The 121,896-nt window shown below is 45.0% G+C and overlaps 2 protein-coding genes and 1 long non-coding RNA gene across 4 annotated transcripts in view; all 3 read left to right on the top strand.

Moving 5' to 3' along the window:
• The window catches only part of LOC143928026 (E-selectin-like), a 360,097-nt gene extending 346,323 nt beyond the window's left edge, over nt 1–13,774 (top strand). For both annotated transcript variants that reach the window (XM_077452609.1, XM_077452610.1), the window contains one exon: nt 13,464–13,774. In XM_077452609.1, the coding sequence (XP_077308735.1) occupies nt 13,464–13,492 (29 nt within the window). In that variant the 3' untranslated portion in view covers nt 13,493–13,774. The remainder of the gene's footprint in view (nt 1–13,463) is intronic.
• Nucleotides 13,775–38,921: 25,147 nt separating this feature from the next.
• LOC143927004 (uncharacterized) lies at nt 38,922–40,055 on the top strand. The gene is made up of 4 exons (XR_013262196.1): nt 38,922–39,006; nt 39,099–39,256; nt 39,559–39,692; nt 39,833–40,055. It is a non-coding gene; the product is annotated as an uncharacterized LOC143927004 (long non-coding RNA).
• A 5,803-nt stretch (nt 40,056–45,858) lies between these two features.
• Nucleotides 45,859–120,980, top strand: DUSP12 (dual specificity phosphatase 12). Its single transcript, XM_077452615.1, has 7 exons — nt 45,859–45,971; nt 62,664–62,948; nt 84,243–84,356; nt 107,978–108,096; nt 109,409–109,499; nt 114,876–115,053; nt 120,686–120,980. Exons 2-7 carry the CDS (start codon nt 62,698–62,700, stop codon nt 120,830–120,832), a joined length of 900 nt encoding a protein of 299 aa, XP_077308741.1. The 5' UTR covers nt 45,859–45,971; nt 62,664–62,697; the 3' UTR covers nt 120,833–120,980.
• Nucleotides 120,981–121,896: the final 916 nt, after the last annotated feature.

Genomic DNA, 121,896 nt, shown 5'->3' on the forward strand with positions numbered 1-121,896 from the left:
TATTTCCGTTTAATGTCATTTTGTGCAGGGACTGTTCTAAACACGGGAAACACGTGGCACTTCACAGGCATACTACAGACACCCCCCAGGCACCATATTTAAAGGAATATTTCTTTTACTATTACTATTACTTTTTTTTTTCACTTTAATCGTCATTAAAATCAGTGCTCCCGCCAAAACTGCCGTTTTTAAAACCTTTTTTTGCATTGACCCATGTCCCCTGAGGCAGGAGTCAGGTCCCCAAACCCTTTTTAGGATAGTATCTTGCATATTAGCCGTTAAAATTAGCACTTTCCATTTCGAACGTTCGAGTCCCATAGACTTCAATGGGGTTCTAACGTTCGTTTCGAACGCGGGGTCCGTTCGAAAGTTCTGGTGCGAACCGAACCGGGGGGTGTTCGGCTCATCCCTATGCAGGACTAATAGTTGTCCTGTGGACAGACTCTCCCACCTGAGCTGTGGATCTCTGCAGCTCCTCTAGAGTTAACATGCTCTATGCTGCTTCTCTGATTAATGCTCTCTCTGCCCGGCCTGTCAGTTTAGGTGGACGGCCGTGTCTTGGTAGGTTTGCAGTTGTACCATACTCTTTCCATTTTCAGATGATGGATTGAACAGTACTCTGTGAGTTGTTCAGAGCTTGGACTATTTTTTTATAACCTAACCCTGCTTTAAACTTCTCCACAACTGTATCCCTGACCTGTCTGGTGTGCTCCTTGGTTTTCATGATGTTGTTCCTTCATTAATGTTCTCCAACAAACCTCTGAGGGCTTCACAGTACAGCTGCATTTATACTGAGAATAAATTACACACAGGTGGACTCTATTTACTGATTAGGTGACTTCTGAAGACAATTGGTTCCACTAGATTTTAGTTAGGGGCTACAGAGTAAAGGATGCACAAATGCACGCCACACTTTTCAGATAATTATGTGTAAAAAAAAAAATTGAAAACGATTTATCATTTTCCTTCCACTTCACAATTGTGTGCCACTTTGTGTTGGTATCTTATATAAAATCCCAATAAAATACTTATATTTACGTTTTTGGCTGATACACGACAAAAAGTAGAACATTTCAAGGGGTATGAATATTTTTTCATTGCACTGTAAGTTACAACCGTGATAATACAAAAATGTAAATCAATTCAAATGTTTTGTATTGATTTCAATGTTTTATATTATCACAGCTGTTACATATACACTGTGTTTGGTGGTTATGCATTATTCCACCATTTGTTTTAATAGGATTGAATAAATATTGTTTTACTTAAAGTGGTTGTAAATTCAGAAGGTTTTTTTTATCTTAATGCATTCTATGCGTTCTAACTTGGCACCATTGGCTCCTGCTGCTGCCAAAGTCAGTCAGCCAATGAGACTAGAAAGGGGGCAGGGCGGCGGTCGGTCCACAGCTCCGTGTCTGAATGGACACAGGCAGCTGTGACTTGGCTCGGTGCCCCCATAGCAAGCTGCTTGCTGTGGGGGCACCCAATAGGAGGGAGGCACCAGGAGCTCCAGCCAGGGATCCAAAAAGAGGAGGAAATGGGCTGCTTTAAATCCACTGCATAGAGGAGGTGAATATAACATGTTTGTTATTTTTAATAAAAAAACAAAAAAAACAAAAAAAAAAAAACAAGACTTTACAATCACTTTAACTGTGTTGTTAGTTTGAGAATGATGCCTCTAAGGTCCCTTAATCCTGGAAGGTAATCTTCCTTAGGGTTTACTTCCTCTTTCATTCCCTGCAAAGGCAAAGCATAATGGACTACTATGCATCGCATAGTAGTCCATTATGTGTCACTTACCTGACACAGGAGCCAGTGAAGTCACCGCTGTCCCCTGTAGTCCGGCACATCCATCTTCTCGTGGGGTCTCACAGCTCCGCCGCTGTCATTCGGCAAAGCCGTCACTCCCGCGCATGCGCACGGGAGCGGATTCGCGCGGCATTGCACGGCATCTTCGCCATTGACGATGCCACGCTCAGTGCGCCTGCACGCCGCTGTCTACGGCGCATGCGCCGTAGACAGCGGTGCCTGTCTTCGGGCAAATGTCTCCTAAACCGTATAGATTTAGGAGATATTTCTTGGACCTACAGGTAAGCCTTAATCTAGGCTTACCTGTAGGTCAAAGTGGTTTGTAAGGGTTTACAACCACTTTAAAGGGGTTGTAAAGGTAGAAGTTTTTTTTTATCTTAATACATTAAGATAAAAGGCCTTCTTTGTGTAGTAGCCTCCCCAGCACCCCTAATACTTACCTGAGCCCCATCTCTGTCCAACGATGTCTACAAGTGCCTCAGCCATCCGAGACTCTCCCTCCTTATTGGCTGGGACACGACAGCAGCACCATTGGCTCCCATGACTTTCAAACTCAGTTAGCCAATCGGGAGAGAGAGGGGGTGGGGCCGAACAGCAACTCCGTGTCTGAATAGACACAGGGAGCTGCAGCTCAGCCCTGTTTCCCCCATAGCAAGCTGCTTGCAGTGGGGCACTCAACTGGAGGGAGGAGCCAGGAGCACCGAAGAGGGACCTGAGAAGAGGAGGATCTGGGCTACTCTGTGCAAATCCACTGCACAGAGCAGGTAAGTATAACACATTTGTTATTTAAAACAAAGAAAAAAAAACGAGGTTTTACAAATACTTTAACTGCTTCAGTGCTGGGAACTTTTACCCTCTTCTTGCCCAGGTCAATTTTCAGCATTCAGTACTGTCGCACTTTGGATGACAATTGCTCAGTCATGCAACACTGTAACCATATGACATTTTCATAATTTTTTTCACACAAATAGAGATTTTTTTTTCGGGTAGTATTTATTCACCAAAGGGTTTTTTATTTTTTGCTAAATAAATGAAAAAATTCATTTTTGTTATTTCTGTTTTTGCAAATAAATTATTTGTCTTCATAAATTTAGGCTAAAATGTATTCTGCTACATTTTTTGTGTAAAAATTACCCAAATCAGTATATTTTATTTAGTCTGTAGAAAAGTTATAGAGTCCACTAACTATGGTATACTGCATATCTGAAAGTCAATCCCGATGTACTGATGGCGTAACTAATTTCTTGAGGTCTGAAAATGCCAGGACAGTGCAAATATCCCCCAAATGACAGTTAAGGGTATTTAGTAAGAGGCATGGCAAGTTTTTTTTAAGTTGTATATTTTGTCACAATTTTTTGGAAAATAGAAAAAAAGTTTTCACAATTTTTGTCACCAGTGCCGTACCGCGTTATCATAAAACATTTAAAACATTTTTTTTTCTTTATTACTTTTTTCATTTTTTATGATTTTTTTTAACACTGTACCCAGAGCAATACAATGTTATTACAGTAATGCCCTGTGCACACAGTCGGACTTTCCGACGACAAAATCCGTCTGATTTTTTCAGACGGATTTTGGCCCAAACTAGCATACACACGGTCACACAAAGTTGTCAATCGTTCTGAACGTGGTGACGTAAAAAACAACGGGACTATAAACTGGCCAGTAGCCAATAGCTTTTGTCCGTCGGAATTGTCTACACACGATCGGAATTTAACCACTTTCAGACCGGACCATTTTGCTGGTCAATGACCAGAGGTCTTTTTACAATTTGGCACTGCGCTGCTTTAACTGGTAATTGCGCGGTCATGCAATGTTGTACCCAAACAAAATTTGCGTCCTTTTCTTCCCACAAATAGAGCTTTCTTTTGATGGTATTTGATTGCCTCTGTGATTTTTATTTTTTGCGATATAAATGTAAAAAGACCGCAAATTTTGAAAAAAAATGATATTTTCTAATTTTTGTTATTAGAAAAATCCAATAAACTCAATTTTAGTCATACATTTAGGCCAAAATGTATTCAGCCACATGTCTTTGGTAAAAAAAAAGTCAATAACTGTATATTTATTGGTTTGCGCAAAAGTTGTCACATCTACAAACTAAGGTACGTTTTCTGGAATTTACGCAGCTTTTAGTTTACGACTGCCTATCTCATTTCTTGAGGTGCTAAAATGGCAGGGCAGTACAAAACCCCCCCAAATGACCCCATTTTGGAAAGTAGACCCCCTAAGGAAATTGATAAGAGGCATGTTGAGCCCATTGAATATTTTATTTTTTTGCCTCAAGCGATTGAATAATGACAAAAAAAATATTTTTTTTTTTTTACACAAAGTTGTCACTAAATGATATATTGCTCACACATGCTATGGGCATATGTGAAATGACACCCCAAAATAAATTCTGCTGCTTCTCCTGAGTACGGGGATACCACATATGTGGGACTTTTTGGGAGCCTAGCCGCGTACGGGGCCCCGAAAACTAAGCACCGCCTTCAGGATTTCTAAGGGCGTAAATTTTTGATTTCACTTCTCACTACCTATTACAGTTTTGAAGGCCATAAAATGCCAAGATGGCACAAAACCCCCACAAATGACCCCATTTTGGAAAGTAGGGGTACACTAGTGAGACTCACAGGTAAAAAAGCACCTAGGCTGTCAGCGACTGTATCAAAACGCTACAAGAAAAACTGTTAGCGATCGCAGGGATCAGGCCTGATTCTGCGAACGCTGCAGTTATGTGTGTTGTGTTTTGTAAGTGACAGTGATCGATCGATACTGCACTTGGGTGGGCTGGTCTGGGCTTGGCGGAGGGGCTAAACGCAGGTGCTAGCAGGTATCTGGGCTGATCCCGCTAACAATGCATTTTGGGAAACCTAAACTGCTGGCGACGCTAATATAGATCTGATCAGATACTATATTACTAAGGGAGGTGTATGCTTTGTGCGTGGGTGTTAGCGGTACTGGCACTAACCTGATGCTGCCTGGGGCGACGCAGACCTTATCTGACCCTCAAACTTATATCACCCGCCGGGTGATCAGGGGGTTAAACCTTTATTAGGTAATAAATGGCGGGTGCCCTGAAACTATAAAAAAATAACTAACCAACCAGCGTCACCTGTAACAGTTATATGGTGATCACTGGTGAAAGGGTTAACTAGGGGACAATCAGGGGGCTTTATGCGGTAGTATATGGGGGTCCCTGGCGCTATAAAAAGCTGCGGCGAACCTAAATACCTACCTGCCTAACTAGCGTCACCTGTGACACTAATACAGCGATCAGAAAAACGATCGCTTATTAGGCTGGGTTCACACTGGAGCGATGCGGGAACGCCACGAATCCGCGGCGGGTTCCCGCATCGCATGCCTCCCGGCGGCAGTTCACACTGCCCTATGCGAACTGCTGGGAGTGTCAGTGAAATGTTAATGACACCCCCAGATCAGTTCGCATATCGCAATGCGATCTGCAAACTCGGATCGCATGCTGTGAACACCCATGCGATCCGATTCTGCTGCGGACCAAAAAAAGGGTCCCGTGCGAGTTTGCGGCGGGTGCGACGCGAATTCAGCCATACTATCTGTATGGCTGAACTCGAATCGCACAGAGATGGGATGTGATTTGCACTGCAGTGCGGTGCGAATCACATCCGTTCTCATAAACCGCTGCAATGTGAACCCAGCCTTAGTGACACTGGCGACGGGGGGTGATCACGGGGTTAAACCTTTATTGGGGGGGTTAGGGGGGTACCTTAGAACTAAAGGGGGCTAACCCTAACTGCCCTAACAGTTATTACAGTCACAAATGACACCCGCCGGGTGATCAGGGGGTTAAACCTTTATTAGGTAATAAATGGCGGGTGCCCTGAAACTAAAAAAAAATAACTAACCAACCAGCGTCACCTGTAACAGTTATATGGTGATCACTGGTGAAAGGGTTAACTAGGGGGCAATCAGGGGGCTTTATGCGGTAGTATATGGGGGTCCCTGGCGCTATAAAAAGCTGCGGCGAACCTAAATACCTACCTGCCTAACTAGCGTCACCTGTGACACTAATACAGCGATCAGAAAAATGATCGCTTATTAGGCTGGGTTCACACTGGAGCGATGCAGGAACGCCACGAATCCGCGGCGGGTTCCCGCATCGCATGCCTCCCGGTGGCAGTTCACACTGCCCTATGCGAACTGCTGGGAGTGTCAGTGAAATGTTAATGACACCCCCAGATCAGTTCGCATATCGCAGTGCGATCTGCAAACTCGGATCGCATGGTGTGAACACCCATGCGATCCGATTCTGCTGCGGACCAAAAAAAGGGTCCCGTGCGAATTTGCGGCGGGTGCGGCGGGTGCGACGCAAATTCAGCCATACTATCTGTATGGCTGAACTCGAATCGCACAGAGATCGGATGTGATTTGCACTGCAGTGCGGTGCGAATCACATCCGTTCTCATAAACCGCTGCAATGTGAACCCAGCCTTAGTGACACTGGCGACGGGGGTGATCACGGGGTTAAACCTTTATTGGGGGGGTTAGGGGGGTACCTTAGAACTAAAGGGGGCTAACCCTAACTGCCCTAACAGTTATTACAGTCACAAATGACACCAATGCAAACAAAAAAAAAAAATGCAATTGGTGTCACTGTGACTGGGGGGGCAGGGGTAATTGGGGGGGTGATCGGGGGGTGAAGGGGGGTGTGAGTGTGCCTGGCATGTTCTACTGTGTAGTGTCGTGTTGGTGCAACTCACCGATCCTCTCTCCTCGGTGCCGGAACGAAAAATACCAACACGGAGGAGAGATTACATCACTTCCTCTGCCTGTGTTTACATTACAGGAGAGGAAGTAATGTCACGCCTCACTTCCATTCGTCATGAGCGATCGCGAGGGGGTGGCCATGAACGAATGGCCGCCCCCTCATCCCGGATCGCTCCTGTACGGATACCGACCGCCGCTGGCACCGGGGGGGGGGCCCGATCGGGCCCCCCACCCGCGGGAAGGCAGGGATGTATATATACGCCCATATGCCTGCCCGTGCCATTCTGTCGACGTATATCGTCGTGCGGCGGTCAGCAAGTGGTTAAACGATCGGATTTTGTTGTGTATTTTAAATCCAGCTCTCAAACGCGTGTGTCGGAAATTCCGACGGAAAAAGTCTGATGGAGCCCACACACGATCCGAATTTCCGAAAACACGGTCTGATCGCACATTTTCAGTCGGAAAGTCAGACCATGTGTGCAGGGCATAACACTGTACTACTCTGGGGAAATTATTAGGATTTTTTTTTTTTTTACACACTACTTTGTTTATACCAGTGAATTTCACTGGCATAAGCAACCATTTTTAACCGCTTCCTGCCCGCCCTATAGCCGAATGACGGTTTTAGGGCGGGCGGCTTCCCGTGCCTGGCCGTCCCTGGACGGCCTGGTGTTTACTTCCGCAATGCGCGCCGCCGCGGGCGCGCATCGCGGAAGTTCTGTGTTTGCCGTGTCCCCCGGGGACAGGCAAACACAGATCGCTGTAAACGGCCAATCACAGCGGCCGTTTACAGCGTGATCGGCGTGTCCAATGGGAGATGATCTCATATGTAAACATATGAGATCATCTCTCAGCGCCGCTCTCCCTCCTCACACAGACAGCGTGTGAGAGGGGAGAGAAGAACGGCTGCAGCAGCCGTCAGTGTAAAAAAGAAAAAAAAAAAAAAAAAGTAAAAAAAAAGTGCCATCCTCCCCCAGAGCCATCCTCCCCCAGTGCCATGCCCCCCCCCAGTGCCATCCTGCCCCAGTGCCATCCTGCCCCAGTGCCATCCGCCCCAGTGCCATCCTGCCCCAGTGCCATCCGCCCCAGTGCCATCCGTCCCAGTGCCATCCACCCCAGTGCAATCCACCCCACCCCAGTGCCACCTGCCCGCAGTGCTATCTGTCCCCAGTGCCACCTGTTGTCAGTGCCATTTGTCCCCAGTGCCATCTGTCATCAGTGCCACGTATAAGTGGCATCTGTCATCAGTGCCACGTGTTATTAGTGCCACATAGTGCCATCTGTCATCAGTGCCACGTATTAGTGCCATCTGTCATCAGTGCCACGTATCAGTGGCATTTGTCATCAGTGCCACCTGTCAGTGTCACGTGCCATCTGTTGTCAGTGTCACGTGTCATCAATGCCACTTATCAGTGCCATCTGTCATCAGTGTCACGCGTCATTGGTGCCACGTATTAGTGCCATCTGTCACCGGTGGCACGTATTAGTGCCACGTGTCATCAGTGCCACATATTAGTGCCGCTCTCCCTCCTCACACAGACAGCGTGTGAGAGGGGAGAGAAGAACGGCTGCAGCAGCCGTCAGTGTAAAAAAGAAAAAAAAAAAAAAAGTAAAAAAAAAGTGCCATCCTCCCCCAGAGCCATCCTCCCCCAGTGCCATGCCCCCCCCCAGTGCCATCCTGCCCCAGTGCCATCCTGCCCCAGTGCCATCCGCCCCAGTGCCATCCTGCCCCAGTGCCATCCGCCCCAGTGCCATCCGTCCCAGTGCCATCCACCCCAGTGCAATCCACCCCATCCCAGTGCCACCTGCCCGCAGTGCTATCTGTCCCCCGTGCCACCTGTTGTCAGTGCCATTTGTCCCCAGTGCCATCTGTCATCAGTGCCACGTATAAGTGGCATCTGTCATCAGTGCCACGTGTTATTAGTGCCACATAGTGCCATCTGTCATCAGTGCCACGTATTAGTGCCATCTGTCATCAGTGCCACGTATCAGTGGCATTTGTCATCAGTGCCACCTGTCAGTGTCACGTGCCATCTGTTGTCAGTGTCACGTGTCATCAATGCCACTTATCAGTGCCATCTGTCATCAGTGTCACGCGTCATTGGTGCCACGTATTAGTGCCATCTGTCACCGGTGGCACGTATTAGTGCCACGTGTCATCAGTGCCACATATTAGTGCCACGTGTCATCAGTGCCGCGTATTAGTGCCACGTGTCATCAGTGCCACGTATTAGTGCCACGTGTCATCAGTGCCACATATTAGTGTCATCTGTCATCAGTGCCACGTGTCATCAGTGCCACGTATCAGTGCCATCTGTCATCAGTGTCACGTGTCATTGTCCTGGTATTTCAAAAGTGTAATAAGTAGTCAACAAGTTAGATGTGTAATTTATGCTTCTAGAACACGTGATGGCGCTCCCTGCATGTTGGGCCTCTCTATGTGGCCAGGCTGTGAAAAAGTCCCACACATGTGGTATTGTAATACTCAGGAGGAGTAGCAGAATTTTTTGTGGGGTGTCATTTGTGGTATACACATGCCACGTGAGAGAAATAACCTATTACAATGACAATTTTGTGGAGAAAAATAAAGAAAATGAAAAATCTTCATTTTGCAAAGAATTGTGGGAAAAAAATGACAACATCAAAAAGCTCACTATGCCTCTTACTAAATACCTTGGAATGTCTACTTTCCAAAAAGGGGTCATTTGGGGGGTATTTGTACTTTTCTGACTTGTTCGGGTCACAAGAAGCGAGATAGACCACCAGTACATCAGATGTGATCAATTTTGTGCGATTCGCACCACAGCTTGTAGACTCTCTAACTTTCACAAAGACCAAATAATATCCACTAATTTGGGTTATTTTTACCAAAGATATGTAGCCGTATAAATTGTGGCCAAAATTTATGAAGAAAAATTAATAATTTGCATAATTCTGTCACAGAAACAAAGAAATATGCGTTTTTTTTCAAAATTTTCGGTCTTTTTTCATTTATAGCGCAAAAAATAAAAACCCCAGAGGTGATCAAATACCACCAAAAGAAAGCTCTATTTGTGGGAAAAAAAGGACACAAAATTCATTTGGGTACAGTGTTGCATGACTGAGTAATTGTCATTCAAAGTGTGAGAGCACCGAAAGCTGAAAATTGGTCTGGGCAGGAAGGGTGTTTAAGTGCCCAGTAAGCAAGTGGTTAATGAATGAACCTGACTCATTCAGTGTGTTTTGTTATGATTAGCTGTGATTGGCCAGAGCTAATCACATGACACAGATGGGCTGTGATTGGCCATCTGTATCATGTGATCACTGTGACCAATCACAGCTAGCAACCCAATTGTACACAATGAATGGCATAAAAGGAAGCCACCCATTGTTTACAAATGCCATGTGATATGCTGTGATTAGTCACAGCGATCACATGGTACTGGCAGCGGGCTGGTACACTGATCAGTCATCCATCATGTATGATAGACACAGCCTCTGACAGATCGCGCCACAGCACGGCCCCAGGGCGTCCACCCAAATCAGCTGGTTAATACACCTCCTTCATGATCTTCCACTGCCTGGAATAAAAGCCCCACACTCATTGTCACTGCTTTGACCTTTCCAATAGCATTAGGATCCCATACCTTTGTCCTGGCTATGTTTTGTTCAGGTCAAATTCAGAGATCAAAGCTTACCCCATGGTGTATAAAAAATATGTATACGTTTACACTATGGTGCAGACTATGGGCAATGTGAGGATTGTAAAAGACCTGGGGCGCCCCAAAGGGAGTTGTATAAATGAATGGCAAATGTGAATGTGTAGGAATGTGATTGGTGAACTGTGGTTTATGCCAAACTGCCATAACAATGGGGGGGAGGGGCATGGTTAACTAAAACCTGATCCTCTCTGTACCTATAAAACATGCTTTAATTCCTGTACCTCAATAGAGAGCCTCACAGACATACAGTATATAAACATCTGCACACAAAATATAGATAGAAAGTTAACATTTTGTCTGATCCTTTGTTAAAGAAAAACTTCATACAGATAGTCAGACGCTGCTTAGCGGCCAGCAATTGTTTGGACAACAAACACATTAGTCAACTGAATGTTATGTACAATATCTCACAAAAGTGAGTACACCCCTCACATTTTTGTAAATATTTTATATCTTTTAATGTGACAACACTGAAGAATTGCCACTTTTCTACAATGTAAAGTAGTGAGTGTACAGCTTGTATAACAGTGTAAATTTACTGTCCCCTCAAAATAACTCAACACACAGCCAATGATGTCTAAACCACTGGAAACAAAAGTGAGTACACCCCTAAGTGAAAATGTCCAAATTAGGCCCAAAGTGTCAATATTTTGTGTGGCCACTATTATTTTCAAGCACTGCCTTAAACCTCTTGGATATGGAGTTCACCAGAGCTTCACAGGATGCCCCCGGTACATATTGGCATTCATGGTTCCCTCAATGAACTGTAGCTCCCCAGTGCCGGCAGCACTCATGCAGACCCCGACCATGACACTCCCATCACCATGCATGATTGTAGGCAAGACACACTTGTCTTTGTACTCCTCACCTGGTTGCCACCACACATGCTTAACACCTTTTGAACCAAATAAGTTTATCTTGGTCTCATCAGACCACAGAACATGGTTCCAGTAATCCATGTCCTTAGTCTGCTTGTTTTCAGCAAACAGTTTGCAGGCTTTCTTATGCAGCACCTTTAGAAGAGGCTTCCTTCTGGGTTGACAGCCATGCAGACCAATTTGATGCAGTGTGGTCTGAGCACTGACAGGCTGACCCCCCACCCCTTCAACCTCTGCAGCAATGCTGGCAAAACCCATAAGTCTATTTCTCAAAGACAACCTCTGGATATGACGCTGAGCACGTGCACTCAACTTCTTTGGTCGACCATGGCGAGGCCGGTTCTGAGTGGAGCCTGTCCCGTTAAACCGATGTATGGTCTTGACCACTGTGTTGCAGCCCAGTTTCAGGATGTTAGCAATCTTCTTATAGCCTAGGCCAGTGATGCAGTGATGGCGAACCTTGGCACCCCAGATGTTTTGGAACTACATTTCCCATGATGCTCATGCACTCTGTAGTGTAGTTTGAGCATCATGGGAAATGTAGTTCCAAAACATCTGAGGTGCCAAGGTTCGCCATCACTGGCCTAGGCCATCTTTATATAGAGCAACAATCATTTTTTTCAGATCCTCAGAGAGTTATTTGCCATGAGGTGCCGTGTTGAACTTTCAGTGACCAGTAAGAGAGAGTGAGAACGATTACACCAAATTTAACACACCTGCTTCCCATCCACACCTGAGACCTTGTAACACTAATGAGGCACATGGCACCGGGGATGGAAAATAGCTAATTGGGCCCAATTTGGACATTTTCACTTAGGGGTGTACTCACTTTTCTTGCCAGTGGTTTAGACTTAATGACTGTGTGTTGAATTATTTTGAGGGGACAGCAAATTTGCACTGTTATACAATCTGTACACTCACTACTTTGCTACAATTTAAAGTGTAATTTCTTCAGTGTTGTCACATGAAAAGATACAATAAAATAGTTACAAAAATATGAGGGGTGTACTCACTTATGTGAGATACTGATATTGTATATGTATCAATATATATATATATTTTTTTTTTTTTTTTTTTTAATATAATATATAAATGTTTTGCCTTTCATTTCCATTTAAAACTGAATGGGTTTACTAAAATGAATGTTTTGACAAAGTAAGGGTTCATACATACTTTAACCACTTTTCCAACCACCACACACAGATGTACGTTGGCAGAATGGCACAGGCAGGCAAATGGGCGTACCTGTACATACCTTTAAATTTGCCGCCTACCAGGCGCACGTACGCCCGCTGCGTGCCATGGGAGCTTGCCTGCGGTTCCTGCACATTCAATGTTCACTGGCGGCCCGCAATTGCGGTGAGGAGAGGCAGAATGGGGAGGTGCTCTGTTCTGACTAGCAACATGACAAAGATCCACAGCTCCCTGTCATCGGAAGCAGTTATCTCTGTCATGTTGTAGTGATCCCACCCCCCCTACAGTTAGAACACCCTTAACCCCATTGATCGCCCCCTAGTGTTTAACCCCTTCCCTGCCAGTGTCATCTATACAGTAATCAGTGGCTATTTCTAGCTCTGATCACTGTATAAATGACAATGGTCCCAAAATAGTGTCAAAAGTGTCCAATGTGTCCGCTGTAATGTCGCAGTCCTGATAAAAATTGCAGATCACCACCATTACTAGTAAAAAAAAAATGTTATAATAAAAATACCCATAAATCTATCCCCTATTTTGTAGATGCTATAACTTTTGTGCAAACCAATCAATATACACTTATTGAGATTTTTTTTTACCAAAAATATGTAGAAGAATACACATCAGCCTAAACTGTGGAAGAATTTTGTTTTTATATATATATTTTTTTTTGGGGGATATTTATTATAGCAAAATGTAAAGGCAGCTGAGACACTCCTGCAAAATCGCTGGACCTAGAGGGACCTCAGATAAGTATTAGGGGGCTGCTGCACACAGCAGGCTTTTTATCTTAATGCATAGAATGCATTAAGATAAAAAAATATCTGCCTTTACAATCACTGTAAGGCCTTACTCACATCTGTGTGCTTTATGTGCGTTTAAGTTGTGTCATGTTAAAAAGAATAATGCTATCTGCATCTTTGATGCGTTTCAATGAAAACACATATTATATAGAGTTCAATAATGATGCACCAAAAACACATTTAAAATGTGCCTACAATGTACCATATAGATGTGAACCGGCCCTATTACCTGATTGACCTTGGTCTGGACTATCAAATCCTCCACAGGTATACCTGATAGTCTATAGCTTGTGTCTTGTATCTCTAAAATGTTTGAATATCTTTGCTTTTAGACACAGAAATTAACTCATTGGACCTTTAATTTCTGGACTGGACTATGCCTCGGACGAAAACAGGCAAAGTTATGAATAATCCTCAAACATGAAGAAAAGTAAAACAGTTTTGAGATTACAATCTAGGATTACCAGTTATTTATTTATTATTATTTAGTGCACAAAACCACCATGAGAATCCTAGTGCTTTGTTCAGATAGACTGCATGGTGGCTGAAATACATTAAAAATAAAGTAGGACTTCAGAAATATATTGATAAAAATAAAAAAATCACAACCATTTCCAATAAACTTTGTGTTCTTTTTAATAAATTTGTTCACAAAAAGCCTCATTATTTGTCAGTTGAAGAAAATACAACATTGCTACAGTATATTTTCTTTTTTTTATGTCTGGTTATTGGCTCATAAATACCATGTCACCACCAAATAACATCACATAGAAGTTAGAACATCTGATCTACATTATTATTCGGGGTCAGGGACTCAGAAAGTAGTGAATCAATAACAGCGTAAATACAAAAGCACCATGTAGAAAGCATTAGAACTTACTAATGGTTACATTTGTCACATACAGCACAAATAAATATACTGCATGTATGACGTTAACATTTTGTACAGTGAGGATTATTGTCCTGGGGTGCTTTATAAAAGCAGTGGGCCAGTGTGCAAGATCATACCTTGGGCCCTTCTGACAGAGAAAAACAAAGTGCAGCACGTGAAGCGCACCACGGCCAAAATTATGTGAGGTTTTCTATAACATTTGCTGGCTTTATGTAGTGCCTACTGGTTATATAATAAAGATGCTTGACAGTGGTTTGGTTAGTTGCCTTTTGCAGCCATTTGCCTCTCGCTCTGCATAGGGTTGCAAATCCTATCCAAAAAAAAAGAATTGATATTTCAAAAATATAAACAATATGGAAAAATTCACAATGCCCATAACAAGTAATGTGTTTGGCTTTACAGTTAAAGAGTCAAAACATTGTGATAAAATGCAAGCAAGTATTATGCATTGTGAAATACTTGAGGACCCTAGGACTGAACAGAAAACGTCCAATGGCACATGTAGCATGCCATGGCAAATGGCGGTCATAATCAGGTTAAACCTAACAGTGGTAGTGGATTAAATGATGTGGAATGCTTAAATAGAACCTGAGCCTAGTCCCTGTATGCACTCTACAATGCCACAGTTCTTGTACCAACAAAATACTCCTAATTACAGTATCACAAATGACAGTCACGCAAAAAGACATAAGGGTTGATTTACTAAAGGCAAATCCACTTTGCATTACAAGTGCACTTGGAAGTGCAGTCGCTGTAGTTCTGAGGGGAAGATCTGAAATGAGGGGAAGCTTTGCTGATTTTAATATTTATTGCCTTTATGAAATAACCCCCCATAAACCTTGGGACAAAGGCTCTCTTTTAAAAAAAAAGAACACTTTAATTACATTTTAGCTGACTGAGCCTACCTTAAAAGTGAATTATGGGGTTTACAAAAAAAAAAATCAGATCGATGCTGCATCTGTCTACCATTGCTTGTGCCCTGAGAACTGAGCATTCAAACACAGCGGACTGCTCAGTTCTCCCCTCTTCTATCAGTCACCTTCTCTCTGCTCTACCCCTCCAGTAGTCAATGGAGCACTGGGTTGGGGAGGGGAGAGATGGCTGGCTCAGTTTTCCAGTGGTGCAGCTAAGAGGCTGAGCCAGCTGCCCATCCAGATATCTGGGTGGATCCCAACTGTAAAGTCAGGATCTTTCCTCAGCCTAGCTGTTGGTCGAAAATGGGTCACAGGAGTGCAGGACAAACTTCACTCCTATGATTCATAAAAGTGTAGCCAAAAAAGCTTTGACAATACTCCTTTAAAGAAAAATTTAATTAAAACCAGCCAGGACTGTATAACATACAATATTATATATATATATATATATATATATATATATATATTTTTTTTTTTTTTTTTTTTTTGAAGGAGCCAGAATTTTTAAGGCCCGTAATATTTGTGCAGATGTTTATGAAAACAATATTTTTGCTACAAATACAATAAAATCGTTAATAGCAGACACAAACACAGCAAAAACGTACATATTTCTACTAAATTCCTACTAAATATATAGTAAATGCTAAAACTGTATTGAGTTATTAAACAAAATACATTTTGTGAAGCTGTGAAAATCAAAGACACGCAAAACTGTAAATAATCAATATAGTGTCAAATCTGAAGGTTATAATTTTTCACTTTCAGAGTTTGTAAAAGATCTCCCAAACCATACATGTGTGAAAGCACATGACCTGTAGAACAAAAAAAAAGTGCTACTTATTTTTTTAGGCCCTACAATAGTTGCCCAAATATTTACCCAATCACTATTTTCACTACAAATATGTGAAATCATTATTAGCACACTTAAACAGAACATAGCTTACAAAATTCCTAATAAATTCCTACTAAGGCCTCATTCACATGGGGTGTATTAAAGCATACCCCCATACGAGGCTGTGTTTGCTCACATGGGGATACACAGGTTTTCCATGCATCCCCGTGCAGGCAGTTCTATTCATGTCAATTGGGATGCAGTAGCTGCATGGACCCAGTCGCTGCTCCCAATCTGACATTAGTGTGGGTGCATGGCCCTGAATACAGCCAATGTGAGTTCAGGGACATGCACACATACCGACGCAGATGTCATATTGGGAGCGATGCCTGTGTTCATGTAGCTACTGTGTCCCAATTGATATCAATGGGACTGCCTGCACAGAGATGCATGGAACACCTATGCATCCCGTGATCCCATGCAGGTAAATACAGCCTCACACAGGCATATTCTGTAGTATTTTTTTTGGGGGGGGGGGGCTTTGATGAAAGATCAGGGGTCTCTTTTTTGAGATAGAGAAATGGACTGAGGCCATAGAGTCCCCATTCCCTTTCACTGCAGCCTCAGCTGCTCTGCAGATGAATGAATAGAAGTGAACACAGTTTACTATGCTTCAGTGATGAATGAACACAGCAGAGGTTGGCAGAGAACATTCCATTCAGGAACACAGTTCCAGTCCCAACCACTCCCCCACCCCCCACACACACACACACACACCCATTCTCCATCCTGGCGCCAATCTTCCACCTCAGCGGCAGCTGCATCCGGCAGGAGGGTGAGGAGGGGAAGACGGAAAGCAGTGTTGCAGGGAGGGGGCACCAGGGAAATGGTGCAGAGGGGGGTTGGGGAATCGATTTGCAAAGGTAAATCCCCCTGTGGTTGTCTAGAGGGGAGAGGCAGACAGGCCGACTGCTGCAGGGGAACCACAGGGGATAAGTACTGCAGGGTGTTAGTGGTGCTTGGGGTGTTCGGCTGGATTAGTACTGGTGGGCAGTGTGTGCTCCCCTCCCTGTGTGCCCCACCCATATTTGCACACTGGATGTATTTTTATGTTATATGACAAAACATAAATAGAGATGGACGAACTTCCGACAGGACGTTTCGCGAACGCGAACCGCGAACGCGCCCAAAAGTTCACGAACCGCAAAGTTCGCGGCAGGCCCCATTGACTTCAATGGCAGGCGAACCTTAAAAACCTACAGGTCATATTTTCAGCCACAAAATACTTACTAGCTGTGCACACATAGTCCCACCACATGGCCACTGACATAACACATGTATGAAGTGAATCTGGGATCGACAACTACAAGCATTCTTCTTTTTTCTGTGAAATTTTGACAATTCAGGACTCATGAAGGAGCGCATGAAGGCAATGGAGGAGAGGAAATGTCAGGGTAGGCTATGAAGAGGGTGCAGGAGATGATCACCAGCACCGTGATAGAGAGCACTGACACCAGCACCGTGATATAGAGCACTGACACCAGCACCATGATATAGAGCACTGACACCAGCACCGTGATATAGAGCACAGACACCAGCACCATGATAGAGTGCACAGACACCAGCACTGTGATATAGAGCCCAGACACCAGCACCAAGATATAGAGCACTGATACCAGCACCGAGATATAGAGCACTGACACCAGCACAGTGATATAGAGCACTGACACCAGCACCGTGATAGAGAGCACTGACACCAGCACCGTGATATAGAGCACTGACACCAGCACCGTGATATAGAGCACAGACACCAGCACCGTGATAGTGTGCACAGACACCAGCACCGTGATAGTGTGCACAGACACCAGCACCGTGATATAGAGCACTGACACCAGCACCGAGATATAGAGCACTGACACCAACACCGTGATATAGAGCACTGACACCAGCACCGTGATATAGAGCACTGACACCAGCACCGTGATATAGAGCACTGACACCAGCACCGAGATATAGAGCACTGACACCAGCACCATGATATAGAGCACAGACACCAGCACCGTGATATAGAGAACTAACACCAGCACCGTGATAGAGTGCACAGACACCAGCACTGTGATATAGAGCACTGACACCAGCACCGGGATAGAGTGCACTGACACCAGCACCGAGATATAGAGCACTGACACCAGCACTGAGATATAGAGCACTGACACCAGCACTGTGATAGCGTGCACAGACACCAGCACTGTGATAGAGTGCACAGACACCAGCACTGTGATATAGAGCACTAACATCAGCACTGTGATATAGAGCACTGACACCATCACCGAGATATAGAGCACTGACACCAGCACCGTGATATAAAGCACTGACACCAGCACCGAGATATAGAGCACTGACACCAGCACCGTGATATAGAGCACAGACACCAGCACCGTGATATAGAGAACTAACACCAGCACCGTGATAGAGTGCACAGACACCAGCACTGTGATATAGAGCACTGACACCAGCACCGTGATAGAGTGCACTGACACCAGCACCGTGATAGAGTGCACTGACACCAGCACCGTGATATAGCGCACTGACACCAGCACCGAGATATAGAGCACTGACACCAGCACCGAGATATAGAGCACTGACACCAGCACTGAGATATAGAGCACTGACACCAGCACCGAGATATAGAGCACTGACATCAGCACCGAGATATAGAGCACTGACACCAGCACCGTGATATAGAGCACTGACACCAGCACCGTGATATAGAGCACTGACACCAGCACCGAGATAGAGAGCACTGAGACCACACCAGCACCGAGATCGAGAGCACTGACACCAGACCAGCACCGAGATAGAGAGCACAGACACCACACCAGCAACTCGCTGCTGGGCCCCAAAAATATGACAGCGCTCAACCTCTTCAAACAGGAGGGTACGGGCATATAGTACAGTGTGCTTTTTTTGTACAAGGAAGTGAGCCAAAACGTAGAAAAAAGGTCTGTGTGCTCGATTAAATAAATCGTTTATAGAGATATATATGGTCTACTGGTCACATGTGTTGAATTCCTCCGAGATCCATGCCTCATTCATTTTTATAAATGTGAGGTAGTCAACACTGTCGTGAGCTAGGCGAGTGCGCTTATCGGTCACGATCCCCCCTGCTGCGCTGAACGTCCTTTCGGGCAGGACACTGGACGAGGGGCAAGCCAACAATTCCATTGCAAATTGGGCAAGGTCTGGCCAGAGGTCAAGCCTGCCCACCGAGTAGTCCAGGGGTTCATCACTCCTCAGAGCATCCACATTGGCCGTTAACCCGATGTAGTCGGACACCTGTAGGTCTAGGCGTTCCCTGATGCTGGATCCGGATGAGACCTGTCGATGGGTCGGCTGAAAGAATGACCTCATATCAGAAGTCACCAACACATCTTCAAACCGGCCTCTTCTTGCAGGCGCTGTTGGATTGGTACCCGCAACTCTTTCTCTGGGAGTGAGAATTCCTCCTCTGCCAGCGCACGCAAAAGCAGAATGCAGCATTTCTCAAAGCAAGGCCTGTAAGTGCTCCATTCTGACAGCCCTCTGTGACGGTGGTAATATTTCTGCCATTTTGTGTTTGTACTGGGGGTCTAAGTACGTTGCCACCCAGTACTGGTCCTTGACCCTTATGCTTTTTATACAGGGTCCCTGTTAAAACACTGGAGCATTAAGGCTCCCATTTGCACTAAACTGGAAGCGGTGTGGGGGCCTGGCTCCTGCTCATCATCCAGGATAATGTCATCCTCCTCGTTCTCCTCTCCCCATCCACACACAACAACAGGGATCCCAGAAAGGTTTAAAGCATGCTCTTCTTGCTCCTCCTCATCCGCCCCGGCACCATCCTTCGCTGACTCCTCTTCAGACTCCTGTTGTTGACTTGTCTCAGATAGAGTAGCCCCCCTTGGAAATTCATCCAGCATTGCGACTTCCGCATCTTCCTGCTCCTGCTCCTCCACGGCTTGATCAATGACACGATGCAATGCACGCTCCATAAAGAAGGCATAAGGTACCATGTCACTGATGGCGCCATGGCTGCGACTGACCAGTTTGGTGATCTCATCAAATGGCCGCAGAAGTCTGCATGCATTGCACATGAGCAGCCACTGGCGCGGTGAAAAAAAAAGCAAGCTCCCCAGAACCTGTTCTGCCGCAGAATTCATACAGGTAGACGATAACTGCACGTTTCTGCTGGAGCAGCCTATCAAGCATATAGAAGGTTGAGTTCCATCGTGTCGGGCAATCGCAAATAAGACGTCTGACCGGCAGATTGTGTCGCCGCTGAATGTCAGCAAGGCGAGCCATGGCCGTGTAAGATCTTCTGAAATGGGCCGAGATTTTCCTTGCCTGCCGCAAGATGTCCTGGACCCCAGGGTATTTGACAACGAATCGCTGCACGACCAATTTTAAGACGTGTGCCATGCATGGCATGTGCGTAATTTTGCCCTGTTTCAATGCGCTAAGCAGATTGGCACCATTGTCACACAACACTTTACCAACTGTCAAATTGAGCGGTGTTAGCCACTGATCTGCCTGTGAACGCAAAGCTGAAAGGAGTGCAGGGCCAGTGTGGCTCTTGGCTTCCAGGCACAACAGACGCAGCACAGTATGGCAACGTCTCACCTGGCATGTCGAATAGGTTCTGGGGAGCTTGGGCGGCGCAGCGGAAGAGATGCTAGCAGCGGAAAAGGAGGAGTCATCCGAGGAGGAGAGGGAGGAGGATGGAGTAGGAGGAGGAGAAGAAGAGCCAGGCCTGCATGCAATCTGTGGCGGTAAAACCAAATCTACACGGGTGCCACGGGTTACATGCTTGATGGCCGTCAGAAGGTTCACTCAGTGGGCAGTAAAAGTGATATATCTTCCCTGCCCGTGTTTGCTAGACCACATGCCTGTGGTCAGATGTATCTTGGCACCGACACTGTGTGGCAGAGATACATTCACTTGCCACTGAACATGGCCATAAAGCTCTGGGATGCCCTTCTGTGAGAAATACTTCCTTCCTGGGACCTTCCATTGGGGTGTTCCAATGGCCACAAATTTTCGAAAGGCCTCAGAGTCCACCAGTTTATATGGCAGTAGTTGGCGGGCTATCAGTTCTGACAAGCCAGCCGTCAACCCTTTGGGCAAGAGGGTTATCCAGCGTCATCATTTTTTTAAGCTCGAAACATTTGGCCCACGGAAGCCTGCCTTTTTGCACAAAAAACGTGAGGACGGCATGATGGAAGGTGGAGTGGAGGACAATTGTGAGGAGATAGGAGAAGGAGAAGTAGAAGACGTGGCTGGACGGTGAGAGCCTGGAGTGTGGCTTTGTGGGTTCCGTTGCTCCCACTGGTCTCGGTGATGGCAGCTCATGTGCCTTCTTAAGGCGGTCGTCCCTAGGTGAGTGTTGGGCTTACCGCGACTAATGCGTTGACTGCAAAGATTGCAGATGGCAACGCTATTGTCAGCAGCGGACACGTTAAAAAAAGCCCACACTGCGGAGCCATGTGCCGGTGTCCTGGGAGCACCAGATGTGGCCTTACATGGTCGATGACTCGCTGTTGATACATTAGCAGTCTGCTTTGTCCCTCCTGTGCAATGTAAGTTCTTCCTGCTTCTCCTCCCTATCTGTTGGTCAATATCTCCCTCTGAACTCCCCTCCTCTTCCTCTCTTGTGGGCACCCATGTGACATTACTAGACACGTCATCATCAACGTCACCTTCCCCACCACTATAATTAGAGATCTCGGAGTAGGCAGCAACAGCAGGGACCAACCTCCTCCTTGGCCTAATCTGGGTACTGTCGTCAGACTGCTGAGTGGCGGTTGTTGCTACCTCCTCTTCCTGATCCAATGCCAAGAGTGGCTGCGCATCGCCTTGATATGGATCGGAAAATAATTCCTGTGACTCAAGCGGAAGGTATATGGTGGTGGTGGTGGTGTTGGTGGTAGTGTCTTTGGGGGTGCACATAGCAGAGAGTGAAGAAGAGGGTGCAGATCGAGAGGATGAGGAGGGTACAGAAGAGTAAGGCTGAGTAAGCCACTCAACCAAGTCTGGTGCATCCTTTGACATAATCGCACGCACCTTCTGCAATTTGCCACTTTGGCTCAAGCCTGTTGCTCCTGCCCTACCCCTACCACCCCTGCGGAAGGGCCTGCCTCTTCCTCTGCCTGTCATTTTTTTAAATGACCCTGTGACAAAAGTCTCTAGAGAAGTGCAGTATGTATGTGGAAGAAGGTATATAACACCCCGCTTCAATCTGTCGTTTTTGGGGGCCACTGGTCTATCACACTAGCTATAATACTTTTTTTTTAATGCGTTTGTCACTCTTTGTAGTATCGCTGCATAACTGCTCAGCAGTCACAATGCTGCACAGTGGAAATGCATGATACTATGCTTTCTATATGTGCAAGTACTTTATACGTGTATTACACACCTATATACTGCACATCAAATAGTACACCTATACCAGTCCTTAAAAGGACCTTTGTGGACCTAGTAGCTAGTGATTTTCAGACTGTCCCTCAGTCCCTACACTGATAAAAGACTGCTGCAGAATAGGGCAGCAGTCAGCAGCAGTGCAACAGCACCCTATATACTGTCCACCTATACCAGCCCTTAAAAAGACCTTTGTGGACCTAGTAGTAATAGCTAGCTAGTGATTAAATTGACTGTCCCTGCTGCACACAGCGTCCTGTCCCTACACTGACAAAAGACAGGCTGCTGCAATCACCAGCACAGCAGTGCACTGAACCCTATATACTGTACTACACCTATACCAGTCCTTAAAAGGACCTTTGTGGACCTAGTAGTAATAGCTAGCTAGTGATTAAACTGACTGTCCCTGCTGCACACAGCATCCTGTCACTATACTGACAAAAGACAGGCTGCTGCAATCACCAGCACAGCAGTGCACTGAACCCTATATACTGTACTACACCTATACCAGTCCTTAAAAGGAGCTTTGTGGACCTAGTAGCTAATTATTTGCAGACTGTCCCTCAGTCCCTACACTGATAAAAGACAGCTGCAGAAACGAGCAGTAATCTGCAGCACAGCAGTGCACCAGCACCCTATATATTGTACACCTATACCAGTCCTTAAAAGGACCATTGAGGACCTAGTAGTAATAGCTAGCTAGTGATTAAACTGACTGTCCCTGCTGCACACAGCGTCCTGTCCCTACACTGACAAAAGACAGGCTGCTGCAATCACCAGCACAGCAGTGCACTGAACCCTATATACTGTACTACACCTATACCAGTCCTTAAAAGGACCTTTGTGGACCTAGTAGCTAGTGATTTGCAGACTGTCCCTCAGTCCCTACACTGATAAAAGACAGCTGCAGAAACAAGCAGTAATCTGCAGCACAGCAGTGCACCAGCACCCTATATATTGTACACCTATACCAGTCCTTAAAAGGACCTTTGTGGACCTAGTAGTAATAGCTAGCTAGTGAATAAACTGACTGTCCCTGCTGCACACAGCGTCCTGTCCCTACACTGACAAAAGACAGGCTGCTGCAATCACCAGCACACCAGTGCACTGAACCCTATATACTGTACTACACCTATACCAGTCCTTAAAAGGACCTTGGTGGACCTAGTAGTAATAGCTAGCTAGTGATTAAACTGATTGTCCCTGCTGCACACAGCATCCTGTCCCTACACTGACAAAAGACAGGCTGCTGCAATCACCAGCACAGCAGTGCACTGAACCCTATATACTGTACTACACCTATACCAGTCCTTAAAAGGACTTTTGTGGACCTAATAGCTAGTGATTTGTGTCAATACAGTCTCTCCCAGCTGCACACAGCGTCCTGCCCCTACACTGACATAAGACAGAATGTAAAATGGCCGCCAGATCAGGTCTATTTATAAGGTAGGGGGTATGTCCAATTGTCCATGTGCTGAAATGTCTCAATTGGCTGTCCTGTACCCCATGATGGATGTGTCATCATGGGTCAAAGTTCTTTCATACTGTAAACACATATGTCCGCCGGGCGAAAAGCGGCAATAGTCTGCCGATCGGGCGAATCGCGAACACGAAAAATTTGCGGTGAACCGACCGCCGTGCGAACAGTTTGGCCATCCCTAAACATAAATACAAAGCAGAGTGAACATGGCAATGGATTTCCTCTCACTATGGAGAGACTGATTCTTATTTTCTACTGTGTTTTTGGCACAGGAAATAAAAGAAAATTTCCTTGAAAGGACACAGAATAAAAATGAAAGGGGTCTTAATTATACTGTTTTCAGAATAGTACGTACAATGTGTAGTGCTTACCCCTACAGAAGCTGCTGATGTTGATGGGTCCTCTGTTCTACCACCACTCTTTAAACCGCTCAGTCCCCACTGACACACCCGGCTAGAGGTAGATGACCATGTACACCTGGACAACTTAAGTATTAGTGATTCACAACAATGTAGCAATGCAGAGAAAATCCAGACTACCAGATAGCAGGTTAAGTAATTGTATTGTTTTGAAGCGGGTAACAGTAAAAGATTTGATATGAAGCAAACACTGCAAAGTTACAGAACTGAATAAACTGAACACTGGCCTATAAATGGAAGGCCTAACTATATTACAACATTGTTAAACCAAGTTTTAACCAGACTAACCACTATTGAGTTGGATTAGGCCCTACTAACCCAATAATAAATGTTCTTGAGTGCACTCTTTTAAGATACCTCAGATATGGGTATCTGTAAGTGTTCTTGAGCGGGGTGGCGACTAGGGATGAGCCGAACAACCCCCCGGTTCGGTTCGCACCAGAACTTTCGAACGGACCGAAAATTCGTATGAACTTTAGAACCCCATTGAAGTCTATGGGACGCGAACTTTCGAAATAAAAAGTGGTAATTTTAATGGCTAATATGCAAGATACTGTCCTAAAAAGGGTTTGGGGACCTGGCTTCTGCCCCAGGGGACATGGGTCAATGCCTAAAATGTTTTTAAAAATGGCCGTTTTGGCGGGAGCACTAATTTTAATGACGATTAAAGTGAAAAAAAATCTTAAATATTCCTTTAAATATCATGCCTGGGGGGGTGTCTATAGTATGCCTGTGAAGTGCCACGTGCTTCCCGTGTTTAGAACAGTCCCTGCACAAAATGACATTTAACGGGAAAAAAAGTCATTACAAACTGCTTGCGTTTTTAATGTAATATCTGGTTCCGGCAATATGGATGAAAATCATTGAGAAAAATGGCATGGGTAGCCCCCCCCCCCCCCCCCCCACCCATTACCAGCCTCTTTGGATCTTGTACGGATATTAAGGGGAACCCTGTACCCATATTAAAAAAGGAAAGACGTGGGGCCCCCAGGCCCTATATACTCAGAACAGCAGTATACAGGCGGTGCAAACAAGACAGGGACTGTGTAGATTTGTTGTGTTAAGTAGAATCTGTGTGTAATTTTGAACTGGTACATTTTTAAAGTGTAGCTCCAGTCAAAAAATCTATTTTTAAGCTTTTTGGAAAACATAGGGAAGGGTTATCACCCCTGTATAATTAGTTTTGCCGTCCATCTTTTTTCATCTCACTTCCTGTTGTCTCCTTCCGTTTGCAAGTAGGAGACGTTTGTAAGTTGGATGTTTGAAAGTAGGGGCCTGTCCTATATGCTCTGCAGAAATGGCGGAACAAGGTGTTGGTGTTGCCACAACATTGTAAGCCCTCAAAGTGACTCTTGGTGGGCGCTGGAGCGCCCTGCTGTGAACGATTATATCAAGAATTGTAATTACATGCCATTGTAGAACAGTGGTAGAAAAATTGACCTTTGGTGGTTGTGGTGCTGGTGCCACAACACTATAAGTCCTCACAGTTACTCTGGGTGGGCACGAGAATGGGCCCTGCTGTGAAATATTATATCAAGAATTGTAATTACATGCCTCTGTTAAACAGGGGCTGAAAAATTGGGTCTTAGGCACTGCTTGCTGGTGCCACCACACTGCAGCCTCTCCCATATACTCTAGTTGTGGTGCAGGAATGAGCCCTGCTGCAAAGCATTGCATCAAAAATTGTAATTAAACGCCCTTGTTAAACAGAGGCAGAAAAATTGGGCTGCTGGCACTGGTGCCACGACACTACAACCTCTCCCATATACTCTAGTTGTGGTGCAGGAATGAGCCCTGCTGCAAAGCATTGCATCAAAAATTGTAATTAAATGCCCCTGTTAAACAGGGGCTGAAAAATTGGGCCTTAGGCACTCTTGCTGGTGCCATGACACTGCAACCTCTCCTATATAGTCTAGTTGTAGTGCAGGAATGAGCCCTGCTACAAAGCATTGCATCAAAAATTGTAATTAAACGCCCCTGTTAAACAGGGGCTAAAATATTGGGCCTTAGGCACTGGTGCTGGTGCCACGACACTGCAACCTCTCCCATATACTGTAGTTGTAGTGCAGGAATGAGTCCTGCTGCAAAGCATTGCATCAAAAATTGTAATTAAACGCCCCTGTTAAACAGGGGCTGAAAAATTGGGCTGGTGGCATCACCCAGAACCAAAAATGTTCTTCCAACATTACAGCGGAGGAGGAAGAGGATAGACAATCAACATAACAGGACAGTCACTCAGCATCAGCATAGGGAGTCTTGAAGGGATGTGATATTTCAAAAAATAAATTATTCGGTTACATCAGCTTCAGGTGCTTGGTAGCTGGTGGTGACCCAAGACTGATTCATCTTGATGAGTCGGTGGACAGGCGCACCCTGTGATCGGTAACAAAGCCACCAGCAGCACTGAAGGTGCGTTCCGAAAGAACGCTGGATGCAGGACAGGCCAGTAGCTCAATTGCATACTGTGCAAGCTCTGGCCAGTGATCCATCCTCAAGACCCAGTAAGCCAGAGGATTTTCAGTGGAAAAGGTGTCCAAGTCTGACCTTGCCCCTAGGTATTCCGCACCATGTAAATCAGACGCTGGCGATGGTTAATGGAACCGATCATACCTTGGGGCTGCGGACTAAAAAATTGTCTGAACGCATCGGTCAGACGGCCACCTTCTCCACAGCTCCTTCTGACCGATGCCTCAGCAACACGTTGTCCAGGACCAGGAGTTTGTAACCTCCCAGTCTCTGGGAACGCGTTGCACAGACCTTTCTGCAAGGCCTCCCGGAGATGTCTCATCCTCTGCTCCCTCTGCGATGGCAAGATAAGGTCGGCAACCTTACCCTTGTACCGTGGATCAAGGAGAGTGGCCAGCCAGTAATGGTCCCTCTCCTTGATCTGAAGAATACGAGGATCCTTCCGCAGGCTTTGCAGGATCAGGGAGGCCATGCAGTGTAGGTTAGCTGAGGCATTCGGTCCGGAGTCCTCTGGGTCACTAAGGACAACATGATCCGCAGCTACCTCCTCCCAGCCACATACAAGTCCAGGGGTTACTTGGGACTGTAAATCATCCCTACAAGACTGCTGCTGCTGACTGCCAGCCTCCACCTCCATGCTGACACAATCATCCTCCTCCTCCTCGTCCTCTTCCTGTGTGATGGGTGGGACAGCAGGAACACTGTCTGGATAAAGGGGGCCTTGAGAGGCAAGGAAGTCCTCCTCTTCCTGCCTCTGTTCTGCCTCAAGTGCCCTGTCCATTATTCCACGCAGCGTATGCTCCAACAGGTGGACAAGAGGTACAGTGTCACTGATCCCTGATCATGCCCCACTGGTGTGGTGAGAAAAAAACGAGCTCCCTTGACCCTGTCCTGGTGCCGTAGTCGCACAGGTACTCATTGATAGCCCTTTGCTGCGTGTGCAGCCGCTGTAGCATGGCCAACATGGAGTTCCACCTGGTGAACATGTCACATATAAAGCGGTTCTTGGGCAGGTTCAACTCCTTTTGGAGCTCAGCCAGCCGAGCACAGGCATTAAATGATCGGTGGAAATGCACACAGACTTTCCTGGCCTGCTTCAGGACATCCTGTAAGCCCGGGTACCGGCCCAAGAACCGCTGCACCACCCAGTTAAGGACGTGAGCCATACAGGGCACATGGGTCAGTTGTCCTTGTCGGTGGGCGGAGAGGAGGTTGGTGCCATTGTCGCAAACCACCATTCCTGGCTTAAGCTGGCGTGGCGTCAACCACCTCTCGGCCTGCCCCTGCAGAGCTGACAAAATATCTGCCCCAGTGTGGCTCCTGTCCCCCAAACAAACCAGCGCAAGCACGGCATGGCATCGTTTTGCCTGCGTACTTGCGTAGCCCCTGGAACGCCTACGGAGCACCACTGGTTCTGAGGACAGAGCACTGGAAGAGGCCATGGAGGAAAAAGAAGAGGAGGGGGTGGAGGAGAAAGATGTGTCACAACCGGTAGTAGCATTTTGGAGGCGTGGTGGCAGAACAACCTCCAACACTACTGCACCTTGTCCTGCATCCTTCCCAGCTGCCAGAAGAGTGACCCAATGGGCCGTGAAAGACAGGTAACGTCCCTGTCCATGCCTGCTGGACCATGAGTCAGCGGTAATATGCACCTTACGCTGACCGCCCTGTCCAGTGAGGCAAGGACATTGCCTTTCACATGCCGGTAGAGAGCCGGAATCGCCTTCTGTGAGAAAAAGTGGTGTTTGGGGACCTGCCACTGTGGAACCGCACATTATACAAACTCACGGAAGGGGGCAGAGTCTACCAACTGAAAAGGCAGCAGTTGAAGTGCTAGCAATTTAGCCAAGCTAGCATTCAACCGCTGAGCATGTGGATGGCTGGGAGTGAACTTCTTTCGACGGTCCAGCAGCTGGGGCAGAGAAATTTGCCTGCTATAACTGGACGTGGGTGTACTGCTAGCAGAGTGCCCGGAAGCACTTGGCTGTGACACACCTAATTCTACACCTTCATTCCTCTCAGATCAGGTTTCAGAGAGGACTGAAGGTCTAGTGGGGTTGGAGATCCCAGCTGATGAGGAGCAAGGAGAGGTCCGCTTTGTTCTTTGGTGTGGGTCTTTGAGGTACGCTTGCCAACGAGCTGCATGGCAGGTCAACATATGTCTGGTCAATAGGCTTGTGCAATTCGTTTTGTAACGAATTGAAATTCGGCCGAATTTTGCATCTTTCGGACATTCGGATGCATCCGAATGTCCGAATAAAAAAATAACGAATTACAACGAATACGAAAGAAATATAACAAATTAATTTGAATGAATTTGACATGAATCGGTAATTCTTTAAAGATCTAATGAAACAAAAGATCAGCTCAAAGTAAATCTTATAGTCCAATCAGCTAATTAACCACTTGCCGCCCGCCCTATTACAAATTGACGGCGGCAAAGTGGTTTCATTATCCTAACCGGACGTCATATGACCTGATTAGGATAATGAGCCGCTGCGCGCCCCCGGGGGCGCGCATCGCGGCGATCGTTGTTGCGGGGTGTCAGTCTGACACCCGGCAACTACGATCTCGGTAAAGAGTCTCCGACGGAGACTCTTTACCATGTGATCAGCCGTGTCCAATCATGGCTGATCACAGTGTAAATGGGAAGAGCCGGTGATCGGCTTTCCCTCACTCGCGTCTGTCAGACGCGAGTAGAGGAGAGCCGATCGGCTGCTCCTCTGACAGGGGGGGTCTGTGCTGATCGATTATCAGCACAGCCCCCCCGAGGATGCCCACACTGGACCACCAGGGACACCACTAGACCACCAGGGAAAAGGTAATAAAAATCCATGATCCTCCCTAGACCACCAGGGTGCCAGTCAGCACAATGGGTGCCAATCAGTGCCCATAATGGATGCCAATCAGTGGCCACAATGGGCATCACTGATTGGCATGCATTATTGTTTGGCACTGATTGGCATCCATTACTATAACACCGATGCCGCCTATGAGTGCCCACCTGTGCCGCCTATGAGTGCCCACCTGTGCCGCCTGAGTGCCCACCTGTGCCGCCTGAGTGCCCACCTGTGCCGCCTATGAGTGCCCACCTGTGCCGCCTATCCATGCCCACCTGTGCCGCCTATCTATGCCCACCTGTGCCGCCTATCTATGCCCACCTGTGCCGCCTATCCATGCCCACCTGTGCCGCCTATCCATGCCCATCCTTGCCGCCCATCCGTGCCAGCTATCAGTGCCAATTTGTGCCACCTATCAGTGTCCGTCCGTGTCGCCCATCCGTGTCGCTCATCAGTGCCGCCTATCAGTGCCACTTCATTGGTGCCACATTGGTGCCCATCAGTGCCACCTTATCAGTGCCCATCAGTGTAGCCCCATCAGTGCCCATCAGTGAAGGAGAAAACATACTTATTTACAAAGTTTTGAAACTGAAACAAAAAAAAACATTTTTTTTTTCAAAATTTTCGGTATTTTTTTATTTGTAGCGCAAAAAATAAAAACCGTAGAGGTGATCAAATACCACCAAAAGAAAGCTCTATTTGTGGGAAAAAAATGATAAAAATTTCATTTGGGTACAGTGTAGCATGACCGCGCAATTGTCATTCAAATTGCGACAGTGCTGAAAGCTCAAAATTGGTCTGGGCAGGAAGGTGTTTAAGTGCCCTGTATTGAAGTGGTTAATTTTGTGCCGGAGGATGGATTACTGGCAAAGTGCATTCCCGAGAACTGAGTTAGAAGGGTGTTGTATTGTATTTGAGCCGAGGAGAAGAGACGTTGTCATTGTGTGTGTTAAAAGATTCAATAAACAAACGACTTTCTAAACTATGAATCATTATCACGAATGTCTATACATACATAAATAGCGAATTTCAACAAATACGAACGAATGAATTCGACACTCTACGAATAATAACGAATTATCCGAAAACGTATTAACGTAACATAACAAATATAACAGAACGAAATTATGTATTTTACGAATGACAACAAACCGAAACTAAACAAAATTTTCCATTGTGCACAAGTCTACTGGTCAAGCGTGTGGTGCCCAAGCGGCTGATGTTTTGGCCACGCGAGATACGCTTGAGACATATGTTGCAAATAGCAGCGGTGCGATCTGATGCACTCGTCTCAAAAAAGGTCTACACCAAAGAACTTTTAGAATAACGAACAGAGGCAGCGCCCTGCACAGGCGGAGTGTGATTCAGTCAGTGTGCTGCAACTATGCTGGCCTCCGGAGGGCATCCTGCCTCGTTGGACATGCGCCTCCTCCTCTCTCCTACCAGGCACCCACGTGGAGTCAGTGCCCTCATCATCCCCTCCCTCTTCATCGCTGGAGCAAACCTGGCAGTATGCTGCAGCTTGTGGAACATGACTGCCAGATTGCTGTCCTTCTTGAGCATCCCCTCTCTCTGCGCTCACGCTACTGCCTTCCTCTAGCTGAGTATCATCATCAGAGCCTACAAAACACTGGGCATCCTCCTGGAGCATGTACCCAACACTGTGCTCAAAGAGTTCAGGGGACTCCTCAGGAGGACGTGGTGGGTCTAGGGAAGGAGTCACTGATGATGACATTGAGAGGAGGGAAGACGATACGTTGGCAGCTGCTTTGCTAGTACCCTGAGCCTGGGTGAGAGAGGATGAGGAGGATGAAGAGGGCTTGGTCATCCACTCTACCAAGTCTTCGGCATGATGCGGCTCAACACGTCCAGCTGCCTAAAGAAGGACAAGCGTGTCCCATGGCCACATGCTGATGATGACGATGGACCGCGTCCACGACCAGCACTGTTGTCTCTAGACACAGAGCCTGCTTGCCCTCTTTTATCGGCTCACACCTGTCTGCCTCTCCTTGTTGGCCTTCCAGATATGGTAATGGCCTGAAGGGAGATGGGAAAACCAGCAATTGGGTAGTGTATATTGTGCTGGAGGCACACAACACCCACTAACTCCTGCAGAAGGCTCAATTAGAGAAGAGCTATATAGGTGGATATAATGGTGTATAGTGCGGTCAGGGCATGCAGGCAACACGCACAATCTCCTACAACTGACTGCAAGCTCTGTTACAGAAGAGCAATATAGCTAGCTATATAGGTGGATATAACAGTGTATACTGTGGTCAGGGCACGCAGACAACAGGCACAATCTCCTACAACTGACTGCAAGCTCTACTACAGAAGAGCAATATAGCTAGCTATATAGGTGGATATAACAGTGTATAGTGTGGTCAGGGCACGCAGACAACAGGCACAATCTCCTACAACTGACTGCAAGCTCTATTACAAAAGAGCAATATAGCTAGCTATATAGGTGTATATAACGGTGTATACTGCGGTCAGGGCACGCAGACAACAGGCACAATCTCCTACAACTGACTGCAAGCTCTATTACAAAAGAGCAATATAGCTAGCTATATAGGTGGATATAATGGTGTATACTGCGGTCGGGGCACACAGACCACAGGCACAATCTCCTACAACTGACTGCAAGCTTTATTACAAAAGAGCAATATAGCTAGCTATATAGGTAGATATAATGGTGTATACTGCGGTCAGGGCACTCAGACAACAGGCACAATCTCCTACAACTGACTGCAAGCTCTATTACAAAAGAGCAATATAGCTAGCTATATAGGTGGATATAACAGTGTATACTGCGGTCAGGGCACGCAGACAATAGGCACAATCTCCTACAACTGACTGCAAGCTCTATTACAAAAGAGCAATATAGCTAGCTATATAGGTGGATATAACGGTGTATAGTGCGGTCAGGGCACGCAGACAACACGCACAATCTCCTACAACTGACTACAAGCTCTATTACAGAAGAGCAATATAGCTAGCTATATAGGTGGATATAATGGTGTATACTGCGGTCAGGGCACGCAGACAATAGGCACAATCTCCTAAAACTGACTGCTAGCTCTATTACAAAAGAGCAATATAGCTAGCTATATAGGTGGATATAATGGTGTATACTGCGGTCAGGGCACGCAGACAACAGGCACAATCTCCTACAACTGACTGAAAGCCATATTACAAAAGAGCAATATAGCTAGCTATATAGGTGGAAATAATGGTGTATACTGCGATCAGGGCACGCAGACAACAGGCACAATCTCCTACAACTGACTGCAAGCTCTATTACAAAAGAGCAATATAGCTAGCTATATAGGTGGATATAAGGGTGTATACTGCGGTCAGGGCATGCAGACAACAGGCACAATCTCCTACAACTGACTGTAAGCTCTATTACAAAAGAGCAATATAGCTAGCTATATAGGTGGATATAATGGTGTATACTGCGGTCAGGGCACGCAGACAACAGGCACAATCTCCTACAGCTGACTGCAAGCTCTATTACAAAAGAGCAATATAGCTAGCTATATAGGTGGATATAATGGTGTATACTGCGGTCAGGGCACGCAGACAACAGACACAATCTCCTACAACTGACTGCAAGCTCTATTACAAAAGAGCAATATAGCTAGCTATATAGGTGGATATAATGGCGTATACTGCGGTCAGAAGAGCTCAATTACAGAAGAGCAAGAACACAAAATCGGCCGATAACGAACGGTGTATACTGTGTTGAATGTACACAGAGAACACCCACTAACTCCTACAGACACCAACACACTACACAAGGCCGCCGCGCTGGCGGTCTTATATAGTGTGGGGCGTGTACTACACAGCCTGAGCTATGATTGGCCACAGGCATCCTGCCTGTGGCCAATCATGGCTCTCCTCGCTGCCGGCGCCGTGATTGGCCAAGCATGCGGGGTCACAGTGCATGCTTGGCCAATCATGAGCCAGCAATGCACTGCGATGGCACAGTGCATTGTGGGCCGTGAGCGCCACACGAATTTGGCGCGAACGGCCCATAACGTTCGGTATTCGCCGAACGTGCGAACAGCCGATGTTCAAGTCTAACGTATGTTCGACTCGAACACAAAGCTCATTCCTAGTGGTGACAAAGTACCTAGTGCATTAATACTAATGCTGGCCGGCTTGCAATGATGCCCTCTGTCAGTAGTGCACAAAAGTCTGTCTCTTTAAGAGTAAGCTGATGTATAGCTGCAGGCTACTAGATATGGGGCAGGTTATGCAGATCAGGGTGTAGCAAGGGGTTAAATGTGTATTCTCCTCTCACCGCTCCTGGCAGGTGACAGGTTTTGTTCCAAAAGCTTGGCGGTTCCAGACATCAGGTCCCAGAGACTTGGTCCCTCGGCTCTCGTACACGCTCGCAAGAATAACTTTCCGTACACCTCGCTCTGATTCACACCATTAGGATTAACTCAAAGGATTAATGTATCTCAAGGAGATTCCTCTCCTTCCCACACGTCAGGATATTGTACCAGGAGAACATTGGCTCTAGGCTATAGTCATGCCTTGTGTATCATGAGTCACTTCTAAAGTAGTATGCCCTAGGCTTGTGCAATTCGTTTCGTAACGAATCGAAATTCGGCCGAATTTTGCATCTTTCAGACATTCGGATGCATCCGAATGTCCGAATAAAAAAATAACAAATTACAACGAATACGAAATAAATATAACAAATGAATTCGAATGAATTCGACATGATTCGAAATTATTTCAACCGCATTCGTAATTATTTCAACATGATTCGACATTATTTCAACTGCATTCGAAATGATTTCAACATGATTCAACATTATTTCAACCACATTCGAAAATATTTTGTGACCCGAATTTAGGGCCATGTATCTCGGGGTCACTTAGTGCTAGAAACTCCAAATTTGGATATGTTATAGTGCTAGTACTATTGTGTTTGCATACCAAATTTGGGGTTTCTAGCTATAAGTGACCCCGAGATATGTGGCCCCAAAATCGGGTCGCAAAATGTCATTCTCTGCTCTATTAACTAATAACATTTTGCAACCCGATTTTGGGGCCACATATCTCGGGGTCACTTATAGCTAGAAACCCCAAATTTGGTATGCAAACACAATAGTACTAGCACTATAACATATCCAAATTTGGAGTTTCTAGCACTAAGTGACCCCGAGATACATGGCCCTAAATTCGGGTCACAAAATATTTTCGAATGTGGTTGAAATAATGTCGAATCATGTTGAAATCATTTCGAATCCGGTAGAAATATTTTCGAATTTCGTTGAAATATTTTCGATTGTGGCCGATTTTTCGAATTCGGTAGAAAACTAAACGAAATCCGAAAACGAATTTAAGGAAGTTAACGAATATAACTAAACGAAATTAATGAATTAACGAATTAAAACGAAACTAAACTAAACAAATTTTTTCCTTTTGCACATGTCTAGTATTCCCTGTCATAGGATGAACTAGAGACTGTCAGGAGTGGGCTGAATCAGTCTACAGACTCCTGGTCATCTACTGTAGACTCTGAGTCTATCCACAAGTGCCAGACCTTTTCAAATTTCCAAAGGGCAACCCCGAGATATATACGTAGTTTTATAGAGGGGCACAACCTAGTTGATCAGATGTTTCCAACAGGGCAAAAGTAGGAGCCCTGCCTGACTTCCACTTAAAGTGGTTCTAAACCCTTTATAACCACTTTTCACTACAGGTAAGCCTATAATAAGGCTTTCCTGTAGCTACTGTGGATATCTCCTAAACCGGCAACTCTATCAGCCGGGACACAAAGCAGCCTTCTTACACACTGGTGCAGCCTCTCATTTGTTCTTGGAAGGCATGCAGAAGGTGACTGATGAGTAGGTCAGTACGCTCTGTAGGATACCAGAGCGTCGGTGGCACTTAGCAAGCAGGATAACCAGCCAGAAAAATGCAGTATACCGGGAGCTCTTCAACTGACCTGTGCTACATCCAGGTCCCCCCCCTCTTCTTCACCTGGAAAAAAAAGTCCTGTCTGTCCTCCTCTGTAGATAAGGATCATGGCTGCTGTAGTTTGGAGTCCACCCCTCTGCCATTTAATGCTATTTTGCTGTGCTCTTTAAGGAAGTGTCCTTTGCAATACAGCAAATTTTCTATCTCATGCTTCAATTAGCTCAGACTCTCCTGCTCCTTGATTGGTTAAAGCTCGTTGTCAGGAGGGAGAGGGGAAAATGTTGCTATGCAGCAGTCACCCTTATCCTCTGATTTCCACCTATGACAGCAGGCAGGGAATCCTCTCCCCTGCAGCTGCTGTCTATTTAAAATAGGCAAAACAGCTGTGTCACGAAGAAACTACAAGTCCTCTCTTCTACGGTGGCAGACAGGTTGTAGTTCTCAAATGACTATGAACAAGCTGCTCAATGTGTTCATAGACCATTCATACATTTCCTCCAACTTTCAAACTGAAAGACTGTACACAGGCAGAGCGAGAAAGCTTGAGTAAGAACTCCTACACAATATTAGATTTTATGCAGATTTTTGTCTTCAGATTTGCCAAAACCATGTGGTGCAAGGGCCTGCCTGATTGCATACAAATTGAAACGCTTAAGGTTAAATCTGAAGACAAAAATATGCAAAAAAATTGAATAGTGTGTGTAGCGCCGACTCCTGAAGAGCACACGCTATGTTTTTTATTCAATTTTAAGGTTACACCTGAACTGCAGTTTGGTTTGGGTAAAATTGTTTAAATTTGGACCTCAGCATCAGTCTGACTGGACTATAGGATGTTCAGCCTGGCCACAAGGGGTACTGTCTCCTCTGGCGGGCATGGAACTACAGTCTGGTTGGGTGCTTTAAGATTACTCTCTCTCGGAGCCCGCCCAGTGGGAGTGGCGCTCTTGCTGTGCTTTCTGGGAGAGGGTACTTAAGATGCGGATGTCACGTGGTTTGGGGTTTCCAGTCCAGAAGGATGTGCTGACTTCATGGTCCTGGTCCTTCTGACCAGCCCCCAGGAAGGCTATGGCCTGGGGTGCGGATCCACCTGACTTGTTGTCTCGGGGCTGGCTAGCCCAAGGCAAGGAAACTAAAGGAGGATTCTGAGGTGTTTGGGTGCTGTTTCTGGTTTGGGAGAGACCCAGTGACTTCATAGCTATCCAGGAGAGGACTCTTCAGAAGAAGGCCACGTACAGGTTGGTTTCTTAGCAAGAGCCTGGAGGAGCTGAAGTACCTAAGAGAATCCGGTCTCGTGGATAATGCCAAGCTGGCTGAAAGATACAGAAATTCACACGAGTGTTCTACAAATTTTGTTTTCCTATGTGTCCTACAACAACGTCTATGGCAGAGACTTATTCTTGTATGTTCTACAACAACGTCTGTGTTGTTTCCTGAGTTAAGCACCTTGTTGGCTGCTAGACCTTGTGAGAGAGGGACTATCCAAGTTGAGTGAACATCCAGTTGTGAATGGCTATTCTCTGGATTCAGTCAAAGTAAGCAAGTCCTTCATTATTGACTTTGACACTAATGCCGCGTACACACGACCAGACTTTTCAACATCAAAAGTCCGATGGAATGATTCCAGCAGACTATTCGATCGTGTGTGGGCTGCAGCGGACTTTTGATTTGCAAAAGTCTGACAGACTTTAGAAATGGAACATGTTTCAAATTTTTCCGACAGAACTCCGCCGGACCCAGTTCCTATTGAGAAATCCGCTCGTGTGTGTGCTAGTCCGACGGACAAAAACCGACGCGAGGGCAGCTATTGGCTACTGGCTATGAACCTCCTCATTCTAGTCCAGTCGTACGTCATCACGTTCAAATCCATCGGACTTTGGTGTGATTGTGTGTGGCCAAGTCCGTTCATTCGGAAAGTCCGTCAGAACTCTGTCAGAACTCCGTCAGAACTCCGTCGAAAGTCTGTCGGACCTAAGTCCGGTCGTGTGTATGCGGCATAAGAGTACCTGAACTTCCTTTCCAACCCTCTGATCCCAATTTAAGAGGCTGTTCGTTGTCTACGTTTTTCAAATAAAATCCCTTTGTGTGGATTCTGTCGTCAGTCTCTCAAGTTACTGGGCCATCTACCACGGGAAACCCCTAGACGTGAACTGAGGAAAGGAAGGTAACGGTAAGCCCAATTAAACCAGCAGCTCCTTCAGGGGTCAGTGCTACATGTGTATGGGGCTTTAGCCCGGGTTCACACTAGCACAATCTCAGAGATTGCATGTGTTTTGTGCCGCAGTGCAGGTGCCGATCACATGCGATCTCTGAGCAATGCGAGTTCAGCCGAACAGTTGTATGGCTGAACTTGCATTGGATTTGCACAGAAAATAGTGCAGGGACTTGTTTTTCCTTGCATTAGAATTGGATCGCATGGGTGTTCTCACCTATGCAATCCAATTCCTGTGCGAGTTCACAGTTCGCACTGTGATCTATGAACTAAACTGGGGTAATAACACCCGGAGCAGTTTGCACAAGCGGGAGAGAAGAGATGTGAGAACTGGTGCTGGTTCCCGCATCGCACTAGTGTGAACCCAGGGTTAGTGTCTGCAGGAGCCTGACATTGTACCCGTGATCCACTGATTGCGGGTGCAGCGCTTTGCAGGCTGTGTAAAAAAAAAGAAAAATATGATGGGTTTTGACTATACAGTACATGCTGGAAAAAGCTTACACTTATCCAAACAAAAACTACAATAAATATGTGAAATATACTTTAAAAATATATGGCCACAAAGAACAGGCATTCACCAGTATTACTAATAAGCCCAACAATTAGCAAAACCATCAGGGCTGTTAAAAAAGATGGTAACTATAGATCAGTGGTTCTCAGCTCCTGTCCTCAGGACACACTGGGGCGGTGGGTGCGCTGGCGGTAAAAAACGCTGCTATTTTTAGCGGCACTTTACCGCCAATTTCGTGTCGCTTTATGGCTGCTAGTGGGGCGCTTTTACCCCCTGCTAGTGGCCAAGAGAGGGTTAAAACCACTGCAAAGCACTGCTGCAGCAACGCTATGCTGGCGGTATAGCCTCGCTGCCTCATTGATTTCAATGGGCAGGAGCAGCGTATACGCCACTTCACACTCCAGTGTGAAAGCCCTCTGGGATTTCACATTGGAGACAAAGCAGTGGCTCTTTCAGGGCTCTTTTCAGCCGCTATTTTTAGCGCTATAGTGCCTGCAAAGCGCCCCAGTGTGAAAGGGGTCTTACAGGCCAGGTTTTATGCATTACCTTGGGGAGATGCAGACTAGAATCCTGCAATCACTGAGCAGCAAATTATATCACCTGTCTCTATCTGCCTCTGTGAAAGCTTTTTTCTTCCCGCCCCTGTTTAGGGCGGAGAGCCAGCGCAGCCCCATTTCCATCAGTATCCATCTAAACTGACCTCGTGTTAGCACTGAGGCATTATGGGGACGGTAGTTTAAACGTCGATTCGACGGGCTTTGCACATGCTCATTGTCTCCCCCTATGGCTGTCCGCATCGAGCCGGTGACGTCAGACGCCGGCTCGATGGATGGGGGATTAAAAAGCAGCGCTGTCATTTCATTAGCACTGCAGGTTCAACACAGACATTGCCGCTACGCTGAATCTTCTTGTTTTGGTAAATATACCTCCTCACTTTAACCTTAAACTGCTGTAACACCTTTTCTTATCTATACATACTTATTTATCCTTCCTCTTATTTGTCTGTAGGTTCAGCAAGCTTAGAGTGGCAGCATAGCGCTGCACTCTGTAGCTTACAAAAAACACTGTAATGAGCCGATTGATTTGTTCATTGTGATCTGTTGTATGTGCATTGCATCAATATCATTACATGGAACTAATCCTCTCATCTCTTACCATTACTGCAGGTAAAAACAATTTTATTTTCTCTTACAGCGTACTAGCTACATATTTCAAACAGCTACTACTTACAACTTATACATTAATCAGGCTTAATTCTAATTATAATTACAATTAATTGTTTTATTCCTTAAATAATCAGTATTTTTTGTCTTAATATGGAGGCCTTTTTCTTCAGCCCCAATCCCCTCATATAACTGAGGGAATCATATCGTTTACTTCTTCTGTTACAATGTAACACTTCTCAATATCTGTATGAAATTTGCAAACTTAGTATTCATTTCTAAATTTCTGTTTTTGATCTTTGTAGCGCTTGCTTACCTCCATCTATGCCCTACATTGGGCTAGGGTGTTTTTACCATTTGATCCTGTCCCACAATTTTTGCCATCTATTCCACTATCTATTGGCCTGTGTGTTGCGATGCTTGGAATTTACATACCTGGGTAAGCATTGCACCTCCTTGGACTAAGCACATTGAGACTATTTTCTTATATCATAAATGTCCTGCTTTATATATGTATTTAACTGTATGGCACATATGCACATTCTGTACTTTTAAACCTTTTCTTTATGTTATTGTTAGTTGCATACTCCCCTGAAGAAGCACAAATGCGAAACATGTCGGGAGGAAGTACGATCAGTCTCAGCAACTAACACTTTCAGGATCCCCTATACTCTATAGCTATGCATTGTTTGTACAATGAGTGTATTTGCTGTTATTGTCTTTACAAAACATATTTTTAATACATTTCTAAATAAAAAAGTTATGAATTCTTTTAAAAGAAATCTCTGTTTCTCTATAAATTGTACCGTATAAAAATCCCCTGCTCCCCTTTTTTTCCTTTTTTAGGATACAATATTTGCAGAATCATTAGGGGATGAGGTACCTATAATAGTAATGTGTCTCTGGGATAGTGTGGACCAACTTATTTATATCACCTGTCATGTATTTCAGTTATCCTGCAAACCTGGCCTGTTAGTGGGCCCTGAGGACAGGGGTTGATGACCACTGATGTAGAGGACAGCATAGTTGCCAACTGTCCCGAATTTCCTGGGACATTCCCGGGATTAGGACATTTGTCCCGATTTAATTTTGTCCCGGGAAATGTCCTGGGAAATTCGGTTTGTCCCCCTTTTTCGCCGCCAGCCCCTAGAGGGTCGCGGCCGGTGGAGACAATGTCTCCGCCGGCCGCCATTTTAACCACTTAACAACCGCCCATTGCCGTTTAACGGCTTCAGGGCGGTTGTTTAACTCTGAGAGGCCGTTAATTGCCCCCCTGGGGCGCGCACACGAGTTCATCCATGACCGCCGGGTCCAGTGGACCCGGCGCATCACGGATCACGGTAAACGGCCGCTCGTCGCGGCCGTTTACCACGTGATCGCTTCGTCAAATGATGGAGTGATCACTTGTAAACAAATCGGCATCATGTTATGACGCCGGTTCCTCCCTCCCCCTCTCTGTACCGATCGGTACAGCGGAGGGGAAAGAGATCGGTGTTAGCAGCGCCGTGGGCTGCATCTGCAGTGCCCACATCGCTGCTCACCGAATTTAACCCCTCAATTCCCTGCCAATACTCTGCAATACCCTGCAATACTCTGCAGTACCCTGCCATTACTCTGCAGTACCCCCCATTACTCTGCAATACTCTGCCATTACTCTGCAGTACCCCCATTACTCTGCAGTACCCTGCCATTACTCTGCAGTACCCCCATTACTCTGGAGTACCCTGCCATTACTCTGCAGTACCCCCCATTACTCTGCAATACTCTGCCATTACTCTGCAGTACCCCCATTACTCTGCAGTACCCTGCCATTACTCTGCAGTACCCCCATTACTCTGGAGTACCCTGCCATTACTCTGCAGTACCCCCCAATACTCTGCAGTACCCCCCAATACTCTGCAGTACCCGCCATTACTCTGCAGTACCCCCCCATTACTCTGCAGTACCCCGCCATTACTCTGCAGTACCCTGCCATTACTCTGCAGTACCCTGCCATTTACTCTGCAGTACCCCCCAATACTCTGCAGTACCCTGCCATTACTCTGCAGTACCCCCCAATACTCTGCAATACCCCCAATACTCTGCAATACCCGCCAATACCCCGCCAATACTCTGCAATACCCTGCCATAAATTGCCATACCCAGCCATACTCGGAGATACCCAGCCATACTCGGTGATACCCTGCAGTACCCAGCCATAGATGCCCCCCCACCCCTCACTGCCCTCCGGTGCTTCTACCAACTCGCCAGTACGATCAAAGCCAGAATCTTTTTTTTTTTTATTTCAGGCTTCCCAGCCTAGAGGTGAGATGTGGGGTCATATTGACCCCCAGATTTTACTGTAAAGAGGACCTGTCACCCCATATTCCTATTACAAGGGATGTTTACATTCCTTGTAATAGGAATAAAAGTGCTAAAAAAATGATTTTTGGGGAAAAAAATGTCAAACTAAAATAAATAAAGTAAAATGAACAATAAAAAAAAAAAAGAATTTAAAGCGCCCCTGTCCCCATGTGCTCGCATGCAGAAGCGAACGCATACGTAAGCCCCGCCCACATATGAAAACGGTGTTCAAACCACACATGTGAGGTATCGCCGCGAACGTTAGAGCGAGAGCAATAATTCTAGCCCTAGACCTCCTCTGCAACTCAAAACATGTAACCAGTAAAAAAAATTGAAAGCGTCGCCTATGGGGATTTTTTAAGTAGCGACGTTTGGCGCCATTCCACGGGCATGTGCAATTTTGAAGAGTGACATGTTCAATATCTATTTACTCAGCATAACTTCATCTTTCACTTTATGCAAAAATTGGGCTAACTTTACAGTTTTTTTTTGTTTTTTTTAAGCACAAAACTGTTTTTTCCCCCAAAAAAACGCATTCGAAAAATTGCTGCGCAAATACCGTGTGAGATAAAAATTTGCAACGACCACCATTGTATTCTCCAGAGTCTTTGCTAAAAAAAATATATAATGTTTTGGGGTTCTCTGTAATTTTCTAGCAAATAAATGATGATTTTTACATGTAGGAGAGAAATGTCAGAATTGTCCTGGGTGCTCCAGAACGCCTGATGGCGCTCCCTGCATGTTGGGCCTCTGTATGTGGCCACACTGTGTAAAAGTCTCACACATGTGGTATCGCCGTACTTGGGAGTAATAGCAGAATGTGTTTTGGGGTGTAATTTGTGGTATGCATATGCTGTGTGTGAGAAATAACCTGATAATATGACAATTTTGTGGAAAAATAAAGAAGGAAAAAAAATCTTGATTTTGCAAAGAATTGTGGGAAAAAATGACAACTTCAAAAAACTCATCATGCCTCTTACTAAATACATTGGAATGTCTTCTTTCCAAAAAGGGGTCATTTTGGGGGGGTATTTGTACTTTTCTGGCATGTTAGGGTCTCAAGAATTGAAATAGGCCTTCAGTCCTTCAGGTGTGATCAATTTTCAGATATTGGCACCATAGCTTGTGGACTCTATAACTGTCACAAAGACCAAATAATATCCACCAATTTGTACTTATTTTTACCAAAGATATGTAGTAGTATAAATTTTGGCCAAAATTTATGAAGAAAAAATTACTAATCTGCTAAATTTTATAACAGAAACAAAGAAAAATTCATTTTTTCGCAGAATTTTCGGTCTTTTTTCTTTTATAGCACAAAAAATAAAAAACTGAGAGGTGATTAAATACCACCAAAAGAAAGCTCTATTTGTGTGAAAAAAAGGACAAAAATTTCATATAGGTCCAGTGTTGCATGACTGAGTAATTGTCATTCAAAATGTGAGAGCACCAAAAGCTGAAAATTGGTCTGGTTATTAAGGGTGTTTAAGTGCCCAGTGGTCAAGTGGTTAAAGAAGACCAGAAGCTGGTCTTCAATAGAGATGCTGCGCCGCAGTTCAAAGTCCTTCCGTGCGGCAACAACGGCGTGCCGCATCTGGAGGATGCCGGGGGCCAGTCTGTGTATGTCAGGGGCCAGTCTTTGTATGTCGGGGGCCAGTGAGTCTGGATGGGGGGCCAGTGAGTCTGGATGTTGGGGGGGGCATTCTGGATATCGGGGGGCAGTCTGTGGATGTCAGGGGCCAGTCTGGATGTCGGGGGCCAGTCTGTGTATGTCGGGGGCCAGTCTGTGGATGTCGGGGGCCAGTGAGTCTGGATGTCGGGAGCCAGTCTGGTGTTGGGGGTCAGTCAGAGTCTGGATGTGGGGGGCTAGTATGGATGTCGGGGGGCAGTCTGGATATCGGGGGCAGTCTGGATGTCGGGGGGCCAGTCTGTGGATGTTGGGGGGCCAGTCTGAGGATGTCAGAGGGGCCAGTTTGTGGATGTCAGAGGGACCAGTCTGTGGATGTCAGAGGGGCCAGTCTGTGGATGTCAGGGGGGCCAGTCTGTGGATGTCAGGGGGGCCAGTCTGCATGTCAGGGGGGCCAGTCTGAATGTCAGAGGGGCCAGTCTGGATGTCGGGGGCCAGTCTGTGGATGGTGGGGGCCAGTCTGTGGATGTCGGGGGCCAGTCTGTGGATGTCAGAGGGGCTAGTCTGGATGTCGGGGGCTAGTCAGAGTCTGGATGTGGGGGCGCAGTCTGGATGTCAGGGGGGCAGTCTGGATGTCGGGGGCTAGTCAGAGTCTGGATGTGGGGCGCCGTCTGGATATCAGAGGGCGCAGTCTGGATGTCAGAGGGGCACCATATGTTAGGAGGACTGATGGGAACACCAGATGTAAGGAGGGGCTCCGCTGATGGACACAGATGTGAGAAAGGTACCTCTGATGGGGCACCTGATGTAAGGAGGGACTCTGCTGGGGGCACCTGATGTAAGGAGGGACTCTGCTGGTTGCACCTGATGGCATCTGGTGGCAGGCAACATGGCTAGTGATGCGCTCATGGCTCCCACTGATTCAGCTTTATGGTGAGTTGAATGATTTCATTTCATATTACAATGTAATAATAGAAATAATGCACTTCAATCATCCTGACACCATAACAATGATGGCGCTGGGATGATTGAAGCGCTAACACCAGGTATTTGGAGTATCTTTATCTGCTGATTGTCAAACTCATATTGCTATTGCGGTGTAGGATCAGGGGGCTGCTGTCCCTCCATCCCCTCCTTTCCCTCTCCATCCCGCATTCATCTCACACTCTAACCACACCCCTTTGAGCCACCCTGTGTAAGCCACGCCCACTATTTTACGTAAACCATGCCCATATTTTGCAGCGGTGAGCTGCACGCTGCATTTTCACCCTTTTCTATGCCACACCTATAACTGCATGCCCCGCCCCCTAATTATAATTCAGCTCCGCTTACTGCCAAAAAAGTGTCCCGAATTTTTTTTTACAATGTTGGCAACTATGGGACAGTGATGTAAGTAACTGAGTTAAAATAAACGGAGTTACTTAACGCAGTTACTTTAGAGGGTAACGAGTAATCTAACTGATTACTCTTCCCCTCATGGTAACTCAGTTACCAATACGTGGGCAGAGATACCTCAATTACATTTACCGTCTGGGAGGCCCGCCGTGGCCGCGCTGCATGACTGTTCGTTCTGCCGTGGGGAGGGGGGCTTTCGCCCGCTGAGCTGAGAAGAGGCTGAGGCTCAGAGAGACTGTCTGGACCGCCCCATCCTGCCCGCCTATCCAGAGAGAGAGAATGTAGAGTGGCGAGGCGGACACTGAAAAATGAAGTCAGCTGACACCAATCGAGTGAAGGGGAGGGTCTCACTCTCTCCCCATGAGGAAAGGCATCCCTGGAGGCATTAAAGTAAGTGACTGATGATTTGAATTGCAGTGCAATCGATCCATCCCAAGTCCTCCACCACCACTACTTCTTACTGATCCCATCCCTACCCACCCACCATCACTTCTACAACAGAGGTGATGGGGGGGGATACGGTAGGGATGAGATCAGTGGTGGTGGGGGATGGGATCAGTAAGAGGCAGAGGTGGTGGTGGGAGAGGATGGCACCATCCCCGCTGCCACCCTTCCCCTCCAAGTACCACGCTGCCTGCCACCCCCCCCCCCCCCCCAAGTACACCACCATCACTGCCACCCCTCCAAGTACCACGCTGCCACCCCCCTCAACATTTGGGTTCAAATAAATACCAAATGTTCTAAAATACTGTATATAGTGTTTTTATTCTTCAATCAGTTAATATAAACATTTTTGATATTAAAGATGTTCTAGAACGTAATTGCATTATAGAATTAAAAAAAAAGTCAGTTACTTTGCTGAGTAACTAATTACTTTTCCAATGTAGTAATTGAGTTACTAATGCAATTACTTTTTGGGAGAAGTAATTTTTAACTTAACTAATTACTTTTTTAGTAAGATGACCAACACTGCTAGAGGATAACGGAAGAACCCAAACCTATTTTGAAGGTGGCCTCTGAGTAGATTACATGAATCGCACCTTTAGAAATATATTTACCAAGAAAAATGGTGTCATGTTCAATATTTATTTTACCCACTGTATATTGTACATTCATATCAATGAGAGAGTAATCGGGGAGCCTGGACTTAGGAAAGGGTTAAACCAACAAGGTGTGTGTGCACTGTGCAGCTTTGTATTATAGGAACTGTCACACATGCGAACTAACTCTGCGCATGCTCAGTGAATACATCAGCTCTTCCTCACTGAGTGGTCACATGGTCATGACATCATCGAAGTTCCTTTTGCCTGCCGTGCCTGCGGGATCCATGTGATAACATATGTGTCAGTGTAGGTGAGTTATGATGAAGGAAGGTCCTCGGGACACCGGAGTGTACTGGTCTCCTCAGTGTCTGGGCAGAGGGCGTGCTCCTGGTGTCCATAGGACCGGAGCCCCTTATATAGCAGGCGAGCCCAGCGTGTACACAATGGACATACACGAGGAACTGTCTTCGAGAACAGCAGACCTGGAGCCTTTATAAAGGAGCACACATCTGTTATTTGTGTATTTATGGTCAGAAGACCCCACGGTGACTGAACGTGCCTTCTGAGGCCCTGTCATCACTTGTGTGAGTATAGTAGCCAGCAGTGATGACAGACTATACACGGCAGTCACCCCAGTCTGAGTCAGATCTGTGTACACCTCGGGCTCCCCCATTCGTCTGTTCTGTCATTGTCCTTGCTTTGGGATTGTTCTGATGGGACCAGTAACTCTGACTACTTTCACATTGGCAGCTCCTGCGGTTACCGCTCGTTTTTGCCTGTTTTCTGCCACTTTTTACCCAAAAAAAGGGTAAAAACTCCAGTTTTGCATCGCTTTTCAGGCGCTTTGGAATCGCTGCCCATTCATTGCAGTGGGCAGGGGCATTTTGGGAGCACTAAATACAACGCTCCCAACCCGCCCCAAAGAACCCGCTTGCAGGACTTTTTGTAACGTCCCGCAAGTGTGAAACCCAGGCTTTGGGAGGCGGTTTTCAAGCACTTTATCGTCGCTATTTTTAGCGCTAAAAAGCCTGAAAAACACCTTCAGTGTGAAAGATGTCTTACAGTTCCAGGAAAAAAAGGTTGAATATGCTGCATTTTTACTGTAATGGAATGTGGTAAAACGCATCAAAAGTGCAATTGAATGCATCAAAAACACACCGGACCCCAGTACAGTGAAACGAAAAGCAACAGAATGTGTTAAAAACACAAATGCAGAAACGCATCGGAAAAGGATCTGGTGTGCAGTTTTAGGGTCGGTTCACACCGTAGAAATGCAGTCTGGATGCGTTCCAGATGCTTTTCTGCATGCGTGTTTTTTATGTGTTCCAGTGCAACCCCCTTTTTTTTTTTTCTTAACCTTAAACAAGGATGTGTGTTTCAGTGTTTTTTTTTTTCTTCTGGAACTGCACTGGTGTGAACTATGCCATTGAAAACCATATAACTTCCTTTTCATGTGTTTTTCATGCAGAAAAAAAATGCACTGGACTGCATGTTATGTGAACTGGCCCTAAAAGTGCTTCTAAGACCCCTTTCACACTGCCAGCATTTTTCAGGCGCTACAGCACTAAAAATAATGTCTGAAAAAAAAGCGGCTCCATTCACTCGGGCTTTCCCACTGGAGCGGTGCGCTAGCAGGGCGTCACAAAAAGTCCTGCCAGAAGCTTCTTTGGAGCAGTGAACTCGCCGCTGCTCCCCATTGAAATCAATGGGGCAGGGCTGCGGTACCGGTGGCATTTTGTGGGTCGATTTAACCCCTTTTCGGGCATTTTTAAAACCGCCTTCTAGTGGCCGAATATCGCTGCTAAAACGGCGCTAAAAATAGAGCCGCTTTACCGCCAACGCCCTCCCACACCCACGGCTCGGTGTGAAAGCCGTCTAAAAGCAAAACTTTTTTTTTTAATCATAATGTATTCCCTGCATTAAGGTAAAAAAAAGTGCCCCAGTAGTTGTGTCCCCTCCCCCATCCCTGATTATTTATTTGATAGATCACCAGTGGTAGCGCAGGAATAAAACACTATCATCTCCCCAAGGTAATACATAAAACCTGGCCTGTTAGTGGGCCCTGAGTTGATGGCCACTGAATTAACGGATAAATACACCTTTTGTAATGTTATACCAGGGCTCGACAAACCCCAGGTCGCCAATGCGACCAGAAATCGCAACCTGGCGCCTAAGCTGCCACCAGCCCACTCACTATTGATTCCCCAGACATGCAGCCCATGAACACGGACTGCCATCCTCCTCCCTCCTCCACACTCAGCGGCGCCGCGCTACGTATGTGAAACTGACAAGCAATGGAGAGAGGAGGATCTGTCAGATTTCAGCTTGATGTCGGGGTGGGCGGGACCCAGCAGCTATCAAACACCAGCCAATGAGATCTGGGCAGGCCGCTATGTGTGTGGCCCGCCCCTTTTCTTAAGCAGCCCAATGGTTGGCTGGTGTTTGATAGCTGCTGGGTCCCGCCCATTCCGACATTAAGCTTAATTCTGACAGTGCTCCGTGTGAAACCTGCCAGCGCCAACCAGTGCCACCTGCCAGTCTCAGTGCCACCACCAATCAGTGCCACCTGCTAGTGCCAACCAGTGCCACCGCCAATCAATACCACCTGCAACCGCCAACCAGTGCCACCGCCAATCAGTGCCACCGCCAATCTGCCACCTGCCAGTGCCACCGCCAATCAGTGCCAACTAGTGCCACCGCCACCTGCCAACACCAACCAGTGCCACCGCCAATCAGTGCCATCTGCCATTGACAACTAGTGCCATCGCCAACCAGGGCCACCTGCCATCGCCAACCAGGGCCACCTTCCAATAGTGCCACCTGCCAGTGCCAATAGTGCCACCTGCCAGTGTCACCTGCCAGTTCCAACCAGTGTCACCTGCCAGTTCCAACCAATGTCACCTGCCAGTGCCATCTGGCAGTTCCACGTGCCTGCCAGTGGCAACCAGTGCCACCTGCCAGTGCCAGCCAGTTCCATCTGTTGCCAGCCTTACTCTTTCTGGTCAGCCCATAACCCTGATATAACAGCATTTCATTGAAGTTATTGACTGGGTGCTCCATTGTGAGTTAGGGATAGGGGTGAAAATGAGTGGCCTTACCCCGGGAGCTGACAATCCATACCACTCAAAAAAACAAACTGGCTTCTAACTTTAAAGCGGTAGTAAACCCGCACATTTTTTATTTTTATTTATTTATTTATTTTTTTTAAACCTGCAAAGCAAAAGGCATAATGAGCTAGTATGCACTGCCGGATTTTCAGGCCGAGAATCCCCTTATGCGCATGCGCCGCTGCAGTCAGCGGCGCATACCGAGGGGAATATCTCCTAAACCGTACAGGTTTAGGAGATATTTTTTTTACCTACAGGTAAGCCTTATTATAGGCTTTCCTGTAGGTAAAAGTTAAAAAATCGAGTATACAACCACTTTAACTGGCTCCTAAATTCAAAGCAAACTTGTCAACCCCTGGTGCTGTTGAGTGCTCTGGTAGTTCATTGATTCTTTGGCTGGTTTCACACAAGCTGTCAGATCAGTCCTCCCTGCCAAAATTTTCATGCAGACCTGATCGGACCAGCCATTGCTCTCTATGGAGCAGCAGATGTCAGTGGACGCCCACTGGCATCCGATCTGATCTTGTCCACCAAAAACAGATGGCTGGGGATCTATACCCCATCCTTCATTGGATGGAAACGCACAGGCGGTCCCTTGCCATCTGACAGCCCCATAGAGAACAGCAGGCTGTGTCCATGTCTGCTCTGCATAGTGGAGCGAACACGGACCTGTCATCCGCTGGCTCAGCGGGGATCAGGAGAGAGATCACCCGCTGAGCAGGTGGATGAGCATTACTAGGACCCCCCATGTGAAACCAACCTTCCTGTCAGTGAGTATCTGCCTGCCTGTACTATGTATGTACAGACAGCTTACACTGACCTTTAAAAGTCAGAAAATATAAATGCGTCCCTGCTGCTTCCCACTAGGTGTTGGAATCCCACACTAAGATAAATAAAAAAACCCACATGCACAACCAGTGCACATGAGTAGAAGCTGCGCTGGGATGACACAACCTAAATTTTTTTTTTTAGAAACAACTAATCAACATAATAAATGTGTGTTGCAAACACATGTGAAAAAGGCATACTGTACTTATAGTAACAAGCATGCATGTACATATAACCCACTTATGTTTAGTGCAAACTATAGTGTTAATTAAAAAGTCCCATATTTAGGGTCCATGCTGTCACAAGTGCTCTCCCCCTTCATAAAGGAAGTGCCATATCCTGTGTTTCCAAAATTGAACTGTGATCACCACCGTGAAACTCGCACTCTACACTCACCAGATACTTGGACCCTGAGAGCTATGGGTCAATATAAAAATGCTTTTCCTCCTAGCTCTACAAAATACCACACCACCTGGCTCCACAACACCTGGTGGAATACCCGTAGGCCCTCTGCAGTCACATGTTCAGAATCACAAAGCAAAAAGGAGAGCCTACATTATGTACCACATCTAATTTTTATTCAGTGCAATAAAAAGGACAGCAAGCAAACTCGCATCTAAAAGTGAAATAACACAACCAACACTGGATAATACAGCATACATATGTTGGTCCGCACCGGAATCCAGTCTGCGATCCTAGGGAGAGGAAATAAAAAAAAACACATATGAGGTTTTAACCAGACTGGAAGTCGCATCATTAGTGCGGACTAATATATTTCTCACTATATAGTACTTCTGGCCTGCTGTGGCTATTAGAACTATGGCTGTCTTACATAGCATCTGAATGTCGTTTGTCTACCCATTCGGAATGCAAAGCGCTTTGTGAATAAGCAAGGGGTTGAAAAACAACACTGTGACTTCTTTCATAGCTGCAGCGAATCAGTCACAAGAGGTACACCTGAATAATTAGTACCTGGAGAGTAAAGGTAAGGTAATACAAATAACAATTCCTCACCCAGATAACAAATACTGTCACCTCAAATAATCCAGATAGTGGTGAGGTGTGTTCCTCTGAATCAAAAAGGCAGCATAAAAAAGAGGGAAGACAGAATACAAAGAGATTCTTCAAGGAGAAACAGCCAGTGATATAAAAAATATATCATTTTCTGTATTGAAAAATTCCACAAATATGGTGACAAAAAGAAATGTAACCTCTGTCGCATTCAATTAAAATGTTGACAATATTGTCAATACACAGGTAACTACCACAGACCTCCACACTCACACTATTATCAACTGAAACTGGGAATTAGTCACAGTACTTGTGGAGCTATCCGCTCAATAGAAGGTAAGTATATTGTTTCCAATAGAGTGTAATAACTACATAAATTATATTGTGCAAAGTGTGGGAGTGTGCTCCAAGTGTTGACGTTCCGTAGTATTGTAAGATGGTAAACACAGGAAAAAATCCCAATAGGAAGATGATGGAGGATCCTCATGATCAAGGTGGAGCGGTGAAATTATTATGGATAAAGCAGCTTCCACTCCCACATATGAACTGTCTTGGTCCGCAATGAATGTACCACAAAAACAGAGCGGCAGATATATGTATGTGGAGAAGGGGAGATGTGGGTGCAGTAGTATCAGTTCCCAGCCGGGTGTGAAGGTTCAAGTGTAGCTCACCACTCTCCGGACTCCCAGACCTTCATGCCAAAGTAAAGGCGGTGTCTTCACAGGGAATGAGGAGGGGGGGTATGGAGCCTGCTCACTGCGTGGTATACACTGCTGGCATGTCATGCCACAACCTTCGTTCACAGCAAGGGATCACTTCCGCACACCGCACTACCTCGGGGGATGTCTGTGGCAGACTGACTGTGTTCTCACTTGCATTTCACAAGTTTCTTCAGAGCATGGATGGACACGTAATGAAAGTCCTTTTATATTATTTTAATGATACATACCTATTTGTATCCTCAGACATTACGCATCAAGTCATCTTCCTGTTAACAAACCAAGGACACAATGGAGGTTATTTACTAAAGGAAAATCCACTTTTGCACTGCAAGTACACTTGGAAGTAAAGTCACTAGATCCGAGGGGGACATGCAAGGAAAATAAAAAAACAGCATTTTAGCTTGCACATGATTGGATGATAAAATCAGCAGAGCTTCCACTCATTTCAGATTTACCCCTTAGATTTAGAGCGACTGCACTTCCAAGTGCACATTTAGTGCAAAGTGGATTTGTCTTTTCGGAAATAACCCCCAATGACAGCAATGGGGATACCCAGTCAAAAAGTGCAGCAATCCTGTGCATATCCTGAAAAATCCATATTGGCATAAATCAAACTACACATAGACCCCACTGAAGAGATCCATTCTAAAAAAATATAAATAAATTAATTATATAATATACACACACCTCACATTTTTGTAAATATTTTATTATGTCTTTTCATGTGACAACAATGAAGACTGAAATTTGCTACAATGTAAAGTAGTGGGTGTACAGCTTGCATAACAGTGTATATTTGCTGTCCCCTTTGAAATAACTCAACACACAGCCATTAATATCTAAAACACTGGCAACATAAGTGCGTACACCCCTAAGTGTAAATGTCCAAAATGGGTCCCAATTAGCCATTTTCCCTCCCTGCTGTCATGTGACTCGGTAGTGTTACTTGGTCTCAGGTGTGAAATTTGATGTTATCTCTCTCATACTGTCACTGGAAGTTCAACATGGCACCTCATGGCAAAGAACTCTCGGAGGATCTGAAAAAAAAAAATTTTTTGTTCTTCAGAAAGATGGCCTAGGCTATAAAAACATTGCCAAGAACCTGAAACTGAGCTGCAGTATGGTGACCAAGAACATACATCGGGTTTAACAGGACAGGTTCCACTCAAAACAGACCTCACCATGGTCGACTATGTGATTTCTGGGAAATAGATGTATGAGTGCTGCCAGCATTGCTGCAGAGGTTGAAGGGGTGGGGAGTCAGCCTGTCAGTGTTTAGACTATACGCCGCACACTGCATTACATTTGGTCTGCATGGCGGTTGTCCCAGAAGGAAACCTCTTCTAAAGATGATGCATAAGAAAGCCTGCTAACAGTTTGTTGAAGGCAAGCAGACTAACGACATGGATTACTGGAGCCATGTCCTGTGGTCTGATGAGACCAAGATAAACTTATTTGGATCAGATGGTGTCAAGCGTGTGTGGCGACAACCAAATCAAGCATAGTGGTGGGAGTGTCATGGTCTGGGGCTGCAGTAGGGCTGCCGGCATTAGGGAGTTACAGTTCACCTCCAAGATGCCCATTGCCTTACTAAAGAAGCTGAGGATAAAGATGATTGACTGGCCAAGCATGTCTCAGACCTAAACCCTATTGATCTTAAATAAAAATAGCTGCGCTAAAACTTATAAAAGACAAAATTATAAAGTGACATAATCTTTCCTATTTCTTTACAAAAATCCCCAAAATTGCAAAATAGTGCAAAAAAATTAATTTTTTTCGTGAAATAATGATTTTCAGATATATAAGCAGTCCAAAGAAGAGGAAAGATGAATAGGATGATGAATCTCAATCCCTTTTCGGTGACTTACAAAACCACCCTTTACGCATGTAGCAGGTGCACCCAGAGGAGAAAAGTTTATCCACCACCAGATTTAAGGAGGCTTACCAGCTGCCAAGATCTCTTTCTTAAGGCGATCATACGAGCTTGCAAAATGGCACGTTCCTGGTCCCCTTATTAGGCTCTGTTGATAACTCCAACTTTCCTGCTCCCTTCTTATAGTATCTCTCGTTCCGCCACGATCATTTAGCAAAACAAGAAAAGAGAAGCTCCCATAGTATAACTCCGTAAAATTTTATTAAAAATGTAATAAAATAAAGTAACAACTCACGAATTTCCAGCAGAGTATAAGCGTATATCAAAAAACACAAGCCGGCCGGCTCTCTCCTGTTTACACTGCCCGCCCTTCCTGGTTAATGTGGAAATGCGGTGACGTCAGCACGCCGCTCACCCTACATGCGTAAAGGGTGGTTTTGTAAGTCACCAAAAAGGGATTGAGATTCATCATCCTATTCATCTTTCCTCTTCTTTGGACTGCTTATATATCTGAAAATCATTATTTCACGAAAAAAATTAATTTTTTTGCACTATTTTGCAATTTTTGGGATTTTTGTAAAGAAATAGGAAAGATTATGTCACTTTATAATTTAGTTTTTTATAAGTTTTAGCGCAGCTATTTTTCTTTAAGATTATTGTATATTGTGTGTGTCTCACATTGGGTTGCAGCAAGAACTTATTATTATTATTATTATCATATTTCATTTACACTTGATTATTTTTAATTTCAACACTTTATTTTGACCAGCGCTGTTTTTCAAGGGGTTTCTAAACCCTATTGAGCCTCTGTGGGGCATCCTCAAATGGAAGTTGGAGGAGCGCAAGGTCTCTAAAATTCACCAGCTCTGTGATGTCATCATGGAGGAGTGGAAGAGGACTCCAGTGGCAACCTGTGAAGCTCTGCTGAACTCCGTATCCAAGAGGGTTAAGGCAGTGCTGGAAAATAATGGTGGCCACACAAATTATTGACAATTTGGGCAGTTAATGAAGTTATTTATCCTAAACTTCTTACCATCAGAACTCATGCACACATCTGTTTTATCCACATATTTGCAGATCATACATACCCTTTAGGGGTGGGAGGTCAGTCAGCCAGTTGGTATTAGGGGACCGCTGATAGTCAGAGTGGGTAAGACTGTCCCGAAGATTTTGAGATCTTTGTGCTGTCATTAGGGGATGATCTTTGACACTCTCTCCCAAAATCTGAAACCTCGACAGAATGTGCCAATGATGACTCAATGCTTTTTACCTGGTTATTACCTAAACCTAAATATTCTAAACAATATACTTATCTTCTATTGAGCGGATAGCTCTACAAGTACTGTGACTAATTCCCAATTTGAGTCAGCCCATTCAGTTTCAGTTGCTAATAGTGTAAGTGTGGAGGTCTATGGTAGCTACCTGTGTATTGACAACGTTGTCAAAATTTTAATTGAATGCAGCGGAGGTTACATTTCTTTTTGTCACCATATGTATGTGGAATTTTTCAATAAATACAATTTATATATTTTTGATATCACTGGCTGTTTCTCCTTAAAATATCTCTTTGAACTCTGTCTTCCCCCTTTTTCATGAAAGTATTGAGCTTTATTATCCTAAGTGAAAGTATATTAACCACTTGCCGACCAGCTCACGCAGATATGCTGTGGCAAGTCGGCTTTCCTGCGCGAACTGACGTACCTGTACGTTGGTCTGTGCAAGGAGGATAGCGGGCGCTGCTGATTTGATGTCCGCTGGTGAGCCGCAATAACTGTGTACAGAGGCAGAACGGGGAACTGCCTATGTAAGCAAGGTGATTTACTGTTCTGCCAAATGACATGTCAGAGATCTATTCCCAGTGATGGGGAACAGTGATCTCTGTCATGTCCCTGGCAGCCCATTCTCCCCTTCCTACAATTAAGACACACTGAGGGAACACACTAAACCCTTCAGCATCCCTAGTGTTAACCCTTTTACTGCCAGTGTCCATTTTTACATTGATCATTGTATTTTTATAGCACTGATCAATGTAATAATGTCACTCGTCCCCAAAAAGTGTCACTTGGGGTCAGATTTGTCTGCCCACAATGTTTCAGTCATGCTAAAAATCACAGATCGCCGCCATTACCAGTAAAAACAGTTAAAAAAATAAAAGTCCCTAAATCTATCCTGCAAAATGATATTGAGGTCAGGAGACTGAGATGGCCACTCCAGAACCTTCAATTTAATCTGCTGTAACCAAAGACAGGTCGACTTGGTGTTGCGTTTTGGATCATTGTCATGTTGGGGTGTCCAAGTACGTCTAATGCGCAGCTTTCTGGCTGATGAATGCAAATGTTCCGTCAGTATTTTTTGATAACATACTGCATTCATCTTGCCATAAATTTTGACCAAATTTCCTGTGCCTTTTGTAGCTCACACATCCCCAAAACATCAGCAATCCACCTCCTTGTTTAACAGTAGGAATTGTGTACCTTTCATCATAGGCCTTGCTGACTCCTTTCCAAATGAAGCGCTTATGGTTGTGGCCAAAAAGCTAAATTTCTCAAGTCATCTTCCAGGACGGCACACCTGAGAGATGAGAGGCTCCTCCCTACAGGAAACACAATCAATCGACAGCTGTTTTAAGTCCCCACCCTTCCCCTTGATCCTCAGTTTTTGATTGTGTTTCTCCCTACACAGCGAAACTGTTTGTTTTTTTCCAAATGACCCGCAGCCTGGGGCTGGTGGTCTCCCCCTGGGAGCCGGACCACAAGCCTGGGAAGCCTCTGGGTCTGGTAGGATATTCTTGTCCTTCCTGGGGGGTTCCCCTATCTTTTCCTCAGGGCGGGCAGCAGAAATTGGAAGAGCCCCCCTGAGAGCTGAAGGACCCTGGGTACAGTGGTGTACCCAGAACTTCAGGGGCCATTATCCTGTCTCCCCCCCCCCCTTACCTGTACAGGTGGCTGTTCAGACGGGGGTGCTGGCCATCGGTTCTTTCCAGGGGGCTTGTCCCCGACTCCTGGGTCCCCGGTAGCTCGCGTGGGCTGCCGGAGAGGGCGTGGCAACAAGCACCCGCGTCATTTTCAAACTTCGGGAAAATGGCAGCGGCGTTCTTACCCAGGAGGGAAGGCTGAGAGTCAGTAGGAGCAGGCGCCCACATCCTCCTTTCTCTAGAGCGAGGAGGCACCAGTTTACTACGGTGGATGTCTGCCTTAACCACCTCAGATATGAAGATGGGAATGAGGAATGGAAGGCATTGCCCCCCCCCCCCCCATGTATATAGACCGACTTCCCTATGGGGACAGCAGTTGGGGGGGGGGGGGAGCACTTTGGCGGCTATCCTCCTTGCGTGTGGACCATAAGGATGGAAAAGCAAGCCCGCTGGCTGTGGCAAAAAGAGGAAGACGACAACGGTGAGTACTTTACTTTCCTTTTGCCGTGGGAATTTAGCTGCAAAATCCCCAATTCCAGCCAGAGGGTTCCTGGGCATTTGAGATCTCACCTGGGGTCTGGATTCAAATAGCCCTTAAGCTTCTGCTAAAAACACCAGCCGCAGCTCCCTCTTACATCAGAGAAGCTGTATGGTGGACAGGTGGTGCAGAGGAACGAGTGTGCCTAAACCACTTCAGATGAGAAAGAGGTAGGTAGGCCATTGCTCCCCCTTCCCCGTGTATATACTGACTGGTGCAGTGCAGAACCTGGGGTCGGGATACAAATAGCGCAGACGCCACTGCTAAAACCACCAGCCACAGCTCCCTCTTACAGCAGAGACACTGTGGTTATCGCAGCAGTAGGTTGCCAGCCTCTCCCTACATGCCCAGTTGTGGTACATTTAGTAGGGATGAATATAGCGTACAGAGGGGACCTGGTAGATACAAAGTTACTTACAGGCCAGGTATACCACTGAACAGGTTATTAATTGGGCAGTGGTTGGTGGATTCAGAAGCTCCCCTGGTCAGCAGGTGCACTAGGTTACCGGCCCTATTAGCCCAGCTGCTAGGAATCTGAAGTTGCTTCACAATGTTTAAAAGCTGACCTAACATTCAAGGATGGGCAGAGACCAAGCTACTGTGTGGCACAGTAGGGGTTCCCTTGTCACAGATCCTCCTTTTGGGGGTTGCCTGCTATAGTTAACTTTCATAAGCTCCAACCTCCCACTCCACCTTTACACTGTGTTTATATTATAGTGTAGGAGGTAAGAAGAAACTTATTTTTTATTGGTTTGGGCTACAATCCACGCAGTGGCAGATCTAAAGGCGATTCACCATAGATCGCTCCCTACATCCTTTTAATTGAGGATTTTCTGTGCAAACCTATGCAAGAGCTACATAATTAATTGTTTGAAGCCTGCAAATAGCTATTTACCTCCCAGGCTAAACTGGTAACCACCTCTTCTAGAGAGGTCTTAAATTGGTCTCTAGGGCTGGGCTCATTGAGACTTTAGTTGCTAATCAGCACCACCTGGATATGTGCTGGCTAGCGTTTGCTCAGTCTATGGAGGTAAGGTAGGACAACAACTACTACTAATAGTAGGGTGTCCAACCATTTTAGGATCTGTTCCTTCTCTGGTGGTGAAGGTTTAGTATCTACAGCCCAGGCTATGCCTATGAAATAAATTGCCTGTTGGTTATTTCATAAAGGGATAGACCATGACTCCTCATTGGCTGCACACCAGTAGACCTCAGTAGTGAAGGTTTGTGCTTGCGGGGATGTTTTTGTGGCACAGCAGAAATACACATTGAGATTTGTGACATCTCTGCTTATAAGGGCTATATTGCTGTACATCAGAAATGCACTGCACTGAAGCTTGTTTGCTGTCCTTTATATACTAAAGGTACTGCTTTGTTTGGCTACAGATCAGAAAAATACAACAGTGAAGGTGGTCTGTACTTTCTGGTTTTGTGTTGCACAGCAGAAATGCACATCATTGTGTCTGGTGACATCTCTGCTCATAATGGTTATATTGCTGCACATCAGACATACACAAGATTGAGGTCTGTCTGTGGGGCTTTGTGTCCTGTTTTACTGCCTTGTTGGTTACTTATCAGAAAGGCAGCAGTGAAGTCTGATGGTCCTGATTTGCGTGGCGCTGTGCTGATTCAGACAGTGCTATTAACAGCAATGGCTGCCGAGTTTAAACATGCGATTTGACATGTTGAGTCGCATGACAAATCATTTCAATATGGATGTGCTATCTCTATTCATAGTGTTTTATTGTTGCACATCAGATTTATACAGCATTAAGGTCTGTGAGGTTTTTGTGTCCTGTATTACTGCCTTATCAGAAAGGCAGCAGTGAAAATTGATGGTTCGAATTTGTTGGGCTACATAGTAGAAATACAAATTGAACCCCTGCCAGGTGTAGTACATATACTGCCTTTGGTAATCCATGTAGCACCACAAAGTGGTGTTGTGCTGATTTTAGCCATGCGATTTGACATGTTGAGTCGCAAGGCCAAATCGCTTCAATATGCATGTGCTATCTCTATTCAGAATTGTTATATTGTTGCACATCAGACATATACAAGATTGAAGGTTGTCTGTCCTTTTATGTCTTGCATATTCTGCCTTATTGGCTGCATATCAGAAAGGACACAGCAGTGAAGGTTGCTTGTCTTTTTCTGATTTTGTTTTTGCTGCTCAGCTGAGAGACACATTGAGGATGGTGGCCTCTCTGCTCAGTATTGGTATATTACTACACATCAGACATACACAAAGATTGAATGTTTGTGTCCTGTATGTCCTATATTTACTGCCTTATCGTTTGTATATCAGGCTAAGCAGTGTTTCTCATGGATCTACCTTTCTGCATCTTAGGGATACACAGCAGGGGTTTGTTGGCTGCAATCCTCCAGGGAGTCACAGCATTGGGGACCCCTTACTGGTTCGACCTGAAAATTGCTATTTGTTTTTTTTTTTTTTTTTCCCTGCGACCTGTGTAATCTTGAGGTCTGTGGATCCAGGAATCAGGGACTGCTGGTGTCGCACAGACACAAATGGTACCCATTGGAAGCCATAGTATATGACTTCTCATGCGTCTTGCAGTCCCAAGTCGCAGGTTGGGTCGCACGGGTGTGGGAACCCTAAACTTATCTGTCCCTTCTGATTGAGGTTTTGCTACACAGCAGGAATACTCATCATGGCGTTATTGTTTTATTTTGCAGCAGACCAGAAAGATTGCAGCTGTAAAGGCTGTCTGTCTTTTTCCTCAGTGTCTGCTTTTATGTTGTTGCACAGCAGAAATACTCAAGATTGAAGCTTGCTGGTGCTTTCTGTTTCAGAAAAACACAATGCTGCAGGTTGCTAGTGTCCTTTCTCAGTGTTGTTTCTATCTGAACTACACTACAGAAGTGCATGACAGAAAGGATTGTCTTGTGTTCCATATTTTTCCCTGTGGCATAGCAGAAATGCACAACACGGGAGTTGGTGTTCATATTAATCTTATAACTGTGGTGGTTTGTCAGAAATACACAACATGGAAGTTTGGGTCTTTCTGTCTTTATAGCCTTGTTTTGCTGTACATAGGTAAAGCACAACAGTAAAGGGGGTTCCTGTCCTTTCCGTATATATATATCAGTTATGACCTAGCTAGCTGCACTAAAGAAATACGCAGCATTTAGGGTTTGCTTGAGTCTTAATGTTTTTACGTCTTGGCAGCACATCAGAAAACCAGACTATGAGGACTGTTTGTCTACGTTGAGGTTCAGATTTGGGTCTCTTCCCATATTTGATATATTGGTTTAGCTAGTCACACTCAGGCACACAACATTGTTGTCTATGCTTGTGTCCTTTCTGTCTAAATCTATTGTGCCGTGCCCACAATCTATGATCATTTTATTTGTGATATTAATAATGCATGTATCACCTTTTGTATTTCAGCCTTCTTTTCCATGGAGGGGCCAGGAGTTCGGGCTGCAGCTGCCACATGTCAGAAAACCTTGACCACTTGCATTCAGGGATGCCAGAACCATTTCCTAGGGTTGAAGCCCTGTAGGGTTATGGGACACTGGAGGAAGGGGATAATGAATCGCCCTGTTTAGTAAGAACTTGGAGAGTTCTGTTCAGAGGAGTATTAGGGCCTGAGGATGAAGTATAAAGATGTATACCCGATCGAATAGGTTTCGGCTTGGTGCATGGCCTTCATTTTGCCCTTTTAGCAAAACTAGACATAGCAATATGGGTAGTCTACTCCTGCTAGGGACTTTAATTCTCCTGAAGAAGGCTCTCAGGCGTAAGTAAGGACATAGATTGGGCATGCCTTAAACCCAGGGTTCAAGCTTCTGTTAATCTATTTCCCTTAAGTAGGCTTCCCTTTAGTCTTTTGCTGACATAAAGATAAAAAGGAAGCAGTTTTATTTCCCTCAACAGGATAGTGTTAAGACAGGCCCTCTTATTGATTAATGTAGTGTCCTTGTCTTACACAGGTCTCTTATTTATCTTTTTAGTGGTTCTAAGTAGCACCTACAGGCATAATAGGCCATGGTTGTTAGATGTGTGAGATAGGCAACATTGCTAACCTACAAGTTTAACATGTTTTCTGATTCCATTTTTAAGAGCCCATTTCACCTAGATACTGCATCTGAAGCGGAAAAGGCAGGAACATCTGTGGAGCAGACCTGCAGATCAGCCGCATGATCCAGCTAACATGCCTTCATCAAGCATATGAGCGTATGGAGTGGAGGTAAAGCTCACTGCAGAGCCAAGGTTCGCCAAGAGGGTTTTGCAGTGGCCCCACCCTAAGGTAGGCCTGAGGTACTTGTTTATCCTCTCAGGTGTGCCGTCCTGGAAGATGACTTGAGAAAAGTACCAGTTACTTACCGGTAACTGTCTTTCTGGGAAATCTTCCAGGACGGCAGGCCTACTTCCCGCCCGTTGGAGGAGGGAAAATTCTAGAACACTAGAAGGTGAGTACCTATGAGGAATGATTTCCCTTGTGAACCTGGTTCAGGAGTTACTTCTCTACAAACTGAGGATCAAGGGGAAGGGTGGGGACTTAAAACAGCTGTCGATTGATTGTGTTTCCTGTAGGGAGGAGCCTCTCATCTCTCAGGTGTGCCGTCCTGGAAGATTTCCCAGAAAGACAGTTACCGGTAAGTAACTGGTACTTTTTGGTCTCATCACTCCAAATTGCTTTGTGTCAGGTTTGAAGCTTGTTTCTGTGCTTTTTGGTGTATTGTAGGCGGGATACTTTGTAGTATTTGCATAGTAATCGCTTTCTTCTGGCGACTCAACCAAGCAGCTCATCTTTCTTCAAGTGCCTCCTTATTGTGCATCTTGAAACAGCCACACCACATGTTTTCAGAGTCCTGTACTTCATCTGAAGTTATTTGTGTGTTTTTCTTTGCATCCCAAACAATTTTGCTGGCAGTTGTGGCTGAAATTTTAGCTGGTCTACCTGACTGTGGTTTGCTTTCAACAGAACCCCTAATTTTGCACTTCTTGATTAGAGTTTGAACACTGCTGATTGGCATTCTCAATTCCTTGGATATCTTTTTATATCCTTTTCCTGTTTTATACAGTTCAACTACCTTTTCCCACAGATCCTTTGACAATTCTTTTGCTTTTCATATGACTCAGAATCCAGAAACGTCAGTGCAGCACTGGATGAAAGATGCAAGGGTATGTCAGGAGTCCAGAAACTCATTGACTTTTTATACACGCACACGCACACGCACTACAAGCAAACAGATCACAGGTGAGGATGGTTACCTTTAATAGCCATTCATATTCTCTGAAAAATGGCCAAAAAAAATCATAAATTCTGCCAGGGTATGTAAACTTATAAGTACAACTGAATATCTCATAAGACCTATCGTATTTTTTACACTACAGATGGTTTTAATAATTGCCTGGTTTTCCTCCTTTATAGGAACAGTTTTACTCACAAAAGGATCTGTACTTCTTTTCTTCCAGTTATGAGATTTATAGAGACCTATCACACACAGCCAGGTGGATGACAACACTTATAGTTAAGGCAGAACTGAAGTCTGTTATACTTGCCTTCTCGTCAGTAGTCCCCTGTCCTTCTCGGGCATCTTTTACCTAGCTTCTTTTGGGTACCAGGCCGCACCCATGTTCATTGGTGGCTGTGGGATGACCACACTCCAATTTGGAAATTTGTTGAATGGACCGCAAAAGAGCAGAAGAACATTGATGAAGTTATAACTCTGCTCTCTCCTTGTATCAGCCTGTACCTTTGTCAAAACATTTACATACAGCACACCTAATTGGCTTCCACTGCTGTCCTCCTCCCTCAGCCTGAGTGCTGCTGTATAGGGGATTGCACGGGGCTGATTCCAAGTCAAATGTACATACTTTTCAGCTTTGGGAACAAATCTTTAAAATTATTAGGTACAGTTTTTTCTAAATAAAGGGAAGCAGAAAGTTGCACATGAAAATGATTGTGCATGGATTATCATGGAATGTAGAAGTAAAGGGAAAGAGAGCCTGAGAATGTTCTAATATTTGCTTTTTTTCAGGGCCATCTGTGGATTATTGACTTTTACCTGAAAAATGATTCTTGTGCTGCCAAGACTATATATTGGGAACATCAGTGATGTCGAAGATGTACAACATTTACAAAAATCTGGCATCACCCACATACTGACTGTAGACAGTGTACAACCTGATCTGACTTCATTTCAGACAAAGTTTGTTCATTTGTTGGATGATTCCATTGCAGACATTTTGAGTTGTTTGCCTGAGTGTCTAAACTTTTTGAAGGAAGCATTGGCAACCGCTGAATCATCTACTCTTGTTCACTGGTAAGTTCTATTACACATTTGGAAGTGCAACAGTTTTAACAGGTTCTCTACTTCTTACCATCCAAGACAGTACCCAACCTCAGTCCTCAACATGTCATGTTTTTAGGATTTCCTTCACCTTTTCACAGGTACATTAAATAGAGGTCAATGGTTTAGTGATTTATGAGAGCTATTTAGTCTAAGGAAAATTCCCAAAACATGGCCTGTTGGGGTACTTAAGGACCAAGGTTGGGAACCACTGATCTTAAAGGTCCATGTTTTTCCATTGTAGCAGCTTCTGTTTCATTACTTTTGTTGTTAGCCATGACACAGGATTGTGTGGGTGAAGGTTCTGAATGGCTGCACACAATGATTAGCTGCCTTTGCCTGAGGAGCCAATCAAAGCCTATTCCTTTTCCTGAATGGCGAGTCAAAGCTTCCGCTTCGTTCAGATCCATTTGGAGGTGGTCGGGGAACTGGAACAGTGTTTTCTAATTGCAGCCCTCCGCGGGGAGGGGGGGGACCAGCAGGCCTAAAATCTATTTATAATAACTACTATTGTTTTTAGGGTTGCACCGATACGGTTTTTATACCGGCGAGTATGAATACCAATACTTTTGGTCAAGCGATCGCCAATACCAATTGCCGATACCTTTTTGCAATGCGATTTGAGCCCACACAAAATGAATGGGCTCAAATTGCACTGTAAAGAATTGCAAGCCATTTGAACAGGAATGCGATGCACTTCCTGTTCAAATCGCATGCGTTTTCCCTGTGCCACTCCTGTGTGAACCTAGGCTGAAGTCACAATGACAAGCCTGGGTTCACACAGGAGCGGTGGGGGACCACTTGTAATTCGGAGAGGAATTGCACTGCATTCCTGTTCAAATCGCCCACAGTTCTTTGCTCTGCGTTTTGCACCGAAAAGGTATTGATTTCAGGTATCAGAGCATTTGTGCGAGTACTCACGCAATATGATAAGTGTCGGCACCGATGCTGGTATTGGTGGAACCCTATTGTTCTTAAAGAGGAAGTAAACCCTTACAAACCACTTTGACCTACAGGTAAGCCTAGATTAAGGCTTACCTGTAGGTCCAAGAAATATCTCCTAAACCTATATGGTTTAGGAGATATTTGCCCGAAAACGGGCACCGCTGTCTACGGCGCATGCGCCGTAGACAGCGGCGCGCAGGCGCACTAAACGCGGCAGTTCCACATTTGTCGACTCCCGTGCGCATGCGCGGGAGTGACGTCATCGCGGCTTTGCCGAATGACAGCGGCGGAGCTGCGAGACGCCACTCCCGTGCGCATGCGTGGGAGTGACGTCATCGCGGCTTCGCCGCTGTCATTCGGCGGAGCTGCGAGACGCCACAAGCAAGATGGATGCGGCGGACTACAGGGGACAGCGGCGACTTCGCTGGCTCCTGTGTCAGGTAAGTGACACATAATGGGCTACTATGCGATGCATAGTAGTCCATTATGCTTTACCTTTGCAGGGAAAAAAAGAGGAAGTAAACTCATCAGGGTTTACTTCCTCTTTAACATCCTGAGGACATCCTTATTGTTGCAGGACAATATCTGATTCTGTTCTAAACTAAACATTATATTTGAGCACTAACTACCTCCAGCATCTATGCTTTCTCACGCATTCTGCAATTACGTTATTATGTTTTTCTTACTCACACATTCTAAATACATGTGCATTTCCTCATCGTATTCCAGTTTCACAAATGTAAAATGGTCCTCTGTGGTCAAATGCATTCTGAATTATGTTGGATGATCCATCTACCTCTTCTCTGGCTCACAGAAAACCCCCACACATGGGGGTTTCATGCACAAATGTCTATGCAAGTTGTACTGGAACTTGCAAAAAGTTGTGCAGGAACTACTTTCAAAATGGGTGTGACTCCAGATTTGCCGTTTCCATTGTGGACAATAGGGTGCGACATATCATGCGATTTGAAACTATCAAATTGCATGACAAGTATAGAAATGAAAGGCAAAACATTTGTGCATAGATAGGACAAAAAAAAAGTATTTCATTTATTTTTTTTTTTTTTTGCATTCTCTTTGTTCTGCATTAGAGCTGTAGGAGGAGAAACACTGAGTAGCACACTGATCTTTCCAGTGAAAGGCTGTGCAGGGGTGGGGGTGTGTCAGGTCAAATTTGATAATTGGATAGAGTAGGTTGAGTTCTTAATCATATTGGTTAGGGAATTTTCAAATTAAAGTGTATGTAATGTATGGCTAAACAAAAATCAGTGCATTGCTCCAACACATTCACACTTGTCTTGTCACTTTAACCACTTGGCACCCAAGGTACGTCATATGACATCGTGGGCTTTGTGATGTTATATCTGAATGATGCCTGAGGCTACAGACATCATTCAGATATCAGTATTTTCAGCCAACGATTCCCTGCACCATAAGAACGACCATAGCGGCTGTTCCGCCGCTTGATCGTTCTTACGGGGGCGGGAAGGGACGTCGCCCTTCGATGCTTCTACCGACTCACCGCTTCTATTGGCGAGTCGGTCACAGGATCCGCCGGACCCCGGATGGTATCATAGAGATTTCCGGCAGACCAGATAATCCCCAGAGTCTCTATGATCGTTCGGAGGCCGGGCGCGATGTTATGACGCCCGGCCTCTGCATTCAAATTAACGGCTCCGCCTTGGCTGGGAAGCAGTGATTTTTATTTTTATTTTATTTTAGGCTTCCCAGCCTAGAGGTGAGATGTGGGGTCTTATTGACCCCATATCTCACTGTAAATAGGTCCGATCATGCCATATTCCTATTACAAGGGATGTTTACATTCCTTGTAATAGGAATAAAAGTTATCAATTTTTAATTTTTTTATTTTATCTATTTTTAGCGCCCCTGTCCCGTGAGCTCGTACGCAGAAGCGAAGGCATACGTAAGTCCCGCCCACATATGAAAACGGTGTTCAAACCACCCATGTGAGATATCGCCGCAAACGTTAGAGCGAGAGCAATAATTCTAGCCCTAGACCTCCTCTGTAACTCAAAACATGTAACCAGTAAAAAAATTTAAAGCGTCGCCTATGGGGATTTTTAAATACCAAAGTTTGGCGCCATTCCACAAGCGTGTGCAATTTTGAACCGTGACATGTTGGGCATCTATTTACTCGGCGTATCTTCATCTTTCACATTATGCAAAAAAATTGGGATAACTTGTCAGAAGTGGTTAAAAACCCTTCAAGTACAGAGAAATGCCCATTGATCCTGACAAAACTCCAGGGAGCTTGTAGCATTCTGTGTTTTCTCTACTGCATTGAAACCCTATGCAGTGTATCCGCCCTGCTCAGATCTATTTTATGCAGATGAATAGGGGGTGTTTTGTAGTCCTATCAGACTTGCTGTCCTAGAGTCAGTCCTTTTCCACAGTACAGAGTGAGCATTTTCACCCCAGGACAGGAAGTGTGTTACTGGCAGAAACAGGTGTAAATAAAATGATAAAAAATGAATGCAGTCACCACATCTGGAGACTGAGTATTTTCTTGTTGTTGGGTTTAGATACTGTAAGCCAGGGGTAGGGAATCTTTTTGGCTGAGAGAGCCATGAACGCCACCTATTTTCAAATGTAATTCCGTGAGAGCCATACAATATGTTTTAAACTAAATACAAGTACGGTAAATGTGTGCATTTTATGTAAGACCAACACTTTTAAAGTACAATAAGTCTCCTGAATTAAACAATCAGGTGTTCTTTATTAAGGGATAAATCACAGAACAAAGAAATACGGCAAAGTTGCCGAACATGACATGGCCTCTGAATTCTTTTTACTAACATTGTTATGCTGTTGCTAACCAATGATGAATAAAGTACTTCTTACCATTAATGCAACTTCTGGTGCTGCATGGCTTTGTAGTCTGGTTGATACATGGTGAGGTTAAGCTTCATGTAGACGTTGAGACTTCCATCCCTTAAACGTGATTGTAATGTCGTCGTCATCTCCTCCCACTGTAATATCCATGTCATCTCCCCCACTGTAATATCCACGTAATATCCACATCTCCCACACTGTAATATCCACGTTATCTCTTCCCACTGATATATCCACGTCATCTCTTCCCACTGATATATCCACGTCATCTCTTCCCACTGATATATCCACGCCATCTCCTCCCACAGCAATATCCACGTCATCTCCTCCCACTGCAATATCCACGTCATCTCCTCCCACTGCAATATCCACGTCATCTCCTCCCACTGCAATATCCACGTCATCTCCTCCCACTGCAATATCCACGTCATCTCCTCCCACTGCAATATCCACGTCATCTCCTCCCACTGCAATATCCACGTCATCTCCTCCCACTGCAATATCCATGTCATCTCCTCCCACTGCAATATCCATGTCATCTCCTCCCACTGCAATATCCATGTCATCTCCTCCCACTGCAATATCCACGTCATCTCCTCCCACTGTAATGACATCTCCCCCCACTGTAATATCCACGTCATCTCCCCCACTGTAATGACATCTCCCCCCACTGTAATATCCACATCATCTCCTCCCACTGTAATATTCACGTCATCTCCTCCCACTGTAATGACATCTCCCCCACTGTAATATCCACATCATCTCCTCCCACTGTAATATTCACGTCATCTCCCCCACTGTATTGACATCTCCTCCACTGTAATGACCTCGTCATCTCCCCCACTGTAATGACATCTCCTCCCACTGTAATATCCATGTCATCTCCTCCCACTGTAATATCCATGTCATCTCCTCCCACTGTAATATCCATGTCATCTCCCCCCACTGTAATATCCACGTCATCTCCTCCCACTGTAATGACATCTCCCCCACTGTAATATCCACATCATCTCCTCCCACTGTAATGACATCTCCCCCACTGTAATATCCACGTCATCTCCTCCCACTGTAATATCCACGTCATCTCCTCCCACTGTAATATCCACGTCATCTCCTCCCACTGTAATATCCACGTCATCTCCCCCCACTGTAATATCCACGTCATCTCCTCCCACTGTAATGACTTCCCCCCCTGTAATATCCACGACATCTCCCCCCTCTGTAATATCCACGACATCTCCCCCCTCTGTAATATCCACGACATCTCCCCCCTCTGTAATATCCACGACATCTCCCCCCCACTGTAATATCCACGACATCTCCCCCCCACTGTAATATCCACGACATCTCCCCCCCCCCACTGTAATATCCACGACATCTCCCCCCCCACTGTAATATCCACGACATCTCCCCCCCCACTGTAATATCCACGACATCTCCCCCACTGTAATATCCACGACATCTCCCCCCCACTGTAATATCCACGACATCTCCCCCCCACTGTAATATCCACGACATCTCTCCCCCACTGTAATATCCACGACATCTCCCCCCCACTGTAATATCCACGACATCTCCCCCCCACTGTAATATCCACGACATCTCCCCCCCACTGTAATATCCACGACATCTCCCCCCCACTGTAATATCCACGACATCTCCCCCCCACTGTAATATCCACGACATCTCCCCCCCACTGTAATATCCACGACATCTCCCCCCCACTGTAATATCCACGACATCTCCCCCCCACTGTAATATCCACGACATCTCCCCCCCACTGTAATATCCACGACATCTCCTCCCACTGTAATATCCACGACATCTCCTCCCACTGTAATATCCATGTCATCTCCTCCCACTGTAATATCCACGTCATCTCCCCCACTGTAATGACATCTCCTCCACTGTAATAACCACGTCATCTCCTCCCACTGTAATGACTTCTCCCCCTCTGTAATATCCATGACATCTCCCCCCACTGCAATATCCATGTCATCTCCTCCCACTGTAATATTCACGTCATCTCCCCCACTGTAATGACATCTCCTCCACTGTAATAACCACGTCATCTCCTCCCACTGTAATGACTTCTCCCCCTACTGTAATATCCACGACATCTCCCCCCACCGTAATATCCACGACATCTCCCCCCACCGTAATATCCACGACATCTCCCCCCCACCGTAATATCCACGACATCTCCCCCCCACCGTAATATCCACGACATCTCCCCCCCACCGTAATATCCACGACATCTCCCCCCCACCGTAATATCCACGACATCTCTCCCCCCCCCCCCCTGTAATATCCACGACATCTCCCCCCCCCCCCCCTGTAATATCCACGCTATCTCCCATACTGTAATGTCCACATCTCCCCTACAATTGTCTGCTTGCTTACCACTACACAAGCAGGCATATCCATGAGCAGTTGAGGCGGGTGATGATGTCAGTGCGCCGCTCACCTAGCCCGCCGCCGTGTGTACCAAGATGGCAGTCGCTCCAGAGCTAGGCTGAAGCCGCGGCCTTTCCTATGGGCTCAATCCATGGATCGGCACACCACGCGATCCGAGGATTGAGAGGAGAGAGCCAGATGCAGCCATCAAAAGAGCCACACCTGGCTTGCAAGCCATAGGTTCCCTACGCCTGCTGTAAGCTTTCCACAAACTGCCTATGATGAATGTAAATTGGCTATGTGGAGGTTCAAATTACATTCTAAACAAACAGGTTGTTAAACCTGAAAGCCAAGAAGAAAATGTTTTGTGTTTTTTGACACGACACTTAAATTTATGAGGCCTGCGTTAACCAAATTGAGAACTTGTTGATAATGAACAAAATAACAGCGCTCACCACCAGGATAGAAATACCTGTGGTCATCCAGTTGAACTCTGCTAAGCTCATGCATCTTTAGTGAGCCTAAGGCAAAAGAGAATGTTACTGTCTGTCTGCATTGTAGTTATGTGTATGAGACTTCAATGTCCGTGAGAACAGCTGCACCCCTGACAAAAAGGTATTGGGGCCGGTTCACAACATAAAAACACACTCTGGATGCATTTTTAAAGCACTTTTGATGCGTTCCGGTGCATTTTTCTTCCCCCTCCTTTTTTTTCTTTACCTTTAACCACTTCAGCCCCAAAAGAATTTGCCCCCTTAATGACCAGGCCATTTGCGATACGCCACTGTGTTACTTTAACTGACAATTGCTCAGTTGTGCGACATTGTGCTCAAACAAAATTGACGTTATTTTTTTCCCACAAATAGAGGTATTTGATCATCTCTGCATCTTTTTAGTTTTTGCACTATAAACAAAAAAAGACCAACGATTAAATAAAATAAAACAACTTTTTTTTTTTTTTTTATACTTTCTGCTATAATACATACCCCCCGCAAACAATATAATAAAACAAATGTATTTATCAGTGTAGGCCGATATATATTCTTCTATGTATTTTTCATAAAAAAAAATATTGATTGGTTTGTGCAAAAGTTATCGCATCTACAAACTACAGGATAGATTTAGGGACTTTTATTTTTATTATTTTTTACTGGTAATGGCTGTGTTCTGTTAATTTTTTTGTGTGCGGGACTGCGACATTGCGGCGGACAAATCTGACCCTGAATTACACTTTTTGGGGACTAGTAACGTTATTGCATTGATCAGTGCATTTTTATTGCACTGATCAATGTAAAAATGACACTGGCAGTGAAAGGGTTAAGTGTGTTCCCTGGGTGTATTCTAACTGTAGGGGGGATGTGCTTACTGGAACATGACAGAGATTACTGTTCCCAATCACTGGGAACAGTAAATCTGTCATGTCATCTGGCAGAATGGGGAATCGTCTTGTTTACATAGGCAGTTCCACGTTCTGCCTCTGCGCACCACGATCGCCGGCGGACACCGGGTCGGTGGGACCCGCGGGCACGCTTCCATGGCGGTGCACGTTTGCCCGCTATTTTCCTTGCACCGACATACAGGTACATGGTTTCACACAGGAGAGCCGATCTGCTGCAGTATATCTGCGTGAGTTGGTCAGCTAATGGTTAAATAAATATATGTGTTTTTCATGTGTTTTACTGCATTCTAGTAGAGTTCATTGCAATTACAGTATTCAGAATCGCTGGATTTTGGCGATCTGAATACTTTTAAGTGCAAAGGAGGGATTTGGGAGTCCTGTCACAAGAGATGTTTACATTCCTTGTTACAGCAATAAAAGAGAATAAAAGTTGCTCACGCAGCAAACAAATCGCAAACTTAAGTTGCGCCCGTAAATGTAAGTGTGTTCAAATCTCTGTAACTCTAACCTGGTAACCATTACATTTTTTACAGCATCGCCTATGGAGAATTTTAGGTACCGTAGTTTATCGCCATTTCACGAGTGTGCGCAGTTTCAAAGCATGACATGTTGGGTATCTATTTACTCGGCATAACATCATCTTTTAAATTATACAAAAAATTGGGCTAATGTTACTATTTAGTTTTTTTTTTTTTTTCTCTCAACAATTGTGTTTGAAAGACCACTGCTCAAATACTGTGCGACATAAAATATTGCAATTAATGCCATTTTATTCTCTAGGGTCTTAGCTTAAAAAAATATATAAAAAGTTTGGGGGTTCTATGTAATTTTCTAGCAAAAAATATGGATTTTAACTTGTAAGCAACAAATGTCAGAAATAGGCTTAGACATGAAAGGGTTAAAACAAACATCAATTAAATACAGTATAGTGCATATAGAATGATTAAATCTGTTAACAAAGATAACTGAAAAGTCCAAATATAGAAAGAAAATTAATATTTGTAGTCCCACAAGCCCTTGTTATGATCACAGGTTGTGGGACTACAAATGTTAATTTCTTTATCATACATTACAGGACACAGAGTTAGGCTAGTATTCATTACCTACTGGGTTATACACCATCTCTAGTTGAATGGACACTGGTAGACCAAAGTCTTGCACAGGAATTCTGCACCTATATAACCCCTCCCATACAGGAAGTACTTCAGTTTTTTACCAGTGTCTGCAAGGTGAATGGGCACATTTATTTGAGCTCTCTAGAGCTCCAGGTCTTTAGTCCGAAATGGTTCTTTATAATGAATCAAGGGTCGACCGATGGGATCCATTGAAGAAAAGCTTTTATGCTTAATTAAATGGTACCTGAGCCTCGCAGACATCATTCAGATATCTTTTTTCAGCTGGCGATTCTGTGCACCGTATGAATGCTCAGTTCTTACAGGCATCAGAAGAGGACATTCCCTCCCAACTTCCGGTGCTTCTACGGGCTCACCCAGGCCATCAGGGACCCGGACAAAGAAGCCACCGAGAGCGTACCGCATAGAGATTTTCAGTGACCAAATGGTCACCAGTAGGGCTGCAACTAACGATTATTTTCATAATCGATTAATCAGCCGATGTTTTTTTCGATTAATCGGATAAAATCACAAAAAAAGTAATGTTCAATTTTTTCGTTTATTTAAAAGTAAAAATGAAAAAACGGAGTGTTACACTCAAACTGCAGAATAAAAGACGTTTAACATTACACAACTTTGCAGCAGTACAAAAACATTCTGAAAAGAGGTGAACTATAACTGTTCAAGAAACTTTGCATTTGAATGTAAAAAAGTTAACATGTTAACATGCTCTGGGCTAAGGCTGGCTCTCTTTTTACAAACGATGTTGCCTGCAGCAGAAAAGAGGCGCTCCGATGGAGTGGAGGTGCCTGGGATGCACAAGAAGGATTTTGCAAGTTTTGCCAAAGTAGGATATTTATCTTGGTTACCCTTCCACCAATTCAAAGGGTTTCCCTCCTTTGGAAGTGGCTTCTCAGCAAAATAAGCCTGAACTTCATTTCGGACTTGTGTGTGAATATCCACCTCAAGTTGTCCCTCCTCCTCTTCACTGCTGCCCCCAGACTCGAGGAGTATGTCAAGTAGAGAATGAGATGCTGACACTGTAGATGTTGAAGGCTCAGCATCTCTAGTTACAGGCGACATGGTGGTCATTTGCTGCTGCACCAGCATCCCCCTTCTTAAAGCAAGTGCCTCTGTCTGTACTTTTGCCTGCACGTTTATGATCTGTTCTGGTGATAAAAATGTTTGTCTTCTAAATCGTGGGTCCAGGGCAGAGGAAAGCATTACGGTGTTTGAGACGTGTTCAAGGATCCCCTTCCATCTGCTTTGAAGTTGGTCTGTTGCAGTAGCTTGGAAGCTCTTTAGTGGAGATGATTCATAAGAAGCACCTTCATTGGACCGCATTAGCCCCTTTACCAGTGCTGGCACGGATGATAGGGTGACATGTTCTTGGCCACTCATAATTACAGTGCAGCATTCAAAGGGCTTAAGAGCAGTGGAAAGTTCTTCAAGAATACTCCACTGGTCTGGTTTTAAGTCCAGATAATGTTTGCCTCTTTGTGTAACTAACTGATGGGTCAGACAGAGTTGCAGTTACCTGCCACCTTTGTTCAATGAGTCGTTCGACCATATAGTAAGTGCTATTCCATCTTGTGCTTACATCTTGAAGAAGCTTGTGCTCAGATGTACCCATTTGCTTTTGTTTCTCCTTCAATTTGCTGCTGGCTAGCTCACTTTTTTTTAAATGTTCAACTAGTCCTCTTGCAGCACTAACGACTCTCTCAATTCCAGAATTCTTTAACGCAGCACCGATCACCAGCTGCAAGGTGTGGCCAGTGCAGCGGATACTGGCCCAGCCATGCTTGTCCGCCAGGATATTTGCAGCAGCCACAATATTTGCTCCATTGTCATGCACAATGGCAATTATTTTCTGAGCCGGAATTTCAAAATTTTCAGTGACCTCCTCCAACCATTCTGCAATATTTGCTGCTGTATGTCTGTCTTCCAGAGGCATGGTAGTGAGGCAGATAGAAATCATCTTCCAATCCTCTGCTATGTAGTGGCATGTAATGCCAAGGAAAGCCTCAGTCGCTATACTTGTCCATATGTCTGCAGTAATGGCAATTCTGCTTTCATTTGCGCTGATGGCATCCTTCACATTCTAAAATGCCTCCTGGTACTTTCTCTCCACTAGTTTGGTAAAATGGGTTCTTGATGGTAAAGTATATCCAGGGTTCAGTACACTGATCGTGCTTTTAAATCCTCGGTCTTCAACCATGGACAGTGGCCGCATGTCGGTGACTAGCATTTTCATGACAGAATCTGTTATAACTGCTGATTGTTGGGGAGTGCACGGACGATTTTGCTGCACAAATTCTGTCATGGTGCGCTGTTTCTTTCTGCAAAGAAAAAGATAATATGATTAGTATGTAGGAAAAGCTATTTCTGTGTAACTCGCATATCATTTCGGGTTTAACTTACCGTCCCGATGTTTCGCCTTCCACTGTGAACCCCACGTGTTTCCGTTTCATGTGCTCGTTCATCGTTGTTGTGCTTTCGTGCCATGCAAGTTCCGTTTTACAAAGTTTGCAGGTGACCATCTTCTTTACAGCATTTAAATTAAAATGCTCCCATGCCTTAGAAGATTTGGGTCGCACACCCTTTTCTGAGGTCATTGTGTCCTCAGCCATTTAAAATTTTTTTGCAACTAGAAGTAAAAAAAAAAAAAAGGTGCGGAGATGTGGTGTAATATTATGTATGTATTGTACCGTTTTATAAAAATAAGTGATTCTTCAATATTTCTATGCACTGTTATTCAACACCAATGATGGGGCACTATTCCTCCCAGGGACACCAATGATGGGGCGCTATTCCTCGCACTGACACCAATGATGGGGCGCTATTCCTCCCGGGGACACCAATGATGGGGCGCTATTCCTCCCGGGGACACCAATGATGGGGCAATATTCCTCCCGGGGATACCAATGATGGGGCAATATTCCTCCCGGGGACACCAATGATGGGGCAATATTCCTCCCGGGGACACCAATGATGGGGCAATATTCCTCCCGGGACACCAATGATGGGGCGCTATTCCTCCCGGGGACACCAATGATGGGGCACTATTCCTCACACTGACACACTATTCCTTCCACTGAAACCAATGATGGGGCACTATTCCCCCCACTGACACCAATGATGGGACACTATTCCCCCCACTGACACCAATGATGGGGCACTATTCCCCCCACTGACACCAATGACGGGGCACTATTCCCCCCCACTGACACCAATGACGGGGCACTATTCCCCCCACTGACACCAATGACGGGGCACTATTCCCCCCACTGACACCAATGACGGGGCACTATTCCCCCCACTGACACCAATGACGGGGCACTATTCCCCCCCACGGACACCAATGACGGGGCACTATTCCCCCCCCCCCACGGACACCAATGACGGGGCACTATTCCCCCCCCCCACGGACACCAATGACGGGGCACTATTCCCCCCCCCACGGACACCAATGACGGGGCACTATTCCCCCCCCCCACGGACACCAATGACGGGGCACTATTCCCCCCCCCCACGGACACCAATGACGGGGCACTATTCCCCCCCCCACGGACACCAATGACGGGGCACTATTCCCCTCCCCCGGACACCAATGACGGGGCACTATTCCCCCCCCCCCCCGGACACCAATGATGGGGCACTATTCCCCCCCCCCCCCACTGACACCAATGATGGGGCACTATTCCCCCCACTGACACCAATGATGGGGCGTTATTCCTCCCACATTGGTGTTTCTGGGGGGGGGGGGAATAATAGAGCCACATTGGTGTTTCAGCCGGGGGGGGAATAGTGCCCCATCATTGGTGTCCCCGGGAGGCGCTACTCCTCCCAGGGACACCAATGATGGGGCACTATTCCCCCCCCCCCCCAGAAACACCAATGGGGCACTATTATTCCCCCCCCCCCCCTGCAGAAACACCAATGTGGCACTGAATGTTGTGTGTGCTTTTACAACTTGCGCATAGCTGCTACCTTTTTTTCACACTCTGTGTGCAGCTTGGCTCAGTGTCCTCCTCACAGATTCTCGCCCTCGCCTCTCTGTTCCCTCGAGGCAGCAGCGGGCGGAGCTGAGATCTGTGTGAATGATCATCATGTCACGTGACATCAGCGAGGAGGAGAGGCGCGCCGCGGACGTGCAGCGGCGAGTGCGTGCCTGTTCAGAGCGCCGCTGAGGACACAGGACGGATGAGATAGGAGGAAAGGATTTATTTTGTTTTTTTTCAAGGAACATACAGGCGGAAGGTGCGGACCAACTAATCGATAATGAAAATGTTGACAACGATTTTCATTATCGATTATTATCGATAATATCGATTAATTGTTGCAGCCCTAGTCACCAGTCATTTCGGAGGCCCAGGCGTGACATTAGGACATCATGTCCGGACTGCGCATGTCGACAAAGCCGAGATCTCGGCTGGAAAGCATCAGATCTGTCTTCTTTATTTTTTTTATTTTTTTTGATCTGATGCTTTCCATCTTGCAGAGTAGTAAGAAGCATGACAGACCCTCCTCCCCTGATCCTCCTAACCTGGAGCAGGAATGGGTTGATGGGGAAGAGCTAAATCTTCTGAGAAATCTGGGCCAGATGTCCTGTTGGCATCTGCCTCTCAGTCGCAGTGTCTTTTGATCCAGATTCTTACCATGATAGTTCATTCTGCCTCTAAGTTACCTCCCACAGAGATTTCTGAGCTCCCTGGTCCTCTTTGGGGTCCCTGAGGCCTCCTCAGGCCGCAAGGCTTTGCCCTTGCACCCACTGGAACAGGCGGTGTATGCTGATTGGGAACATCCTGACAGGATTTTCGTTCCTCCTAAATAGGTTTTCCCTTTTATATCCCATGGAGGAAAAGTTTAAAGTGGTTGTATACCCACATTTTTAACTTTTACCTACAGGAAAGCCTATAATAAGGCTTACCTGTAGGTAAAAAAAATATCTCCTAAACCTGTACGGTTTAGGAGATATTCCCCTCGGTATGCGCCGCTGACTGCAGCGGCGCATGCGCACAAGGGGTTTCTCGCCGTCAAAATCCGGCAGCAGCCGAGCGGCCGGACTGAAATCTCCCGCGTGCATGCACGGGAGTGACGATATCGCGGCTCCGGCCACTCACAGCGCCGGAGCCGCGATACCCGGAAGAAACGCCGAGGGAGCATGTCAGCTCCCTCGGCGTGGATCGGGCCAGATGTCGGGGCCTCGTTCTAAGGTAAGTATTTCATAATGAGCTAGTATGCGGTGCATACTAGCTCATTATGCCTTTTGCTTTGCAGGTTTAAAAAATAAATTAAAAAATGTGCGGGTTTACTACCGCTTTAAGAAGTGGCCCATGCCAGCCATAGATGCGGCAGTCTCTTCCTTAAACAAGAACTTGTCCAGTTTATAACGCACAGGGCTTGAAGGACCCTGTTAAGAAGAACCTGGAATCACTATTAAAGGCTTCTTTTTCTTTGGCCAGTTTAGCTCTTCAGCCAGCTGTTGCAGTAATTGGAGTCTGCCAGTCCTTAAAGGATCAGGGCAGACGGCCTGACAGGTCTAACCAAGAGGAGGATCCTGCTAAAAGCAGAGCAGCCATACCTTGAGCACTGTGTTTTGCTATGATGCCTTTTTAAAGTGGTAGTATAATGTGCTAGAATGCATCACGTAATAGCACATTATGAAATACTTACCTTAGAACAAAGCTGACGCAGCCCGACTCGGTCAGCGCTGAGGGGGCTGACATGTTGCCTCGCCATATTTTCTGGGGTCCTGGGCTCCTGAGCTGTGAGTGGCCAGAGCGGCAATGTGGTCACTCCCGCGCATGCACATGGGAGTCCTCCATTTCGGCATGATATGCTGGACCTTTACTTGCGCATGAGCCACTGACGTCCACGGCTGCATGCAGGGGGATTATCTCCTAAACCATGCAGGTTTAGGAGATTTTCATTTTGCCAACAGGTAAGCCTTACCTGTAGGTAAAAATGTCCAAGCGGAGTATGCAACCACTTTAAATGACTCTACAGCAAGTCTCTCGTATGGCTCCTGTTTGTATACATGCGCAGACTTCTGTGGCTTAAGAACTGGTCATTTGAACTTCCTTGTAAGAAGTAATTGGCAGGGTTCGCCTTCCATGGGGAACATTTGTTTGATGACTTGGACAAATATATACAAAAAATTTCTGGGGGGGGGAAGAGATCTCTACTTCCTGTGAAGAGAAGGACCAGGCATCCCTCGTTTAAAAACCTTAGGGACCGCTTCCTCAGGTATCTCAATGCCAAGGCAAATCTGCCACCACAGGGCCAGGACCAGAAGCAACCCTGGGTCCAAAACTCTTCGAAACCCGGCACCAAGCCCTCCTTTTGAGGGGACGCCCCCACTCTATTGGGTGGGAGGGGAAGTCTACTGCACTTTGCAGACATTTGGAGAACAGTGGTTCAGGACCAGAGATCTCTACTTCCTGTGAAGTGAAGGACCAGGCGTCCCTTGTTTGAAAACCTCAGGGACTGCTTCCTCAGGTGTCTCAACGCCAAGGCAATTCCGCCGCCATTGGGCTCTAGAGCCAGGGGCTAGCCACAGGGCCAGGACCAGAAGAAACCCTGGGTCCAAAACTCTTAGAAACCTGGCACCAAGCCCTCCTTTTGAGGGGACACCCCCACTCTGTTGGGTGGGAGGGGAAGGCTACTGCACTTTGCGGACATTTGGAGAACAGTGGTTCAGGAAGAGGGGGTCACCTCGACAGTATCCCGTGGTTACAAGCTGGAATCGCATCGGTCTCCCCCTCAGAAGTTTCAAAGATGCAGCGTTCCCTCGGATCCTTCAAAGAGAATTATTGTTTTAGGCACTAGATCATTTAGTGCATCAGGGAATGAATATACAGGTTCCTGTACCCAAAAGGGGAGAAGGGTTTTATTCAAACCTGTCCGCGGTTCAAAAACCAAACTGGGATACAAGGCCCTTTTTTGGATATAAGAGCCCTGAACCAGCATCTATTAATCCAGTCCTTTTCGGATTGAGTCCGCTCGATGGTAGCCTTGCTCCAGATGGGAGACTTTTTAGTCTCCATGGATATCAAGGGTGCGTATTTACACTTACAGTTGTGCTCATAAGTTTACATACGCTGGCAGAATTTATGATTTCTTGGCCATTTTTCAGAGAATATGAATGATAACACAAAAACTTTTCTTCACTTACGGTTAGTGTTGACTTGAAGCCATTTTTAATATCCATCAACTGTGTTTTACTCTTTTTAAATCGTAATCACAACAGAAACTACCCAAATGACCCTGATCAAACATTTACATACCCTGGTTCTTAATACCATGTATTGCCCCCTTTATCATCAATGATATCTTGAAGTATTTTGTGGTATTTGTGAGTAAGGCTCTTTATCTTCTCAAGATAAAAGCCTCCAGTTCCTTTAAATTCTTGGGCTGTCGCATGAACTGCACGTTTTGAGACCTCCCCAGACTGGCTCAATGATATTGAGGTCAGGAGACTGAAATGGCTACTCCAGAACCTTCACTTTATTCTGCTGTAGGCAGTGACAGGTCGACTTGGCCTTGTGTTTTGGATCATTGTCATGTTGGAATGTCCAAGTACGTCCCATGTGCAGCTTCCTGGCTGATGAATGCAAATGTTCCTCCCGGTATTTTTTGATAACATACTGCATTCATCTTGCCATCACTTTTGACCAAATTTCCTGTGCCTTTGTAGCTCACACATCCCCAAAACATCAACAATCCAGCTCCGTATTTCACAGTAGGAATGGTGTACCTTTTCATCATAGGCCTTGTTGACGCCTCTCCAAACGAAGCGTTTATGGTTGTGACCAAAAAAGCTCAATTTTGGTCTCATCACTCCAAATGACTCTGCCAGAAGGTTTGAGGCTTGTCTCTGTGCTGTTTGGTGTATTGTAAGCGGGATACTTTGTGGCATTTGCGTAGTAATGGCTTTCTACTGGCGACTCGACCATGCAGCCCATCTTCCTTCAAGTGCCTCCTTATTGTGCATCTTGAAACAGCCACACCACATGTTTTCAGAGTCCTGTATTTCACCTGAAGTTATTTGTGGGTTTTTCTTAGAATCCCAAACAATTTTCCTGACAGGTGTGGCCAAAATGTTTAGTTGGTCTACTTGACCGTGTTTATACAGTTCAACTACCTTTTCCCGCAGATCCTTTGACAACTCTTTTGCTTTTCCCATGACTCAGAATCCAGAAACATCAGTGCAGCACTGAATGAAAGATGCAAGGGTCTGTCAGGAGTCCAGAAACTCATTGTATACACACACTAATTACAAACAAACAGATCACAGGTGAGGATGGTTACCTTTTTAATAGCCATTCAAACCCTTTTTTGTGTCAACTTGTGTGCTTGTTATCAAGCCACAATAACTGGGTATGTAAACTTTTGATCAGGGTCATTTGGGTAGTGTCTGTTTTCATTATGATTTTAAAAAAAGTAAACACAGTTGATTGATAATAAATGGCTTCAGTCAAACACTAACCATGAGTGAAAGAAAAGTTTTTGTGTTTTCTTATTCACATTCTCTGAAAAATGGCCAAGAAATCATCAATTCTGCCAGGGTATGTAAACTAATGAGCGCAACTGTACCTATCTTTCAACCTCATCAGAGGTTCCTGTGATTTGCAGTAGAGGAATGTCATTTTCAGTTTGTGGCTCTGCCCTTCAGGCTTGCCACAGCACCCTGGGTGTTCACAAAGGTCCTAGCTTCATTACTGGGTCTTCTAAGGGCCCATGGACTGTTTGTGCTTGGATACCTGGAAGATCTCCTGCTCAGAGATCACTCACTACAGGCTCTAGAACGGACCATAGACTGCACAGTGCGGTATATAGAAAGCCTATAAATGCCAAAAACTCAGCCTTAAGACCAGCTCAAAGTCTGAAGTATTTAGGTCTGTTCTTATATACGGTCAAGGAAAGGGTATTTTTGCCACCCGTAAGAATCTGTGCCCTGATGCATCAGGTGCGCCAGATAAGTGGCACCAGGCAACCTTCCATGGAGCCAGTACTCTCTGGTTTATGCTCCCCCCCCCCCCCCCCCCCCGATTCCTCTCCTTCCACATTTTGTTGCACAGGATTCGGAGAGAGGGGGTTCCAGTCATCCTGACCCAGAAGGCCCTGGTTCCCAGAGATCAATAGATTGACAATAGACAGGCCATGGACACTTCGGTGCCACCCGATCTACTGTCTCATTGTCCTATATTCCACCCCAATTTACAGTCTCTAAATTAATAAGGGTGCTGAAGGATCGTGGCATCTCGGGACCAGTGGTGTCTACCCTAGTGAATGCTAGGAAAGCGTTCACTAGGAAGATGTATCATAAGGTCTGGAAAATGGCATCCTTGGAAATACGGAATTGAAAGATTTTTTTTTTTTCCCTACAGTCAGTTGTGAAAATCAGATTGGCTTTGAGTACAATCAGAGGTCAGATTTCGACCCTGTCTGTATTCTTCCAAAGGCCTTTAGCCTCCCATTCGCTGGTCCAAACCTTTATGCAGGGGGCAACTCATTTGCTTCCCCCCCATTAGGCCACCTATGTGTCCTTGGGACTAGGTATGTTACAGAAACAAACATTTGAGCCTATCAAGGACCTCCCTTTAGTCTTGCTGTAATGCAAGCTAGCCTTCCTGATGCCATCGCCTCAGATAGAAGGGGCTCGAATTTGGCAGCTTTTCTTCTAGGGAACCATACCTAATGCTTCACCATGACAAGGTGGTCCATCTTTCTTGCCAAAGGCGGTGTCAGCCTTTCATTTAAATCAGGACATTGTTTTGCCTTCTTTTTTCTCTTAGCCTCGTTCGGCAGAATAGAGACATGTGCATTCCTTGGACATCGTCCGGGCAGTTAAAATGTATGTCTAGATCTGTGGAGATCCTAGGATCAGACTAAATTTTTGTTTTACTAGAAGGACCCAAGGAAGAGCAGGCAGCTTCCATTGCCAGTTGGGTCAGCCAGTTGGTCATTCATTGAGGCCTATGGTCTGAAATGTAAGGCTCCTCCTTTCAGGATGAGAGCTCATTCTACCGGGGCTGTAGGAATTTCCTGAGATTTTTCGCCATTATAAGGCTGCTACCTGGTCTTCAGTGCATACGTTCAAGATTTTATCAGGTAGATGTTAGATCAGGCAATGATACAGCTTTCGGCCGTAGTGTACTACAGGCTGCCGTTTTAAAGTCTGATGGCTATTGGCTATTGCTCTGGGACGTCCCGGTAGGTAATGAATAATACGCTAACTCTGTGCCCTGTAATGTATGATAAAGAAAATAGGATTTTTTCATCATACTTACCTGTAAAATCCTTTTTCTTTGAATACATCACGGGACACAGTGTTCCCTCCCCTCTTTTGAGGATTCATTGCTTGCTACAAAACTTCCTGTATGGAAAGAGTTTTATAGAGGCAGTCTTCCTATCTAAGACTTTGGTCTACCAGTGCCCATTCACCTAGAGACCAGTAGGTAATGAATAATAGCCTAAGGCTGGATTCACATCTATGCGTTTTTAGTGCATTTTGCAGATTTGCACTGCAGTCCATTTAACATGGTTTCCTATGGAACACGCTCTGCAGTGCAAATCTGCAAAATGCACTAAAAATGCATAGGTGTGAATCCAACCTTACTCTGTGTTCCATGATGTATGATAAAGAAATTAAGATTTTTTTAAACCAAAAATGTGTAGCGGAATACATATTGGCCTAAATGTATGAACAAATTTTAGATTTTCTACATATTTTTTAATTGGATATGTTTTATTGCAGAAAGTAAAAAATATGTCTTTTTTTTTGTTTTTTGTTTGTTTGTTTATAGCGGAAAAAATAAACACAGTGGTGATCAAATGCTACCAAAAGAGAGCTCTATGGCCCCTTTCACATGGGACGGATCAGTAATGATCCGCCCCGTGATGATCCGCTTGCTCAGCGGGGATCGCTCCGTTGTCCCCGCTGAGCTGGCTGCGGACAGGGCGGTCTCCACACACTGTGTGGGGACCGCCCTGTTAGCTCTCCGCTCTCCTCTGTGGGGATCGGATGAGCACGGACCATCTGTCCGTGTTCATCCGATCCGCTCTGCAGACGGATAGAAAAATAGGATTTTCCTCCATCTGCAGAATCGGACAGTAGCGGAGGCGGACGAAATCGGGTGTCTGCGGATGTTCATCCTCAGACACCCGCTATCCCATAGGGATGAATGTATGCCCGTATTTCATCCGCAAACGGATGGATGAAATACGGACATATCGTCCGCATGTGTGAAAGGGGCCTATGTGTGTGAATTTTTTTTTATCAGTTTTATATGGGTACAGTGTTGCATGACCGCAAAATTGTCAGTTAACCACTTGCTGACCAGCTCACGCACATTTACATTAGCAAGTTGCCTCCTTCCCATGAATCAATGTACCTGTACGTCACGTCCTTTAAGTTCCAAAGCAGGCGCTGCATGGCGGGGGACCTGATGCGTGTGGCTGGTGGCCGCGATGTCCGCCAGCCACCTAGATCACGAGAATGGTGATCTGTGTATGTAAACACACAAATCCCCGTTCTGACAGGGAAAGAGACAGATCTGCTGTTCCTAGTAATTGGGAACAGCAATATGTCTCCTCCTCCAGTTAGTCCCACCCCCCCACAGTTAGAAACACTCATGAGAGAACACATTTAACCCCTTGATCGCCCCTAGTGTTAACCCCTTCTTTGCCTGCGACATTTATACAGTAAACCTTGGCTATTTTTAGCTCTGATCACTGAATAAATGTTAATGGCATCAAGAAAGTTTCACAAGTGTCTGATCTGTCCGCTGCAATGTTGCAGTCCTGCTAAAAATCGCCGATCGCCGCCATTGCTAGTAAAAAATAACTCTATCCCCTATTTTGTAGACACTATAAATTTTGCGCAAACCAATCAATATAGGCTTATTTCAATTTTTTGTACCAAACATTTATATAAGAATATATATCGGCCTCAACTGATGAAGAAACTTTTTTTTTTTTTTTTTTTTTTTTATTATTTGATATTTGTCATAGCAAAAAGTAAAAAAATATTATTATTTTTTTTTTCAAAAATTTCTGCCTTTTTTTTGCTTATAGCTCAAAAAATTAAAATCATAGAGGTGATCAAATATCACAAAAAGAAAGCTCTATTTGTGCAAAAAAAGGCATACATTTTATTTGGGTACAGCGTTGCATGACCGTGCAATTGTCAGTTACAGCGACGCAGTGCCGTATCGCAAAAAATTGCCTGGTTATTAAGGGGGAAAATCTCCCGGAGTGGTTAAAATACATTGCCTCTACAGTGTATATGCACTGGCTTGTGTTGATCACCTAATGCCAGCACTTCGGATACAAATGGATGTATAACTACCACAAACAGTGAGGGCGAATTCACCTAGTGGGGACACAGGCAGCATGACAAGGGTTCTAATCCTTCCCTACTCTATCCACAAAAAAAAAAAATTGGCTTGACCCCAGAGTGTGTGTGTGTGTGTGTGTGTGTGTGTGTGTGTGTGTGTGTGTGTGTGTGTGTGTGTGTATATATATATATTTATTATTATTATTATTTTTCGACAGCCATGCTGGAGTTAGCCGGAGTGCTGCTGTAGTTATAGCTTATTTGATGAACACAACAAGATGTACTTATGAAGAAGCATACAGAAGACTACAAGACGTAAAATCTGATATTAGGTACGTTTGTGTGGAAATGAAATCTTTCAGCTTTGTATTTACATCTTAATATTTTTTATATTAATATCCTAGAATACTACTAATAGTTTAATGGAGTATATGCTCTGAGTCTCATGTATTCTTTTTCCTAAAATCTAAATCAGGAGTGTCCAACCTTTAACCCTTCCTGGGAATTGTCTTGCGCCACACATAAAATATACTATGGATAAGGATGGCTCATTAGCAGAAAAAGTTAGGCAGATCAGGTTAACAATCATTGATACAGATAATGTACCAATCTGAGTAATAAAACTTTATTTATTTGTTTATTCATATTTTTGGTTGTAAAATAGGGCAACATAAAAGTAGTGTGGTGTTTGTTCTTGATAAACGAATGCATCAATATCTGGGTGGATGGATGTAGTAGCAATTGTCAATGATTTCTCAAGGTTCTCATTAGAGATGCATCGATGATTACTGTGCTTATGCTGTGTTTTTCATGTGACTCAAAAACCGCATCAAAAACGTAACATGGTTGTGTTAATGATGCCTTCTTGCTGCGTATTTGAACTGGGAGGGGCTTTTTTGTGGGGTGTTTTTTGGTCAAAAAAAAAATGCACTAAGCTGGATTTTTAACACCGCAATGAAAGCGCAACGGGCCAGTGTAAAGACATGGAATTTAAAGGGGTATGTTTTTCTTGAGCTTTTCTTGCGCTAAAGGTGCCAAAAATGTCCGACATTAAATTCATCTTAATTTAAATAGATGATATTAATTAAAAAGTAGAATATAATACAATTATTGATCAAAAAAATATTTTTTTTTTTAAAACTTTCATTTTCCGTTTTAGTTTGTGCATCCTGCATTTTTGGTTTCAGCACCAAAATTTTTGTTTGGTGCTCATCGGATATTTTGGTTCCCCTTTGTGTGCTTCATCCTGGGAAATGGTTGCTCACAAATGTAGGTGCTGCCGAAGACTGATGACGTGAATAAGGAGTTATTGAAGAGTGGGATATTCTTCTTTGGGAAGAAGAATATTCTAAAAGTCCAGTAAAAAGACACTGTAAAATATTTATTCGGCCCCCACTGTTTTCTATGTGTAAATGCATTTTTCCCACTTTCGTCTTTCAGGACGGCACACTTGAGAGACCTTGGCTCCTCCCTTCTCAGGAAACACCGCCTCCACCAGATCTTTAAAACCATTCCTTCCGTCTAGCCCTTCAGTTTTGGTGTTTCCTCCAGCGAGGAGACCTCCCTAGGAACCTGGTTTTAAATCAGCTGCGGCGGCTGAGTCCAGTTCTATCCTGAAGGCAGAACATTCGCTCTGGCCGAAGGGATGTCTGAAGTAATTAAGGTCTCATACATTGCAGCAGGGCTGGGGAGTCAGTTACCTGCAGTGTCTGGCGCGTCTCATCCTTCCTTGGGGAAAGCGGAGGCATGGTACGTTTGTTTTGCTGCTGCCTGGGGAAGGTGTTCGCTGGATGTGTCCGCGTCTTCCCCTAGTTAGTGGGACCAGCATGGAGAGCAACGCTGGGTCGGATGACGGGCGACGTCTTTTTCCGCCGGGAGAGGTCACGTCCGGTTCACCCGCGACTTCTAGTTTCGGTCGTGGGACGCCAAAAACTAACGGCGCGAAGGCTGGTGTCTGCCTCATTCACGCTGTAGCGACAGCTAAGAGGAGCAGTTTGGCGAATCGACCGTTCGGACCGAAGGGATGTCTGAGACTGATGGTTCCCGTTCGGTTGCGGGTGATGCCAGTACCAGCCACTATAAGGTAAGTGGAACCCTAGGGTGGTGTTCCCTTACTGCTTCCCGTATAGCTCCACAGGTGATCTCTCCTCCTTGGTGGGAGGGGAAGAGTTGCACGTCTGGGACCCTGGTGGTGGTTTGTCCTGGGAGGGTGCACTCCCGGTGTCGGTCTGGTGTTAATTTTTGCTGGCAGGGGCTGATGCTGGTTGGGTTTTTTTGTTGTTTCAGGACAAGTCCATGGAAAAGTCTAAGCTCTCACGTGGGTCCAAGAAGTGCACCTTATGTAGAAGTGTGTTAGGGGAATTCTGAGGGAAAGTATTATGCAGGAATTGCATTGAGGGCTTAGTCAAGGATCATGCTGAGGAACAAAGTTCTAGTCTGGCGGCTTCTGTTTAAAGAGCTCTCCAGCACTTTTCAGTCTTTTAAAACCTTGTTTGAGAATTTTCAGCCTATACAGCCCCCAGCTAGTCCTCTGCCAGCACAACAGGATGTCACACCTGGCCCCTTGGCAGGTCCCTCTGCTAGTGATGGGTTGCCTGGGGGAAGCAGAACGATACTAGAGGATGAGCAGGATAGCGAATCCTCAGACTCTTCTGAGTCAGAGGGAGAGAAGGTGGATGACGAGTCCTCCAGATCCTCCCGTTACAAGGTCTCCTGGCAGGAAGTGGAAGAGCTCCTGGGAGCTATTCACACTACACTTGGTATCCAAGAAAAGAAAAAACCCCGGTCTCTGCATGACCAGATGTATGAAGGTCTAGGAGAACCGAAGAAAAGGGTCTTCCCTGTGCATGAAGTTCTGGTAGACACCATTAGGAAGGAATGGCGAGACCCAGAGCGGAAGCCTTTCTTTTCTAGAGCATTGAAACGCAGATTCCCTTTTTCAGAGGATGAATCTGCTGTGTGGAACAAATCTCCTAGATTGGATGCGGCTTTCTCTCAAGTATCTAGAAGGACAGATTTGGCGTTTGAAGATATGGGTATGTTAACCGACCCTATTGACAAGAGGATGGACTCTCTCCTCAAGAAGTCTTGGGATTCTTCTTTAAGCAGTCTTAAACCTGCCATGGCTGTCACAGTGGTGGCACGCAACATGGAACACTGGTTGACTCATATAAAAGTCTTCTTTCCTCTTTCCCGAAGCTTTTAAAAGGAGTCGCATACATAGCGGATGCGTCAGCAGAGTCGGTCCGCATGCCTGCTAGATCCTCTGCCTTGGCTAATTCAGCCAGAAGGGTACTTTGGTTAAAGACTTGGCAAGGGGACTATGCTTCAAAGATCAAACTTTGTGGTATTCCCTTCACGGGAGATTTACTGTTCTGGTGAGACCTGGAGACTGTCCTTGATCGGACAGTGGATAAAAAGAAGGCTTTTCCCTTAAAGAAAAAAATGGGAGAAAAATCTAAAAAGAAGACTCGCCCACAAAGGAAGTTTAACTTTCCAAGGACAGAGTCTGGACCAACAAGGGCAGAGGGCGTGGGGGGGCGATGTTTCACCCTCTTGAGCAGTCTCAAAAGGCCCAAACACAAGTTAACCCCGGTGGGAGGAAGGCTTGGGGGCTTTGCTCCCACAGTGGGAGTCGGTTACCTCCAATCCTTTTATTCTAGGCATTATAAGGAGGGGGTACAGACTGCAGTTCTCAAGTTCCCCCCCCCCCCCACAGGCTGTTAATCACAGACCTGCCAAGGTGTGCAGAGAAGGCGGTAGCCCTTCTGACTTCTCTGAAGGATTTGGAGCAGCAGACTGTGGTGTCACGGATCGTGTTCAAAAAACCTTCAGGGAAGTTCAGGCTGATCCTGAACCTGAAACCTTTGAATCTGTCAATCTGTTACAAAAGGTTTCAGATGAATTCCATTTTTTCCGTGAGGACACTGCTTCCTCCAAATTGCTTCATGGCGTCTATATATCTAAGAGACGCCTATCTGCACGTTCCAATTGCCGAGGACAGCCAGAGATTTCTCAGGTTGGCAGTAAGGTCAGGGTCAGAAGTAGTACATATTCAATTTCGGGCCCTTCCCTTTGGGCTATCCTCTTCCCCCTGGATATTCACCAAAGTTATGGTGGAGGCTCTGGCTTTCCTGTGACTCAGGGGAATCTCAGCGGTAGCATATCTGGATGACCTGCTCCTGTTTGCATCTTCACCGGAGCAGCTGGTTCAGGATTTGCAGGTAGCAAGAAATGTTTTGGAACAATTGGGATGGCTCTTAAATTTGGAGAAATCCAACTTGGTTCCATCGCAAAGAGTGACTTTCTTAGTACGTTCTAGACTCGACTCAGCAGCGAGTATTTCTCACAGAGGAGAAAATTTGCAAAGTAAACAGGGCTTTGGCAGTTCTTCAAAGCAATCAGCAAATTTCTATATGAAAGGCCATGTCAGCCTTGGGACTGCTGACGTCGGCCCTTCCAGCAGTAAGGTGGGCAGGAGCACACTTTCCACCCCTGCAGCTTTTCATTTTGAAGGTTTGGGATCGTACTCAGAATTCTCTGGACTCTACGGTTCTCATTTCAATAAAAGTAAAGAGGTCCCTCTGGTGGTGGAGAAAAGCAGCGAATCTATCTTAGGGTCTAGAAAGGGTACTCCCAGTGTTCAGGGTCGTCACAACGGACGCAAGCGGCACGGGTTGCGGAGCACACCTGGAGAAAGGTCTGGCCCAAGGATCTTGGAGTCTCGAGGTCCTCGAATTGGAGGGAGCTGAGAACCATCTTCTTGGCTCTAAGGTTTTTCCAGCAGGAACTCCAGGGACATCATGTCCAGGTCCGTTCAGACAATTCTTCAGCGGTTGCTTACATCAATCGACAGGGGGGCACAAGAAGCAGCTCCCTTTGCTCTCTAATGGAAGCAATATTCAGCTGGGTGGAGGTAACAGTGTGCTCTCTATCAGCAGTACACCTGAAAATAGAGTTAAATCAGAGAGCAGACTTCCTCAGCAGGAAGAAGCTGAGGGAGAGCGACTGGGTCCTGAATCTGGAAATCCTACAGGTTGATTGTCCAGAGGTGGGGTAGACAGTCTGTGGATCTTTTTGCGTCAAGGGAAAACGCAAAAACTCCTCTTTTCTTCTCTCTGAATCGGGGAGATGGAGCAATAGGAGTGGATACTCTGTCTCAGAGATGGCCTTTTACCAAGTACTATGCCTTTCCCCCTCCCATGTTGTTGCCGGCAGTTCTGAGGAAATTCCAGTTAGAGGATACAACTCTGATCTTGATAGCCCCACACTGGCCCAGGAGGCCTTGGTTTTCTGTACTAAAGAAACTAGCGGTAGAACCACCTTGGATACTTCCGGTCAGGGAAGATCTAATTTTCCAAGGCCCAATCTGCTGCCCTCAGGTGGAGAGGTGGAGTCTGGCAGCCTGGCTACTGAGGAGGAGATGCTGAAAAGCAAGGGGTTCTCCGAAAGGTTAATAGGAGAAAATTAAATTCCTGATGTGCAGAGAGCTCCTTTAACGTTCACAGTCAAGTAGCAGTGCTGGGGTTCCTACAGAGGGGGGCAGATAAGGGACTGGCTCTTAGTACTCTCAAAGGTCAGGTTTCTGCCTTAAGTGTTTTTCTTGAGCAGCAACTGGCAGCGAATCCTTGGGTCTCCAGGTTCTTTAAAGGTTTAAGTAGACAGGGACCAGTCAGTTTACATCCTTTTCCAGTTTTTGGATTTATCTTTAGTTTTGCAGGCTCTTACAGAGGATCCTTTTGAGCCTATTAGTTCTTGTACAGTAACATTTTTAACCCTGAAGACCGTTTTTTTGGTAGCTATTACTACCGCAAGAAGGGTCAGTGAGTTAGAAACCCTCTCAAGGAGAGCACCTTTCTTTCAGGTTTTTCCGGATCGGATTATTTTTAAAACTGATTCGCCCTTTTTGCCAAAGGTATCTTCAAATTTCCATAGAAGTCAGGAAATCTGTTTGCCCACTTTGAGGGAACAGGAACATGTCTTCCACAAGTTAGATGTCAGGAGGTGTGTGTTAAAATACCTGGAGGTTACGGAGCAATTCAGGAAGTCCGATTCATTTTTTGTTTCTTTTTCAGGGTCTAGGAAGGGTTCTAAAGCCTCTAGAAATACTATAGCCAGGTGGATTAGGTTGGCAATCAGTCAGGCATACATAGCAAAAGGGGTGGAGGTCCCAGAAGGTATTAGGGCCCATTCCACTAGGGCTATGACTACGTCGCAAGCAGAGTGGGCTGGTGCTACACCCGAGCAGATCTGCAGAGCAGCAATGTGGTCAAGTTTTAAGACTTTCGTTAAGCACTACAGATTGGATTTATTGTCTGCCCAGGACCAGGCCTTTGGGCGTAAAGTCCTGCAAGCAGTGGTCCCACCCTAGGGTAAGTGCTCGCTTATCCTCTCAAGTGTGCTGTCCTGAAAGACAAAAAGTGGGAAAATCGAAGTTACGTACCGGTAACGTTTTTTCCACGAGTCTTTCAGGACAGCACCGGTACCCACCCAAAATAAGGTCTTTACCATTAAGACTTAAGAGCATCAGGTATGTGTAATTTTTTATGATGTATCTTTGTCTCCCTAGTCTGGCTAGAGGTGCTCGTGCAAAAGCTGAAGGGCTGGAGGGAAGGAATGGTTTTAAAGATCTGGTGGAGGCGGTGTTTCCTGAGAAGGGAGGAGCCGAGGTCTCTCAAGTGTGCTGTCCTGAAAGACTCCTGGAAAAAACGTTACCGGTACGTAACTTCGATTTTACAAAAAATGTTTTTAAAAAATCAACACTTTTTTAAGTAAGTTTCTGATTTTGTGCCGCTGCATTCTTAGCTGCCTTGGCCCGCAGGTTAGACACACCTGATATGGAAAATACAAACAAAAAAGAGGTTTCCCCATGTAGTTTTTAGCAGCAAATGAGAAACTAAGGAGTTATAAAAAAAATCTTGGTTTTATTATCCAAAACACTGATTAGTTAACACGAGGTACAAAAAGTAATTATTAAAACATGAGCTCTGTTATACATAGTGCGAAAAATGTATATTGGTGGAGGGAAATGCATATACAATTTCACCGTTTAGAAAATGAATATATTAAATACAAATAAATTCCCATAACATATAATTTGAATTACCATGTGATATGCAGGATATCCCAATGCATTTCGACCTTGAAATATTACTTCTTCGGGGGGGGGGGGGGGGGGAGGGAAAAATGATTTCCACATTTCTGCATGTACAGCAAGAGGACAAGTTTTAACATTTCATTCAATAAATTATAATCATTATTATTTCCTTCTGTTTGTTCTATTTACCCTATCCACCAAGGACTCTTTCCGCACTGACCAGAGACTTTCCTTTAAAAAGAACCCCACGTCTTTCTTCCTGGAGGTGGTTCCTTGAGCTTGCCGCACACTGCTCCTCCCAAGGGGGGAGCAATGTCCTATCTGTCCACCATAATGTCACAGTCACGATAAAAATCGCTGATCGCTGCCATTACTAGTAAAAAAAAATAAAAAAAATAATAAAATGAATAAAAATGCCATTAAACTATCCCCTATTTTGTAAACAATATAACTTTTGTGCAAACCAATCGAACGCTTATTGCGTTTATTTATTTATTTTGTTAACAAATATATGTAAAAGAATACGTATCGGCCTAAACTGAGGAAAAAAAATGTTTTTGGGGGATATTTATTATAGCAAAATGTAAAAAATAATGATTTTTTTTTTTAAATTGTCTCATTTTTTTGTTTATAGTGCAAAAAGTAAAAACAGCAGAGATGATCAAATACCACCAAAAGAAAGCTTTATTTGTGGGAAAAAAAAATGTCAATTTTGTTTGGGGGCCACTTCGCATGACCGCGCAATTGTCAGTTAAAATGACGCAGTGCCGAATCGCAAAAAGTGCTTCGGTCAGGAAGGGGGTAAATTCTTCCGGGGCTGAAGTGGTTAACAACCAGTGACTCATAAGCTGTTAGCAGGTTCCCTGCTGACAATTGAATGTAAAAAAAAGATTTGCTGGCAATGAAAAATTAAGAAAAAGTTTTTTTGCCCCCCCCCCCCCCCCCCCAATCCATACCATACCCACTCCAAAGTTTTGGAGGGGGGTAGGTTAACGAGCGCCCCCCATCCCTCCTGCACCATACCAGCCACATGCCCTCAACAGGGGCATGTGATATAACCGTGATATTCACTGTGATAAGCATAGTGTGCAAACAAAAAAATCACCTCCCTGTACTACTCACGTCCCAGAGTAGTAGTGTCATTGTGGTAACACTTTACTGCTCTGCTCACATTATGTAAAAATATATAAATAAAAATTGGAGTCAATTATTTTGTATTTATTTATTTACATACGGTCACCAATCAGGTTCCCTAATCACTGCCACTCCAGTTATATGATGGCGCTTGCCTACTGGGCACTTATACCCTCTTCCTGCCCAGACCAATTTTCAGCTTTTGGTGCTCTCACACTTTGAATGACAATTACTCAGTGATGCAACACTGTACTCATATGAAACTGTCCTTTTTTCATACAAATAGAACTTTCTATTGATGATATTTAATCACCACTGGGTTTTTTTATTTTTTGCGCTGGAAAAAAAACAAAATTTTCTTTGTTTCCTTTCATACAATTTTTCAACTTAACCACTTAAGCCCCGGACCAATTGTCAGCCTAAGGACCAGAGGTCTTTTTACAATTTCGCACTGCACTGCTTTAACTGGTAATTGCGCGGTCATGCGATGTTGTACCCAAACGAAATTTGCGTCCTTTGATTCCCACAAATAGAGCTTTCTTTTGATGGTATTTTATTGCCTCTGTGATTTTTATTTTTTACGATATAAATGGAAAAAGACTGAAAATTTTGAAAAAAAAAAAAAAATATTTTCTAGTTTTTGTTATAAGAAAAATCAAATAAACTCAATTTTAGTCATACATTTAGGCCAAAATGTATTCAGCCACATGTGTTTAGTAAAAAAAAGTCAATAAGCGTATATTTATTGGTTTGCGCAAAAGTTATAGCGTCTACAAACTAGAGTACATTTTCTGGAATTTACACAGCTTTTAATTTGACTGCCTATCTCATTTCTTGAGGTGCAAAAATAGCAGGGGAGTACAACCCCTCCCCCCAAATGACCCCATTTTGGAAAGTAGACACCTCAAGGAAATTGCTGAGAGGCATGGTGAGCCCATTGAATTTTAATTTTTTTTTGGCCCAAGTGATTGATTGAATAATGACAAAAAAAAAAGAAGTTTACAAAAAGTTGTCACTAAATGATAACGGAAAATTGTATACTCACTTTCCGTAATTTTCCTTTCCTGATGCATCTTCATGGCAGCACACACTGGGTTGTGACTCCGCCCCCACAACCTGACAGGATTGGATTAGCTATAAATTTGAAGGGGAGACCCCCGCTGCATTCTCTGTATATATCATCACAAAGACAGGGAGGGAACCGTGTGCTGCCATGAAGATGCATCAGGAAAGGAAAATTACAGAAGGTGAGTATACAATTTTCCGTTTTCCTGACGCCTTCATGGCAGAACACACTGGGAAATAACTCGCCAGTCGGGTGGGTGCAAGTAAAAAATAAACTTTAATTCCTTATAATGCGGAAGAATTTGCTCTAATGATAGATCTGCCGAAGTCAGTCATGGACAAGTGAGCTGAATCCACCTTGTAATGGGAAATAAAGGTATGCCTGGAGGACCAAGACGCTGCTCTGCATATTGTCTCTGGAGATACTCTGCAATACGCTGCCCAGGAGGTAGCCACTGCCCTTGTAGAATGAGCCCTGATGCCCTCAGGAATTGGCAGTCGCTGGGAGGAATATGCTTTCTTAATGATTCTGACCAGCCAGGATGCGATGATACGTGAAGAAGCTGCTTGTCCACGTTTGGGTCCATGAGGGATGACCAAGAGAGAATCTGTCCTTCTAAACGAGGTAGTAGCAGTTAGGTAATTGATGATGGTTGACCTTACATCCAGAGAGTGTGGATCCCCCTGATCGTTAGAGAAGGATGGAAGAATGATGTCCTGGTTGTAGTGGAATGAAGTGGCCACTTTGGTTATAAACTGCTCCGAGGGTCTTAGAACCACTCTGTCGGGGAAGAGAACTAAATGAGGTTCCGAGATCATTAATGCTTGGATTTCTGATACCCTTCTTGCTGATGTAATTGCAATAAGGAAAGTCAGCTTTAAAGTCAAGTGCCATAGAGAGATTGTTTCAGATGGATTAAACGGAGATGAAGATAGGGCTGGGAGAACTACTGACAAATCCCATGATGGAAAGACTGGTTTCCTGGGAGGTTTGATTTTTCAGATAGGCCCTCAAGAACTAAAGGATGAAAACCCATGTTGAAGGATTCCACTTTGATGCCTCTGTTGAGTCTCTTGAGGTCCAGCACGGGTCGCAAGTCGCCGTCTTCTTTTTCACCAAAAACAGAGGGGAATAGAACCCCTTCCCTCTTTGGTGTGATGGAACTTCTAGGATTGCTCCCTTTTTGTTTCAGCTCTGTTATATATTTTACTAGCAGACTCCTCTTGGATAGTGAAGACGGAAGTGTGGTTGAGCGGAAGTAGTTTGGTGGAAAACTGTTCTTGAATTTCCATCTGTGACTGAATCTGATTGTGGAAAGTGTCCATAAGTCTTTTATGTGGTTCGCCCAAATTTTGAAGAAGCTTTTTAGCCTGGCACCCACCTGAGCCGGGTGGGCGTGCGAATTTTCAAAATGATTTTTGCTGATCCCCAGTCGGGCTGGCCTTGGACTTCTGCAACTTGAGAAAGGAGGGTTTTGTGTTCCGCCAGTCTCTTCTAAATTCCCTACCCGGACGGTAGGATCTGGATTCCCGGTATTTGTCTGGCAAATTACTCTTGAAAGCTGGTTCTCGATGTGCCCTGGGTCTTCTGTCGGAAGGAATCGGACCTGATTTCCCTCCTGACACTTTGGAGATGGCCGACTCTAATTTGGCACCGAACAGGTTCGAACCATCATACGGAATCCTGCACCAATTAATTTTGGAAGCCACGTCTGCTATCCATGGTTTTAGCCATAGAGCTCTTCTTGCTGTTACTGAAGTCAGCATTGACCTAGCAGAAGATCTTATAACATCTATCGAGGCCTCTGCCACGAAATCTCCTGCTAGTCTGATTTCCTGCAGAGACGATATTATTTTCCCCATCTCGACGCCACCCTGAAGGTCTTTCTCAACTCTGGATGCCCATCCTGAGATGGCTCTGGCCACTGCTGCCGTGGTAATCGCTGGCCTACAGGCTCCTCCAGCCGTAGAATAAGCTTTTTTTTAATTCTAGATCCATTTTTCGATCAAGAACATCCCGGAACGAGACCGCATCCTTGATCGGTAAAGTCACGTGATGGGCAAGACGCATTAAGGAAGAGTCGACGATGGGAGCATTTATTAAGGGTTTCACTTTCGCTTCCTTCAAGGGATACATTTTTGCCAGTCTATTGGAAAGGCTAGCCCTCTTATCTGATCTCTCCCACTCGTCCTTGATAAGATCCTCAAGCTCTTCAATGAAAGTAAACGTTTCCCGGATCCCTTTTCAAATTAGGAGAATACTTCCGCACCTTAGGGGGATTTGTTGCGTCCTCCTGCCAGTCAATTGCCTCTTTGACAGATTTTGCAACAGGTTCCACAAGGGAAAAGTCAAAGCCGGCTGACATATCCTGACTCTCACCCTCAGAGGAAGACTCTGATGCTTGGGTGAGATGAGGTTCCGCAGAGGATGTGCTGGGAACCGCTCTAGCCAAAGCTGGCGTTGCTGACTCTAGTAATGATTCCCGTACAGACTCCCTAATGAGGTCCGTAGCCATTCTTGCATCTGCTTCCTTCTCTCTAGTGGCCTCATTGAAACAGGAATGACATGCAAGCTTATCTGGCAAAGCCGGAGCACTGCATACCCAGCAAGCGTTAATAATTTTCTTCATACATTTTGGCCAAAATGTACATTGGTTTGTTAAAAATAACCCAAATAAGTGCATATTATTTGGTCTGTGTTAGGCCATGTTCACATTGCTATGACAAACGCTCTGACATTGGGAGCTCATGTCGCATGACGTGTGAAAATCAATGTTTCCGTATAAGAGCCATCTTAACTGGTCTGACACAAGTCGGCCCTACTTTGAAAATGCTCCCTGCACTACTTTGGTCCGACTTTGATCCTACTTCAGCCCATTGAATATCACTGAAGTTGGCTCAAAGTCAGATCGCTGTCTTGACTGATCCGACTTTGGCATGTGACTTGTGCTCTGATGATCTTGAAGGGGAACTCTTCAAGATCATCTCTCTTCAAAAAAAAAACGACATGGGCTCCCCCTCCAAGAGCATACCAGGCCCTTTGGCCTGGTATGGATTTAAGGGGAACCCCCATGCCAAAAAAATGAAAAAATCAATGCCAGACCCTTATCAGAGCACACAGCCCCGCAGTTCAGGAAAGGGGGTGGGGATGAGTGAGCGCCCTGCCCCCAAACCGTACCAGGCCACATGCCCTCAACATGGGGGGTGAGTGCTTTGGGTCAAGGGGGGCCCTGCGCCCCCCACCCCAAAAGCACCTTGTCCCCAAGTTGATGAGGACAAGAGCCTCTTCCCGACAACCCTGGTCGTTGGTTGTCAGGGTCTGCGAGCGGGGGGCTTATTGGAATCTGGAATCTCCCTTTAACAAGGAGACCCCAGATTCCGGCCCCCTCACCCTATGTGAATGAGTATGGGGTACATTGTACCCCTACCTATTCACCTAAAAGAAGAAAAAAAATGGCAAAAATAAAACACATTACACAGTTTTTTAAAATAATTTTATTAAGGCAGCTCTGGGGTCTCTTCCGATTTCTTCTCCCCTCTCCGGCTCTTCGGCCTCTGCCGGTTCTTCCCCACTGATGTCTTCTAGCCCTCTCTGGTTCTTCTCCCTCTGTCCACTTTCTGGGTTTTCTCTGCTATCTTCTCGCTCTTTGGCTGGGTCTTCTCCGCTGTTCTTCTTCTGATGTTGATTCAACGCTCTCTCCCGCTCTAATGCTGGGTGCACGTTGTGCCACTACTTTTATAGGCATGGTGCGAGGTCCCAGAGGCCTGCCCCTTATGACGTCACTGCCCCATTATGCCCCGGGTGGTGACGTCATAAGTAGCAGGGCCTCTGGATGACATCACCCGGTGACCCTGCCCCATGCCAATATAAGTAGTGTCACACCGCTCACCTAGCATTAGAGCGGGAGAGTGCATCAAGTCAACTTCGGAAGAAGAACAGAAGCAGAAGACAGTGGAGAAGACCCAGCAAAAGAGCGAGAAGATAACGGAGAAGACCCTGGACAGAGGGAGAAGAACCGGAGAGTGCTAGAAGACATCATTGGAGAAGAACCGGCAGAGGTAGAAGACATCAGTGGAGGAGGCAGAAGAGCCAGAGAGAGGGGAGAAGAAATCGGTAGAGACCCCAGCGCTGCCTTAGTAAATTACTTTAAAAACTTGTGTAATGTGCTTTTTATTTTTGACTTTTTTTTTTTTTTTTTTTTTTTTTTAGGTGAATGGGTATGTACCCCATACTCATTCACATAGGGTTGGGTGCGGGAATCTGGGGGGCCCCCCTGTTGACCATTTCCGGACCAGCCACTGCAATTTTACTGCGGCAGGTTGGCTCTACTGTGCAAATCGACGATACCTTACGTCGCTTTTCCTTTTGGCCACTAGAGGTGCGCGCACGCCACCAGAGGTGCACCTGCAGCATGTGCCCGGAGCTGATGCTAGTGCCCGGCGGGCGCAATGAACACTGGGCACCTATGATTGCTCATGCCCGGCGGGCAAGATGATCACCGAGCATCCACGATTGCTCATGTCATAGTGAGAATCGGGATGTGTGTGTAAACGCACAAATCCCGGTTCTTTCAGGGGAGTAGAGACAGATTGTGTGTTCGTGCTAAGTATGAACACCGATCTCTCCTCGACAATCCCATCCCCCCTACAGTTAGAACACAGTGAGGGAACACTGGTAACCCCTTGATCGCCCCCTAGTGTTAACCCCTTCCCTGCCAGTGACATTTATACACGAATCAGTGCATTTTTATAGCACTGATCGCTGTATAGCTGTCAAAGTGTCCAATTTGCCGCAATATCGCAGTCCCGATTTAAAAAAATCACTGCCATTACTAGAAAATAAAAATAAAAATACCATAAATCCAGCCCTTATTTTGTAGGCTCTATAACTTTTACGCAAACCAATCGATATATACCCTTTTTTTGTTTTTTGATAGTGTGTGTGTGTGTGTGTGTGTGTGTGTTTGTTTGTTTTTTTTTTTTCAAAATTGTCACCCTTCTTCTGTTTATAGTGCAAAAAATAAAAGCCCCAGAGCTGATCAAATGCCACCAAAAGAAAACTGTATTTGTGGTAAAAAAAATAAGTCAATTTTGTTTGGGTACAGTGTCACACAATTGTCAGTTAAAGTGGTTGTAAACCCTTACAAACCACTTTGACCTACAGGTAAGCCTAGATTAAGGCTTACCTGTAGGTCCAAGAAATATCTCCTAAACCCACACGGTTTAGGAGATATTTGCCGAAAGACAGGCACCGCTGTCTACGGCGCATGCGCACTGAGCGTGCCGCTGTCGACGGCGATATGCAACGTGCGCACGCGCGGGAGTGACGTCATCGCGGCTTCGTCGAATGACAGCGGCCGAGCAGCGAGACCCACCGAGAAGATGGATGCTCCGGACTACAGGGGACAGCGGTGATTTCGCTGGCTCCTGTGTCAGGTAAGTGACATATAATGGACTACTATGCGATGCATAGTAGTCCATTATGCTTTACCTTTGCAGGAAATCAAAGAGGAAGTAAACTCATCAGGGTTTACTTCCTCTTTAAAGCGTTGCAGTGCCGTATCGCAAAAAGCGGCCTGTTCATTGAGCAGCCAAATCTTCCAGGGCTGAAGTGGTTAAAGGGGCTTCCAGATTCCGATAGGCCCCCTGCACAGACCCCGACAACCAACTGCCAGGGTTGTCAGGAAGAGGCCCTTGTCCTCATCAACATGGGGACAAGGTGCTTTGGGGTGGGGGCAAAGGGCCCCCCTGCCCCAAAGCACACACCCCCCATGTTGAGGGCATGCGACCATCGTATGGTTCGGGGGGGCACTCTCTCGTCCCCACCCCCTTTACTAGCCTGCCGGGCTGTGTACTCGGATAAAGGTCTGGCATGGATCTTGGAGGGGACCCCTGAAAATCCATACCAGAACGAAGGGTCTGGTATGCCCCTTGGAGGGGGAACCCATGCCGTTGTTTTTTTTATTTTATTTGGCGTGGCGTTCCCTCTTAAGATTCATATCAGACACAGTGCCTGGTATTGTCGGGGATCAAAGTCTGATCCATGTTCATTGAAGTCGGATGCACGTTGGACTTTAAGTCGCAGGGCAGACGGATCCAAAGTGGTACGACTGTCGTGTCATACCATTGTGAAGCTGGCCTTAGAGAGTCTACAAGCTGTGGTGCTAATCACTGAAAATGGATCACACCTGATTTACTGAAGGCCTATCTCATTTCTGGAGACACTAACAAGCCAGGAAAGTACAAATATACCCTAAATTACCTCTTTTTGGAAAGTAGACATTTCAAAGTACCTATTTCATAAGCGGCACGGTGAGTTTTTCAAGTTGTAATTTTTTTCCCCACAACTCTTTACAAAATAAAGATTAAATTTCCCCCCCCCCCACAAAATTGTCATATTAACAGGTTTTCTCTTACGTTCACCGACTGACACAGCTCCTCTCTTAGACCATTGGGTTGTTACGCCACTTTCAGGAGAGGACTAGGCATAACGTAATAATAAAACTAGAACTTTCTACTTCCGCCCAAGGGGCAGTCCCTTAGGTAACAACCCCACAGCCTGCATGGCAGCTTCAGTTTTTTCTGCCTAGTGAAGGAGAAGGACCTAGGAACCCTGCGGGCCCATTGGTCCGTGTTTTTTTTTTCTTTTTTCTGCAGAAGCTTTGCTTTTTGCACAAGATTAAAGATCCAGTGATCTGCTATCAACAGCCAGCTGGGTGACAGGCTGGATACTGTTATCCTTGTAGTCTCCCGAGCCTGGCCCGCGAGCGTGTGCAAATCCAGGCAATTGCAACCGGTTCGCCTGCAGACAGTGCAGTGCCTCTGGACGCTCTGTCGGCGGTTCTCAATTTGTTCACTGCCAAGATAGAGGCGGTGCTTGGGCGCAAAGGTGGTAAAAAATGGCCCCTGCCACCCCAGTCCTCCAGGGAGAGCGCTGACGCAGACTCGGGCACCCTGCCGAGGCTGGTAACCCCTGTTCTGTCATTTCAGATGACGCTGACCAGGACCGATCGGACAGTGATGATGAGTCCCCGTCTGGGTCCGTGCGCGACAAAGCACTTGTTGGAGCTCTTATGACAGCTGTGCGTGATACCCTGAAAATTCAGGAGCCAGCTGATTCCTCTGCTGATGTAGCAGTCCCCTTTGGGTCCCGTAAGCCGTATCTGACTTATTTCGATAAGTTATTTTACAAGGAATGGGGTCGACTGCAACGGACCTTTTCTGTCCCCAAATACATGGCTGTGCATTACCCCTTTGAAGAGAGCCTTCTCAAAAAGTAGTCGGCTCCTCCGGGCGTGGACCCCCCCAGTATCCAGATTAAACAAAGTAACCACGATCCCGGTAGAGGGGACTCCTGCCTTTAAGGATCCCACGGACAGGAAGTCCGAGGCAGTGGCTCGTTCCTTGTTTACGGTTGTGGGGTTAACTATGCGACCAGTACTGGCATCCGGACTTGTGTCGCAGACACTCACTGAGTGGGCAAAACTTTTGCACAGCGAATTGGGAGAGCAACAGGCTTCTCCTGTCTGCATGGAACTAGCAAACCAATTAGTGCAAGGCCTTAAGTTCATTTGTGACACGGCCCTGGACACTCTCCCTCTGTTGTCCAGGGATTCAGTGTCAGCAGGGGTGCTGAGGCGCCTGATTTGGCTAAAATGCTGATCTGCTGACCAGGCATCTAAGAAAGCCGTGACGGATCTTCCCTTCCTTGGCGACTGGCTCTTTGGAGCCTCATTGGATGACATTATAAAAAATGCCACAGGTGGTAAAAGTACACTATTCCCACAGGCCAGGAAGGGACTCATGGTGACCTCCTTCGAGGCAGTATCGTATGCCCAGTTTCACACCAGAGTCCTGCAGAAGGAGATTTTGACAAAATGGGACAAATCTCTGTTGTCCCTGGATCGGCAGATTCAGGTGAGCCAGTAAGTCAGGGATTCCCTGCTCTGGTGGCTTGGGGCCCTGGCACTTCGGTCTGGGAAGTCGTTCCTACCTCTGAAATGGACAGTGATCACAAAGGACGCCAACCTAACTGGCTGGGGTGGAGTAATGGGAGTTCAGTCCACCCAGGGTCTCTGGTCGGTGGGGGGATCCAAGTTGCCGATCAATCTGCTCGAACTGAAAGCAATCAGGCTATGCCTCTCCACATGGTCGATAAGACTTCGAGGGCATCTGATCAGGATCCAGTCAGACAACGCCACAGCGTGGCGTACGTCAATCAACAAGGAGGAACAAGAAGCTTGGCCGCCGCACAGGAGGTCGCTCACATCCTTCAGTGGGCAGAGCGACATGTACCGGCCCTGTCGGCCATATACATCCCGGGGAGTGGAGAACTGGCAGGCGGACTACCTAAGTCGCCAGATGCTGGACCCAGGAGAATGGGCGTTGCTTCCAGAGGTGTTCAGGCTACTGTGCTTGTGATGGGGCACACCAGACGTGGATCTTCTGGCCTCCCGTCTCATTTGGAAGGTGCTGAGATTTGTGTCCAGGACAAGAGATCCTTGGGCAGACGCATCAGATGCGCTGGTGGCTCCATGGGATCAGTACCAGCTGATCTATGCCTTTCGTCTGCTAAAACTGTTACCATGTCTGCTCCGCAGAGTGGAGGCCGAGGGGATTTCAGTAATACTGATTGGCCCAAATTGGCCCCAGCATCCCTGGTACGCAGACCTAGTGCGCCTGGTGGGGGGCGCCCCATAGCCACTGCCGTTACGACAGGACCTTCTGTCTCAAAGTCCAATTCTCCATCCTGCTTTACCATTGCTGGTTTTAACGGCGTGGCTATTGAGAGCCAGGTGTTGAGGAACTGGGGTCTTTCGGATTTCAACTATGTTGAGAGCACGGAAATCTTCTCGGAAAATATATCATCATACCTGGAAGGCCTACATCTCCATGTGTGAGGAGAAAGGTTGGCGTCCGCGCTCTTTTTCTATCTCCAGGATCCTGCTGTTTCTGCAGCAAGGAGTAGACCAGAAATTGGCTTTAAGCATCATTAAGGGACAAATATCCGCTTTGGCTGTGTTTTTTTTAGCGACCCCTGGCATCTCACTCTCTAGTGAGCACTTTAGTTCAAGGGGTCCGACATGTAGTTCCTCCGGTGTGTCCACAGTTACCCCCGTGGGATCTGAACCTGGTGTTATTGGCGCTTCAAAAACCACCATTTGAAAATATCAGATAGATCCCTCTGTTGACTCTTTCCCAGAAAGGGGTCTTTCTAGTGGCCATTACTTCGGCCAGGAGGGTTTCGGAACTGACGGCCTTGTCTTGCAATTCACCCTATCTGGTTATCCATAAGGATAAGGTGGTGTTGCGTCCGCAACCTTCTTTTCTGCCGAAAGTGGTTTCGGCGTTCCACATCAATATCAGTGAAGACATTGTGTTACCATCTCTGTGTCCTAAGCAGACACATCCTAAGGAGGTGGCCCTTCATTCCCTGGACGTGGTTCGGGCTCTGAGGGTGTATTTGTCTGCTCTGGCTCCCTTTTGGAAGTCAGATTCCTTGTTTGTTTCGGTGGCTGGTCAAAAAAAAAGGCATGGTGGTCTCGTCGGCCACCATTTCCAGGTGGACCAGACAGATTGTAGTACAGGCCTACGCCTTGAAGGGGCAGGTGCCCCCTTTCCGGTCACGGGCCATTCCGCAAGGGCCGTCGGAACGTCTTGGGTCTTCTGACATTAAGCGTCTGATGCTCAAGTGTGTAAAGCGGCGACTTGGTCGTCTGTTCACACTTTTACAAAATTCTACAAGGTAGATGTCAGTGCATTGGCTGATGCCTGTTTTGGCTGCAAAGTTTTGCAGGCGGCTGTATAATTGCAATTGCACTTACATTTTTTCCTGTTTTTTTTGGGCAAAAACGCAGTACCTTTTTAAGTAATGCACTGTTGGATTTGTTACTGCAGTTCTGGTGCAGTTTGGAGGTAGTGACTCTCAGTTGAGGAGCACCCTGTTTTTTTGTGGGTAAAAAAGTTTTGGTTATTCCCACACACTATTGTTTTTGTGGGTAAAGTTTTTATGCTAGTTCCCACATGCTATTGTGGGTGAAGTTCTTTGCTGTTTTCCCACCCCTTGTTTTGGCACTGCTTAGGGACTTCCCGATAGTCTAAGAGAGGAGCTGTGTGAGTCGGGGAACGTAAGAGAAAATAGGATTTTTTGTTCTCACCGTAAAATCCTTTTTACTGTAGTTCACCGACTGACACAGCACCTGCCCCTCCTATTTTTCTCTACGTTATACTGCTTAACGTACTGAAGCTGCAATGCATGCTGTGGGGTTGTTACCTAAGGGACCACCCCTTGGGCGGAACTAGAAAGTTCTATTTTTTTTTTATTATTACATGTTAACATGTTATGCCTAGTCCTCTCCTGAAGGTGGCGTAACAACCCAATGGTCTAAGAGAGGAGCTGTGTCAGTCGGTGAACTACAGAGAAAAGGATTTCACGGTGAGTGCAAAAAAAACTATTTAAACTCTCTCACACAGCATATGCATACTTGCAGCTACACCTAAAAACACATTTTGTATAGCAACCTAGCCGCATAAAGAGACCCAGTATGCGGATAGCACCGTCAGATGTTCTAGGAGCATAAATTGCACATCTAATTTGTTGACTACCTATTACACTTTTGAAGGCCTTGGAGCACAGGACAATGGAACCGCCCACAAAATTACCCCATTTTGGAAAACAAACACCCCAACGTATATTCTATGAAGCATAATCAGTCTTTTGAACATGTCATATTTTTTTTTACCACAAGTTTTTTTTACACAAAGTTGTCCCTTTTTAAGATTTTTCCAACACATATCATTTACAAAGCAAAAGTGACACCCCAAAATACATACCACATGTTGTGAGACTTTTATACAGCCTGGCCACTTACAGAGGCCCAACATGCAAGGAGCATCGTCAGGTGTTCTATGGACATAAATTACACATCTAATTTCCTGATTACCTATCACATTTTGGAAGGCCCTTTATATTTCTAACACCTAGCATGCACATACCAAGAATTACACCCCAAAATACATTCTGCTGAGCAAAGGGTAAACAAGATTACTTGTGGTTTTTGTAGCGCAGTTGTCCACAGGAGGAGAGCACTGGTCCAGGCACCAGGCAGGGACTTGGTCAGCAGCAGCAAATGGAATTGTCCATGCAGCAGGCAGGAATATTGTCCATAGTCAGTACTGGCAGCAGGCAGGCATAGATGTCCATATACAGTCCAGGTAGAGATATTGTCAGCGGTGCCAAAATATCAGTCCTGGTAGGCAGGAACATGGTCCATAGTACAGCTAGCAGGCAGAGGTACGGTCATTTCATGCGGCAGGCAGAGGCATCATGGCAGTAAGTGCTATAGGCAGAAGAAGGGTCTCAGTCAGGACAGAATGGGGACAGGGGTTGAGGCTTCTTCCACCCAAATATTTTTGAAGCCTCCACTCTCCAGGCCCTAATCCAGGAATGAGAAAACCAAAAAAAAAAATTTCTTCATCCAGAAAAACTATTCTGGAGCCCCTCACATATGTGAGAACCCTGTGTTTTGAATCCCGCTACTCCAGTAGCAGGGTAAAAGATCAGTCCAAGAAGCAGGCAAAAAATGTGGTCAAACAGTCCAGTGTCAGTTCCAGAGCAGACAGAGGTATGTACAGAAGTGGTAGGCCGAAGTGCTGTCAACAAAGGGGACAGGGTGAGTTGCAGAGAAGGCAGAGGTATGTACAGTTTAGACGGCAGGCAAAGGCGTGGTCGAATAAATGGTCAGGGTCAATTCAGGCGCATGCAGTGGCATAAGGGATGTGAAGGTAAATGGCAGGCATTGACTAAGTTTTCCATACTTCACTAATAATGTAGAGAAGTATGGTAACGGCTGAAACAGCCCCCTAGTTGGTGTCCTGGTTGGGAAGGACACTGGAGACAATAATAAAAGGTGTCTCTTCTAAATCCTCCTCTGGAGCACACCCTATATTTTTATTTTTTTTAGGTTTTTGGCCTGTTTGTCTGGGAAGGATTTTGACGGAAAAATGCCTTTCGGAGAGTCTGCTTATCACATCTGTTCGACTGTTTTCTTTTGGGCTGTTTGGGAATATAAGGACAGTGATGATTTTCTCCTGATAGCCAAGGAAGGATTCAGATCTTTCGGTGGAGTTGCGGTATATTATATAAGAATTGTATATGGTCGAGTTAAAAAAATAAATTGAGACTTTTTTTATGCCAATGGTATGTTCGTCTTGTGGGGTTCAAGCATTTGATCACTGAAGTCGACTCCCTTCATGAACAAATTGTATTCATGAACACATGTTGGTTTTTGTAGTGGGCCATTCCTTCTGGGGATTTCCAGAATTTTCTCTGTCCACAGTACTCACTGAAAACCGTGGCAGTGGCTATGCGCCAAATCTAGAAAATTGAAGTGGGGTCCAGGGAAATCCGTAGGAGTATCAATGTCAAACCTGGACCAGTTAAAACCCTTATAGTGATGCAGATTAAATACGCACTCAGAGAGTGGAATGTTACCACGAAATAGAAAAAGGGAGGCATAAGCCCCAAAAAAGAAAGGGAAAAGAAAACGTTAATACGGAGGAAAAAGCATGGAGTAACTTGGAGGTAAGTCAATGGGAAGGGAGGAAGGAGAGGATGGCATGGGAGGTATATGGACTCGGGATCGTTGGGCGAGTCAGTCACAGGCATCCGATGCTAGCTGGAGGAAGTGAGAGAAGGGCATATTGGAGCCAAGGTTCCCAAATCTTTAAAAATTTGTCATGAGAGTCCTTGAGGATGCTTGACATCTGTACATTGAGCATTAGAGCTGTCATACGTTCTCTAACCCTGAAAAGGGACCATAGGCTTCCTCCAGGCATGGGCAATTGTCCTCTTGGTGGACAAAAATAGGTTACTAATTTCTGCTGATGAGCATAGAGGCCTGAAATAGGATAGTGCAGCAGGGCCAATTTAGCCTCCTTTCAGATAGGCAGTTGAAACAGGGCGTATAGCAGGCCGAAGACTCTGGACCGAAACCCTGTCAGTCGTAGGCAAGTCCACCAGATGTGTAAAACTTCCCTGCAATAGCCACAGCCCTGAAAACAGTGGTCACTAAGATCAGGGTTGGCGTGAGTACCAGAGTATGATTACTTTATATGCCGCCTTTAAAGTGACCTTAGCGGCATTTTAACGAGCCTTTGAGGGAAGCCCTTTCTGTTCTTTCTTATGGTGCCATATGCTTCCCCCCCCCCCCAAGCATTCTTTATTCCATGCAGAAAACATTTTAAATCACTCTTTAGGTTCTGGACCTGTGGCGTCAGTACTGAATAGCTCAGACTCCTTTGCAGTGGATGGAGGAGTCTTCCGGTGAAGGTTGCGGAAAAGGGGAAAACTGGTGTATAAGTTATCTACATACAGGTGATGACCTTTTTCCAGGAGTGGGTATATGAGGTCCCAAACGACTTTCCTGCTTGATCCTATGTAGTCTGGGCATTCAGGGGGATGCAGCTGGGTGTCCTTTTGTTCATACACCATGAAGGAATAGGTGTACCCTGTGGCTCGGTCGCATAATTTTATACATTTTCATTCCATATCGGCCCTTTTGCTGAGGATGAATTGCTTGAACCCCAGACTGCTGGAAAAGTGGCACATCTACGCAGATATGTTGATCCGGGGTAAATAACTAGGGGAATTTTTCTGAAAAATGTTTTTGACTTGGCCGAATATTATAAAGCTTGTCATATGCTGGGTCATTTCGGGGAAGGCACTGGGTATTGTCGTTATAATGGAGGAACCTCGCTATCATCAAATATCTGGTTCTGGGCATTAGGGATGGCACCCAACTAGTACTTGGCCTTTCTTCCAGAGATGCTGCACTACTATTGGATGGCCCTGCAGTGCTGGTGGATGCCACTGCCTCCTCCTCATCGAGAATGCCTTTGTTTGGCAGGCACACTATCCTCCTCCTCTGAGTCTGTCAGTGTCCCACTGCTTAGCACTGGCTCCTCAATGAAATCTGTCAAAATTAGATTTTGAAGCAAAACCCGATACTGAGAGCTCCCCGTTGCTCTCGTCGGTCACACTTAGAATTTGGTATGCCTCCTCAGTTGAAAATAACATTTTAGATGTGCACAGATGGATGCTGATAGGATATGCGTACTTTTTCATTTTATTTATTTTTCATGTTTTTTTTTCCCCAAGCATTCTTTATTCCATGCAGAAAACATTTTAAATCACTCTTTAGGTGCTGGACCTGTGGCGTTTGCACATAAAATATTGTCAGTGCAGAATAGCTCAGACTCCTTTGCAGTGGATGGAGGAAAGTCTTTTGGAAGTCTAAATAATATGCACTGATTTGGGTTATTTTTACCAAAGAAATGTAGCAGAATACATTTTGGCCTAAATTTATGAAGAAAGATTTATTTGCAAAACTTTATAACAGAAACAAAGAAAATCGCTTTTTTTTTCATTTATGTAGCAAAGAAAAAAAAAAAGAAAAGTTGATTGAATACCACCAAAAAAAGCGCTTTGTGTGAAAAATGTAATTTTGATAAAGTGTTGCATGACTGAGTAATTTTCATTCAAATGTGACACCACTGAAAGCTGACCTGGGGGGGGGGTCGAAGTGTCCGATTATTGAAGTAATAAAATAAAAATGCTTATTTTCACAATGGCAAATAAATTAAATGTGTTTATTTCAGAATCAATGAGGAGTTTGTAAACCAACTAGCACTTTTTGAAGCAATGGGTTGTGAAGTGGATATGAGCAGTGCAAGTTATAAACTGTATCGGCTGCAGAAGATAACTGAAAAGTACCCTGGTGAATGCATTTTCCATGCTTACTGTTGTATGTGCCAATGTACTTTTGTTGCAGAAAAGAAAAAGCTTTCTATGTTTTTTAGGACAAGGTCTTTCCTCAGCTTCCAAACACTGTAGCTGCTGACCTTTAATAAGAACACTTACCTGTCCAGCGAGCCCGCGATGTCGGCCGCCCGAGGCCGATCAGTCCACCGGATCGGCTGCTGGCACCTCCATCTTAACGAAGGGAAACGGGCAGTGGAGCCTTGCGGCTTCACTGCCCGTTTCCTACTCCTCATGCGTGAGTCGCGTGGCGCTTTGTGAATGGCCCCGTTGTTTTCTGGGATATACACATTTCCCAGAAGGCAACAGGGCCGCTCACCAAAGAGGAGGAAGCGCAGCGGAATAGGAAGAGCAAGATTAGGAAGACTGCCTAGCAACAGCGGTTTCAGGTTTTTTATTTTTATTTTTTTTAAGCATATTAATGACATTTTTTATGTTGGGGTGGCCCTCTACTTTAATGACTTCCTGGTATGTAGATTTAGGATGAAAAAACTTATGACACAGGAAATAATTCACCAGCTGACTTCATTAGAACACACCCTGCACCCGACTCACCATTTGCTCCAACCTCCCTCTGTACTGACATGCAGGCATGAAAACAGAACTATGTCCCTGGAAGTCTGTATACACTATATGATCTGATTGTACAATCTCCTTTAGATCTACTATGAGATGCAGGGGCCTGCCTGATTGGATAAGATAGGTGTGGTATCACATTCCATAGTTTTGGTAAATCTAAAAGATATCATACAGAGATTGTACAATCAGATTGTGTAGTGTATGGTCATCTTTATACACCTAAAATAAACTAGTACCACTTTCAGTTCCATTAATTGATTCAAACTACACGGGCAAGTCTTCACTTCCCAGATGCATTGGTGAGCCTTGGCTACCCACGACCCTGTCAACGGTCCATGTGTTTTCCTTTCTTGGATCACTTTTGGTACATCCTGACCACTGCAAACTTAGAACATCCCACAAGAGCTGCAGTTAGTTGCCTTGAACTAGTCGTCCAGACATTACAATTTGGCTCTTGCCAAAGTCGCTCAGCTCCTTACACTTGCTCATTTTTTTCTGCTTTCCACGCCCCAATTCAGGGACAACATGTTCACTTGCTTCCTAATATATCCCACTAACTTTAATATGCCCTTGTCATGAAATGATCAGTGTTCTTCATCCTACTTGTCAGTGATCATAATGTTATGGCTGAATATGAATTTTTGAGGTATCATACATTTTAAGGTTAATTGCATTTTTTGGGCTTCTTTCAGAATTGCAAAAGTTGCCACGTGAAGTGTTTGCTTTGGATCCTAGCTCCATAACTCAAACCAAAGAGGTTCTGTATCGCTGCAGGAAATGCAGGTTGGATTTGCTTTCCTAAGAAAATATATATTCATTGTATTAAATATGTCTTTCATATACAATCTTTTTTACATGAAAATGGCTACAATTTGCAAAGTAGCTGTCTTTTTCTCTGCATGCAGAAGATGGTGATCTGGACACATTGGGGTGCAGAATTTGGTGCAGCTGTGCATGGTAGCCAATCGGCTTCTAACTTTGGCATGTTCTATTAAAATGTAACTCCACTTTTGTTGATAAAAGAAACATTCCCCTCTGGGTGATCAATGTTCATTGCAAGAAGTATAACAAACTTTGTTGCAGATTCCTACCTTTTTGTTATTTTGAAGAAATCCATGTATGTTTGTCTCTGTACTGAGTGGGTCTAATGGGAGTGGTTTCATAATTAACTGTCAGGTGTGGCAGCAGCTGGTCACTACTGAGGAAATCTGCTAGGCCTGCATCCCTTTAACCACTTCAGCCCCGGACCAATTAACAGCCTAAGGACCAGAGGTCTTTTTACAATTTCGCACTGCACTGCTTTAACTGGTAATTGCGTCTTCATGCAAACGAAATTTGCGTCCTTTTCTTCCCACAAATAGAACTTTCTTTTGATGGTATTTGATTGCCTCTGCGATTTTTTTATTTTTTGCCATATAAATGGAAAAAGACCGAAAATTTTGAGAAAAAATGATATTTTCTACTTTTTGTTATAAGAAAAATCGAATAAACTCAATTTTAGTCATACATTTAGGGTAAAATTTATTCAGCCACATGTCTTTAGTAAAAAAAAAGTCAATAAGCGTATATTTATTGGTTTGCGCAAAAGTTATAGTGTCTACAAACTAGAGTACATTTTCTGGAATTTACACAGCTTTTAATTTACAACTGCCTATCTCATTTCTTGAGGTGCTAAAATGGCAGGGCAGTACAAACCCCCCCCCCCAAATGACCCCATTTTGTAAAGTAGACACCCCAAGGAAATTGCTGAGGGGCATGTTGAGCCCATTGAATATTTTTTTTTGTCCCAAGTGATTGAATAATGACACAAAAAAAAAAAAAGTTTACAAAAAGTTGTCACTAAATGATATATTGCTCACACATGCCATAGTTATATGTGGAATTGCACCCCAAAATATATTATGCTGCTTCTCCTGAGTACGAGGATACCACATATGTGGGACTTTTTGGGAGTCTAGCTGCGTACGGCACCCCGAAAACCAATCACTGCCTTCAGGGTTTCTAAGGGTGCAAATTTTTGATTTCACTCCTCACTACCTATTACAGTTTTGAAGGCCATAAAATGCCAAAATAGCACAAAACCCCCCCAAATGACCCCATTTTGGAAAGTAGACACCCCAAGCTATTTACTGAGAGGCATGTTGAGTCCATGAAATATTTTATATTTTGCCACAAGTTGCAGGAATTTAAAAATTTTTTTTTTTGCACAAAGTTGTCACTAAATGATATATTGCTCACACATGCTATGGGCATAAGTCGAATTACACCCCAAAATAAATTCTTCTGCTTCTCCTGAGTACGGGGATACCACATGTGGGGGACTTTTTGGGAGCCTAGCCACATACGGGACCCCGAAAACCAAGCACTGCCTTCCGGATTTAAATATAAAATGCTACCAAAAAAAACTGTTAGCGATCGCAGGGATCAGGCCTGACTCTGCGATCGCTGCAGTTATGTGTTTAGTGTTTTGTAAGTGACAGTGATCAATCGATACTGCACTTGGGTGGGCTGGGCAGAGGGGCAAAACGCAGGTGCCAGCAGGTATCTGGGCTGATCCCACTAACAATGCGTTTTTTTGGAACCCTAAACTGCTGGGGATGCTACTATAGATCAGATCAGATATTGATCTGTTCAGATTCTATACCACTACGGGAGGTTTATGCTTTGCGTGTGGGTGTTAGCGGTACTGGCACTAACCTAGCACTAATGCAGCGATTAGAAATATGATCGCTTAGTGACACTGGCAAAAGGGGGTGAAAGGTTTAACTAGGGGCAATCAGGGGGTTAAAACCATTATTGGGTAGTATATCGGGATACCTAGCGCTATAAAAACCTGGCGGTGAACCTAAAAAAATAACTAGCTACCTAGCGACACTAATGCAGCGATTAGAAATATGATCGCTTAGTGACACTGGCAAAAGGGGGTGAAAGGGCTAACTCTAGGGGCAATCAGGGGTTAAATCTTTATTGGGGGGTGGTAGGGGGCTACCTGACAGTTTTTACTTTTACAACTGACACTGAATGCAGTGATCAGTAAATAAATGATCACTGCAATCAGTGACACTGTGACTGGGGGGCGGGGGGGATCGGGGGGGTTTGTGTACCTATGTGTTAGAGTAGTGTTTTGGTGCACTTACTTTTAGTCTTCTCCTCATAGTCCGGTCAAAAAGACCGCCCCGAGGAGAATGACATCACTTCCTCCCTGCCTGTGTATACAATACACAGTGGGAGGAAGCTTCTCATTCGCCAGGAGCGATCGAGAGGAGGACCCCCCACCCGCTGAAAGGCAAGCACGTACATGTACGTGCTTGTGCCTGCCGGTGCCATTGTAATGACGTACATTGGCAATACGGCGGTCCTTAAGGGGTTAAGCTGGCCATACACCTATAGATTATCTGCAGATTTTCCATGGTTGGATGGAAAAAGTGCAACAGATGTCTCCATGTTCGCTAAACTGCATGAATGGAGGAATCTCCCACGTTTTTCCATCTAACCATAGAAAATCTGCAGATAATCTATAGGTGTATGGCCAGTTTTAGATGGGTTCCTATTGAAAGTATCTCTCCAAAAATGACATTTTTGTTGCAGGGGATGCCTGAAATCTGACTTGTATCTTAGTGCAGATTTCTGGGAAAATGGTGAGCCAATCACACAAGCAGGAAATGATGTTTCTGGGGAGTGGTCAGTACACAAACCCCAGGCAGCCATATTGCATTGCATTCACAGAAAATTACAGAGCTGCAGATTGAAAAGGAAGAGTAATTTTTAATAACATTCAAACACAATACGATTAGTGTCGCAATCTTATATGCGCTATATTATTTTTTATTTATTTGCTATTTTTTTTTCCCCACGAAAGTGGCGTTGCCCTTTTAACCCCCCAGCGGTTTTCCAGAGTCTGGCTCGGGGTGAAAATTCAGAACCAAAAGCGGTAACCCCGAGCCACACTCGGGATCACATCGCTGGATCCAGGATGAGTTTACTTACCTTGTCCCCTGGATCCAGAGATGTCTCCCCGCACTGTGAGCGGCTCGTCCTCTGCTCGATTCATCACATCGCCGGGCTCCGTTCCCTGCGAGCGCCAAATTCAAAAAGTAAAACACACACATTACATACAGTATAATGTAATCTTACAGATTACATTGCTGTATGTAATTATTTCACATCCCCTTTGTCCCTAGTGGTCTGCCCAGTGTCCTGCATGCAGTTTTATATTATAAAAACTGTTCTTTATGCCTGGAAACTGTCCATAGCAACCAAAACTGTCCCTTTACATCAAAAATGGTTTTAGACCAGCTAGAAAACAGCGATAATAAATTATAATCACTCGCAGAATTGAGCGATAGCAATTTTGTAGGGAGAGCCATGATCAAATACTGAAAAGTAATGACAGTGACAATTCTGCAACTGAGCAAATTTCAGTGTATTTGATTACATTATTGAATCATTTTTATTATTATTATTTGGTATAATTATTTATTATATTATAATTTATGATTTCATTTTTCAAACTTTATCATACCCGGGATGTCTACTAGACTCTGGTTTGGACAGATTTAAGTGAGTTATTCCTAAGAATTACAGGACTACAATATAGAACGCCAAATTTCCATGCAAATTAATGGTACCGCTTTCAGCACCTAAAATCTGAAATAATCATACCGCCAGGGAGGTTAAGCTCTTGACAAAAAAAAATTTAAGCTAATTGGTTTATATGCAGAGCCGCATTCGAGTTTTCAAGTTTTAGAAAATTCAGTCCCATTGTATCCTCTCACCACTACCTCTTGTTACCCTCATACCAGGGGTGCCCAATCTTTTGAAGAGCGAGGGCCACTTAAGCGACTCGGTAACCTGTCGCGGGCCACAATGAGCAGAGCAGCCGGATGACAGGTTCGTGCAGAGCGGACACAGCCCACTCTGCTCTATGGGTCCTCCGATCCACCCTGACTGAAGGGGATTGATCCCCTTCTGTTTTATTTTTTATTTTTTTTGCGAATCAGATTGGAGGTAGGCGGGTGTAAAAGGACACAAATCTGTTTACATCTGCCGTTTCATAGAGGTGAATGGAGGATCCGATTGAGTTGGACCGATTGTGTGAAAGGGGACTTTCACACTAATGCAGCGCAGTGCACCTGTCTTTCCTGTGGGTTAGCTACACTTTGCCCTAGACTTCTATTATATCCTGCAGGTGTGGTGGACTTTCTGAAAGCACACCAAACCCCCAGGTAATAACAGAAGTCTATGCCTCAGTGCAGGTAACCTGAAGGTGCACTGCACCTGCGGATCAGTTTGAAAGCAGCCCAGTAACCACTGCGCAAATATGCCCATATATACAATGCAATTTTAGTAATAAACTGACCTTTAATAACAGTCTTCCATTCAGGTATCGCCTGCTGTTGCATTTGGTATCACTCCACCTGTGGCAAGAGACGTCGCTATACAGGAAGCATCAGCTTATACAGCTCTGCTCCACAGCTGCTTGCTTTGCCGGCTTCATTAACAACACAGATGCTCTGGGATGGAGGGTCTTCAACCCATGATCTGGGCTTGCCAATCTGCCATCCCACAGAAGGAGGCCACATCAGAGGGCTCCGCGGGCCACTGGTTGGGTACCCCTGCCTTATACCCTGTCTAAGCTTCACTCTTCATTCTATCAAGTACAGTGTGTGCATTACCATGGCTGTGTAGATTTGGAACCACCCTTCTGATCCTTTTGTAGCGTTGTCATATTAAAATCAAATTTTATATAGTGTTGGATGGCATTTATAAGGTTGGATGTTCTGCACATGCTTGAGTCATGTTTTCAGTTGATGTTTTCTCATGTCACACACAGAACAAAAAATCTAAAGCCCCATACACAATATCAGATTTTCTGCTGATTTTTGTTTTCAGATTTACCAGACCCATGTAGTGCAAGGGCCTGCCTGATTGCATACAAATTTAAACTCCTAAAGCTTGACCTCATATTATATGGTTTTGGTAAATCTGAAGGAAAAAAATCAGCAGAAAATCTGATGTATGGGGCTTTAGGATATAATTTTAGTGCTTTTGTTCAGTTTATGGTTAATGGTTGTTAGTGTTAGTTATATGTGTACTTTGAAACAATAGATTTTGTAGGGATTTTTTTTTTTTTACCTTGATATTTTTTTTTTCCCGCAGGCGCTCCTTATTCCGTGCAGAAAGCATTTTAAATCACGCTTTAGGTGCTGGACCTGTGGCGTTTGCTCATAAAAGAATGTCAGTACTAAGTAGCTCAGACTCTACCAAATGCACCTCATACTTTGTAGAACCTGTGCAGTGGATGGAGGAAAGTCTTTTGGGAGTAATGGATGGGCAGGTAAATTTGGAAAGTTATAATCTTTATTTCCCTACACATTCTCTGTACAGGTAGAAGCAGTCAATGTCCACTCCACGAAGAAAATTTGACTGTTTGCCCCACGGATTTCCATAAGTTATTCATAAGTGTTCATATCAGTATTTAAACTGTACAATGAAAGAGCATAGCATACCTCTTAAAAAACAAAAACACAAAAAAAAATTTAACACTCTGAATTGGCCTCTTTTAACCTAAAAGAACACAACTTAGCCCTTGTACACACGGTCGGAGATTCCGTCGGAATGCGTCCGATCGGAGCGTTTTGTCGGATATTCCAACTGTGTGGTATGCATCGGACTGTTTCCGTTGGAATATCCGTTGGACCAAATTTCCCAACTTGCCAGAAATATTTCCCGACCAACTGGTTCGATCGGACATACTCCGATCATGTGTAGAGAATTTCGATCGGACAAAGTGCCACGCATGCTCAGATCAAATTCCTACATCAAAGCTATTGGCTACTAGCCTGAATGTAGTCCCATCATAACGAAATAACGCCATCACGTTCCGAATGATCGGATTTTCCGACAACTTTGTCCGACCGTGTGTATGCAACAGTTTCGGACAAGATCCGTCAGACAAAATCCGACGGATTTGGTTGTCGGAATCTCCAACCGTTTGTACAAGGGCTTAGTGTTATTGATAAGATCTCTACATGCAAGAGATAACACAATTCAGAAAAGAATGTTGAAGTAGGTTGGTTTAAAGCTGTGATTTTATACCTTCCGTAAAATAGTATTTTTTTGGGTGCAGACAGGTGCCCCGTTTTTAAACCCTAATGGACTGAAGTGGCAGCACCCTGGAAACTCAGGACCATAGCCCTGACTTACCGAGCATCTTGGGTCCCAGGAGTCTAGGGATGATAGGGACCTTCCAGCATTTGTTCATCCCAGGGAGCATACCCTCTAAATTTAGATGCAAGATGTGTCTCAGCAAAAAAAAAAAAAAAACTTTTTTCAGAACTTAAAAATTTAAAAACGTCAACCATATCTACATCCACTACAATTTGTGAAGCAAAAAATCTGTACAAAACATCTCTGGAAAATGCTCTCAGGGTGTTATAAAGCAGATTAAATTAAAGTCTTAAAAGAGTTTTCAACCCTTCCATGGTTCTCAGATATCCTAAGGTGTTTTCAGGGTCAGGGTTCCACTGGTGGATGGACAACGGCTCTGGACTTATATAGCACCCTATTGCTAACGCATCGTGTTGTGCCTAGGTGATCAATAAATGCAGAATCCAGTGATCCAAGCAACACTACAGACTACTTTTTTTCTGTCATGAAGCAGGTATGGGTCCCCAAGGGGCAGCTGAGAAGTCAACCAATCTGAAAGCTGCAGTAGCTATGAGCAGCTATGATCAGAAGAGTTATGATGAAAGAATAAAACATAGAAAAATAAAAGAAAAATTAAAATGTTTCCTTCATTCAGAGCAGTGAGAGAAGATGTCTGTACACCAAAGGACACTTTAACAGGAAAATGTCACTGCTGCTAGAAATAAATAAAATATATATATATATATATATATATATATACACATATACATATACATATACATATATATATATATATATATATATATATATATATATATATATATATATATATATATATACACACACACACATACATATACACATATACACACACATATACATACACACACACACTGAAATGAAACTTTGCTACAATATAAAGTAGTGAGTGTACAGCTTGTATAACTTTGCTGTTATACTGTCTCTTTTTCTTTAATGGGATAATAATGAATAATGCTTTGCTGGTAATACTGATGGAGTTATTGCAAACAAATTTTCAAAGGCTTTTTTTTTCCCTAGTGATATCAAGAATAATATTATGCTTTTTAGCTTTTAAGATCAAAGCTACAACTATGCTGATGTCCCTTGTAAATTTTACATTGTATTTTTTTAACACTAACTGCCTACTCCCAAACAGTAATTTGAAGTAAAACACGTAGCCAAAGTATTATTCTCCACAATTTTATTTTATTGTGCATTAAAAAAAAAAAAATAATAATAAAATAAGACATGCTATCTGCCAATAGAACTTAACCAAAAACTGCATTCTATGAATCCAAAAATATACCAAATCAAATCATTATTCAACTAAAAAAAATAATGTCAAAGCAATAACTGCAAGGTCAATAATAAATAAAAAGTTATCTCCTCCGATTTCACAACATGGCTGGTTGACGAACGGCCATTCAGAAACGAACTGAAAAGTGCGAATCAACACTCACCAAACTTCTACTGACACGAAATTAGCAGAAGGAGCCCAAAGGGTTGCGCTAAAGAGATGAATAACAATGTAGTACATCACTACATTCGTATTTGTTGACCAACATGTCCTTGCGTTTGTATGCAAGACAAGTTTGGGCCAACGCCCTTCGGACTAAAGTCCATGGTTTTGTTGGCCAACAAATCTGATTTTGTGTATGAGGCTTTAGTCTGCTTGTCTTCAGCAAACTGTTTGCGGGCTTTCTTTGTGCCTCATCTTTTAGAAGAGGCTTCCTTCTGGGATGACAGCCATGCAGGCCAATTTAATGCAGTGCACGGTGTATGGTCTGAGCACTGACATGCTGACCCCCCACCCCTTCAACCTCTGCAGCAATACTGGCAGCACTCATACATCTGTTTCCAAAGACAACCTCTGGATATGATGCTGAGCACCTGCACTCAACTTCTTTGGTTGATCATGGCGAGGAGTGTTCTGAGTGGAACCTGTCCTGTTAAACCGCTGTATGGGCTTGGCTACTGTGCTGCAGCTCAGTTTCAGGGTCTTGGCAAACTTGTTATAGCCTAGGCAATCTCTATGTAGAGCAACAATTCTTTTTTCAGATCCTCAGAGTTCTTTGTCATGAGGTGCCATATTGAACCTCCAGTGACCAGTATGCGAGCGTAAGAGTGATAACACCGAATTTAACACATCTGCTCCCTATTCACACCTGAGACTTTGTAATACTAACAAGTCACATGATACCAGGGAAGTAAAATGGCTAATTGGGCCCAATTTGGACATTTTCATGTAAGGATGTACTCACCTTTGTAGCCAGCAGTTTAGACATTAATTGCTGTGTGTTGTTACTTTGAGGGGACAGCAACGTTACAATGTTATACAAGCTGTACACTCACTACTTTACACTGTAGCAAAGTGTTGTCACTTTAAAAGATCTCAAATATTTACCAAAATGTGAGGGGGTTTACTCAATTCTGTGAGATACTGTATATCTCTATCTATATACACTATCACTTATGATGGTCTTCCCGAGGACGCCCAGTCTGGTATGTCAGGGTATCTCATCACTTCCGGTGTCCACAGCTTCTGGTTTCCAATGCGACGGCTGCCATCTTCCCTTGCATCCAGTGCAGCGCTAAATACACCCTGGTACATTGGCACAATAATAAGTGTGTGCAATTGTGTATGTATTATTGTGTGGTATACATATTATTGTGCTGGAGCCTGACCTGGTGCGTTTTGGCTTTAAATTTCATTAAGGGTCAAATTTCATCCCTAGCTGTTCTTTTTCAAAGCCATCCACAACTGCATCACTAACCTAGTCTCAGAATACCAACCAAATTGTTCTCTTCATTCCTCCCACGACCTCCTGCTCTATTGCTCCCTTGTCACCTCCTCCCATACTCCCCTTCTAGACCTTTTCCTTAACTACTCCCATCCTATGGAATGTCCTACCCCAATATGTCTGGCTATCAACTACTCTATCAACTTTTAGATGAACCCTGAAACCCCCTTCTCTTCAGAGAGGCCTATCCTGCCCCCAGGACTGTACTTTTATTTTCTCCATCAGCTCATCCCCTACAGTTATTACCTTTTGTATCATTTGACCCTCCCTTTTAGATCGTTGGCCCTAACGAGCAGGGCCCTCTGATTTTCCTCTGTAGCTGTACTGTCTGCCCTCATGTTGTAAAACTGTGCAAACTGTTGGCACTATATAAATATAATAATAATCTGAAAATAACTGCCCCCCCTTCCTTTTTTTTTTATATTTATTCTTTAACCACTTGCCGTCCTCCATATAGCAAAATGACGGCGTAAAAGTGGTTTCAATAGCCTGACAGGACGTCATATGACGTCCAGCAGGATAACAGCCGCCTCGCAACCAGTCTGGGGGGGGGGGGGGGGCACACATTGCAGCGATCTGTGGTGCGGTTTGTCAGACACACTGCTTCACCGATCTCGGTAAAGAGTCTCTGACTTAGACTCTTTAACACATGATCAGCCATGTCCAATCACGGATGATCAGTGTAAACAGAAAGCCGTTGATTGGCTTTTCCTCACTCGAGCCTGTCAGATGCGAGTAGAGGATAGACGATCGGCTGCTCCTCTCACAACGGGCGTCTGTGCTGATTATCAGCCCAACCTTCCCGAGGATGCCCACACTGGACCACCCGGGACTCCACTAGGACCACCAGGTATGGTACCCTAGACCAGGAATGCAATCAGTGCCCACAATGGATGCCAATCAGTGCCCACAATGGTCATCACTGATTGGCAGTCATTATTGTTTGGCACCGATTGGCATCCATCTGTACCATCAGATATTGTACATCAGTGCCCATCCATGCAGATCTGTGCTGCCTATCGGTGCCCATCTGTGCTGCCCATCAGTGCCACCTATATGTACCCATCAGTGGTGCCTATTAGTGCCCATCTGTGCCGCTTTATCAGTGCCCATGAGCGCAACCCCATCAGTGCAGGAAAATACTTATTTACAAAATTGTGTAACATAAAAAAATTTTTTTCAAATTTCTGTCTTTTTTTCTTTAACAGAAAATAAAAATCCCAGAGGTGATCAAATGCCATCAAAAGAAAGCTCTATTTGTGAGAATAAAATTACAAAAATTTGTTTGGGTACAGTGTAGCACGACCACGCAACTGTCATTCAAAGTTCGACAGCGCTCAAAGCTGAAAATTGGTCTGGGTGGGATTGTGTATAAGTGTCCTGTATTGAAGTGGTTAAATCCATTCTGGTGTGGATACAGGAGCTACAATTTCCGTGTGCTGGTGAGCAGCTGCTGAAGGAAAGGGAGCGTGACAAATCTATTTTATGTAAGCTATGCCACACAGGTAGGGGGAGGGCAACACTTTTACAACACTTAGTATTTCATACCTGTGAATACACCCCCTGAGGGGGTTCCACAATGATTAATTGCAGGAGGAAGCCCCACTGAATGCACTGGGAGGGTGCCAACTCCCACAACTAATCACAGCCACTCCCATATAATCTCTCATGCAGCACATGTGACTGATCAGCCCTGGCTACAGGCAGTCTGCCTCCAAAGCCAATCACACAAATGTAATCGCTGAGATGGCTGACCGCCTCCCCATTGCTTTCATTGGGACTGCTTCTCACAATTGATCATCAGGGATCCCCTCTGGGGTTCTCGTCTAATTGGTCATGGGTGGGCTTGTAAAGACCTTGCTGGATTTATCTGTCAGCTTTTTTTCACAATCCATTTTTTTAAATAATTTCTACACATCAAAGTAAATGATCTGTTTTCTCATTGAATCACTGCTTAATTTACCTACTGTATATTATTAATACTTTATATATTTTCAGCTCCTCTGCCCCAGATGTCACTCAAAATTGGGCTCATTCAACTGGTATGGAGAACAGTGTTCTTGTGGTCGGTGGGTGACTCCAGCATTCCAGGTGCATAAGAACAGAGTTGATGAGGTGAAGCCTTTGCCTATCTGTGGAAGGTGATACTTTCATAAATCAAGACTGATAAACATAACTATGATGCTACTAAATGTAATTTTTTTTCTGTACAGTAAGTGTAACATTATAATCATTCCTTTTAAGGAAAAACTATAGATAGCAGTATGTAACATTAAATGTTTAAAAAAACAAATTGGTTTCCGTATTTTCTTAACATATGGTTTTCCAAGAGCTGATTTTCATCTTTTTATTTATACATTTTAACTGAGGACAAAAACATAATTACATTTTGTAACTACTTTGTTACTAAAGATGGCCACACACCAACAGCAAGAAGACTGTAAAAAAAAAACAACCGTTGCCTCCATACACGCAATACAGAGTGAGTGGATGACTCTCCTGGTGTGGCTTTGTATTTTGACAGCCCACACCGCCAACAACTGGATGCAATCAATATTCAGCTGACAAAATTTCTGCCTTGCTCCATCAATTTTTCAATCAAGAGATGACGGGCAGAAGGCACCTGACAGGGCCACCCTATGAGTGAAATTCACTACATGTATGGCCAGCTTAAATAAGCACTCCAGGTTCACACAATTTACCAAGCTAGCCCAAACAACCTATGTCCCTTACTAACCTGTGAGGCCACTGGATGTTGCAGTATAAACTGTATGTAACTTCCAGCTGCGAGCAGAGACTTCCTTTCTCATACCCGGAATACAGGAGAGTCTAAAGCAGTGGCGCTCCGCCATTTAGAGGGAGTGCTGTATTTGATCAATGAGTGCAAAGCTTCCTCTGATTGGCTGAGTCAGGGAGGTGGGCTGAAGATGTCACAACCTCTGACTCAGCCAGTCAAAGGAAGCTTTGTATTCATTGATAGAATACAGCACTCCCTCTTGCTGAGCGCCACTGCTGTAAACTCTCCTATGTTCTGGATATGAAACGGGAAGTCTTGGCTTGCCCCCGAAACAGTGTGGCATGCCGTATATAGCCACAGCTACATGCAGTTTATATCGCACATCCAGCGGCCTCATGGGTTAGTGAGGACCACACTGGCCCTAACAAATTGTATCAACTGTGTGAAAACCTGGAGTTCTTCCTTAAGAAAG

This window comes from Lithobates pipiens, unplaced genomic scaffold, assembly GCF_037356315.1.
Source record: "Lithobates pipiens isolate NorthernLeopardFrog02 unplaced genomic scaffold, aLitPip1_a1.2 Scaffold_23, whole genome shotgun sequence".
Classification (NCBI taxonomy): domain Eukaryota; kingdom Metazoa; phylum Chordata; class Amphibia; order Anura; family Ranidae; genus Lithobates; species Lithobates pipiens.

Bases quoted from the DNA above. Each gene is read 5' to 3' on its own strand.
- DUSP12 (XM_077452615.1), top strand. From the start codon at position 62,698: ATGATTCTTGTGCTGCCAAGACTATATATTGGGAACATCAGTGATGTC. The intron at 109,500-114,875 runs GTTGGATTTGCT...TTTTTCCCGCAG, and splicing joins TATCGCTGCAGGAAATGCAG to GCGCTCCTTATTCCGTGCAG. The intron at 115,054-120,685 runs GTAAATTTGGAA...ATATATTTTCAG, and splicing joins TGGGAGTAATGGATGGGCAG to CTCCTCTGCCCCAGATGTCA.